Below are 114,887 nucleotides of genomic sequence, written 5' to 3'. Positions count from 1 at the left end.
CCCAGCAGCTCGTTAAACTTTCTCCCTGTGGACTCGTTGGAGCTCGTTAGGGCTGGTGTGATTTTTTTTTGGCGATACATCGTTTGAAGAAGCTGTCTCGGGCGTCTCGGGTTCGGGGTTTGATACAAATGAAATCAGCTTCCTTTCGAGCTCGTCAGCGTCGGTAGTGCCAATTTAAGCTTTTCCCCCAGCATCAGTGTTCAATAAGTTGTAGTTTCGTGCGAAAATGTCTGTCCTCCGTGGTGTGTTCTCTGTGATGTTTGGAGCAAAGTGCTGTGTATCCCTTTACAACTTTAAGTCCTTGTTGTTGTATTGTTGACGCACGCGAATGTTCGTCATGTTCGGTCGATTGTGTCAAGGGGAATTTAAAACACTTCAAAGCAACTCCTTTTTTGCATAGTTATACAGTGACAGTATCTTTGCAGTATCATATCAATCTCCATTGCTACAGTTGTGAAATCGAACAATTGGAAATCATATTTTAATGGATTTGCCAATATCTGAGGCACACAAAATGTACCCTTTCCCGAACAGTAACAAACAGGAAGTCAGGTCTGATCAGGTTTGGAATAACTTTCACACAGCAAATAGTGTTTTACTCACTGTGTACTACTCCACGAATTCTGTGCTTCTGTAATGTTCCAATCGTAGTACCATATCGCTCTGCAAACAATTCATATAAATCACTGCAATGCCAACATTCGTCCTCTCTCTCTCTCACTCTCTGCTTCCGCAAAAAAGGGACTCTGCAATCATAGAATTTTATTGCATCTAGTACACACACACACACACACACTATCAGGCAAATGTTCATAACATGAATCCTTAGTATTAAAAGTTGAGATTGCCTCCGGCCTATCGAGATAAATGGGGGTATGGAGAAACACGTGCACGCGGGGGTTGTTTTCATCTATCATGTAGTTTTTTTGTTTTTTGAAATTGGAAAACGATCCCCAGGAATGTACGCGAGTAGCTCATAATCCCACCCCATAGTTATCCCGCGGCGTTTGCGGAACTCGGTGCAATTTCACAAAAGCATCCCCATTGGTCCTTCCCTCACCGCACCAGGAGAGAGAGAGATGCTTTTTCCCAGAGGTTTTCCCATTTTCCCGTGGTTTCCATTTTTTTTGGTTTTTGCGTGGTGCTTAGGGTTTTAGAGCTGTTTTACTCATCCGCTTAAATGAACCACATTGCTTACATTTCTAATCCTCTGGACGCTGAATTCACACCCCACTACTGGCTGTTGGACACCCCCCCCCCTCCCCTTCCTCCGTTCGGGTGAATTCTCCATGTGGCCGTTTTAATTGTGTATGTGTCACTTTGTAAGAAAGTTGTGTTTTAAAATAAGACATTCTGCGCGCTGCGTGTACGGATCCTTTAGGGTCTCCCAAGTGGAAGGGCCAAATATCAAATTAAAAAAGTTTATTTCTTCCCCGTTTTCCCGGCTCTCCATTGCTAATGCGCTTTCACCTCATCTCACTCCTCCTCATATAAACAACGGCAAACAGCAGCACAACCATTTAGAAGAGAACCAGTTTGCGAATGTCCTTTTTCGCCCGTCGTCGTCTTCGTCGTCCCGGCTTAGCGTTTTGCGTGATCGAATCTATTTTTACGACTGTTTCTTGAGGTGAAGAGCAGGAAGCAAGCAAGCGCCACTTACTTTTTGTTCATTACAACCCCCATCCTCCCGCGACTGGAGAGAAAGGGTTTATGGAATTAATCTTTTTGCTCGTGCAGAACGACGATCTATCTGTCATTCTTGCTTGCTCTTGTCTTATTAAGTGTTTCGTTCGCGTTTTTATGGGTGTGTATTTCTCTGTGTGTGTGCTTAGTTCCTCTTCATATTCTACGCTCGCAAGAAGCTTACTCAGTAAGATTCTTGAGTGTTTTTTGTTATTTTTTTTTCCTTTCTCATGAGAACAATTGATTGTGTTGAAAATCGGGGTAGCACGGTACTTGCCTAGTCTGTCCACCCTTCACCACCATTAGTGTATTCCTTTTTTTGTTATTATTAAATGAAAAAAATGAAAATATCAAACAGTAAGTGCACAACTCCGGAACGAACCCCAATCGCCTTAGCATTTGCCATGGTAGATTTGATTCTGCGTCGATTGTTCGTTGTTGTGTCCAATTTTCGGGGGGAGGCCGGACCGAACGACCGAATTGTTGGCATGCTTTCGATGAAAATGAGGCCACATTATGTTTACCCACACACGCGAGCGATTTTTGTGTTTTCATCCTCCCGCAATGTTCTTTATTGCTTTTTGGCTCACAAGGAATCATAAGGGAGGGGAGGAGGACCGATTAAAGCGAGAAGCGCTCTGTGTGTGTGAGACGACTTTAAGTGTTTGGAGGCCACAAAGATGTCCTGTCTGGTGCGATGTCCTTTGGGGGATGTAAACAGCACGGCGACGGCTTTTTCAGGCTTTGCCGGCGTACTTGCCATGCCAAGTTTAAACCACCCACCAAGCAGTCGTACGTTCTATTCTGCTGCTCTGCCTAGGTTTTCGATCGAATGTCGTAACATAAATCATACTTTTTGCGATGGTTTCTACGAAATCCCTCTCCATCTCATATCTAACATTACCTAACGCCGTAACATTACGTCCTCGGAATTCTCACCACGCTTGATCGTAGAAAGAAAGCCAAGACTTTTCCTAGCTACAATTTCTTATGCACACGAAACTTGCTCCACGGAAGAGGGTGAAAGACACATTTTCCGGAAAAAAGAAACACCACACGCATTTTTCTTCCGCACTTTATGCCCGTACGTGGTTTTTCTGAGCTCTCGAGTAAAAGTAGGATTAATTTCCCTATATGCACTTGCTTTTACGCACCAACCAACCGTTTTGCCTCCTACGCGCACAGTACCACACGCACATACGAAAGCCAACGCTTGCTAGATGGATTTAAGTCTTCCGTCTGTACTGCAAGGGCAAAAGTACTGTGTGGTATTATACCTACAAGTTCTCTTTCTCCAGTGTCTGAAGCTTTAGTTTGGAAATTCATCAAAAATCATCTCAACTTAACCTTCATTCTCAAACAGGCGGTTGTCTGACAGATAGTGAAAAAAATTCTGACACTAGACCGCGCACACACACACACACACTGAGCTCTCAACATTTCGGATGAATAAATTATTCAATTACAATTCCACCACCTTCCTCCTTTCCGCCTCGGTGTGCCTTGCGTGACCTTTGCGTTGGAGGAGTTGGATCCGTTGAACAGCCGTTGATTCTTGATGAAAATTCAATCCACCCTTCCTGGAAGAAAGGCATACGCACACGTTAACCTCCCTCAAAAACAGGTGGGCGGTTATAAGTATTACTACTGATCGGTGTGCTTAGTAGCAGTAGTGGTTGTAGTATCATAGGCGATGTGCGTGAGAAATTGATCCTTTCACTCTTAGGAAGAGTCATCTTCGCAATCAAGTCTTAAATCGAACAGAAAAATGGATGCTTTTATGCCGATACTTGAAAGCTCACGCTCAATCCGCAGAGCTTTGGTGAAGCAACATGCATTAGCAACGCCTACTAAGCATTCTAGTTAACCGTTAAACGAAGCAGGGATTTTCAGTTGAATGCAATCAAAGTCGGGTTTCGAAGCAGCACGAATCAATCGACAGAACATCTATGTCGGTGCCGTGACCAGGATACTGCCAGGAAGAAATAATTATCAATTAATGAGCTTTCGTTCTGAAGAATACGTCGACCGCAGAACGTTCAGTTCGGGCGAATGAATCACATTTGCTACAAATTATTATAAACTGCCAGGAAATGGCCCACAGCAACGCATTGAACACTCCACTCTCTCCCTTTTGCAATCAATATAGTTTCATGGAATGATGAATGGTGAGGAAATTTCAGAATGATTTTTAAACAAACTCTCACACACAAACGCAACATTCCTGCATAATTATTTATGTCCGAAGTTGGAGGGAAAAAAGTTGAACCATAAAATGATTTCCAAACGAGAAACACGGAGGGAAACTTTTTCCATTTTTGTTGAGTTATTTTTTTGGCCATTTCGGCCAACGGCCGTGGTAACGTTAAGTGATTCTCAGTTTAATTTAATTGGTTCATAAAAGAGATACTTTTTTTGCTGGTTCTTGTTCCGCAGCGTGAAATGAGGCAAGAACCACAATCAGCTTGGGCACCATTAAATTTATTTGCTGACCACACACACACAAACACACACACACACAAACGCATTCATCGGCTATCAGGCCCTCAGAAATGCTCCAGGGATGTGCATCGTTACAGTGAGTTGGTAGGAGGATGTCATCATTTCATGTTTGAATAACTTTTAATATATAAATTAAATCGTATACCAATCATACCATGAAAACCCTCAAAAACGGTCCCTCATTCGACATCTCTAAGTGGAAAAGCGTATAAATAAGTGCACTCTGTGGTTGACTTTGTAGTCTTCGAAATGCAACGTCATCCCAGCGTGAAGTGGCGGTATCGACGGTGAATGTTTTGCTCGCGATCACTATTAAACTTTGCCCAAAACTTTGATTGGATTCGTGAGCATCATCGCGATGTTACTAATTGCTTCGCTTATACACACACACGGCAGTTGATATCTCGTTTACTACCAACTCTGTCGATCGTTGCATTAGCCTGCACCTAACGAGCGAATCATCATCCAGTGGAATCAAAAATTTAAATTAAAAAATGTTGTCCCGCGTATACCCAGCGCCACCACCGCAGAACGGCAATCGTTTCGTTACACACACACACCCATACAAATTCCTCACTGCATCCATACTTTTGGCTCAGGATGCGGAGTTGTACTTGAAAAGCGTCGAGGTCGGCAGTAAGGACCACGCTGCATAATGCGCATAAAGCGCACGCTTGCGGAAGCTGCCCTCGACGCGAATGCACCATTTGCGCTTCAAGGTCGCCGGCGAAGCTTTCACAAAATCTGCTGCCCTCGGCGCGCTTACATCGATTCGGCTGCCGGGTATAATTGAATAAGGTGGAGCAGAATCTCCTCATTTTTTTGTATCGCTGTTGTTGAGTTGAAAATTGGATTTTTCTGCTCCCTCTCTTCGCGTACTCGCGCAATGGTCCAGCGTGAGTTGTCGAGCCAGTAGCGGCAACGCGCAAGATTGGATTTGAAGGTAACAGCATAAAATGCCACCACCCACAACCTGGGAGGTGGGAGAACTGTGGCCATTTAGACGAAATGGATGAGACTCCTACGCCAAACCCGGTCGGTTGTCTGCGATTGATCCAACATGGCAAACGATAACAATCCATCTTGCGCTTGGGGAGAGTTGGCCAACAGAAACGTTCCCATATCACATAAAGGGGGAGGTTCACTATCTACACACTGCCCAGTAAATCGATGCTCTGACTAGTGGGGAGTCCTATGGGGGGGGGGGGGGGGGGCTACAATTTTCTTATTAAGGATTACTTTCAATCCGTCTCCGCGTGTGTGTGCAGGTGAAGCATCCTTTTGCTCTCAGTTCCCGGTGGAGTCCCGATAATGCCTTCCTGATTGCACCGACCGTGGGGGGGAAAGACATGATACATCTCAACATCTCTTTATCAGTCCCTCATCCCACCCTCCTAACTCGGTTCACTGAATTGTTCAATACAAACGATGCAACTCCACTTGGAGATGATTAACGATGAGTGGAAGAACTTTCGGTCCAACGAACTGCTCGCACCGACGAACATCCGTGGGCAACCAGCAATAAGAAGCAAACATTGTTCGCTGCATTCACAGCTTCTGATTAAATTCCCCCTCCCCCCACTCCTTCCATTGCCCTTGTGCTCCTTCTTTTCCACCCCACCCGCGGGGGTCATCTCATAGGGCATTGTCGTCGTTGCGTCGTTCCGTCGGCCTTCAATTCCCCTGGGGCGCTATATGTGGGGAATATTTATCTACGGTCCCTTTTTTGGAAAGTTTACTCCGCCCCGTGCGTCCCTGTTACCCTGTCCGTAACCCCCTTCCACCCACCCACCCAAACAATCGAAGAAGAGCATGTTTCGGATTCCTGACTCGTCCTCGGCGCGTAGTGAAGGTGGTACAACCGTGCCCTTAATCCTTAAATAGAGGAATGTATTTCACCAATGGCTAACCGCGGTCCCGATTGTGAGTGCGAGCGTTGCGTTCGATTGGGGCTCGAGGCGGAGATAAAGTTTTGGAGTTGGCCCTCCCTTCTCCACCCATCGGAAAGGAACAGATAAATAAGGATCGTTTCTGTGGGGGGAAGAATAGGGTACAGAAGGTCTTGGTAATGGTTTGTTTTTGGCTTCACACCCACGCGCGTTGTCACGCGAAAGTTTGGCGTCGGCGGGAGGATGAGGGCGAATGGGAGGGAAGATGAGGGCACCTTCTCTACTCCCCTTACAGCTCCAGCTCGCACTCGAGCTGGGCGGCATCGAACGCCAGGCTGGGTGGGACGCGCGGATCGCACACCGTGTTCTCGATCGCCTTCCGTGCGTCCGCCATCAGCACGCGGAAGTTCGTTTGCGTGTAGTCGAGCTTGTCGTACAGGAAGACGGGCAGCTTGTTGCTCATCACCCACAGCGACTGCTGCGGCTCGCGGTCCACCTTCAGATCGTTCGGGAACGTTAGCTTCTGTGCGTTCTTCTCCACCACGCCGAGATTGTTGCGATTGTACGGTTTGCCCAGATCCCAGCAGCCGACGCCCGACTGCTGCACGAGCGTGAAGAACTGCACGTTGTTCTTGCCCACGCCCGCCGTGGATGATTGTCCCATGCGGCCGCGCGTGCCCACCGGCTGGAATGCCTTCGCCGCCAGCCCAAACCCTTCCCAGACGGTTTCGTTGCGCAGGATGGAGGCCGGCACCTGGAACTCCATGAAGCTGGACATCGGGTGGAAGAGCAGCATCCGGTCGCCGGAGCGGTGGACGGGCGCGAGCGACATGCCGAACACACCGTCCGACCACTGGAAGTTCAGATCCTGGTAGTTGTAGTCGCTGGCCAGCGGGTTCGGGTTGTACAGATGGTTCGTCGTGCGCCAGCTCTTGAACTTGCGCATGTCGAACACGGTGATGCCGTTGCGCCACACGTCCGCTACGTACGCGAACGCATCCTCGCACTGGCCGTCGCGCACGTCCACCACGATGTTGGTGTGCAGCGAGTCCTCCTTCACCTGCTCCTCGGGCAGGACGTACGTGAACAGCAGCTCGTCGTTCTGCAGATCGAACGCCATAATCTTTGGCGGGCAGACCTGCTGCAGGTTGGTCAGCGTGTCGGTAACGCCCGCATCCAGCACCCAGAGGCGATCACACTCATCCACCTGGATGCGGTACACGGACATCATCTTGGAGCAGTCGGGATTGCGCGGGGACGTGTGGTAGCTCCAGTCGGGGTACGGCATCAACGGCTGGCTGCGGTCCTGGGCCGGCAGCGGCAGATAGGAAAGAGTGGCCGGCACACCCGGGTTCCAGCGGGGCGTCGTAATGAACAGTCGGTCTCGGAACCGATCCACACCGAGGGGCAGATTGTTTTCCGGGATGAATTCACTGTAACAAAATAGGGGAGAACATTAGTCACGTTTTGAGGTCAATGAAACGCATGCTCCAAAAGCCGTTACCGTGTGCGGATGGCGTTATTACGCAGCTGCAGCGAGGGGTACATGAAGTCCATCACCTTCCAGTGGTAAACGGTGTCAAACACATTCTTGCCGACGTCCTCCAGGAAGTCGTTGGCAGCCCGCTTACCGCCCGCCTCCAGCCCAACCAGCGGCCCCACGTACGGTGTCGCCAGCCGTTCCTGTTCGCGTTCCCGTTCGCGCTCCCGCTCCCGCTCGCGCACAGCTCCGCCATTAGCTGCCGCCGGTGAGCCAGTGCGAGTAAACGAACCGTGCTGCGGTCCCTTCTTGAACGGCGAATAGCTACCAACCGGGGCGGCAATCACCGCTAGCACTAGCAGCACCCCTGCCAGCACCATCCAGCTGCGTCTCCCGGACGTCATGGTGTCCCGTGAGCGGTGCTTCCTTTCCGCTGTGAAATATGGCACGAAGAGAAGAGAAAGAAGAAGGATGAGTGTGCGAAAGTGTAATTTGTGTTTGGACGAAAGATTTCAAAGGACGGCGAGAAGGTGAGAAAACTTTAACCTTCTTGCGCTCCCTCATGCTCTCATTAGTTGGAACGTGTCGTGACGTGGCATTGCTTGGCTGTGACGTATGCCATCGCCTACTGGTGTGTGTGTGTTAGCGACGCAATAACAGTCGTGGTTTTAGATAAATGACAAACCACCTTTTGCCCACCACGCAGGGCCTGCTTCGGATGCGGAACTTCCCAGGATGTGCTTGTTGTTTCAAGCGGGCGGGTTCCCACGGACACAGGTGGATATGGCTGCAATCAACCCGTTCGTTCGCTCGCTCGTTAGCACGTTCGGTACCGTACAGCATCTGTCACATTTAATTTAAAGTCAAAACATCCTTCATCTTGCTTTCAAGCTCAACCACTCTGCCCGTAGGATGCTCATCCGGAAGGTGTATCTGTTCGGATCAAGTTTTATGACATTTGCACTCTCTGCACACCAAGCCCCCCTGGATGGTGGTGATTGATTCTACCCAATTTTGGAGCAGATTTATTAAATTGAAAGATTTTAAATTTCCATCAGTTCGATCCGAATTTTTTCGACAAACCCTTGCGTAACGCCAGGCCAGGTGTCTACCGTTGATGGGTTGATAGCCATATAACCCCAAAATAAATAGAGAGGAAAAAAGGGATCTGTGTGTTGTTGCCCTCTGAAGGATGTGAGGACCTAACCCTTGAGCTGTTTCAAACCCCTTGAAGAAAAAAAAGGTAAACAAGAGTGGTTTGTGTGCGACCTGCCTGCCTGAGCACGTCTAATATGTTATGCACGTACGCACACACCTCCACACACCTCGTGTCGTCCCTTCTCCGGGTGATGTATATTGGCAATAACCTCTGCAAAAAGCGAAAGCGTGGGACTGCCGTGAAAGTATCATTTTCCTCTGCAAAGGATTTAATTTCCACCAAACAGAATCACCGAAGGGTTTACGACCTTTTCTGCAGCAGGCGGCCGGATTGCGCACTCATTGAGCTTTCATTCATCGGTTTTAGTGTCCCCCGCGTTTGCTACCAGAGGGGAGGGGGAGATGGGCATAAAAGCTAATTACCTTGCCAAAAATATGCGATGGCTCTTTTATCGTCTGCCAACTAACGCGGAACATTTCGTCAACATGAGGAGAGGGGGCACTTACTAATTCATTCACTCCGACCCACCGGGACCGGGTGGTGATTGTGGTTTTATGTTGCACCCGCGTTGGACCACGTTGCGATGAATTTCAGAAAATCATCCCGTAAAACGCTTTAACGCTTTTTGCCCGTTTTCCCCCCCTTGTCGTGGAAAACAAGGGACGAATCACTTTAACACTGAAAGTTGAATGTCCGCGAGAGGGGGCGAAGGTGGGGGCGAAGCTTTCATTTTAGAACAACCACCAACCCCTCCCGCTATCCCGTCCAGTTTGGCGTTGCTGATCGTCGGTCGAACTGAGGTTTAAAATTTAATAAACTGTCAACATTATGTTCGCTACAGCGAAAAAAGGGCGCGCTGCTCGGTTACATCAAGGGCAGAGGAGTAGCGAACGAACGTTGCCTTTGGAAGAGGAGCAGCAAAAGAGAGAGAAAAAAAAACATTTACGGGGGTGCTATGTAATTTAATAACCAAACGATGTCACGCTGTTACACTACCGAGAAACGCCGGGTTGCGTTGTTTTTGTTTTGTTAGTCCAAAACATCAGATCCAGAGGGTTCCGTGGGCACTAGTAGTGATTCAATTTTGATTAACAACTAGGCTTCGATATAATAACAATCTTTGCGAGCTATTTGGCGACATTTTGCGAGCGATCAGGCTTTTCCTTTCCCAACATTAGCATTGCTTCGACGTCCATTGGCTGTTGAACCTGTTCGGGTGTCATTAAACGTTTTCCCATTCTTGCACAGCTTATCGTGCGGAAGAAAAGCTTCACACGCTCTCTTAGTTCAATTCTGCCAGCAAAACTAGCACGAATTAAACGGAGCACGGTCGAACGAAGGTCCGGTTGCACGTCCATTTCAAAACAGGTCGAGTGAATTTGAATTATACGCTTCGTCACTACGCAAAAACCATGAAAATATGCACAACAAAACAGAGTAGAAGAACCACCAGCATGTTTATTCGGTTTTTTCCCCCCATTCTGCACTGTGTAGTTGCGGTCCAGTCCGACGGCGTGTCTCTCTTGAGTGCTTATTCTCAGTATAACAGCAGCGAATTGAAATGCTGCATTGCTGGTACTTGTCAACAGACCATGAGTGTGTTCTTTTTGGGTGGCGGGGGAGACGGATAAATCTAAGAAGCTGGAAGCTTAAACGATATTTTTGCTCTTTTTGCCGGCCTGCTTGCTCGGAGGAGTAGTGGTGTAGTAGCTGTGCCCAATGCCAAGGGCACACGCGGGGATATTCCGAAGGGAACTTTGTGGAACGAACGCAAGGCACTGTTGGGGTGCTGGCAAATGTTGATTCGGCCATGAGATGTTCAGCATACTGGAAAATTTCCGAAACATCCCACACTGCCGATGATCCCACGGTAAACACTATTACGACCATCGCTTCTACGTTCCCTATGGGGAGGGGGCGAGCAACTCCCATGGCGGGATACATCACCGAAAGCGCACTGATAGCGTATTTATCCAACGGAACATCGTGCTTTGCTTTGGGGAGGTCTCCGGGTAGGACCGGATACGATTTCTGCACCCCCATCTTTGAAATACCCATGGTCAGGCACTGTGAAACATCTCTCCCCAAAAGAATTCCTTATTCTGATTCTGATTAGAAGGATGCCATTTTTTTGGTAGGAAATGGAAACGCTTCCGGCGGTTGGAATTAAACATTGCGCCATTCCTTTGCCATAATGACACGGTCGCTTTGCTGGAGTTGCCACAGTGGCGCACTGGCACTGGCTATTTTGGCGCCCCAGAATTGCTGGTGTCGTTAAATTTGCGTTCATTAGTGAGAACAAAATGCGCGCGCGGGAGATCGTTACGCTGCTGCGCTTTCAGCCAGTCAGCCCTGCAGACACACATCAACGTCCAGCGGGGTTTAAGAAAAGTTTAATTTGAAAGTAAAATCTTTCCTTCACACCCGGGGGGTAATTATTAAATGCGTGTTTTTTGCTGCGTTTTGCTGCATATTTTACGCTCCCAAATTGCAGGGAACGTTTAATACCCTGCAGCTAGGTGTGTGCAATAATTCCCACAAATTACTGCAGAATAGTGGATAGTATGCGGTATTGTATTTTTTTAGATTTTTACGCTTTAACCTTGCCACGTGGACAACCACAGCCGATTTAGCGTTTTGGCCAGCTAAGAAGTAGAAGCAGCAGCAGCGGGAACTTGTAGAAGTAGAAGCGCGTACCACGCACGACCGAACTCGGTGGCCTTGCTTGCCGCACCGGCCGAGTTATTGGTGGCCGTCTTGGTTGTTGAGCTTTAGCGCACCGACCCAGATCCAACTCTTCGTTCCCACTCCCCCCTAGCAAGCTTCCAACAACCGAAAAAACGCCCTCGGCGAAGAAACAGGTACGCCGTCTACTCCAAAACAGCTTGAGTAAGGTCGTGACTCTAACGCACTCTCGGACACGGTGGTCTTGTTTGGGTGGTTCTAGCAGAAGTTTAATGCGTTCGAGTTTATGATTGTTTGCGCCAAACTAAATCAAGATCTTTTAAAACGCTTTCCAATCCAATTTGATCGTGCGCCTGTTACAAGTTCGTGCCGCTTTAACCGTGCTTTAAAGCGCCTGCAAGTGGTGGCGTTTGCCAATAAAACGATCGCCTTGCGTTGCTATACCACACATGAAATGTCTTCATGCAATGGCCAGTGACATAAGTGGTGACGGCGGAGTCATTTGTTGATAGAGCGGCGTCAAATCGGCTGGCTCACTGCGGACGAAGTGTGTTTCGGTCCAGTTAATTCTAGGGTGTCGTGTTGAGTAATTTCGGTTGACAATATGCCACACACACGCGTACATGTGATGCAAACTGCAATGGTTTTGTTTCGCACTGTCACGGGAAAATGCACCCGTGAGAATGCAGAACCGCAGCTGCTCCTCCGCTCCGGTTGCAGCAAACAGTGACTCGCCATGATGAAGCTGGTGCATTCTTTGATGGTGCATTGGTTGTTGTGTTGCTACATTTAAAATGAATGCTAAAACCCGCTGAGTCTCCTCCACATCGGATGACAGGTGACACTAGCAGGAGTAGCAGCAGCAGCAGCATGAAAAAACAAAAATGAAAGAGGATTTGCTTTTCACACTCCTCATGCTAAACCCTCGCCATGGGAAGGCACCCACTAATCTAACATAAACCCTTAAAAACAAGGAACTATTCAGCAAAAAAAAAACGACCGAGTCAACAGGTTCATACTGCTCAGGACTCCCACTTTTCTTCATCATCGTGCAGGTGTATTATTTTGTTTTCGTCTTTTCGCTCTCTGCAAAACCACCCCATGGTGGTGGGCATGAGTGCATTAATAATGCAGCTCCTTATTTTGCCTTCCTGCATATGCGGGATTTGGTGTTGCATGCAAACACACACGCCGAATGCTGCCTCCCTTTCTCCTCCTTTTATATCTCCTAAGCGCTCCAAACGAGGACTCCACAAGGTGAGGAAAGCAGTGAAAGCATATTATGTCACACCGAGACATGGGTACAAGCAAACTCCAAAGCAAGCACACAGCCAAGCCTGTGTGGGAGTCCTCCATCTCCGCTCCAATCCTCCAATTCCGCCTGCAAGACAGCAAGGCTGCTCCCCCTTAAAAAAAAACGAAACTTGACAGTGAAACTAGTGGTGAAACTGGTTTCTGCATACGTAATTTCTATTGCACTCTATCGCTGGCCCTCTCTCTCTCTCTCGATCGCGGGCTTTACTTTTCCATCTTTTCTCCCCAAAACCAGTCGGCGGAAGGCTTTTCTGCGCTATACTTCCTGCGTGATTTCCGCCACGAAATCGAAGATTTTAATACAACATTAAATATTCTAGCAGGATTTGTATTGAATCGGTAAAGAAAACAACACACACACACAAAGAGGCCACGCAGAACCGAAATTCCCTTCCAAGCAAAATGGTGTCTTTTGGTGGACGGGTTTTTTGTTGCAAAACACGGTTTTGATCCCATTCCGGTAGCACAGACAAACACACACAGAAATAAACGTTCTCACACAACTTACACAGGCAGTTCTTAGGTTGGTTGCACACACGAAAGTGAGAGCTTTTTCACACACACACACTGCACAAACACACGCACTTCAGTACACGCTCCTACAAGCGTTTGAGGGTCTGATCGCGTCCACAACGCACCACGAAATGATGCCGCCAGACGAGTTGGGCTTCGGTTTTAAGCTCGCTTGACCGAAACGAGTGTAGCCCTGCCTCTCTCTCTTCCCTCGTCTTCGTCCTCTTGCCAACCTTCCACTACACGCACTACACACACACACAACCACTGGGCCGGCTTATTATGACGCCATCGGACGCGATCTGTCTGCGCCGCGATCTGCTGCTGTCTACTAAAGTCAAAAAACGATCTGTCGCTGGGCGAACTCTCGTCGTACCTTTGGGACGGTATTAACTACAGTTGGTGGCGTTACTTTAAGCGTTACGCGTTGTCGATCGGGTGATGTGTAATTGTTGTGCAGAACGGCTACACTAAACGGGAGGTGTCATGTTTGTTTAAGCGTCCCTCCCGTCCCCTCAAAGATGTTGCGATATTGCTTAAGCAGCGCCGCAACGAATGGCCCGCAGAAAGGAAACGCAGACATAATTATTCTATCATCTTGCTTGTTTTTAAAGCTCTGCAGACATTTACCGCGTGTGTGCTTCAATTAACTCATTTACACACCGGTTGAAACTGTCCCATATGACCCAGCGGCAGTAATCTTGCTGTGCCGTGCCTGTCACAACAAACGGTTCTTCTTGTCCGCTTCGGGCAATAATCGGCAAGCCCGCAAACTCTAGGTCTTTACAACATTGTGAAACTATTCAGGTGTGGAGCCAAAAATCATAATTCCTCTTGCTAATCGGTGCGCCGGTCGTAAGACAAATCTCTCCCGGGGGCCACCCAATCACTTTAGGGAGTTTGGTTCATTTTTCATCCTCTCAGCCGTCCAGAGTACCAAGTCATCATCTATGGTTTGATCTACACTGTCTCGAACGTTCCTTTTGAGTTGGGGGCAGCAGAACGTGGAGACAAAATGGTGCAAAAGCAAAAAAAAATCATCAATCACCTCGAGCTACACACACACACACCCAGCGGTCGCTTGCGGTTTTGTCCCCTTTGGTCCATTGGACTCTATTACTCACCTAGCAAACTGTCTTGGGTGCGTTACTTACAAAGATTGTATTATCTTTCGACACGGCTCTCACCATCTCGTGCCAAACTTTTGACGGACAGACACACCAAGGGTTGGCAAAGGGTCATGAGGCTGACGTGGGCTAAAGAGCCGTCAAACTTCGTACACCACCAGCCAGACAAAGAGGGTTAATAAGACGCACGGGGTTGTCCAAAGCAACGCAGGTCACGAAAGAATTCTAACCGTGGTGAGGCAATGAAATATCGTTACCCCCTTCCGACGTCTGTCCGAAGGCCACCGAAGGGTAACAAGTAGAACACGGGTCGGTTAAATTAACTGTCCGGTAACAACCGGGCAGCCAGACAGACTAAACATCCGTTTCGATGTTATTTGTTCGTCTGCATAGCACGTGATTTTGCTGGCGATGTTTGTGTATCATAACTCGATAAAGAACACTTCCTATTAAACGGTTCTCTGTTTTAACACTGCTCTTGCACATCCACTGACGCGCCGCTGCCTTTTTCCTTTGGCCTTTTGCGACGTGGAGCAGATTTTAATGAGCAGATGGGTCTGCATCCGGAACGGAATTCCCCGGAACCACTCGTTTGTGGCCAACGCATTCGGGGTTCATTATACCACGCGGTGGAAAGTTTGCCCGGAAATCATACGGCACACGCATGTTAATATTGGGGCATCTCCACGGAGTGGACGGAGTGGTTCGGAAGTCTAGAAAGTTGGACCTGATGTGCAACTTCTCGCCTCAGGAAAATCAAGACACACAGACACGCACTCAGGCACCGAAAAAAAGACGGTTGTTCTGCAAATTACAGTTGCAGCAAACAACGTAACACATAATGAGGACGGCCAACACACGGTCAACAAGATCGTTCCAAACTACGCTTAACCACCGTGCCTTGGAGGTTGGATTATATGGGAACGAGAATGCGGAAAGAGCATGTAATATTAGTGGTGCACTTATTCCTCCCTTTCACTCGGTCGGTACTAGCTTTTTATGGCATTTCCCTTGCATTCAACGAATGTACAATGGATTAAACTGTAGCCTCATCCTCCCAAAAAACCAAAAAAAAAACTACCAGAAACTAAGGCATCAGGAGGTACATTGACCATGAGATGTAAAGTTTCAGAACGCTTTCAGAGCTGTTCCCATACAAAATACACAATTCAGTGCACTAGAGGCCAGGCAGGAACACACAAAAAAGAGAAGGAAAAGGAAAAATCAATTCTCTTATCGTTCTCCCAGGACTTGCATGTTAAACGTTCCAGTATGATTTAAATCTGGGCTTGATGTCGCTCAAACGGTGGCTGTCTGTCTGTCATGAGCGTTATCAGGGTGCTTCTGCCCTTATGCACAGCGAAGCTATTATCTGGTGATGTAGCGCTGTAGCTTCTGTTGCGATGGTCGGTCCACTGGGTCCGGTACGGCAGTAGCTCCATTATGCAAAATGTGTACTCCCTTCATGAAGTGAAAAGGATGAACCAGAAGGATCCTAACTACATTTTAATTGACTGAAAAGATGAATCTCCAAGAGAGAGAGAGAGGCGGTACTACTACTTCATGCAGCAAACTTAATTTGTATGCACCCTAAAAAACGCCATTAGGTTGTAAAGGAAGAAGGCGAGAATCACCGAATCATATACAATCATTTCACAAAATAATCTAATCTCATCTAACTGGTTTGAGGATTTTTCGGAGGATACTTTGGAGAAACTTCCCTGAAAATCCCGAAACCTGGCTTTAAATATGCAACAACTTCAAGCGAGGAAACCTTTCAAAGCTCATTCGCCAAACGCAGAACCTGTTGTGCAGCTTGTTGCTGTGTTGCCTCACAAGTCGTAAAACAATAGGAGCGATGCCTCCGTGTGATTCACTGAGCCGTAGGAGGATTGTGATACATAAATCCCCTCCCATCCTAATACTCCAAAGGCTCAGCAAAAAAGACCACCAAACCGCACACAAAAGTATCGCACAAAGTAGACAAAATAGGATGAGCCCCTCCCGATGGTGGCGAATGGTACCTTTGTTCTTTTGTACCATCCGTCCCATCCAATCCCATTGAATTCATTAAGAAGCGCCGGGGCAAAATGAATACTGCATGTGGAAGGATGTGGTAGACCTTTTCCCGCCTTCCTTCCACTAACCACGCTCTGTATTTATGGGAAACCTTGCTGCACGGCGGATTATATCCGTTACAAATTTGCTACTAATGGTGGTATGGCTCTCTACCCGGCTGCCGATTATCTTCTCCTTCAATGAAGTGCCTCGACCGCGAACAGCCACATACACACACACATGTGATGTAACTTTTCCCCCGCGTTCTTCCTTTCTTTTCAGCCGACTTAAACTCGCGCACATCCGGGGAGGAGCATCGTCGTGAGCATGGAACGTTCGCCGGCTGCCTGATCCTTCCATCATCGTGCACAGCGACGCAGCAGTGTATAGCGCTCACTTTGCGCGACCACACCAAATCGACACCGACACCTTCGACCACGTGATGATGATGTACGCGTAATTAAAACTGAAGCTACTGCGAAAGATTGCGCGCGTGCACTTGCGGAGAAATTTTAGCAAAACAGAGCCGTATCAAACAGCGCACACTACAAGGTCTGCGTATCGCGCGCGCATACCACGGACAATGTATAGCCAGCAACGACGGTACAGCATGACGATGGTCGTCTTCGTTCGCCGGGTGCTCCTGCTGCTGGCCACTGGAATTACGATTGCCAGTGGCAGTGCCAGCTACAGCATGGTGGATCCACAGCGTGTCCTCAGCAGCGTTGGCCTCAATGTTGGCGCCAGTTTCGGCACAGGAACGGCCACCGTCGGCGGGACGGGCAACGAGCTCGGTAAGCAAGAGAACGCCCCAGGACACTCATTCATCAGTCGTTTACAGTGTAGTCTTGTCTTTTTCTCTCTCTCTCTCTTCCTCCCGTTTTTCTGCAGCCGTGACCCTGCCAAAGGCTGCAACGGAACTGTTGCAGGCCACAGCTGCTGATGCCGTTGCCGCAGCTTCCGTAAGAGACAGCACTGACCTTACGTCAACGGCACCCTCGGTGTACAATGGCACCGGGAGTAACGCCACCGACAGCAACGACGCTTTATGGAGGTACGCTGACGAGCTGGACACAAACACAAACTGAGCAGACTGTGTGTGAAGGAAAAGGCATTCCGGCGATGGAGGAAAAGTTGGGAATTTCTTTACCTTTCCGTTAATTGTTCCACGATACCGGGAAGAGATTGCGTTTACATGATCTAATGTCTTCTTTTTTTCGGGCTTGGCAGCAATTTCAAGGACAAAGCGGTTTCTGAACTGCTTCGAGAATATCAAGTTCAGTACAAACGTTGCAACAGTTTGAGCCAACATCCGTTCGTTGTTGCATACGGAAAACCGCTGCGCGTTCAAAGTTATCTTTATTCCCGGAAAAGCCATAGAAAATGGTGCGTTTATTGGTTTAATTTGATGCCGCCCGTTGCCGCAAAATCGGCTACGGGGAACAACAACAAACAAAAAAACCTTTCCCTACTCCCTGTAAGACAAAAAAGGGAAACTTTGCGACCGATAATTTTCATCATTTTGTTCGGCTTCCGATACTTTTGTGTACCGAGCGTGAGCGGCACAAGTGCGCTGAACCAGATTCGGTGTAGCATTACAGTTTGATGTGGCGCTCTAAATTCCGGGAAACAATCCTCGGGGCGTAGTACATTGATAGCAATCGGATGGAGGGGGGAGTAAGGATCGAGGGATGTGGAACAAATTAACAACTCGTTGGATACTGGAGCTTACCCGCAACAACCCGCAACAACAACGACAACAACAAACGACGTATTCTTTTACCACAGGACAGCTTAATACTTGGAACGGGGAGTGGGCTTTGTTCGCCCTAGTAAGATAAAGGAAAGGACCGTTTTGGGAGGACGCAGCGCAATAACGATGTGAAGCGCTGCCAGCAGTGCGCGAAGGGACCCTGTTGTTGCGCATTTAATGTTTTATTGTTGAGACCTGGGACAACGCAAAACTGTGCAGACGGAACACCCTACTAAACACACCAAACCAAAGCAACCAAAAACGAAAAAAATCAAAGGGAATGGCCAACGGTTATTGCCGCATTTCCCAATGTGGTGTACCATTGCCCATTGCGCCCGGGCGGGGTATTTATTTTTAGAGATGGTGGCACTATCATTTTTGCCAAAGGTTGCGCGTTGTTACGTTTCGATTCCATTAACCCTCCACCACCCGACCGGTGGTCCTGAGTGTCCTTTCGAGCGGGCGAGCAGGCGCAAATCGGGCAATGCCAGCCGCCAGCAATGCCGTGAGCAAATCCTGCCCCAAACACCACAGCACAGCGCGCGACAATCGGATGTTGCGAATGGTTTTGCAATGTCTATAATTCGCCACACTATCATCTTTCCTTGCCCTGCTTTCGGTCGCTGGCTCTTTTTTCGCTGGGTGCTACGACCAAAAGGGCGTCTTACGGGCGAAAGGAGACGAGTTCTTCTTGCGAAACTCAATCAACACAACCGTTTCCAAATCAACGGTCGCAAACAGACACCGTGACACCGTGTAGTGCCGCATACTTCTTCCTCGGCTCATGATTGCCGTTCGCCCCCTGTGCGTTGTAATCAAAATTTATTCCTAAACCGTATCCCCAACCCACCCACCCTTGCCTCCCCCGTTGCAAATGGGACGCCAGGGGTCAGGAAATGCGGTACGGATTTCCCCCTCGTCGCGAAATCAGCCATATTTCTCATCAGCTCACCTCAGCTTTGTTGTCCCTTTTCCCGTCCACAGCAAATACGTCGTCCGGTCCGGATACGTGCTGCCGGTCGATCCACTGTTTGTGGCCAAAATCAATCCCTTCTGGCTGCGGTTCGATCCACCGTCGGCCGGCGAACACTACGGGCTGGCCGTATTCTACTTCCTGATGATGCTGTTCGGCGTTATCGGCAACGCGCTGGTCGTCTTTATGTTCTACAGGTAAGTGGCCATGTCCGTGGACAATGTAAACCAAACCAAGCTGTCGCATCTGTATCTCTTTATCTTTGTCGCAACGCAACGCTGGGCCCAACTTCTGGGCCTTTCGGTGACGTCCGTTTTATTGCAATGAAGACAAATTTACTACCGATTGGAACTGTTCCTTTTTTTGTTGCTGATGATGATGATTATGGTATGCGTTGCGATGGCGCTTCCGTTCCGGCGGGAGAGCGAAACCGGATACAGTATGCTGTGATGAATATTTATGTAATGGGCGTAGGATGCGCGATTCGGGTAAACAAAGCACATGGGAGCGGGAGTTGGGAGGAGGGGAGCAGCAGCAGCAGCAGCATCCTTCTGCGGCGGGCGAATGTATTGCATGTTTTCATTACAATCTATCTGCTCAGCCCCCACGGCGGCGGTGTCCAAAGTGCCCATCTGTTTTGTTTGTGCGTGCTCTGTTTATTTTAAATACGCTCCGATACTGTCGCCTACCAACGGGTGGAATGTTTGCAGCAGCCTTTAGGCCAAATAGAATATACAATCAGATTCAAACACACACACTTAACACCGCCAAAACCCCCACCCTCCATTGAACGCGGGGACATCATACTTTAAATGTTGCATAAAATATGTTACAAACGCTTTGAAGTATTTGCAGGTCAATGCTATGCATAACTCATCCGTTTTAACCTGTCCCGACACCACCACCACCAGCAGCAACAACCGTTGACATTGATACTTTTTATCGCTTCCAACCACCCTGCGGCTGGTCGAAATGTCAAAGCAGAGCACACCCTTAAAAGCTGTCACGCTAAAACGCCTGAAAGTATGCAATCGGGATGACGCGCTCGAGCAAACGCAAAGCTCTCTTGTAAAGGGAACGCGTTCTAACAAGAGCTTCGCAAGCATTAAATCAAGCGAAAGGAAAAAGGAAAAATAACACGCTTTTCCACAATCTTTCTTCTTCTTCTTTTTTTCGAGGAATTGAAAATGTTATCCCTTGTTTGCCAACTCTCTCATCGTTCTAATAATCTGTTGATCATATTAGTCCCTTGGATTAGGTTTCTTTTCATGTGGATGGGTATCGGGTGCGCCGGCAAACGGATTGAATTTCCCTCTTTTTTTTTTTGGTATCCTATATTCCCTCCGCTTCAAAGCGTAGCAACGAAACTTAGTCTAGGAAAATCATAAAGTTTAGAAAAATAAATCCATCACCACCTCCCACCGAGTGGAGAAGTAGCGATTGCAAAGCATGGAAAAGCCGCCACACAACCGGGGAGTGAATGAAAGGAGAAAACGGAACCGGACCGGGCGGGCGAGCGGGCAGCCAGCAGAGAATGAATGAACTGCTCAATGAAGTGTGGAGAATTTTTCATTTCTTTGTCTGGCGCTTTTTATAGACCCTCAATTTGCAAAAAACTTTAGCATAAGCCGCACGGCGAACGGAGTGAAAACAGCACACAAACACGTAAAACTTTCTTACCGAGCCACCATCGTCCATTGCTCTGGCTCTCTGCTCGCTCTCCCAATGAAAACAAACAACGCAACTCATATTTGTTCCCGGCACACACCGACCGATCTTGGGAGGGGGCAACCGGAAGGTAATCCTTTTTTTTTTACTTTTGCTCCGTTACTTTCATTCCTTTTTTGCCATTTGCCTTGCTGGCTTGCTGTGTTGCCCGCTCTTCAACCAAGTAACCAAGCACAATCAATCAACTTGATCGATTTTGAACTTTGCCTCGAAAAATGGAACTCCATCTCGAGCTTTTACCCTCGTCGTTGGTGGTGTGTAGGAATGCAAAATGAAACAAGATTTTCCGCCGGCTTTCGGATACAGATTACTTTTAATTTCTTTCCACTTGGTACGATCACAATGAAACTCGTATTGATTTTAGTGTTTTGACATGTTTTTTTTTTTGTTTTTTTTCTTCTTTTCTTTATTTGCCATCCTTTTCTTTTATTTGTGTTTTTTTGTTGTTGGCTTATACATGTACCATTTTCATTTTTATCTGTTTTTGGTGGATGGCTCGATTAGTAATAATAACCCATTAGTAATTACACCGGTGTAATGTTGAGATTATTGTGATGTAAGCATAGAATAGAATTTGCTGCACTGATCCTGTTCCTCACTCGATCAGTTCCGGTTCCGTCGTAGGATCTGTGGGCGACACTTGTTCCGGATGCTCGGGCGCTGTTGGTTCTTCCTCCGCCTGCTTGCGGTTCCGACGACAACGACCCTTCTTGCCACAGCGTTCCTCCTTGTTGCTCTCATCGTGATCGTGACGATGGTGGTGGTGATGATGACGTCCGGGGCCGTGTCGCTTGCCGAAAGGATATCTCTTTGCACGCTTGTCCATCTTGTTGCACTGCTTGCGGATTTTCTTCAGCTGCTTCTCAATCTTCTTATCATTCGGAACTTCCACTTCTGCGCCGGAAGATGAGCTGGATGAGCTTTTGCTGGAATCACTGCTGCTGCCGCTGCTACTGCTGCTGCTGCTGCTGCTGCTACTGCTTGAGGACGAGCTTCGGCGACGATGATGACATCCCTTTCCTCTCGCATGACGCCCAAACCGGTGCCCAAAGTGCTCCATCATTCCGGGATAGCCGCCGAACGGTCCACCACTACCCGGTCCAAAGTGATGGCGCCGTGTCATTGCACCGCCAAACGGATGAACGTTCATGGGGCCAGGGCCATAGGGAGGCCGGCCAAAGTGACGTCCCGGGTGCATTGGATGTCCATGATGTCCGTGGTGTCCATGATGCTTGTGGCCTGCCTCATGATCCGAAAGATGATGTGGATGCGGATGGTGGCCACCGTGTCGATGATGATGATGATGGCCATGCCGACCGTACTCCCGTCCAAATGCACGATGCTCGTGCTTTCCGTGCCGTCGATGGCGTCTACCGTGCCGCATCTCACCACCCTCGCCAATCGTCAGCCCTGCCAGCTCGTACGCTATCTCGTCACCGCCATGTTGCTGTTGCAGCAGTTCCGCCTCCTTGCCAGCGGCCAGCGAGACCGCCCTGTCGATGCTACGCAGCTGCTCCGGCTGCTCCTCGAACAGGCGGCTCTGTACCGGTCCCGGGGCCAAGCCCACCACAAACCGGTCTATCAGCAGGGGCTCCAGCAGGCCCCCATCAAACTGGCACTCCATCGACAAGGCCTTGAGTCGGGCGTACCACTCCTTCACACCTTCACCACGCTGCTGCTCCGCCCGATAGAACAGGGCCCGATGGCGAAAGATCGCAATCTCCGGAATGTACTGGCGGGCCAGCACAGCGCACAGCTCCTCGTACGGCATGTCCTTCGGTGCGGTCGGGTGGCACAGACTTCGCAGCGTCCCGTACGTCGCCTTGCCAATCACACTGATCAGCACCGGTACGCGATCATCCCCGGTGATACCGTTCGCCCGGTAGAACTCGTCCAGAATCTCCCGGTACACGTTCCAGTCGTCCGTTTCGCCGTGAAATTCCGGCAGAATTGTTGGTGTCGTTGGTACCTTTGCCATCGTGCTTCGCCGCTGCTGGCAAACTGCTCGCTTCTTTTGCTCGCTTTGACCCGTTGTTTCTCGAACTCTTCTCGGTTGTAGTTGACTCGCTAGTAGTTGTTGCTTCACGCACCGTTGTCGTTGTTAAACTGAGCCTGAGGGGTTGTCGTTTGTTGCAAACAATCGAATGTCAACGCTTCTCTGATGCAACGGTTGCCCTTCCAATGCGCTTATATACTCGCGACTGTGCTTCTACGCCGCTGTCCGCTATCTGTTACTGTTTTTGTTGCGTCTCCGAGGGTTGTTTGTGCCGGCAAAACGAACACCACCGTACGATCCCTTCATACCCCACCACCACCCCCACTGGACACACTGGAAAAGAGATACTTGATGAGTCATCGTGTCCAATTTCACCACAAACACGCACACACACGTGTACGAGCATGTGCGCATCAGTGTGTGTGTGTGTGTGTGTGTGTGTGTGTGTGTGTGTTAGTTAATCTAATTTCCTGGAAAATACTTCAAACCGAAGAGAAAATGGGGCTTGGCGTGGAGGGTAGGGAGATTGCGCATGCTTAGATAATAACCGGCTTTTAGTCTCATAATGAGGATCTTTTAGGGGTGGTAAGGGGAGGGGACTTAATTCAACCCCCAGTAACGCGCATGTCTGTGTGAGTGTGTGCGTATGCATGTTTTTAGAGGTCAAGGGGGTGATCGTAAACAAAGGAGGGTTGCAAATCAAAGCGCGACAAGATCTTTCACGTTTCCTTTTGCACAGGGCGTTGTATATAACAGATGGAAGTACATTATGGGTATGTGTGGTAATGGTGGCGATAGTGGTGGCCATGTTGTTTGCCTCACATTTCCAACGTCCAAAACCTGTCTCAACGCGTTCCAACTTGTCGGAAGCGAAAGTAATCATGCCCCGGTTGAGAATGGTCCACTAATCGCCATACTTGACGTCATGCACTGTTCCTATCGCTTGGACTATTATCAATGTTATTTTTTTCACAATAAACAAGAAATTCTTTCTCTATGACTCAGCATCATTGAAAATAATTGTGCGCATCACACACCACACACACACATGCACCACACAGGAATCAAAGTGTTTCCTCAACCGTGAACCAATGATACGGCAGTTTGCACACACATGATTTTCAACCATTTTCCAGCATTGAAATTTATGTTTTTTAAAGCTTTAAATCCACCGCAAATGGATGTCATCATCCATCATTACACACCCGACGCCGCTTTCACACCTGACTGCCATTTCCCTCTCATTTTCCACCCTCTTGTGTAAACCACGGGTAAGGTTCGTGAAATTACATTTTAAAGTGTGTTTTTGCGACATAAACTGTTGAATGTTGTAAATTAAATTAGCTCCTCATTTTACGTCCCCTCGTCCTCTTAATCAGGAACCGTGTTAGGATGGCGGGGGGTTGGAGGATTCGTCAATCAAACATACACACACACCAACACACACTTCAAACACATTCCTTCAGGATGAGGATGGAGTCACACACTTTTTTCCTCGGAACGAGTCGAGTCGTCCTCGTCGTTGTCACGTGTTTTCGTCATTTGATTACATACGCATACACCACGCAAAGCACGTGCGTAAATTTTCGAGATACGCTATTTGGGGGCGGGATTAAAGCGTCACTTGTCAATTCTTGGTGCTTCGAGAGCGAGTGGAAGCGAGTTCTTCCATCTTCAACGTCTTTTTCGATGACTTGCTGTTCATTAAATTTGTTCCACATGGTTTGCGGGTTGAAGCGACGGAAACAGAGAGGGAGAGGGCGTTGGCATACTAACACAGCTGGCGCAAGATTGTCAGGAATCAACCCGAACACACAAACCTTCTTCTTGAATCAACCACAACATAAGCATCATTTCTTTCCTTGTGTCCCAGAGGACGTGTTTCCACGCTCCAATTTGCTCCAACGGGAATTGAATAAGCAACACAAAGAACATTCGTTTAAATGAGGTCACTGTGATGCCAAACGATCGAACGCTCGCACGATCGTTGGCGTTTATTTACTCCAACTTATGTTTTACACTTATAGGAATTGGGAAGGGTGCTTTTAAAACTATTTTTCAAATGACTTGCGACCCAGTCACACATTTCCCATCACTTTGCATTCAAAAGATACATCTTACATTTTGATCAACGTAAGCGATCGCGTGGCTTTATATGCTTATGCTTATGGTACACTTAAATACATTTTAAACTTAATTTTTAAGCATCCTCCAGCCACTTCGACTCAGTCGCCACAGACTTCACAGAATCATCGCACAAATTCCCACCCCTCATCACTTAAGAACTATGGCCATTCGCTTATAGTAAATCTCTCTAGCATAATCCGGCTCCCGCACCGGCCACTTCACTCTTCAGCGCACACTCCTTGTTCACGGCCAGCTCCAGCGCGAGCTCCAACGTCAAACCCTCGTTCTCTTCACACAGCCGATCCATGATCATGCCACTGCGCAATCCCGTCACAAACTTGTCCAGCAGTATCGCCTCCAGGTTCTCCCCAAACCGACAATCCACCGACAGCTTCTTCAGCCGCCCGTACCACACCGTCACCGATTCACCCGGCTCTTGGCGCGCATTGTAGAAGACGGTACGCTCACGGAACACTGCGACCTGCGGACTGTATTGCTTGCGCAGCAGCTCACACAGCTCCTCGAAGGTGCGACTCTTGGGCAGCACGGGATGGCACAGGTCCCGCAGCGTCTTGTACGAATCCGTCCCAATGACCGAGATGAGCAGCGCGGTCCGCTTGCCCTCCGGGATGTCGTTCACCTCGAAGAACTGCTCCAGCCGCTCCTGGTACACGTTCCAGTCGTCGATGAAGCCGTTAAACTCCGGAATCGAACCGACCATCGCTTGACCGACCATTTTGCAAGCGAGCGAGTGAGTGTGTGGTGTGTGCGTTGAGTGTGAAACAGTACTGAGTCGCGAACGGTCGCGGGTCTGGCCGTGGCAACGACGTTTATAGCGCTGGCGATTGTGTGCCGTACACTGCAGTGCCGTCGTCCCCACCACCAAGGGCTTCACTGTGTTTGTGGCAGTGGCGCTGATGGCCAGTGTGAGTGAGTACACGGCTGAATGCGTGTAGAAACACGGATACGGTGCCGGATGACATCATCGTCGTTGAACTTGGCCCCGCAATCGATTGGCTGGCGCCGTCACGCACACCAATTGACCGAGTAGCCGGCCGGCGAAATAGATATTTCCGAGTGAAAATTCCAATGACTCACCGTGAAAACCATAAAAATGGTTGCATAAAGAGATTAAAATATCATTTTATCTTATCTAGGTTGAGTTGCCTTTATCACAGAGGGAGTAAAACTATGGTGTGTAGATAAGTGTCAAATTTAAACGCGATAAATGCAACACAACGCACACATGCTTGGTATAAAAACGTTAAAAAACGTTGATTGTTTCATGCTCTATTCATAGACTCGAACACTATGACCCGCATGACTCAATTCTGTCTCCTAATGACGCCTCCCAAATGATACATTATTAATGCATTAGGAACATGATTGCTTCCTATCACCATGAAAAGGCCATACTAAAGGCAAACACGGAAAGCTATAAACAGGAAAAAAGTCATCAAATACGAAGTGTTTCCAAAAATCTCGGAATTATGCTCTAAACCCCTGCTCTAAGCACCATTTGCTAGATATTACAATATTTGCCCATACTCAACCATCTTCCACAGAAGCGGGAATATTCATTTTTCCTTCGGGAAATGTGTAGTAGCATCTTTATTTTATTGGAATGTTTGTTCCCCAAAATTCCCCTATTCTTCCTCGTTTCAAAACAACTGCGCAATTTCCGCACAACAAGAGGTTAGTTTGCGTAAAACACGATACACACGCACGCTCTTCCCAACTGCATCGTTGCTACGGTGAAATGCACCCATACTTTGACAGCCGTCACGAGTCAGCAAACGTGTGTGAGAGTGAGAGACTGTTTTGCCGGGGGTTGTTTTCTTCGAATTCCTGTTTTTTCTTTCACTTGGAGGGTTTTTACGCGGAAATTTAATTGCAGAAAGTCAGCGTTTGTTGTGTTTAAAAATACTTTGCGCTTTGCATTTTATTAAATATTCTTTATCTCTCTCTCTCCTTTTCTCTTATATGTATTCGAACAGTAGAAGTGGACTTATATTGCTACCTTATTGCTAAACAATTGCTTGCTTACCCATTCCCCCCCTCAGTCTCCGGCCTGAGAACGATTGCCATCGTCATTGTTGCGTCGGCCAGCATTTCTTCGACGGTTTCGGTTCCTTCCGGCGCCACCCTTTGGCTTCGGCTGCTCCCCACAGTACGACCCATCCTCGCTCGGTGCCACAGCAGCTCCTCCACCACACATACATCGTCCACAGCCACCACCACCACCGTAGGGGGCTGCGGCCGGGTATTGGTATGCCGTTTCCTTCACCGCACACTCCTTGTTGACGGCAATGTCCAGGGCCTGCTCCAGCTTCAGCGTCTCGTTCTCCTCACACAGCCGATCCAGCACCTGACCCGGCCTCAATCCGGTAATGAACTTGTCCAGCAGTATCGCCTCCAAGTTCGAGCCAAACTTGCAGTCCACCGACAGCTTCTTCAGCCGCCCGTACCACTGCGTCACGTTCTCGCCCACACTCTGCGTGGCGTTGTAGAAGTGCGTCCGCTCGCGGAAGATGGCCACCTGGGGGCTGAACTGTTTCCGCAGCAGCTCACACAGCTCCTCGAACGGGCGATCCTTCGGCAGCGATGGATGGCACAGATCCCGCAGGCTCTTGTACGCCTGGCTGCCGATGCAGCTGATCAGAAAGGCGCTGCGCTTCTCCGGCACGATTTCGTTCACCTCGAAGAACTGCTCCAGCCGCTCGTAGTATACGTTCCAGTCGTCACAGTTCACGATAAACTCCGGTATCGTGCCAATCAACTGTCCCGCGGCCATGGTGAACGGATGGAGAAGATTTTGTGGTTGATTTGTTGCCCCGCTCAGAGTCCGGTCACTTTTGTCTGTTGCCGTGTTTGGATCGTGAGTGAGTGGGAATCGAACCGCCCGGCGCAAGTTATTCGATCTATCTATGTTCCCCGAGAGATTGTGTGTGCGTGAGGCGAACGATTGAACCTACACAATGGCGTTTGGGTTTTGCTATATACACCAACAAAGAAAGCCGGCAATAGATGTGTTGCGCCGCGAAACGACACAAACACACTCATGACATAGTGCCGGAAGAAGGGGTTGCATTACTCACGCCAGATGATGTCATCCGATGCAGTTCTATTTGTAGGTCACACGCACTCGCCAAAAAGGGGAAAAGTGGTTTGATTTTTAAAGGGGTAAAGAAGTGGGGTAGTTTCGATGCAACATTCATCAAATTCTGCAAAAATATTTCTGGTAAAACACGCTACTTTCCGCAGGACTTGTTTGAGGTATTTCTTTACATTTTATTGTTTATTTATTTGTGTTATACATAACCGGTGCGTTTATATAATTTTACAAATATTGTGAAGCACTTCTTCTTCCCTCTCTTCCCTTGATTTGAGGCAAAACCTTTCAGACGGAGTTGGGCTTAACTTGCCCACTAAAGGGAGGTCGTAAGACTTAACGATTGCACTTTGCACTTAACGGACATTGGACTTTGGAATTTGGACTAATTGACTAAAATTCCTGTTAGAATTTCATTAAATGTAAATACTTTATCGCACCTATATACTCCCTAATTAATCGTTGCCGGATTAATTTTCTCTTTAATTTTTTTTCCTTTTTCCGAATTTTCCTCGATCTTTTCCGAATATTCCGCCAATCCCTTATCAGTGAAGGATTAACACACATTTTCCAATTAATACATAACAAGAGATTAAAAACGCATTAAACACTCACATACAAGAAGGTTCTGACGAAATGTGCAGTGGGAGGAGTGAGTTGAGGGATTCGCAACCGAACCAGCCGCAAAGAGAGAGAGGGTGGTGTCATCTCGTGGCCCCACGCAACAATACAAAACGCATAGCGCCTGACCCGCCCCTAATCACGCGTTCAGCACCTGTGTAATCTCTATAATCACACCCCACTTTCCAGAGACAAAAAAAAATCTCAGAGATCACGCCACACATAAGACGACTTTATCTCCACTATCGGGGAAAAGTAGGGGAAGGGGAAGGGATTATTTTCACCAATTACAGACGCACCCCTCATTACTCGATAATCAAATAAGATCAGAGGGTGTGTTACACCCCCAGGTGGGCTCCACCCTCTCCTCCAGGTGTACATAAATACTCCTTTCTTTCTATTATGTGTTTACAATGTGACGCACTCGCGGCTGATTAGGGGTATGCTCTTGCGAAACGGCCAGTCCATATTGAGACATTGACAGGTGAAGATCGCTGCAGATCGGAAGTTAATCAAGTGCCAAGCCCCAGTGCCTATTGTTCGATGAAGATGGCTTACCCTAGAATTGTGATTGCCATTTGGCGTGTGGCACGTGCAAATGGGTTCAACGTTACGATACAGTTTGTGGCCACACTGGCTATCGCGATGGGGCTGGTGGAGTACCGGGAACCGGACAGGGGTATGGGTCGTCGTTAGCATTGCAGAGGTCGAGATTAAGATATGGACAAAATTATCGTTACGATTGCATCATCCCTATGACTCAATGTGACTTTTATTAACCGGTGAGTGTAATGTGAATTTTATGTGATTTTTGTATGCGACAGAGCAGAAAAAAGTGCCATTATCACCCTTTGCCATGGAATAAAACACGTTCATTCATGTTTGAAATCAGCACGAAAGAAGCAACAAAAACAAAAACAAAAACAACATTTCAGCGCTGCCGCACAAACACAAACACACACACACCTGGCAGCTGTGTGCGGTGGAATGCAAATGCTTTTCTAACTCTCTCACTCACACACTAACAGCCGGAGTGCAGGCGCGCGCGCGCATGTATGTGTGTGGTTTAGTGAACGCTCACGCTTACTACTAAAAACCGTTAAAGTATAAAACAGCCTGCTTGGCTGTCGTTAGGGTCAGTTTCATCGTTACAATTCCACTCGCTGTGTGGCAGAGAGTGTCTTTCCAGTGCGCGAAACCGGTTTTTCCCCAGCCAGGGGGCTGCAGACATGGGGGAGGAGAAGGGACACCACCACCAATAGCGGGGCTTCAGCTACTGCGTCCCTCCCTCCCCCCTGCAGAACCGGTGTTCCGATTGCGCTGTGATGTGCCCCCGCTTCGCTCCAGTGACGAACGTGAAACATCCGGTTGGAACCGTCATCTTCCCGTCGCATTAGGATCGCACCCGAGTGGCGCCTCACCTCACCGTGTGCCGCCGCCGTGCATCCGTTGACTGCCGTAGTTAACGCTCCCACGTTCCCCAGTGCCCCCTTCGCCCTGCCCGGTCGAGAATCCTCCCGGACGCCGGTTGTGGCTTGGGATGCCGTGGCGAGAAGAAGACACCTAGCTGTTACTGCCCCGTGATAGAGCGAGACGTGTGTGTGTGTTGGTGTGTGAAGAACGAGTTTTGGAGCCGCGAGAGTCGAGGCCAACGCGCATAAATTAGCCCCCCACTGCATTCTCTCGGTAACTCATTTCCCGCTCATCCCGCCGGTTGCTGCTCAAGATGGATGGATGGTACACGACCATTTGCTCCTGTGGAAAGGGAAAAGATGGACGCTGCTGCTACTGCAAACACCACTGCTACTACTACTACTACGACGTACCTTCATCGTCATCGTGCAACGGCTGTGGATGTGTGCGTGTATTAGAGCGATGGAACCGTCATTGTTCCTCCCGCACACCCCTTCTACACGTGCCCCTGGAATGCTGTCCCGGGTGATGCTGCTGCTGCGGAAAGGCCCTCCCGTGTGTTCTACACCCTGTCCCGCACCGCTACCCGTCGCATATCCTGCCAGCGAAGTGTCTTAGTTCCGGAACTGTGTCAGATGCGACGTTGGTTTAAACAGTGTATCTGTGCGTGTGTGTGCTTGCACACACACACACAACCACACGCCCTCACATCGGTTGCTGCTGAGTGCATCGCACTCGGCCAACTAACCTCGGCGTGCCCTGGGGGACACGCACTACAAAACTTCCCCCAACACTACTGAGCTCCTGCCACCGTGCGGAGCTCACACACCCCCTGCGGTCTCCGACCGAACCAGCTCGCCATCCGTCCTCCCCGGAGGCGGATGTGCAAAACGAAGAAGAAGAAGAAGAAGAAGAAGAAGCAGAAGAAGAAACCGCAAATGGCTCCACCGACGATCGGCAGAACGGTATTGGCTGAACAACAACATCTTCCCCCCTGACAGCCAGACAGTAGTGCAGCGCCTCCAATTCTCCTCCGTGCTGCCGTGTGCGTGACGGCCACGTGATGCCTGCGAAGCCTGGGACTGCTGCGCGGGTTCTACCGTCGTCGATGGCTGCCCAACTTGCGATGTCCGACCTACGGCGAATTCCGATCCGATGATACCTGCCTATCCACGGGATGCCTCTGTGTTTGTGTGTGTGTGTGTCCCTTCGTTTCCCCCTGTTCCCTCCCCTTTCGCGGGTTGAGCGGTACCCGGGGTTGAAGCAGGGACTGCGCCCCGACACCCCCCACCCCGAGGACTGGCCAGCTCCATGGCTCGCATAAACGAACGCAGGCTAAACCCGTTCACTTTGAGGAGATTAAACTAAACAACACCGTATAGAATGGTCACGAACACGGATGGGGCTGTGGAGCCAGCTGCTGTGTCACGCGATTGGACGTAGTGTCGTCTCCTCCAAGCCGACCATGAAATAAAAAACATACCGTTCCCTGGAGCTCCAAACTCCGGGAATGATGAGAGTTAGAAAATCGAGCAAATAAGTTGTTGAATGAGAAAATCACCTGCCTGCTGCTGTTGCTGCGCACCCCTGCTGACCAGACAACTCCGTGCGAGTCCTCCGATAGTCCATCCCGATCGGACCGCGCAACATGCCCACCAACGCGAGCGACCCCGAGTGGGTCGGGTGTAGTGTGTATTTGTTGACAATATTTGATTTCTTGCAGTGTGTATTTGAAGTGAAACTAGCGAAAGATAAAGACAATTGCGACAAGCGTCAATATCTCGGCATGGCGTTACCAAGACAGATATTAGATGCATTGGAAATAATGCAGGAGGAGCACAACATCATAAAAGACGAGTTTATTGAAGTGTTGAGGTGTATATTACGAGAGCTGATCCTTTTGCACTATACAGCTGAAAAGTAACATCCGGAGTAGCGACAGTGAGCTTACATTCTCTTCACAATAAAAATGTTCGTAAACAAAAAATACATCGCCTTATCAATCAGTTGATTGTTTGAGAAACTTTTGGCACGATTGTTCACTCTTGGGGTGTTTCGATTTTGATGGAATAACGTTTTGGGATTGATGGATTAAATTTCTCAGAATAAACGATCTCGGAAGCTTCTTGGAAATAGTGTTGCACATCCGTTTAACTCCGCCTTCGCCTGTTTTGCTTCGATTTGTCAGAATTGATTGTCTCACTCTCTCTTATCAATCACTTTTCATTCCTCCTCATTCCAGGTATCGGTCATTGCGTACTCCTGCCAACTATCTCGTCATCAACCTAGCGGTGGCTGACTTCATCATCATGATGGAAGCTCCAATGTTCATCTACAACAGTATCCACCAGGGTCCAGCACTTGGATCGATTGGTAAGTACCTTTTACAGTGTCACCAAACGCAAAAGATCGTTCCCCTTTTAATGCCTTCTCCGAACGTGCTCTTCCCCCCTTTCACAGGATGTACGGTGTATGCGCTGATGGGAGCCGTCGGTGGAACGGTCGCGATCGCTACCCTCACCGTCATCTCGATCGATCGCTACAATGTGGTAGTGTACCCGCTGAATCCGAACCGCTCCACCACCAAGCTAAAGTGCTACTTCCTGATCGCGTTCACCTGGGCGTACGGGCTGCTGTTTGCCAGCTTCCCGGCGCTCGAGATCGGGCTGAGCCGCTACACCGCCGAGGGCTACCTGACGGCCTGCAGCTTCGACTATCTCGACCGCACGTACAAGGCGCGCGTCTTCATGTTCGTGTACTTTGTGTTCGCCTGGCTGATCCCGTTCGCGATCATTAGCTACTGTTACGCCCGCATCCTGATCGCGGTCATCAACGCGAACGCCATCCAGTCGAGCAAGAGCAAGAACAAGACGGAGGTGAAGCTGGCCGGTGTGGTGGTCGGCATTATTGGGCTGTGGTTCGCCGCCTGGACGCCGTACGCGGTGGTCGCGATGATGGGCGTGTTCGGATACGAGCAGTACCTGACGCCGCTCAACTCGATGATACCGGCGGTGTTTGCGAAGATTGCGGCCTCGATCGATCCGTACTTTTACGCCATGAACCATCCGCGCTATCGGCAGATGCTGGAGCGCATGTTCTGCAACCGGGGTGCCGATCAGGGCAACTCGCAGTACCAGACGTCGCACTACACGCGCGGTGCATCGCGCGGTGGTGACTCGGAGGGTGGTGGTGGTGAAGAGTCCGGCGGCGGTGGTGGTGGTGGTGGTGGAGGTGTTGGTCGTGCTCCCGGCGGTGGTAATGCTGGCTTGGGACGCGGTGGCACTGTCCGTGGTGGTGGTGGTGGTGGTGGACGACTGATCGCGGGCAAGGGTGGTGGAGGAGCAAACGCGACCGGCAGCAACGGAGGCGGCGGTGTCAAGGCACTCAAGAAGCAGATCTCCAATGGCGACGAAACATCGCTCGAGGTATCGCTCGAGATGTAACAGTGCTGCCGGCGAGGAGTTCAGCTCCTTCGCGTGACGGACGACTACGAAAACAGTGCCTTCGTGTAGCGAAAGAGAGAGAAAAATAGAGGAAGAGAGTAACAGTGTAGTAGCAGAACACGGCGGCGAGTTAAAGGGTAAAGTTGGCTGGAGAACGAGAAGAGTCTGGCAATTACGGGCGGCGTTGACGAATCAAAGCGCGTTGGCGTGAGAAAGAAATTGCGCACCAATGGAGGTACGAATTAACGAGAGGAATCATTTTTCGCTTAAAACAGGCAAAACGGGGCTCGTGTGCTTCCTGGAAAAGATGTGTAGAAGGCGGAGGAAGGAAAATCCACAAAACGCTCGGACGAAAGTTGAGTGACGTGTAAGGGAGCCACAGAAAGGGGTAGAGAACTCAAGTCTGAGGGTGAAAAAACAGGCGCGTGGAATGATTTATAGGGCGGGTGTATTAGGAGAAATAAACCCCTGGAGTGAGGAAAGCCATACACACACACACACACACTTGAATATTGCGTATCACACACGCGCGTCTGATTGAATTGTTTTAACGCGCGAGGTTTTCCTTTATTGCGCACTCTTTGGTCCTTGGCTCGGTAATTGTCTACGGCCTACGCGAAAGCACCGGACGGTAAGCGATTGCTTCTCACCCACAGACACACACACCCCGTGTGATGGATTCTTTATGGTAAAATCACTAAACCGGTGTGTTCTGTGTTGTTCGCTCTTGCTCGAGATGGGTCGTAAAATAACACATTGTTTTCGCCACCATCGAACACTTGCTTGTTTTTTTGGGTGTGTGGCACAGCGTTTTCCTTCCTTTTTTTCCATGGAAAAACTTTTCCAGCTTACGCACAGATTGATTGTTAGTTGCTTTCCTTAGCCGGTACGGTGCGCCGTTAGCCTACGCGGACGTTGCGCTTTTTTATGCCCCTGTGTGATCTGGTCAATCCGGTTCGAAGGACCAAAAAGTGGCAGGAAGTGGTAAGAAAGGGAAAATAGCGCCACACAAGAATAGCAACAATAGTATTTTGGTGAATCTATTACGTGTTTTTTCCCCCAACCCTCCTCACGCTCTCCCTTCTACCGGGGTTTTTTTTCTTTTCTCGTCGTCGCGTACTCGCGCAATCTGTTATACCATCCGTTATTTATCGACGTGCGTACGATAACGAGGAAGAGAAGGCGAAGAGGCATACCAAGCGATCCTGAGTGAAAAACAAATGAAACAGTGTGTGAGTGAGTGAGTGAAAAAGGGAGAAAGAATATCCCCACAGACGTCCTTAGATAGGAAGGAAGTACACGCAGCAGGGAGGAAAAGCGGCCGGACAAAATGGTGACACACACACACACACACAGAAGCGTCACGGCGCGAAGAATCGGGGTGGCGCAAAACATGATTAAGTGGTTGTTTTCTTGCTCGCCCGGTGCAAAAGTTCGGACCGGAAGTTATCATGCTAAGTGAAAGTCGCGCAAGAAAGAAAAACGAAAGAACAAAAAAACACAATCCCCTTGACGTGGTAACAACACGGGCCACGCGATACTAACCTTTTCTTAACCGTCCGCGGTTAACAGTGGCAGAAAGTTCACTACCCACCCCTCCTCCCTTTCGTTTCCTTTGGGGGGGGGGGAGGGGGTGGTAGTTTCCCTCTATCATCCATATCTTGTCTCTCTCTTTTCCTCTCGTTCTCGTGTGTTGTGTTCTACGATTAAGCCATTGCAACATAACGTCGAAATGGTTCTGTTACTAACCGGAATAAAATGGCAACGTATGTACGCGGTGTGTGTGGTGTGTAGTGGTCGTAAATCTTACTGCCAGCAGACACTTCTAGCAGCAGTTGTGGGGGCACCATAAAGAGAGAAGCATTCTGGCAGCGGCACTTGTGACACCTACCACCACCACCACCACCAACGTGAACTGTTGTAAAGGGCCAACTGTTGGAATGAATATTCATTCCGGTGTAGTTCGTTTATCGATTGAAGGGCAGGACATGACAGGACAGGACAAGACAGGTCGGCCATGTGATGACACTCTCGCGGTTTTGGCGTCTCACGTGACGTCCTCGTTCATTCGTACATTGTAGGTTGTTATTTTTAAAACACAGCATCTAAGCTTTATATTTGTTAAACACTGTTAGCTCACCAACAACGAACAATTGAGAAACATACACAGACACCCACACAGGGCAACATAGATCTCGTATCGCATCGATGTTATATTTTCCCGCAAAGCTAGATCAATTACAAGTAGAGCAGTTGTTGCTATGGTTACTAAACACCCGTTTTTAAATGTTCAACGGACGAGGCAGACAAAGATGAAGAAAAAGGCGAGGAGGCAGATGAAGAAAAAGAAAAATAAGAAGAAGAAGAAGAGGAAGAAGAAGAAGAAAAATAAGAAGAAGAAGTAGACGAAGAAGAAGAAGAAGACTCACAAAACGTTATCATCTCCTCCGCGTTGTCTCTCTCTCTTTCTTCTCGCTGTGTTTGTAGTATTTCGCACTAAGCGCACGAAGAATTGTTGGGCGAAGGCGAAAGTGTTGGCGCGTCGCAGTTGGCGCTTGCCGCATAAGCTTTAAGCATCATTTAGTATGTAGTGAAGCTTTTCCGTTCGTTGAAGCTTTCTCCTGAACCGAAAGTTTGACAGAAAGCTTTCAGGAGGAGCGGGGTTCGGGAAAGTCGGCTGGTGATGGCAAAATGTGTGTTTTGCGTTTTTTTCTTGAAATGTTTCCTTCCAATGTTTCGCGGTCTGCTTTCCGCGACGAAGCGGGAAGTTTGTAAGCATCGAGGCATCGAACCACTTTGATATCTCGCAAGCAAGCATCTTTGACAATGGGATCGGGAGGCAAATTGTAGGTGAAGGATGGTAGGAGGGAAGGGAAATCGTTACTGAAAAAATTGTGCCTTAATTTTACCCAATTGGCTGAACCTTTTTAAACGCTAGGCTAGGAGGAGACCACACCCGGCGCAACGGTCGCAAAGGTTATTGTGCTGTGGGATGTGGTGGATGATACTTAAATGCAACGGCAGCGCGACCGACCGAACGAAGCGACAGTGGCAGTTAATGTTGTGTGTGTTGTTTTTCGTTTTATTATTACCACTACTAAAACAAACCATTCCCAATGCAAGATAATAGCAAGATAACAGTTCTCAATGACGCTCTGAGCGGAAAAAGAGATGGAAAGGAAGGGAAGAATCAAAGGGCAAAGCATGGACAAACGAGCTTAGAGGTGATGGGTGGGAAGCAGAAGCTGGAATCGAAAGTATAAAAAAGGCAGTCGAGAAACGGAAAGTACAAAAAGCGACGAGGTTTGTGTGAGGATGCATGTGCGTGTGCATTATTTTCGGAAGAATTTTGCATACATACAAGAAGTGGTATGAGGCTGGATCTGAAGGGCGTCATAGAAGAAATTCACATACACACACACGTATATAGAACCTACTTACTATAGATGGAGAACAAATGTACATGTATTTCTGTTGTTAGAAAGCAAAACAAACAAACAAACAAACAATTTCTTCCATATACAACACATCGATAAAACATAGCCAAGGCAAAGCAAAACTAAACCAACAAAACCAATATCGAACGAAAACAACGTTTACCTAATAGGAACAAAAAAGCAAAAACTAGTTTGTCGCAACCAACACAAAATACACACACACTCTGTTAAAGTAACCATCAATGTATTGTTAGTGTTTAGCGCAGTTAGACCCAAACAAAGTCAATGATATACATACATATATATTTTGGAAGCGTTAAAAGTGGTCACAAAGCACGAAGCAAAAAAACCGGCAACGTATGGATCTTTTACTGCTTGAAAGCCGAAATTATTTATCAGTTGATCGTTAGTTATTTGCTTTGATTTAATTTTATTTTATTCATGCACGTTTTGCCGCCATATTTTCAATGCTTCACCTTGTAAACAACATTTCCGAGGGCGTGGATAAGAATCTTAACCTGTTTGGCAGCATTTTCGCGTGAACGACCAAGCGCCTCCATTTGCGCCTGTTGCGCGCCACCGCACGAAGAAGAAATCGCCACCACGAAACCATAAGGCTGCGATGATAATCTTTCTGCAAAGGAATGCTGAAATATCGCTGTCAAAACATTCCATCTAATTATCCCCCCAATGTGCACACGCGACACAGCGAAACAACGAGCGAGCGAGCGAGCGCGCGCTCGCCTCCCCACTGCGGTCAGGTGCAATTTGTAAAGCAAAATTATCCACTTTACACCCCCGTCATTACCCCTTAAATTCCGTGACGACCTGCACACACACACACAGGCACAAAGATACCGGATTATAAGGAGTCAACTTGAGGCATGCAACAGCGTGGCGTGGTAGCTACCACACGCCACGCCACACGGGGGCCTAAGGCGCAACCGAAAGCGCAAACGTTTGACGACGCGCGGTCCGCAACACAAACAATGAAGAAATAAAACCAGCGCAAACACACTTCCACACACACATACCGAGTGCACACAAAATTAGCATGCGACTTGGCGGGGGAAGGGGTGGGGTATGGGATGGACCCAGCCGGATGGGCACAGCGTCAAGCCGTGACGTAGTGACGCAGGTCACAGACCGCGCGGGCAGTGGGTAAATTTCAAGCACCTACTCTGTCGGCCCTTTCATCTGTATGTGCGTGTGTTGGTGTGTAGATGGTGAGGTGTTTAGTTGTGCTTCACCGTCCACAGCTTGAGGTTTTTGACACGTAGGCACGCTCCCGGTGGGGCACAACCATCTGTTTTTCATTTTTCGCAAACGTGCTGCTCTCGAACACGTATCACCGGAAAAGTGGCGTGGAAAAGAGTGAAAAATTGCGCTCTCTCTCTCTCTCTCAACACCTGGAGACCCTGGTCCCATCCGCTCTCGTTGTGCCACAACTACCACCAGCAGCAGGATATATTTTGACAGTTCGGAAAATACGAACGCAATCCCACCGATGGGGATGTGCGTTTCTGTACGGATAAAACGTAAACAAACACCGTGTAGCTCTCACTGTCACTCTCCCTCTCTTTGTTGCGAGCTCTCTCGCCTCTCTCGGAGCGTCCGTGATACTAGCGAGCGCGCTCTTTGTGTGTGCTCTTAGTAGGCGTACTCCGCCAGCCAGCGCTACACTCTACGAACGTCGTGCGACCAAGCAGGACGCCAACTGCGCGTACAGAACAGGGCCAAACCTAGCGACAGTAGCTCAGTGACAGGTGAAAGAGATTTTCCCCCTGGCCTGACGCGACTGTGTGGGTGTGTGTGACGAGTTTTGGGTGGAATTGTTTGGTGCCGGAGTCAAGATATTACCGGACACCTGAGCTGTTGTAGCTGCTGGGAGTGTGCTTCAAGTGCTTCTCTGTGCGCCGGAGGGAACAACAACAACGTGCTTACTTGAGCACAGAAGCCTGAAGTGGGTTCTTCCTTCAGGCGTGTAGCTAGTGTGCGTGTGTGTATGTGTGTTACGAAATGCGAATGTGAGCAGAGAAGCCTCCCAAACGTCACACCTCACTTCCGTTATCACTAGCCCGCTCATTCACTCCCACCTCTATGCGTTTTATTCGTTCGTAGGAAAACCATTTCCATTTTATCATCTCCGAGCCAGGGTTCGTGCGCCATCACGAGTGCCAAAACACGTCCAATTGCTTCCCTCGTCCGAGGTGTGAGATATTGTGGAAAAGCCCTTGAAGGTGCGCGTGTGTGTGTGTTTTAGTAAAGTGCAAAATTCTTCCCTTCACCAGCGCTTTCATTCAGCGAGCCGTGTGAGATTCCCTTGCTCCCCAGTGCGCGCGTGTCATGTGAGAGGGTGTAAGATAGGAGCGTGTGCGTGTGTGTGTGTGTGTGCATTCGGAAAATGCAATCACAACGTCAAGCGTAACCGCATCCCTTCCGGGAAGGGGACGAGCAGCGAGCGGAGCATATGGAATGATGCTGCCAGCAGGAGCCATAGTAACGCGACGCCTGCCTGTTCGGCTACCAACTGACGGCGTCAAGGCAGCAGCGAGCCCGACCTGTCAAACTCGGAACGTTTAGTGTCGCCCTGGAAGCCTCCCCCCACACCGATCAAAGTGCAGCAGCAGCCCTCCAAAACATCGAATGATTGGCACCGCCGTTCTTGCACCGCCACTGTTTGCACGGAAACGGAATACTGCTGGACCATTGTGTAGTGTTTGGAGTCAACCGTAAGGAGGAACAGCACCATCAGCAGGTCAGTACACAAACACACACACCAACACGCTATTCTTCCCACAGACACACAGCATGCTGCCATCTGTGCCGTTTTGTTGTCGACAATAAATCTCAACCCATCGGTGACAGCCTCTCCTCCACAGCTGCCTTGAGTCCTTCCAGGCACCACCGCCTACTCCTGGTGTGGCCCATTGGATAGCTTAAAGTTTTAGAGCTTTGTTATAAAGGCAACGCAAAAACACGGACCTGCTGCCAGAACCTGCGGCCTGTTGGGGTGGCCCCAATCTTTTGCAAAAAAAGAAACATGCCGGCAGAAGACGATGCCGGCTTGTGGCTGGTGGTGACCTGTTTGCATTTCAATTAGGTGCCGTTTCTGTTGACGCCTCCGGAAGGCCAGTGCCAACAAGCGCGCCACATCAAGGCAGGGTGTGTGTGTGTGTGAGAGAGAGAGAGGAGATGAGTGAGCGCGAGTTAGACGGCCAAAAGACTTTCCGGCGTCTTTGGTGGGTGTGTTATTGTCCTTCAACTGCTTCCAACAGCAGAAAAACCAGAGCGAATTAGATATGTTTGTGTTATAACAAAGTGCCTTCTCGAGGTTAGATGGTGTGCCGATGTGCCGATTGTAAAATGCTCCTGTTTTTTTTTTGGCCTTTGAGAGCCAACATAAAAGGATGGGTAATCAAATTATTGCACCCTGTAATCGATTGTGGCGGGGGGAGTTTTTAGAATTATTGCTGCTAACTGAACAGAAACAACCAGAGATGGTAGGAACAACCGCTCATGCATATTTAAAATTTAATTTCAAACTAACAACACATGAAATCGCATTCACCCCACTCCTGCTCCTGCAAAGGCAGCAAGTTCCGAGGAGTGGCGAGCGTACATCCGGCACGTCCTGCCAAAAAAAACACGAAAAGCCGGACGAGGAAATTTTGACAGCGCCTGATTTGATTAGTTATGATCAATTTCCTTTCCTGATTGATTATGTGTGTGAGGTTTTTCCTTCCCAATTTTGTTTCGAAGGAAGAATACAGATTTCCCAGAAGACAGGCTCCAAACACCTGCTCTGTATTTCGGTTGTGTGTGTGTGTTTTTATTGGCCTTTTTTTGACCATCTTTTGCATCTTTTTTTGTCTTTAAATTCATCCACGTACGAGCCGAGCTCTCGTGTGATCAAACAGCTCCGCAAACCGCAAACACTGAAGCCAACAAACAAACGTGTGTTGGGATTATTTACAAAACAGGGCGATCTAAAGGCCGCGTTTTCAATTCCAAGACCACCCACCCCCACCCCCACTCCCAGTTTGGTGCTGGCGGATGATATTGCGAAGGCAATGAAGCAATCGTTTTCCACTGCTGCTGCTGCTTGGTTGGTTTGGTTGGTTTGGTTTACATTAGGAAACCGTCTCTAATCCCACCCATCCCCCCCGAAGGTATGGGCAAGGTGTTAGATAAATCTTCACTCCCACCTCCATTTGCTGATAAAAATAAACTCCAAAGCCCCCACCAACAGGCCAGCAGGCAAAACAGACGTTCCGTTCTAGCGCCAATTTCCCCCTTAAACCTCCCCACCCCCGTCCCGGGCACTGGCAAACTGTGGCAGACTGACCAGCCTTTAATCTATGGAGGTTTCCTTTTCAGTTGACTCTTTCCGTCGGTTTCCATTTGTCGGTTTTATTGCCTCGAACGCACACACACACAGCGCACGGGTGAGTTTTTAATATTCGATGCTGAAAAAGAAACCCCCTGGAGCATCCGCGCTCCCCCCCCCTTCTGGTGGGTGATCTGAATGATCGTGGGGTCGCTTCGGGACTGTGTGTGCAGCAGTTCGTCATAATTCATCATGCGCGTATAAACGTTTCATCGCGCAGCGGATATTAAGAGACTGATCTGTGGGTGTTGGTGTGTGTGTGTGTGAGGGATGACACGGGAAAGGAAATGGAAACAGTATCGGATGGACTTTCAACACTCTCTCTTTCTGTTTCATTTTTAATTAAACCCAATTGAATGAATGGTTCAATTTAAACCGATCGTTACACGGGTTGTTTCTTCTCACATTGCGACAGTGACCCTAAGCAACCTTTCCCACACACCCTTTTTGAGGCCAACTTGTTCGTTCTCTTACTGTTTGAGTAATTTCATTCAACCGCAACACAGAATATAGCTGGATGTGATTTATCTCACCTCCCCCTTTTTTTTGGGCGAATTTACTGCCAAATCCAATCTATTTCCATTCGAAGCCTTCCCTCCAAACTCTCTCTCTCTCTCTCTCCACTCCCCAGAAAAAACGCGCAACATTGTGGGTTGTTTGCATTTGGGGGGGGGGGGGGGGGGGGGGGGGGGGGGGGTAAGACTTTGTTGTTTAATCGATAGGTCGATGTCGAACCGAACGAGGGCGCGCACACTTTCGATTTGCGAACTGCCGGCGGCTGCTTTCTTTTGTTGCGTATATTCTTCGCACACCGTTGCGCAAAAAAAAAAACGATACGCACACAGGTGCAGCCAGCAGTGTGTGATCTCTTTGTCTCCTGACGCGCCTACTAAGGATGCACCTGCAACAACGCAACGCGCGTACGCAATGCAATCGTCATTGTCACATGCGTACGACTACGACAATCAGAGTAGGCACACAGCGGAGTGGAGATGGAGAAAGAACAGGAGCTTTCACTCTCCTTCTCTCTCTCTCTCTGTCTCTCTCTCTCGTTCTGTCCCTTCGAGGTGTGACGGATGAACGGATAGACACGGTTTTTGTGGGCTATAATTAGCCGCTGCCAAAATACCATGACCTATCCCATTCATCGGCAGCGGAGGGCCATTGGCGCTGTCGTTGGTTCGCTGGCATGGCGTGGCGTGGCGTGGCTGCTGCGTGTGACGTACTTTTACTCTACCTTTAGCCAGTGCGTCGGCACAACAAAGTTCAACGTTGGGGGGGAGGGGGGGGGGGGAGTGCATTGGGGAGCGGAAAAGGTTTCGAAAATAAATCCACTTTAAACCATTTGTCGTAATTAAGTGTCGCATACGTAAGCAAGCAGCAGGGAAAGGCGGGGGGGGGGGCGGGTATGGCGAATTATTTGCGCACCATTTGCGCACCTTCCCAGGAATGGAGGGAGAGAATCTAATGCCAAGGAGTTACATTTTTTTATGCTTTAAAGCCGGTTGCAATCAGGTGGGAAGCGGGTTTTCTTTTTGGAAGCGATTACTGTACAATCTTACAGCGAGAGATAGGAAGAGAGGGAAGGAATGGTTAAAGGGGGTTATTGCTGACGTGCATTCGACAAGCTGTCCCATCGATCACTGTCGCTAATGGTGTGCTGGGGAGACTTTAAATGTCAATTTTGGTGTTAAATTTGTTCCACTTTTCTAGAGCCTTGTTACGAAATAGACACTTTAATAGAGAGACAGAGAGAGTCGCAAAGAAGACTTCCAAAATGGGAAATTAATTTCGATCGATCGACAAAACGCCTAAAAGTATGCAATTTACACAACAAAGCTGTCATATTACGGGCCAAATCAATCGCCTCTCTGCTTTCATCAACTTTGCGTGGGAAAACCCCTTTTATACCTTAATTAATGTTTCGTCACACACCATTACTTCAAACTGATGTTTGAATACCAACAACACCCCCCCCCCCCCCATCCCCCGATAATATTATCCCCTTGTTGCTTTTCTCTTCCCCCGGTTTCCCCTTCAACTATTGAATGAAATTTAATTCATTAATGAATTATTCATGTCCCCCCCGTCGCTAAAACCGGCGCCTCGGCAGGTAAATCCATTTTTGGTAGGAAATCGAATTTTATGCCATTAAGCAGCACATCGACGACGCTTGCAAGGATGCCCTACCGCCCCTGTAGTGTCCCCTCCTTCGTTCTTAATTCAAACGCGATTAATGAAACTGTTCGGCATGTTTCGATCCAGCCAAAAAGAGGGGGCAAAATGCAGCTGCAATGTTTGCGCGAGCAGCGAGTATGGTGTGTGTGTGTGTTTGTGCTTAATGATTATTTTTGGCCAAGCCGTGTAAAAGCCAAACACACAGGGCACGGTTGAGTGCAGCACGCAGCACGCTCGCCTAAATTTGTTGTGGTTTTGCATTTGCACACTTTTTTGAACCACTGGCCACCGCCGCCACTGCCGCCGCCTGACGACTCCACCCAACACTTTGATGGAAGCACGGGAAGCGAACGGAACTATTTATAACTGCATTCCATCCGGTGGGTTTGGCGGATTTTTGCACTCCTCCCGGATGCCCTTATTACAACATTTGCCGTACACTTCCAGCCGGCAAGGGACTTATTTAGACTGCAGGAAAATGGGGAAAATTGCCATTACCGCTTCGTAGCTTCGTATTTTAAACTTAATTTATTGAGTTAAATTAAAGCTTTGTTAGTATGCAGCTCTGCGGCCGAAAAGGGAAGCGAGATTAAAGTAAATCTTTAAAAAGGGGCGCATAACATCAGTGGAGATAGCACCAGTTGCAGGCTGCACGTACCTCGTAGATCGAATAAATTGTGAGGCTTTTTTTGCTCTTTCTATCTCTCCCTCTCTCTCTCTTTCTCCCTTGCTCAATCTGCACAAACCGCCGCGCGTGTTGTGCATTCCGGGCACATCTGCGCATCGTGTGCATCGTCAGCGAATCGGGGGGTTTTACGTTCCATTGAATAATTTTCCCCACCCGTCCTATGAACCACCGACCAAATGATAACGTTCCCAAAAAGGAGGATGAGGAAGAGCGAAAAGCCCTCTCCTCGCTGGGCGCGCCTGTAAACGAGATGCAGTTGTGTGCAGACATTTGTTAAATTTATCACGAGCAAATCCTTTTTTTCTGTTTTTTCTGTTTTGTTTTTGTTGAATATTTTTATTCGATTCAGCAGCCACAAATTTGATTGCTTTTATATCGTCCTTTCAGTCTTCCAGAAAAGAATTAAATAACGCTCACCGCCAAGACGGCTGTGTCTCGGTAATTGCATAACTTTAGGCGCGCTGCACGTTCCCAATCAACTTCCCGCAGCAATCGCAGTAGCCGTTGCAGTAGCAGCAGCGCTCTGCACAGTCTTTAAAGATGCATAAAGGCGGGGAAACGGGTGGGGGGGAGTTACTCTCCAGTCACGTAGCGTCTCGTAAAGCTCTTCTGTAAATTTGATGACTTCCGACAAAACGCCTCGTTAGATGATTCGTCGCTGACGGGGGGGATCGTTGATGTGACTAATCTTTCTTTGGCAGACTTTACCGAAAAAGTAGTAACGACAGGATCACTAAAATTAATGCCTTTTTCTTCCCTTCTCGCGATAATTGTAGGTTTAACGTCTCGTAAGTGTAATCATCCTGCGGATTAGGAAAACAACCATTTTGCCAAAATGAGGATGGACGTGTTTCGGTGGCTTCCCGGGGCGTGTGGCAGCCTTGGCCCGGCGCTAATTCCACCGGCCCACATCGCGGTGCTGTGGTACTTCTGGCAAAACTATTCCCGGTTCGTGGACAAACGCTTCTGTTCCTGCTCCTGCTGGGATACCGTGTTCAAGGGTACTATATTTCTAATCTTCAATTCACTAGCCTCATATAGTGTTAACCCCACTGTTTCTCATCGATGTTTAGGAACGTACGAGTCGGGCATTGCGTCCTACAAGCACATGTACTTCAACGCAACGCAAAACACGATGAAGATGTGGCTGCTGATCGTGGTCGGTGTGATCGCGCTGTACGAGTGCACCAAGCATCTCGTCCAGCTGCTGCTCCAGTGCAAGGTGCGCTACACGATGATTGTGCTGTTTCTGCTGTCCATCTTCTCGCACTACTACGCTTGGTGGGCGTATCTGAACTACTACAACGACGAGTACTACCACCAGTGGAACCATCAGCTCTTCTTTACCGTAAGCTTGCCCCTTATTGTGAGGCCGATTGCATACCTTTAGGCTGCACAGGCTAATGCACTCCTCTGTTCCTCGCCCCACAGATTACCGAGCTCATATCAACCAGTGTCGTGCTGCATTTGGCGAATGTGGAGAATCAAGTGACCGCCCGCAAAACGCTTAGCATCGTCGGCATCGCCCTGCTGCACATTCTCGCGAGCGGTGTCGATCAGTTCATATCAAACGTGTTTCGCGGCGAAGGTTATCCCCATCAGGTAACACGGGTTTGAAGTGGTGTGCACCACTTCATCCAAGGAGAGCCCTTCGATTAATCGCTACATTGTCCACTTTGCTTGCTTGCAGGTCGTGCGGGATCTGGGCTTTATGATACCGGACGTGATGCATCTGTTGCTGCCGCTGTGGTTGCTGCGGCAAACGCGCCTGGAAAGCTTCAGCACCCGCCCCTTCTACCGGGATCGAAACCTGCGCCGCGATGTGGTGCTGATGTTCTTCTTCGTTACAGTATTATTCACCATCTGTTCGTTCCTCTAGAAGGAGGAGCGCGATGCACGGCGGGAGGTGTTGTAGACTGAGTGAGAGTTTCTTCCTCTCATCCCCATCCACCACCACCACCACCACCATCATTTCATCTCACCGTGAGCGTGCATCAGCTTGGAGACACACCCGGACAGATCGGACGTACGTACACAACACCTACTTATCAACGAACCACCGTCCTCGAGATAAGGAAACTTGAAGCCAAATCAAAAAGCAAACAGTAGTAATCAACCCTTCCCACTTTACTATTAATTTACCCTTTTTTGCTGTCGGTAAACTGCGCATCGATTGGAATCGATTTTCGAGGAACAAAGGGCAACGGCTTTCTACTCGGTTTTTTGCGATCACGCACGACAGCCAAGCTCAATCACATGCCGGGCTGCCCGTATTAGTAGGAGTAGTAGCAGTAGAAAGTGTATGAAATAGGGAAAAGGTTACAAACACACACAAAAAATGAGACAGTTTTAACGCAAAACCACGTAACAGGCTTCCAGCAGCAGCAGCAGCAGCAGCGCAAATAGATTACAAGGGAACATATCCAGCAAATTAAAGGCGAGCAGCAGCTACACACAACACACACACACACAAATCATCTAGATCAGAGGAAAAAATCGTATCAGCAACCGTACTGCTAGGAGAAGTAGGAAAAAAACGCTAAAACGAACGCAAATGGTGCAAGCATTTATCGGCTTCCCGTTTGCAGCAAAGTCTGATTTTTATCATCACTATACTGTTGGAGCTTTTTAAATTAACCTGTTGGTGGTGGTGTTGGTGGTGATGCTGTTGCCATATCAAAGAGTGTGTGTGTGTTTGTGTGTTTGCGTTTCAGCTCCATTTTGTCAGTTGCGTTTGAACGTCGCAAGCCACCAACAAGGCTGTTTTGTCGTGCGAATTGCATACTTTTAGGCGTGGTTTTGTCAATTCTGACTGTCTGACAGTGGCATTGTACGTTTTAGAACACAAACCTGCTCCGTTTGTTGCGTATCACGGACAGATCGTACCCCACACGATCAAGTGATCACAAGGGATAGCGGCGAAAGCATGCGTGTAGTGGAATAGGAAAGAAGGTGGCTAAAACAGTAGCATCGGACGGAGAGAATCGTACTTCTAGAATGTAGACAATAAAATACAAGATTTATAAGTATGTAAGCAAAAACCAAAAAAACAAGGGCAAACCCGTTAGGACAAAAACAAACAAACACACACAGTAACGCGCCTACATTTAATCGCAGTTAAAAAAAAGGAAGATAAAAATGGAAGGAAAAATAGGAAAAATAATTAAATAATATAACAAAAGAAGAAGGAAGGAAGGACGAGGAAAGTAAAACCAAACCCACTTAGAATAGCCCACGTGAACAAACAAACAAAAAACCCGTATTATACAAACAGTTGTATAAAAAGAAAGTCAGTATATATATATTAAACAAATATTATTTATACACACACACACACGCGCGGTTCATGGTGTTTAGCATAAGTTAAGTTAAGTTACGCGCAGTTATCGTAGTCATAGAGCGATTAAAACAAAAACCGGAAATACTTAAAAAGTAACGGAACGAAAAGGGAACGTGTATGTGTGTGTGGGTGTGTGTTATGAATTAGTAGTAGCGGTAGATTCAATCGTAAGAGAAATAAGACGTAAAAGAAGCGGGGTTAATAAGGGCGGGTTGGTTGGTGATGGAGAAGATACTTCCAAAATGACCACAAATCCCCGGACTCGACCAGGCCCCGCCCCAGAATGGTTTGTTAGGGATACCAGGCCCCCTAAACCCGAAGTGATCGTTAACGTACTTCCTTGCTAGCGCATAGTGCTGGTTCCCCCCCCCCCCCCCTCCCACAGTTTTTTAGTGTACCATAGAGTGCGTAGATTCATACATATTATATACAGCATACACATATAAAAGGCAGCATAAAAAGCGTTCGACACACACACACTTACCAGGGCCCTTTATTACTTGAAGAAAGTGAGGGAAAGAGAGAGAGACATGGGTATGAGCCGTTTGAGTAGTATGTAGGCAAGAAAAGTGAAGGGAGTGTGAGCGGGTGTGTGTAGTAGCTGTTTTTCCATTTGTTTTTTGTTGTTGGATAGCGGATAAGGGTATAGCGATAAGCAGACACGGTAGAAGTTGTTAAGGGGAGAAAACACGTTTGTGTGCGATTCGTCGGTAGGTTTAAATCTGTTTTATTTGGTGATTCCTGAACCTAACGACAAGCAAAACACGAACAAGTAACAAGCGCCACTAACTATTCAGTTTCATTCTAATCCAATCGCGGTAGTGAGAAAGTAGTTTGCGAACACACAAATAGAATGAATGAAAAAAAGCCGAACAGCCATTGTAGAGAGCAGGAATTTCCAGAGAATGAATGAAACCTTCCAAAACTTGAGTTTGTTCCACAACACACAATCTCAATCTCACACAATAAAGAAGGTTTTATTTTTGACTGAACAAAACGGCAGTTGAATGAAACGGACGTGTTTGAATTCTTTCACTTTCACTGCTCCTTTTTTTTCTGGGAAATGTTTCAGCAACGTCATACAGCGCGTCGCCGCCATGTTGGTTGTCAAGCAAGTCGAACAAGCAAGCGACGGCGTGCACCGCTTCTACCAGGCGAGCATGCATGCAGCGGAACGCGTCAACGCTGCTTCAACGCCCCTGACACGATCGAAGCCCGAACGCGAGGCGAACCCGAACGCTGCTCGGTCATCGTCGGGGTCGTTGTCGGTTTTGCTCAATTCTCAATTTGTTAAGGTTCTGGCCAGGGTGGCAGGAGTTTTGGGAGGTAGCTGCGATGAAACTGAAGCGATTCTGCGAACGAGACGGCGGCGCACCGCGATAACCCGGTGCACGCAGTGAGACAAAATTGTTAAGGTTGGTAACGGGGTCGCATGCGTTCGAGGAGGTAAAAGAGGATGACGCAGACACAGGCACTGGCTGTTCGGGAGCGAGACAGCGGAACAAAATGGCACACGGAACAAAAACGACCAGTGTGCGGGACAGCAGAGCAGGCGTGCGAGAAGGTGAGTTGAGCTTTATTTCGAATGTTTGCAAAAGGCATCGAACACACACACAGACAGACACACGCTTGTTGTTGGTTCGTTTCGCAGCATTTATTATTTTCTCACGCGCCCCTTCTACTCACTACTTTCTCCTCCTTGAAAATTGATACTGAAAATGAAACAATAATTTGTCTTTTTCTCCTTCTTCTCGATCACGTGCTTTTTCCCTCCTTCTTTTGCTTCACTCGATTGCAGGGATCGTGGATGCAAACTTTTCCGCAAAAACTAAACGCAAAACCTCTCCCTTTTCTTCCACTTTCAGCTTCTTTCACTTCACAATTGAGTTTGATTCTGGTTTTTTTTTTTTAATTCCTGATACAATTTGTTGGTTTTCTTTGTTTATTACCACTTTCTATCATTTTGTTGTTTCCACGCGATTCACAACTTCTTATCGTGCTTCGTCGCCGGAGCGCGTTGGTTGGTTGGTTATTCGCGCCTTTCGCGTTAAATAAAAAAAGAAAATATATTTAAAAAACAAAACTATCTCTTAAAGGACGGATTAATGTAACGAAAAGTTTAAACTTAAAACATCGACCTCCCCCGGTGTTGTTCTCGAGTGATTCCTTCTCCGTTGAGATTCATTCGTTCCCTACACATTCGTCAGAGCCTACTACTACCACCCCAAAACACACCGCGGAGTTCTTCGTTTCGATTGTTTCCGTTTGGACTACAGAAGGAAAAAAATGGCTCTACTAACTAAAATGCTTAAACTTAAGCACGAACAAAGAAACATCACCCATCTCTCTCCTATCTCTCTCTCTCTCCCCTGGGTGTGTTTCCTTGTCCGTGTTTTTTGCTTCGCACACATTCGCGCACGTTTACAAAAGTACTGTGAAAAAAGGACGGGGTCGTTCTCGTTTACGTGTTTTTTACTACGTTGAGAGAGTTTGGTTGGTCAAAAATATTATAAAACAGAAAACTCATTTTCGCTTACGGCAGTTTTAAAATTAAAATCACTTAAACATTAACTCGGCTTTTGCTTGCGACAAAAAAAACCCTTTCGAAGGCGAAATGCAAAAAAACCGTAATGCACCGACAACAACACGGAATGGCCTTTTTTTGCTTGGGGGTTGTTCGGTTCCCTTTGCTTTCCCCCCCTGCAACCGACAGAGCTCACGGGAAGATTGCGCGGTCTCGTGTTCCGGGGTACGCAATTTAACAGTATTTACACACAGGAGCAGACTGTCAGGCAGGTAGGCAGGCCCATGGCCAAGCATGAACTTGGGCAGGGTGGCGCCTTAGATGAAGAATTCCTTCCGCTTGGTCACCTGGTGGCCGGTGGTCGACTGCACCACTGCCTCGTCTGGGTCGAGGGCCGCCTCCGCACCCTTGTCTTCCTGCGTCAGATATTCGCCCTTGTGCCGGTTCATGTACCGACCGATCAGTATCGCCATCAGGATGATCAGCAGCAGTATGATCGCTAGCACACCTACAAAAGGGAAGCAAAAACCGCTCATTAAACAATGCCTGGACAAGGCTGAATCTCAACACCTACTTCCAAGGATGGCAGTATCGGGCCCGTAAGCGTCGCGCAGCTTATCCTCATCGATCAGTGGTGGCGGTCGTGTTTCGATCTCGATCGGTGGATGCGTCACCGGTTCCACACCGCAAAAGTCCTCCGTCAGTGGCGTACCGAGCGATCGGACGTTCGGTGGTGGATTCTCCTGGAACAGGAACTTCAGCGGATAGATATCGTCAAACTCGACGCGCGAAATGCAACCCACAAACCCGTCCTTCATCGATTCGTTTTTGCCAATATACATATACTCCACATTGTTGAACTGTGCGTCGGCCGAGCCTTTAATGTCGAAATGGTACTCCTGCGGTTCGTAATTGTCCACGGACAGCACGACCGTCGAGCCGGAGTTTTTGCGCGAAAAGCGCACATCGTGGTACTGGCCAAGGCCAAAGTGTTTCACGGGGTAGATCAGCTCCTGCCGCTCGAAGCCAAAGTCGAACACCACCTTCAGATGGCCCGAGTTGGACACCATGAGCGTGAGGTACTCTTGCGTGATGTTGGAGAATAGGCCGATCAGGAAGCCCTTCGGGTTGGTGGTGGTAAAGCCGACACGAATGCGCTCGGACAGTGTCGAACGGAAGGCACCTTGGAAGTCGTACTTGATCATGGACGATGATCGCATGTTTACACCGATTTCTAGAAAGAAAAGGAGACATAATTGGTGTTAAAAGGATGATCACTCTGTTCAGCAACTCGCAAATCAGCAGCTTACCATCAGCACAGATCGGTCCCTTGAAGGAGCTCCAGCGGCAATCGCACGTAAAGCCATCGTACCGCTCCGTACACGTGCCATTGTTCAGGCACGGGCTCGATTCACACCTTCCAACACACCCAACCGACACACCGTAAAGGCCCCGCTCGGCGTACGATCGCAAATCGACCGGTTCACCGTTCAACAGCAACGCCCGGATGCATCCAACGTATCCATCACGATAATCCAACCTCGCACCGATCGTTAGCGTCGAGTTCAGATGCAACGCACGCACCGGTCCCGGTGGTTCCCGCACTTCCGCCTTCGTGGAACCATCCACCACCAGCCGTGCCTCCTTGCGGTTGCGCTCCACGCTCACCGAATGCCACCGATCGTCGTTCAGCTTGTTGCTCATCTCCACGTACACCTTCTGCGTGCCCGTCCCGGCCTGATACTCGAACAGCAGCTTCGTCCCGCCGACAATGTCCAGCCGGATGAAGTCCGTCGGTCCGCGGGCGTGCAGCAGCACCGCATTTTCGATCGTCGTCTTAAACTCGAAGTAAATATCGCCCGAATGGCCCATATCGAACGGGGGCAGATCGATCGTGGCGTCCGCAATGCGGAACGTTACCTCGTTGTTGAACAGACTGTCCCCAGAGCACCGCAGCGGCCCGAGCGTGTACCGACCAAGTTTCTCATCCACCGGCGTCCCGGTGTCACCGAACCGTAACCCTCGCACCGGCAAATATTCCTTCTCCCGGATGTCTCCACCATCCTCCTGCCAGTCGAGACTGTTCGCATCGCAGTTGCACCACTTGGTCGGGTCAATGCAATCGCCCACCACACCGCACTGACATTTGCGCGAGCCGGGCAGCGCGCCGGCCCAATAGTCCATCGGTTGGTTGTGCCGCGACACCCACCACGCGTACGGTCGGAAGTTCTCCGGATCGGAGGGAGAGTTAAACAGCCTCGACGAGCGACACGCGTACGTTAGCGTTTGCCAACACTCCGTCGAACGGTTCAGCAGCGCTTCAATCTGCGGCAAATCCGCCTCATAGATGATGTTCTGCTCAAACGACCCCGGCTCCGCAAACCCGTCCACCCGCGTCGTATGCTCCGAGCTGTGGCTCAACACCGTCACCACCCGCCCGTCCGAGTAGAACTCACACGTCACCGGGAACGGTGCCAACGGTCCACTACCATCCACGTCGATCTCGATGCGCTGCCGCTGCTTCACGTCGTGCACGTTCTTGAACGCCTGACAGGACAGCGCGTTCATGGGCGTGTGACAGACCGCCCCTGCGTACCCCGTGCCCGCACAATCGCACGTAAACTCCATCGAGTTTTGCTTGCAGATGCCGCTGTGCTTGCAGGGGTTCGGATTGCACCGATCGACCATGTGGCAGGCGTCGAACAGGATCTCGCCCTTGCAGCAGTACTCTTCCTCCTTCCAGTCGGTCGGGATACGGTAGTTGCCATCGATCGCAAACGATCGCATACAGCCAACGAAGCCGTCCTTCGTTTTGCCACCTCCGATGTAGTAGAGAGTGCCGGTCGTAATGTCAATCAGTCTGGCAGGGGAGAGAGACAAAGAGAAACAATAAATTAGAACTCAAATGAAGACTATTTTTGTGCAAAAAAAAACAGAAGCTTCGCTAATTTCGTAAAACGCCGGAGGGCTCTTTTCCCCTTTTGCGTACAGCACGCACACACAAGCAGCTCAACTCACATGCCTGAAAGTTACCTGAAACTGTTAGCCGTACTGTTTGATTCGTGTTCGCCATAAGGCAACCTAAATGAAATAATAATGTTTCATTTCTTAAAGTGAACTAAACATCCTGCATTCTCATGCAATCAGACACGATGGCTTCTCTAATCGTTAATCTAACAAACTCGTAAACGATTCCCCTCCCTGCAACTCACTTGGTCGTCTCCATCGGTCGATCGTCGATGCTCAGCACCAAGCTGTTCTTCTTGATCGTCAGCATCATGTGGTGCCAGTTGCCATCGTTAAACTGCTCCTCGTAGTTGTCCAGTATCGTGCCCGGGTTGTGCTCGTAGTTGTCCTCCTTTAGGCGCACCTTCACCTTGCCCTCCTCCAGGAACACCTGCACCGAGCCCTGCAGGAAGTCGTGGTGCAGCATCAGCCCCTTCTCCTCGTACGTGCGGAACGCGAAGCTGACGTTGAACTGCTTCGAGCTGTAGTAACCCTTCAGCTTGGCGTGCGATCCGCGCGTCAGAAACGTGACCGGATTGATCGGCGGCTCGGGACAGTTGTACGTGACGTGCGTCATTTTGTACCGCAAATGTTCCCCATCGTAGAAGGCGTCCTTCATTTCGCGAATGAAGTTGGTCGCGTTAAAGTGCAAATTTTCAATACACCCGGTAAAGTTGTGCTGAATGACGAGCCCTTCCTGAAGGTTCGGTACACCACCGATGTAGAACTGAAAGAGACGGAAAGCGATAACATAATTAGTAAGGTGTCCATCATCTCTACCCCCCTATGCCTCCCTTACCTCCCGGTTAAGATTAAGCTTATCAAACTCGCCCTTAATGCGGCGCTGTACGATCACACGATCCACGCTGAAGATGATATCACGCCGATTGCGCGAAATCACCACATCGTGCCAGATGTTATCGTCCAGCAGGCTGCCAACGGACAGGGACGTCATGATTTTCGCCCCCAGATCCACATTCAACACCATCCGATTGTCCTTGATCTGGAGCGCAAAGTAATCGCCCTGCGTTCCACGCGAGTACAGCAGCACACCGTTCGGGTGGGCCGTTTTAAAGCGGAAGCGGATGGATTCACGCGTTGCAGCGATCGGATCGCGCAACAGATCGTACCGCACCAACCCCGTGCCGTTGAAGTAGATGCTTTCGGACTCTGCAAGTAAAGAGAATAGTTTGTTTTAGAGCTGATATCATGAAGGGACAATGAAAAGAACATGTTGCGCACTCACCATAACGACATCCGTACAGCTCCGCACGCAGCGAGATTCGGTTCTGCCAGCGCGTTGGATTGATGCGCACCCACTGCGCGATGATGGGCACCTCGAACGAGTTCATGCGCACGGAATCGCCATCTCGATTGCCCTTAAACAGCTGCAGCGCGTAAGAAAAATACAGATTAATAAATCGGTTCCTTCGTTCGAAAATGACATTCGGGAAGAACGAAGAACATTAAACGGTGATTTACGTCGGGGGATCGGACAGAAAGGCGATCCAACAACTCACTACACTACTTGGGGCTGTCTTAGAAAGCTGTTAAATTCATTGCCACAAATGTTAATGCCAATTTACTACTGTTAATCACAAAGAATCATTCATTCTACATTCGTTTCTCATGCTTACATTAGTGAAACGTTTGTTTAATGATTCTACACACATTCTTCTACGCGTTTTACGCCATTGCCGTACTGGTTAGTTACAATACACAGTTCAGGTTCTTGGAACTTTAATTCTATTTCAACACAACACATGCTGTCATCACAGTCTGCATCCGGCCAAACAGGAAAGTAAAGGGCGGACAGTCCTCGGGATGGATTGTAAATTGAATTTTACACAGGCTTTCGCAGACACACAAACATTACAGAGAGATACAGCAGCTTGGCAGGGGACATAACATCCGGAGTACTGCACTTTGAACAGACGGACAGACAGACAGTCACCCGGTCGCCGGTTGGGGGGTCTGTGGCACTCCTTTTCACTCAAACTTTACCTGCTCCTCTCCGCTACTGTCCGTGACGGATTTCCACAGCTCCCCGTCGTCCGAGTACTGGACGATGTACTCGGTGACGCATTCGCTCGTCGTCACCCGGCCCGCCGTCGCTATCTTGCGCACCATCTTCCGTTCGCCCATGTCGATCGTGAGGAAGTGGAAGTACGTATTCTCGACCGGTGTCCATGCCGATCGACCTGCACGGTTGGTGGCGGCGTTGATTAGTAGTGTAGGGAGTGGAGAAAAGCCAAACCATGTCCCCACCAATCGGGTTAGTACGAGCGTGTGTGTAGTGTGTGTACATCATGCCAACCCAGTTCAGAGTGGGCGTTTTTTTAGGTATTGCAAGAAGGGATTGTTTGTTGTTAATTGTGGCGCAGTGTCGAATGTCGATTGTCGATTGATGTTGAAACACACACACGCCACACATCCCAAATTTAGCGAGCAGCAGTGTAAGAGAATAGAAGAAAAATATTATCCAATTAGTTAGGTATGTGTGTGTTTTTGAGCGTCTTTCTTTTGGTACTAGCTGTAATAAGTAATAAAGTGTAAATTCTCTTATAAAGTCTTATATGCTAAACACAACAACCAAACACGCCGAAAGACAACAATCACCAAAAAAGCATAAAAGTAATGTGGTTAACGGCTCTTTAAAACCCAACACCAACCAGAAACCAAAAAGAAGGCTTTACACGAGGAGAAGAAGCAGCCGTTTAACAAAGTCCCGGAAATGACCAGTCCAGACAGAGAGAGAGAGAGAGAGAGAGAGAGAAAGAGAGATGCAGAGAGCGAAGAAGTGTTTAGAATTAGTTTAGAATAATGCTAATATGTAAATGGAACCCGATTCGTGCCGAAACGAAGCACACACCATACCAAAATGCAATACCATCCCCTGTCCGTGCCATTTGGTGTGAGACAAGCATTAGCGCATGGGATTAGTAAGATCGTTTCCCCCCAAAAAACAGATGCATACGATCGCGATCAAATGATCGTTTCTTCCGTCCTGTTCCGTCCGTTTGTTCTTCCGCGCCCTTGGTTACCTTGGTGTTACCACCCGGCTCCCGGTAGTCGATGTAGTCGAGCCCGTTGAAGCCGTAGCTGATACTGTACTCGGTCAGATACTCGTTGCTGTGCGGACGGCCCTGCGTTTCGATGCGCGTGATGTTGCGCACATCGCCCAGATCGATAATGAACTGCTGGTCAAAGTCGGACTGCTGGGCGGTCCAGGAGTAGCCACCTTTAAGGGGAGGGGAGGGGGATGGATTGGATTATATGGGACAAGACGAGAATGTAAGGCACGAGACAACAAGGCAATTTTAGTAGAAAACCGATGAAGAGCGAGCATGAATGGTTTGAGATAAAGACAAAGACAAAGACGATGACTGTGGTAAGCTCATGTGATGATGACGTGGCGAAAGATTAAGAACGGTTTATGTAGTCAACGGATGAGCCCTCCTGCAAGACGACCAATTTAGCAGATTAACTTTGTAAGAAGGTTTGCACGCTTTCTCACGCTTAAATGCTGTTTCCGCCGGTGAGCACCGGAATTTATTGAACCACAGACACGGTCGATGTGTGCAGAAGTGGTATTGAATTTCGTCCCCTCTGATTTATTCTTTCAAGGAAACTCCCTCCTTTTCTACTGCCGACGGAGACACCACAAGAAGGACCTTTCTTCCCTTACCTTTATGAACCTCAATAACAATAAACCATCCGTAATAAACCGACAACTGGGCTTTCCGCTGCTTATGCAACGCGCCGACAAACCGACCCCTCCGAATATCCCCTCGATGATCATACGACACACCCGATCGTACTAGGAAGGACGGCGGAAACCCCTTCCCTTCAAGGACCGACGATTGGCGACATGCGACAACTTTCTGCCGCACTGCTACTACTACTACGTCGTGCACTCCATTGTTTGAAGGGTTGTTTTTTGCCCCATATAATGAGAAGAAGAAGAAGAAAGCAAAACTGGGACGGCAATAAAATTTCGTCCATTATAAAGGAATGGGTATTGGTTCGAACCCTTCAACAACCTCATCATCTCCAGCCGGGTATCGATATCGAGTGTCGAAAAGAAGGGGTTGATGCTGCCTGTTGTGGTGTAAATTGAAACATAAGCGCACTCAACCGTGTTGCAGCGCCCAAACACATACAACACACTAAGCATGCCATGGAGACGAAACACGGGCAGGATAATTTGTGGCATTTGTGGCGTCAACAATTCGGAAGCTCCCTACAGAAATACTCAACCCCCTTCTTGTTTTGTGATTAGTTTCCTAGGCGTAAACCGTATCGGAAGGAAGAAGAAAAAAACAGAGCTCAATGATGATGAAAAGATCATTATTAAAAGTGCCACCAGAACTAGAAGCATAATTTATGTACATCGATAAACGTTGCTTGCAAAGGGAGCATACGCACCGGGTTTTTCCTCCTAATTTAAACCATTTTTGAATATGGATTGTTTCCGCCGTCTGCCCGTCACACCTCATTGAACCAACTCCAGGAGCCACTTATAGGTGTAGAGGACACTCCAGAGTTTGGATGTTTATAAAACGTTGATAAACTTCAACAGCAGCTGCACCACCATATTGAAGCCGCCATAAACACACACACACACAAACCTGGGCCTGGGAGAATAATCAATAGGCGCCAACGGTGACTCCAGGCGGTCGGAGATGTGTCGCTTCCGATGACCTCCGAGCGCGCCCAACGGGTGGCACACTGCCAGATGGTTCGGTTTTATTGCCATTTTCTCCACTCAGTCAAAAACGCCAACTGCGCGATGAGAGTCGATCAATATGAATGCGGAAAAATCATTCCCTTGTTTGTGTACTGTTCCTGGCCTCCTTTGATGACGCTGTTACATTCTCAGTGCAGTAAGGTACTCTAGAGGTAACTGCAACACGCGCCAACCACACCCGATCGTTCTCACCTGATAACAGCGCAACATTACACGCCCAACATTTTATACACGGTTTTCCCGCATTGAAATGCACATCAGGTGAACGGAGACCTCATTTTCCCAAGCACGGCGGGCGGAGGGCGTCGTAGGTTAAAATAAAAGATAATTATCTTGCCACCTGCCATTTACACACAGAAGGAGAGGAGAATTCTTTACACTCCAGTTTTGCGAAAACCCATCCCTCTGTGGGGCCAGTAATTTCCCCCGAAACATGATTTTGTTTTGTATAGAAAAGCAAACCGTATTGCGTGATGTATCGAATTAACTTCTAACATTAGTTTGCAGGGGGTTAACTTTAGACAAAACATTTAAATGGTATCATCCCTTTGTCCCTCCTGAAGCAATGTACGGTTTTTTTGGAGGAGTTGAAGCGTAACCACCAAACACCAGACAATGACGACTGCACGAACCACCCGACGACAGCATGTCATAAAGCCAGTTCGCCAACATGATTGAGTTTCGGGTGCGGTTTGTCATGCGAAAGGTTTGCCAACGCACACACACACACACCCATTCGGGTGCCTTCATTATGGATCCAACAAACGGGAATGGGGCAAACAACAAACAAATAAATAAAAAGAAACCGAACCACACACGTCCTTACGTGGACGGTGAGATAAGAGGCATCGCACTAAGGCACGGGCTGGGTGGTGTCCTGATGCGGCCTAAGGATTCAAATGCAATGCGGACAGGCTTCGTTTCCTTGCGTGCCTGTTAGTGACAGCCAACAACCAAGTCACGACTGGTGAAATTTATTGCCAGAATTCCATCCTGTCCTATCTTTCAGCAGCAAACATTTCTTTCTGGGTCAACCGTAGTCGTCGCCGTCGTCAAGGCAAGGAAGAAAGTTCGTTTACCTTTCGTTACTTACAGACTAAATTCGTGTATTTTTCTTATACCATCAAAAAAACAAATTGCCCTACATTAACCTAGCAGAGTAAATGGCCAGAAAATGTTTAACTTCGAGCTTATATCGGCAAAATACCTGTCTCTCTCCCTGTTCTACGTTACCCTGTGTTACCCATCACCGTTTGCTAATAAAAAACCTCCTCCTACCTAACCCTTTCTCTCACTTGGACTTCTTGTACTCCTTGCTAATAATACCCTCGCAATAGTTCTCATCGATCGCTAGCAGTGGTCTGTGATGCTCCACAAGCGTCCGGAAATCAATCACCTCAAAACAGTTGCCACTCAGATCCTGCTCCGCCGGCACGTTCTCCAGCGACACCGCCACGCAATGGTCCCGATCGATCAGCGACTCCTCGAAGCGCCAATTGCCCATCGATTCCGAGTTAACGCGCAGCGTCGTATCGCACACGACCCGGTCCCGGGCCAGCACCTCCGTCTGGATGCGGAAGCTAATCTTCCTCAGATCGACCGTAATGCCCACGCCCACGTTCTTCACGTAGCTCTCCTTCAGGCACCAGTTGCGCATGAACGCTTCCAGCTGCGCGCTGGCGTCATCGCGGCCGCGTATGTAGCGCCACTCGTCGTCGGAGAAGTTGCGCGTCATCAGGCGGAAAAACTCGTCCAGCGGTTTACCCCCGCCGTACTCGATCTTCATCACGTCCACGCCTATCTTGGGCGTCGGACTGGTGGTGGTGGTGGTGGTGGTAGCCTCCAGCCGCTTCGTAGCCATGCCGGCCAGCACCGCGTATCGGCCCTGGTGCGAAACGTTAAAGTCGACCGCCACACCCTCATTCTTCAGGAACGGTTTGCCTTTCGAATCGCGCTCAAACTTGATCTCGTCGTACGCCAGATCGGTGGCCAGCTGGACGAACCGGCGCATCATGAGCCGCCCGATGAGGGACGCATTGAAATCGTCCCGGAACACGAACCGCTGCAGGGTGAGCTTTTCCTCCGGCTGTATGCAGGACGTCGCTAGCAGCAGATCCGCCAAACTGGGTCGCCAGCCCGCGAGGTCAAATGCCCAGCGAACGTGACCCCCATTCCGCAGTGACATGGTTTGCGTGCGGAGCAGCGAGAGCAAGCAGCAGTGAACGTTTCACCAAACACACGCACTCACACACACAGAGAGACACCAATGGCCGGAGATTCTCGGTTGCACAACGCTGTTCACAGATTCTTACGCACAGCCTTCGCACAGCATCGCTTCGTCCGACTATTAATTTATCTGTTTACAGCTCATATTTTCTAACAACAATATGCTCGGTCTGGAACGTGCTGTGCTGTATTTGTTTATTTTTCTACCCATTTCTTTCGTTCAATCGGGTGGGCTGCTGACGGCTGACGTTTAGCTTCGTCAAAAAGGTTAACGAAACGCAACGATGACAGCAGCGATTTCGCCCCGAGTTCGCCGTGAGCTCGCCCGAGCCGTTGCGTTGAAGAGGGCAATTTCAAATTCAATAAAATGAAGAGATTTAATTATTCTAATGTGTTGCCAATCCATATTTATGAATTTCGAAGGCACTAAAACGATTGAACAATTGAAAATATCGATTTTTTTGCATGTGAAAATCTCAGCCGTGAACAATACAGTGCCTGCCAGATTTAAGCTCTCCAACAGTGCATCACAAACACAAAGGCATTTTAAAAGCCGATCGTGATTAGGCACACATTATTAACGTTCCTCGTGTATGTTTTTGGGTTGTTAATAATTTAAGCACATTTAATGCGCGTGGTCTGTGAAACCGTTAAAGTGCAGGCACGTGAACACCCATACGGATGTCTTGCCGGTATCGAAGTGAACAGTCCGAAATATTATCACCTCTTGACCCCTATTTGTGTTGCAGTTGGTCCCGTGTACTAGAGGTTAAATTCAAGTGACATCTTAAAGCCCTCCCAAAGCCAAAGGCCTGACCTTAATCTGATGAGAAGATTTAAGGATAGTAGTATGAGCCGGTCGCCTTTATTTTTGCTTTCTGTTCTCCCCCCTGCACCACATTACGGTGGATGTCTTTTGTTAATTAATTCACCTACTCGTCACTAGTAGACTCGCTTGTGTACACGCCATAGAAATAGATACACTTGACTAGGCCGCCGCAATCATGGCACAATACCGGCACGAGCGCGTTGGCGTATCATTTTCATCCAACCTCCAACCACTCCGACGCCGACCATTCAGCCGTAAAAATGGCCATTAAAGCAAGGAAAAGATATGTTTACCCAGGATACACACACACACAGGCGACCCATCCTCTTTCTAGCGTAGAGCGTACCCATCGATCGGAAAAACCTCCATAATTTCTGGAAGAGAGGCAGCACCACACCACACGTGCGTAGTTGTATCGACACACACAAAAAATGACTCACTGCTTGGTATCAGTTAAGCAAAAATTTACATAATAACCTGTCGTCCTACCGTACCGCCGGCTCCATAGAACCGTGTGCGCAATTTGCTGTTCATGCGGCGGAAAAGTGTGCTAATTTAAGGGCTAAACCACAGAAACGCATACACACACACACCACGAAACCGCCACCCACACGCGACAATGTTTTATCAATTGAAGCGCACACGCGCGCACTCCCCTTCCCCCTTGGGCGTAGTAAAATTCGGCCATTTCCTAAGGTTTCCTCCTTCCTTTTCGGCAAACGATCCGTGACGGTTTGGAAGAAAGCGCGGCTAATGTTACTTGTTTGAGAAGTGAGCCAGCAACCAGCAGCAGCAACGGCAATAGTAGGCCGTTCTATTTTTGTTTGCCGGTGTCACACGTCCCTTGATGTGTTCATACCGCGGACAGATAAACGACGGGTGCGTTTGAATGGATGTGTTACAACATAAACATTCTACCTCTTTTTCGGGATACATTTCTGAGCGAAAGTAATCTCAACAAGATCCTAATAGATCTCAAGATCAATGGCCTCTTTCGGCATAAATTAGCTTGTCGGATAAATTAAAGATGAACGTCCATGGAGCACCAAAGTGAACCCACTTAAGGCTACAATTTCATCTCTAGAACAGATCTTAACCCAACGCTCACAAACAAGATACACTTTCTTGCACTCTACGCTACGACCAAAGGCAATTAGATGATCTAATCAAGATCTGTCGAGTGAAACGTTTTCCAACTCTCCGCAGCACCGCACCGCACAGTAGACTGACGCGAGTCTCATTAGCATATGGATGAGAAATTTGGAACCGTACGTACGTATCATGCTACTACCATCGCCCCTATATCATCTTTGGCAAGCGCATCATCACCAACCTTTACGCCATGTTGAGTGACACGTCGCTGTTTTCCGCTGCAATGCCCTACAACCAGGCGTTGTGTGTGGAACATGCTTCCCCTAGCGCTCAGGGAAGTAGTTGTTGGATGCCCGTCCAACGCATCCTAGCAAGCAATGACGCGATGATGATAAACTACCGGTGACACATCCAATCATCGTTGACGTACAGGGACGTGCTGTGGTACTACCGCCAACGTTGCTATAGTTTCCAATAATTACAACCCAAAGGTTTCCACCCGGATTGTCACCGTTCGTGGTGGTCACTCCAGCGGAACTAAAAAGCGGATCACAAACAGACTGACTGGGGTGATGGTGCTGGTATGTAGTGACGTAGGCGCTAATGGGTTGCAGCATGGTGGTGTGCAATTGCAACTTGCAACTATTGCCACCCCACCGGGAATAAGTGTGCGTCCAGCTGTGTTGTGCTGCGCTGAAGTAGATGCAATTTTCAATCAACCAGACAGGAACGGGTAGGAAACGAACGAACAAAAAAACTGCACAACTGCAAAGGGAGTTGTGGTGCCATATGGTGAACACGCGACACTTTCCTCATTTTTCCGCATTTTTCTTTTGTTTATGCGTGGCTCAGCACAACGCCCTTTTAAAGTGCAAATAATTAACCCCCCCATCGCGCAAATGAAGGAGATGCACTCTGCAGTAGCAAAGCTTATTTATTTTTCCACAAATTTACACTCCCACCGATCCCCAACAATTCCGGATGGCCATATGGAATCGTATCGGGGGCCAAAACATTGGGTACGAGCGATGATGTGATTAATCGACGCAATGGCAATAAAAAGTCATTTTCCGTAAAGAGGAGGTCAAGTTTTGCGTAATAAACGGCGCAAAGGGGAAAGAGAGAAGACATCTAACATTTATCGCTCCATTTGAGATTGGTGTGGTTTTAAAAATAAAATTCATTAAAATGCAGAACCCACCACCCAACGCTGTACTAATGCACATCTTCTTAGTGCTTCCTTTGCTGCTGCTGCTGTATACAGTGCACGTCATGTAAATGATCCTAAACAAAAACAAAACACACCAGGGCGAGAAAGCACACCACACCGGAAGGAAGACGGACGTAGGAAGGAAGTGAGCAGAAATTTACAGTTAAATAAAACACTGACAATTGTAGACAAGAAACATACACACACATACACACGGGAGAAGAAAAACAAAACAAAACACACACATATGTGCACATGTAGGTACAGCAAAACACGCGTCGAGAACGCGCAGAAGAAGGAAAATATATGACCTCACACAAAAGCAAACAGGCACATAAATCATATGCTGCACGATAGAGAGATGGAGAGCGAAGGTGTTTTTGGAAAAGGGTGGAAGGAATGCGATAACAAACAGTGGAATAAATACACTAAGAAACACACTCGTTTTTATAGGGCGAGAGAAGATTGCGTGTGGTTCCGATTCCGGTGGTTTTGGTGGAGCATTTTCCTGTCCCAAAAGAGGAAGGAAATCTTTTTACGCAATTCCCAATTGAGTGCAAAATGATGAGTTAAGAATAATTCTTCTTGGTGTGAAAGTATGAAACATTGACGAAAGATTCGTTTTGTTGATGGATTGAGAACAACCAGAACAAGCGCGCAAACCCAGAGGAGGATCATTCCAACTGATCGATCGATTGATCAGAGGTTCCAACAAATTCCAGACATCTTTTCCAAAAAGAAGCTCAATCATCAACCGGATTCCAAACTTACCGTTTAGCCGTGCATTTTCCGGTCCTCGCTCACGCAGCTGGGAAGTTGCCGAAAGGACGGCGTGCTCTAGCAGCGGTTCGTTGCAGTCATACTCGGAGTAGGAGTCTTTTTGATAATATTCTGCAATGAAATAAGAAGAGACGGGTTTTTGAAAGAAAGGCAACAAGAAGAGTGATATGAAATTCAATATGAGGACACCATATAGAGGAAGGACCACACTGCGTCACACATTTGCTTACTTAACGCCATACTCTCCATTAGTAGCGAAACGTCCACGATTTGGCTATTGTAGTACTGTGTGCCCGCATTTTTTGCTCACCTTTCAACCCCCGTCACAGCTTCACACAACCGTAAAACAAATGCATTAACGCGCTTCTAACGCGAGCCTAATGGACAGACAAACACAGCATAATATTGCTTCTAAAAGCCACCTTCTTCCTTCCAACTAAGCACCAACTCAGCTTCCTTCCTTCGATAAACTGATTTCCGACATCCTTTGAATCGCTTCCGCAGTAGGCTGTGATGGCGCTGCTAGCGCACTGTCAAAAGGCTCAAGCTATCAAATGCGGTTCTTATGAAGGGAGCGGAAAATGTGACGCGTTTAGATCTTTTGCCATGGCGTACTTCGATTGGTTTCGTAATTAAAAACGAATTTTCCACCCGATCAGCACCGACATACGTGAAATTCAATCACCCGCTCGCTGTCCGGTCGATGCGATCGTAATCGTAAAGTAAGTTTATTAAACGTTGAAATGAAGCACCAGAAGAGATGATGATGGTGTGCAACGATAGTTCGTTTCTCTGTAGGTCATACATCCATAGGGAAGCGGTTTTGGGGTTGATAGATTCCACGCTTTTGTCTTCCCGTTTGCGTTAAGTGGGCTTTGATGGTTTCGATCTATGGGGAAAACTATGGTGCGTTTTTCTCAATGGCGGGAAGAGGCCATTCAGACGTTTTAGGCAATAGCTAAAAAACAAGGGAAGAACACCCTCTCTGAACCCTCTATTCCAATTTCTGTTGTGGATGTGTTTTTTTTTGCTTCTCCTTATTCTGGAGAGAGAAGAAAATCAATTCCCTTTCGACCGATCGATGGAAGCCCTATAAAAACAAACGCAACCCATTTCGCTGCATAATGGAGAAAATGAAGCACCAGGACTTGCCTCCATAGTTAAGTGTCTCACTCTTCCCGACACTAGAGAGATAGTGTGAGTGTGTTTTAGTCTGTTTTAGTCCGGACGATGTTGGCCTCATCGACAACAATGTGCGAATTTTGTTGGGTCGTTTCATTTTGCTAAAACACCACACAGCCACTGCCATCATATTCTCAGCGTTAAAGACCCTTTTACATACTGTGACCCTTCCCTTAATATGTATTTTTTCCCTCATTTCACCCTTGTGAGAAAAATCCACATAAATCACACAATGCTTCGACGAGTGCCTCGGGGCGGAGAAGAGATGGAACCCTCCCGTCGGTTGGTCACCAGAACCAGAAGCAGCACCATGTACGATTCCTAGGTGTCGACGTGTATCGCCGGGGTGAGAGTGCTGTGTTCCTGGGGTTGGAAGGAATACTCTTCTCCCTTTTTCCGAGGAGCCAGTGGCAGTGGCCGTAATACCCGAGGGCTACTTTTAGTGGCCACAGAAGCGCAAACAGCACAAAAACGACCGTTGCCCTTAAGGCTTTTTGTTGAGGAGCAGAGAAAAGAAAGGGGGTTTGTAATGGAAGAAAAAAATCAGTCCCTTTAATAATGCTGCGAGCAATATGGGATTGTTTAGTGAAAGAATAATAGATGCATTTGAAGAGATGCTCATCCTAAAGCGATCAATTTCTTCGCTAAAAGTACAGATTAATAAATGGGAGGCTGATGCATCTTGCTGAAACTCATCCAATTGTTTCCTTCAGAATGAGTGCCTCTTTCATTGTTTGACAAAATATTAAATTCTTATTCTATTTTCTCCTTTTGCTGTAGTGCTGGGTCAGTGTACTGAGCCCGAATGACATTTTATTGCAATAAACATATTGAAACCCCGTTCACGCACGTGCCCACGCGCTCCCAAAGAAAACCCTGACCAAAGACAACAAAAAGTGCTGCATTTTCCAAACCAAACTAGGACACGTGGAAATGAAATGCTCGGTTTTCCCACCCCCCCCCCCCCCCCCCCACCACCTCGGGGGATGTAAACAGTGTTCCGATATTTCCAATGTTATTTATTGTTCTTTACATAGTTCACAACCAACCAACCCGCAGCAGCAGCAGAAAGGGGTTGGTTGCAAAGACCAATGTTTGCATTAGAAAAACAACCGGGACCGGAACGACGAGCGCTGGAAAAGTAAACGTGCGACTGTCCCAGGTCCTGGCGGTGGTATATACTGGTTTCGTCCACAATAGAGTAAAAAGGGGGAAAAGCCCAGCGCAAATCCTTGCCAGCCGGACCCGGGTGCTAACAGTTGTCTCAATCGATTGTGCCCGATTGTGGGTTTGTTGAGTTGGTCGGTTGGGTTTGAACGACGAGGTGACAAATTGATTGGAATCTAAAACTTAAAACATGTTTACTGACAGGATAACTGTAACTATAATCCTCCGCTGGGGCTTTAAATCTCTGTGCTATTGAAATGCACACACAAAAAGTGGAAAGAAATATTGCAACTCATACACTTATTGAGATTAATATTTGTACACATCAATCAAATCAACCTCTTCTGACACCGGGACTGATCGTTTATTGGCAAATGGTGGTGATGGTGCTCTTGTTACCTGATGACTAATCCCCAGCGGACAGAGAAGAACAGCTGTTCCAACTCTCATCTCGCAAAACCCCACCACCAAGAAGAGCAGGCGAAATTCATCGACATCGATGACACGCACCATGGCCTGCTCCGATCCGCTCATGCTCTGCGCGCACAACACAACAGATGATTAATTTACGGGGCACCATTTGTAAGAACAAATGGAAAACATCATGTTTGCCCCGTGTCAATGCGGATTTCGCGGATTTTGTCCGTTTTTTTTTCGCTCATGTGTCAACGTTTTACTGCAGACGCGTGTCGAACATCGATTTTAGACCACCCGAAGATGGGAAATGGTACCAAAAAAAAAACAAATTTATGAGACATGCTGTACGGTGGTTCTTCTTGGGCTCTGAAAGCGTGTGACTTTTAACGAATCTCGGATGACTTTCGATGAAGATGAGGTAATAAAAACACAAAACCCTCCCTCTCCTCTAAAGGGCGCACGTGCGGCAGATTAGTTCTCCCGTACGCTGTCATTCTCGTGTTGTGGCCGTTTTTGCCTGCCGGAAGCTGATGGTGAAAGATATTATTGATTTTCCACGAAACCGGCAAAACCGGGAACCCGCACCACCACACAACCATCGTCAGCAGTGTTTGTACAATCACTACTACCACTACCATGGGTTCCGGTGATGCTGCCGGTGATGCTGGATCCAGACAAGGGGGTCGAGAGTTTTCCCTTCTGGTTTGCTCTTTTCACAGGATGAGTGACCGGCCGGGAAGATACGGTTGCCGGTATGTCTGTTCTACTTTCTCGCAAGAATATTCTTCACACGCCGCACACACCGTGCTGCGGGACATGCGCCAATCCGGCATGCTGATGATGATGGTGGTGGTGTGCGACACAACTGAATGAAGCAGTACGCGGGGACAGCAAGCCAGCCAGTGCGCAGCATCCGTGATCCGAAGTTTTGACAGCTAACGCCAGACACCTCCTCTTCCGGGTCGCTGATGTTCCGGGAGTGCGCTACGCGACCAACGCCAAACACGTGCTTGCGCTTACGCGAGACCGTGTGTCTGGACGCGCGGTGTGTGTGATCTATTAACACACACACATGGATACAGGCAGACAATTGGGTTAGTTAGAAGATCATGGTACAAAAATAGGAAAGAAACGCGGGGCCCCGTCCCCGGGGGCAGACAAGTGTCTTTTTCCATTTAAAAACAATTAAAACGGTACCTTGGCGATGACAACCTGCTGCTGCTGTTGTGACACACGACTCGTAGCGTTTTGGGTTATGTGTTTGTCTACCTTTTGTGGGATAGGTAATGCCGAAAAAGACATTCATTAGGGGAGTGGAGAATAGATCGAGTGTCTCGAGGAAAATCTATATTTTACGACCTTTGTGACAAAGGCGGCAACAAGCACACATCTTTACCTAGCTCACTCTCTCTCACTCTCTCTTTCGAAGAAAAGAAAACATACGAGCACGGGACAAAATTCCTCTTGTGGTTATTTTAAGCCTTTTCCATTTCCCAAAAGAGTGCGGGTTGTTTTAGTGCTGTTTTGGCATTGTTTTCCGTACTTTTCCTCTCATGCAAAGAACAATTATTTCAAGGTTCATTCGCAAATTTACTAGCCGATTGTTCCATTAATGCAAAACCGAACACACACAATATCCCACAATCGAATTAACCCGCTGTTGTCAGCGCCCCAGTCAGTGAGAATTGTCCAGGCAGACCCCACGCGAGCACGATACACGCCCATAAAAGACTCACAACGACCACTACACGACAGCAGCAGCTCGCGATCAGTGAGTCATCCCATTGATCAACGCGAGCGCCACTTAAACAATACACACACCTTGCTAAGCGCGGGCGAGGAGTGGCTGCGCGATTAGATGAAAGGAAATAAAGACCCAGCGAGTGCACTTGCACTGGAGGATGCAATTTTTTTATTTACAAACATTCCATCCGCTGTCGCGGAAGCAAACTTCCCAAATCAAAAGCGATCTAGTTGGCAGGTTGTAAATATTGTACACACGCAACGCCTTCCAAGGTGTGTTGTGTGTTGGTGAGGGTCCGCGTAACGACCGTTAGTTTGTACGCGTTTAACGCACACGCACACAGAGAGACAAGAGCATAAACTCGAGACATATCGCGCCGCACAGAGTTCTTCACAGTAGGCGCAACAGAATAGCGCGAGTGTGATGCGTACGAATAGGTACGGCGGCGGATGGACGCGAAAGACAGCGCCAGGTGAATATATATGTGTATGGTAGTGGTGGTGGTGGATAGCGCCCTCCACTCACACCAGCGCAGCAGCCGCAAGCGCTTCGAACCAACTCCCAACATTCGTCGGACGGAAGGGAAATCGGGCGTAGTAGAGAAAAACACAACCACTGAGCGGAACATGAAACATTGTGTCGCCCCCTCTCCCCACGAATGTACGTACCTGCAGAGATTATGCTGACGGTGATGAGTAGTAGCCAAACGGTTTGGCCAAGCGGCAGCATGCCGCCTAATGATTTTAACATTTTGTCGTCTTTTTATTAGTAGCTGCTCTATGCGGAGGTGTTGCGATACATTAGGCGTTGTGTGTTGAAGAAACGAAACGTGCCACCACACTCGAAGCACCGGGGAACAATGAGACGGTTGGCGCTTTCTTCACTTCCCACCCTTTAAAGGGTGTGTGGACTGTTGGATATCTTCTTTTTGTCACAACACACACACACACTCACTTGAAGACACAAACACACGCTCGCAGGGGAAAAACCAGTTTCGGATTTCTTGTGGAAAACAATATTCCTCTGCCTAGAAAACCGGCCAATGGAAAATAAATGTAAGTTTACACAACTGAGCACCACACACACACACTCTCACGCACGCACACTGACGCACGGTGAAACAGGTTTTGGGAAAACAACAACGGCCAGGAATGTTGCACAACGGCACGAAACAGGGCGTGGAGAGGGGGAAGAAGAACAACTATTCCACCCGCCGACGGCAGGGTGTTACTTTTGTTAAGAAACTCCCTAGTTCACACTTTGCACAAACGCCACACACAACTGCAGTACAGAGTGGCGCTGCTCTTTCACACGACGGAGCTCGAGGTACACACGTCTGCACGCTTCGAAGGCGACAACTACACACAGAAAAGGGTTCCCGCGTGTCCGTACGACTAGCAGGCGTAGCTCGTGCAAGGGAGAGCAGTACAGTGCACAATGGGCTGAACTGGAGTCGCTAAATCGGTCAAAATATGTTTTGTTAATTGTTACGTTGACTGTGCTTTGCAATATGAGTCATTAATTGATTAGTGCTTTTCTGAAGAGCTAAGACATTATTAAAGATTTACTCCAGAATAAATATGGCCCTATATGGAAAGACACAACAGTAAAAAATTAAATTTAAGAAATTACATATTTTTTGGACATTTATTGCGACAACCACCCAGTGTGCACTGTGGGCTTTATGATTTGAACATATGGTAACAAAATCCTACCCACCAACTTCATACCATTTTACGAGTTTGAATGCGATTGATTGTTATTCTGGAAGGATTTTGTGAGTATTTTAACGCAATAAAATCAATTCCCAAATTGATTTATAAAAGATAAAAACTATATTCAGTTATAATCAGGCTTAACCCTCTAACCCTCTACGTGCACGTCCCACTGTCCAGCACGCACGCGGTTGTTTCAAACCCAAATTTCAAATACACAACGAAAATCTACACTAAACTCCTACGTTAAAAGGCTTCGGATCTTCGAAAACTATACTTATTTTTTTTTACGAAAACGCCGTTGATCGTACTAGGTTATAATAATTAAATCATATTAGCGTATTTGCGTAAATTACTAAACCAGACCACCCATTGTTAAAAAAGAGAGTTGGCGTGATTGGAGGATGCGTACGTGTGCTTGCTTGCTTGCTTGCTTGCTTGCTTACCAACACACCACCATCATCATGCTCATCCTTCTTCTTCCCCGACCTGGTCACACAATCATAAAACACTCATAAAAGCTTCTTCTTCGATTTCGGCGTTGATATCGTACGAAACTCGACCCGTCGAGGCGTTTTCTGCGCTTCAGAATCGGACTCCTTTGCCTGGACCGCGGCGGCAGCGGCGGCTTCCTCCTCCCCATCCGATTCCACCACCAGCACAATGTCCTCCGTCTGGTCCGTTTCCATCGGGCAGGGCAGTTGCGACAGTGTTGCCTTCTTTTGCTCCGCCACGCCCACCGGTTTCGGTTGATCGATGGGCCAGGTGTCGTTGGCATCTTCCTCGGCCGTCGGTTCGACGGTTGGTTTGCTCGCGCCGGCCTCATGCTTTCGCGGATGTCTACGGATAGCGATCGGTTTGGGTGAATTCTTGCCCACCGAAGATGAGGAAGCCGCCGACCCTGCCTTTGATTCGTTCGCACTGTCGGAGGGAGTTCTCGGGTGCCGTCGTACCGCGATCGGCGTAACGGGTCGATCCTTTTTCGAAGGACTTTCGAACTTCTCGTCACTGCTGATGATTTTTTCCTTCTCGATGACAAACTCCACCCCAGGTTGTACGATCTTTTCGACGGTCGGGGAGACGACCACGGCACCCTCGCTGGTGGTCGGTTTCGGTTCCTCCGGTTTCGGCTTCCTTCTAATCGTAATCGGTTGAGCTGGTTTTTCCTGCTTCTTGCTAGTGTCATCCTTTTGCGGTGGTGTTGATTCTGAGCCATCGTCCATCTTCATTTCATCTACCTTGGGAGGTGTCTTGGGTTCTTCCGGTTTCGGCTTTCTTCTAATTGCAATCGGTTGGGGCGGCTTTTCTGAAGAAGGCTTCTTTCCATTATCATCCTTTTGCGGTGGTGGTGTTGAATTCGAGTCATCGTCTATTATTATTTCATCTGCCTTGGAAGGTGTGCTAGATTCTTCCGGTTTCGGCTTCCTTCTAAATGCAATCGGTTGGGCCGGCTTGTCGTGCTTCTCCTTTGGCGGTGGTGTTGATTTTGAATCATCATCCCTCTTGGTTTCATCTGCCTTGGAAGAGGTGCTGGGCTCATCTGCTGCAGATGCTTCCGGCGATGGAGGTTCCCAGATCGTTCCCAGCTCACCGTCGGAGAAGAAAATCATCGAACAGAAACCATCCGTACTGGACACGATCAGTATTCTTCCGTCCGATGACCACGACATGTCCGTGAGTCGCGTGTAGTGGATGTTGGAGATCAGAGCAAACGGCGCCGCCTGCTGTGTGTCGTACAGATAGACGGAGCTCTTCGTCGCCACCGCAAACACCATCCGGTATGGAAGGGGAACCAGCGGGGGTTTGCTCTCCGCGTGTGGACGATGCTGGAAGTACACGGGACAGAAGCGAACCGCCACCGTGTACTGATCGGGAGATGGAAGTGTGAAGCTGGGCCTACAAAAATAAAAAGCGTTAGTGTTGACCGACATGATCCATACACCACTTGCCACCACACTTACTGTTTGAGTGAGTTGCGCGTGAAGATGTACGTCGTGTTCAGCGGCTTCGAGACGCCCTCAATTTCAGCCATCCCGGACGGCGTTACGATAATGTTCCCATCCGGACTGAAACTTAAACGCCGGAAGAATGTCTGCAGCGTGTCGTCGTGATACAGGCGAATGGTTTTATCCCTCAACGGGTGGTCTTTCGGCACGGGAAGCACACACTTGTGACATCGCGACACAACGCGCTTCGTCTGCACGTCGTACACCCGGAAGTACCGGTCCGTGCTGAGCGTCGCCAGGTACTTGTTCTGTGGATCCCAGGCTACACCCTGCACAAAGCCCTTGTGATCTTGCAAGATCGCCGTGTTCTTGCCGCGCTGCACATCCCACACGATGGCCGAGTTGTCGACCGAGCCGCTGATGAGAAACTGTGAGTTGGCCGACCACGACAGATCGTACACGTCCTCCATGTGGCCGCGCAGAATCTTCATCGTCAGCCACGTCTCCTTGTCCTGATCGTTGGTGTTTTCTGCCAAATCGAATAAAAAACATGATAGGCAATGTCTTACTCGGGAGACAGTTCCTTCCTTTGCTTACCCAGAATGTTCAGCGTTTCCGTTTCTCCCTTCTGCTTCCAGATGAAAATCACACTTTCGTCATCGCCGGACGCGAGCAGCTCGCCGGAAGGGGACCATCGTACCGCATTTACCGCACGCTGGTGTCGCGTAAGGTCAGCGGCCAGCTCCAAGTTGATGGTACCACATTCCGGCGTTTGAATCATGTACCAAATCTAAAACGAAGCATAGCACAGCGTTGTTATCGCGCACTTCCCACCAGGTGCAACAGCAGCAGCAGCAGCATCATTGTTGTTGGCTTCCCTTCCCCTTCCATCCCTCTGCACTCACCAGCACATGCGAATCAGTCCCACCAGATGCCAGCCGATATTGGTGATCCCGATCGTTCGCACCCTTCGGCTGAATGTCAACACTCAGCACGGGATCACGGTTGTGCCACGATATTTCCGGAATTTGGCACTTCATGACTGCCACACGTGAACGTGAACGGGCGGGGGTGGTTTTCTTGCGGGCGTAATATTCTTTCGCGTTTGCAGCAGCAAAATGCGCCCCAATTGTTTGTCCACCTTTTGCTAACCGACGACGAAAACAACGAAATTGAGCGCGCAAACCTTCCCACTGACAGCCGACACCTGGTTGGGATGAGTGACTGTCAACAAACAACATTTGGCCAAGGTTTATACAGCTCACGAGTGCGAGGTTTACAGATACTTTCGTCGATTTTATTAAAAAATCAGTTCATTGAAGCAAAAATTCTTCTGTAATCTCCATTTTCTGCATTTCATAGCGTCTGATTATCTGTAAATTATGCGGAAAATAGAAGAATTTGTGCTACTTCAACAGACTTTCTCGTCATTTCTCTCTTTTCATCGATTCACTCGTCGGCTCCGAGAGTGTAGATCCATCAGTCTACACCATGATCGACGAAAGTTGAAAAAATCATCTCGCTGGCACCCTTTTCTCTGCAATTATTCACAGCTTGTAGAAGAAATAGTAAACAATGCGTGATCCGCCCTCCACATCAAACTCAACAGTACAGCACTCACCCCCCTAATTAAAACTATTTCCTTACGATGGTTAAGTAAAACCTTTATTTAATTCATACTTTTTTCTTGAAGATCACTTCACAGTCTCTCATCCACCGGCGCTGCTGATTGTTTTCGTTGGCAACAGAGGGACAAAATTCATTAAATCCAACATAAAATCTTTCGCGTTTTACAGCAAACTCCTCTCCCCACGCTATCGTCAATGATTTTTCTCAAAATATTTAATCTTTTCCTCCGGATTGGGGACGATCTGTGAGGAGAGTGGGAATATAAAAAGGTTAATAAGATGAAAGAGGTCAAATGAAGCGCGTTTTTTTTTTCTTACCGTATCCTGACCCGGCTTCCATCCGGCGGGGCACACCTCACCATGCTTATCCGTGTACTGGAATGCTTGCACTAATCGGAGCGTCTCATCCACGGAACGACCAACTGGCAGATCGTTCATGGTAATCTGTCTCAGCACACCGCGATCGTCGATGATGAATAGACCACTGGAAAGAATGGACACTCCATTAGCACGCGTTCTGTGAACTCTCGTCGTCTTCTCCTGCGCCTTAAAGAGCTACTTACCGCAGGGTGTGGCCCAGATCGTCCAAAAACACACCGTAATCCTTCGAGATGCTGTGCGTGATGTCGCTCACGAGCGGAATGTTGATCTTGCCCAGCCCGCCCTCCTTGCGCGGCGTGTTGATCCAGGCCAGATGCGTGAAGTGCGAATCGATGCTGGCCGCAATCACCTCCGCGTTCAGCTTCTTGAACTCGTTCACCCGGTCGGAGAAGGCCAAAATCTCCGTCGGACACACGAACGTAAAGTCGAGCGGGTAGAAGAAGAACACCAAATACTTGCCACGGTAGTCCGACAGCTTGATCTTCTTGAACGCACCATCCACGACGGCGGTGGCCTCGAACGCGGGTGCTGGCCGGGAGATGACCGCCTTCGTGTACTGCAGCTTGTGGTCGACGAAGCGGGGCGCCTCCTGCGGGTACACATGCCCACCGCCGAACGAATGGCAGGAGCCGGGCTCATCCGCCACCGCGCCGTCACCCTCCTGTACGATGATGGCGAACGAGAACAACAGTAAGCAACAGGCCACAATGCCGGGCATGATGGCGGCGTCGAAATTCTTCATGCTCAACAACGCTTTACTTTAACGAAACTACTACTTTCTTCGCACCACAAAACTGTCCACACAGACTGCTTCGACTACGGTTGGGGAAAACCGCTTCAGGTGTCACGGCGATTAGCCACGCGTACAAGTTTCCCTATCAACGGTTCACAATCACAACAGCAGCGGGCGCAGCAGAAGCAGGCGTCGACACCTTTAGATGCCGCTTTTCGATTCTATTTCTTCTTCTGACCGGGGGTGCACCAATCTCTTATCGCGCTCGACGGCGACGGCACTATTGCTAAAGTCGTCCCTTTCGCGCATTAATTTCACGATAAAAACACCCTCTTCCGACACCGTGCAGTGGAAACGAAAAAGAGAGAGAAGAGAGAGAGAGCGAGAGGAGAGGGCACGCACAACCACCGACTGTAAACAAAGCGAAAGGGTTCAGCCGCTGTCAAGCCCGTCTCTTTTCACACACGGAAACGTCAAATCGATACAGCATTACTCATCACCGCAATCGCTGCGTTTGTTTGGTGTGAGCTGCGGGGATTGGCTGCTCTGTGCCCGTGTTTTGCGTTTTGTGACCACCAAAGAGACCCTCGAGGACACGATGGCAGTCAACCTTCCGCCCGTTACGCCGCTGCTGAAGCCCATCCAGCACTATCTCAAGACGGCCCAGGAGCATGATACCCGCGATCCGGTCGTAGCCTACTGGTGTCGTCTGTACGCGCTGCAGCTGGGCCTGAAAATCCCCCACCAGACCATGGACGATCGAAAAGTGCTGGTGGCAATAATGGACTGGTTGGAGGCGACCAAGCGAGCGTCGGCGGACAACGAATCCATCACGAACGATGTGGCCGCGCTGGCCTATCTGGAGAACTACGCCTTAAAGTTGTTCCTGTACGCTGACAAGCAGGACCGGGCGGGCAACTTCGGCAAGAACGTCGTCAAAGCGTTCTACACCGCCGGCATGATCTACGACGCGTGCCAAACGTTTGGCGACCTGACGGAGGAGGTAACACAGAACCGGAAGTACGCCAAGTGGAAGGCTTCCTACATTCACAACTGTCTCAAGAACGGCGAAACGCCCGTCCCGGGCCCTATGCCTACGGAGGGGGAAGAGGATGGCAAAGACTATGACCAGGATGCGGGAGGAGCCTTTCAACCGAACCCGGAACCCCAGCCCGGTCCGAGCAACACGCCTGCCGCACCGCCACACTTCCCGAGCGCAATGCCCACACCACCGCCGGCAGGTCCCACCAACTTCACCACTACCGATCCGTTCAGCAACGTAAAGGCGCCAACACCGCCCAGCGAGCCGGAGAAACCGCCCGGTGGCTTTCAACCCTACACGGGTGGACCGGTGGCAGACGCGGCTGGACTGCCGGTGGAATCGAACCGAATGGTCACGCCGGGCGGAGTGCAGCTGCGACCGGATCAAATCACCAAAGCGCAGAAGTACTGCCGATGGGCGGAAAGTGCCCTCAACTACGAGGATTTGAAAACTTCGATCGATAATCTCCAGAAAGCGCTCCGTCTGCTGCAAACCGGACAGGATGGGTAGGATTGTGTAGGAGGGAGGAGGGGAGGGGAGGGGAGGTGCGTCCCCCAGCTGTCGATCGTGCGTTGTTTTATCGCTTTTATCTAGTTGCTTAGGGTGTATTAACCTGTATACTCAGAGAATTATTCAACTTATTGCCTAATAAACAAAAAAAGAACATAAAACGTACCTGCTGCTGTTGACGAGCGGGTTTGACGAACGGAGTCGAGGTGGCCATCGGTTTCTTCGTTTCCTGCGGACTCTTCGGCTGCTGCTGCTGCTGGGTGGTAGTAGCCGTGGAGGAGCTCGTCTTACTTCGAGGTCGCGGTTGGGCGTCGTTTTGTTGCTTTTCATTTTTGGGTACCATTGAGGAGCTTCTCGTCGGTAAAGGCTTTTCGGGCTCCTTCTTCACGAGTATCGACTTTCTCAATGCTTCGGCCACATTGAATCGCGTGCGAAGCTTTCTGATCTGTTCCTCTCGACTGGACTGGGACTTTTGCTGAAGCGAGCGACTCGTCACAACTTTCACCTCGGGACGCCTTTTTGCTACCGGTTCGTCCAGCTCCTCGTCCTTGGAGGAGGATTTGGCCGACAATTGCCGCTTCTCGGCGTTGCCTTTGTTCACCGTGTAGTATCGTCCTTCCGGTATATGCACGTACTCCAGATCATCGATTTCGTCCAGCTCCACATGTTCCAGCTCCTCGCCCACCTGCTCGCCTTCTAACAACTCCACCTCCGTGTGTTCGTTTTCCAGCTTCGTGGGCCCCACACTGTCCTCGTCGGCCGCATTTAGCTCGGCGATCGTATCCAGCACGGTTTCCTCGTAGAACGTTAACGCCCCCTCCTCCTTTGTGTCGTAGTCGTCCTCCGCATTGATGACCACCTCCTGGATCTGTTCGCCCTCATTGTTGGACGCATCGAGCGCGCTGCTAGACACCACCTGCAGCCCCTTGCGATCGCCATCGTCCACATTGATGATGCAGTACGTGTCACACTCCGACTCGTCCATGTAGTCCTGCTTGATGAAGCTCTGCTGGATGTCGGTCGGGACGCTGTGGCAGGCCTGCGTAATGTGCTGCCGCATCCGGGTCAGGTTCAGGACCGTGGTCCACTTGCAAAACACACAGCAGCGCTTCCGATCGTTGTCGATGGAGCGGAAGTAGTTGTGGATCGCTTTCTTGTTGTGGTTCGTGAAGGACGACTGCTGCAGCCGCTCTTCCGCGTCCAGCATCGTGCCGGCGATCTCGTTCCGCACCGCGTCCGGCACGTCCGCGCAACGGTTCGCGATGTGCTGCACCATCCGCGTCGCATTCTCCACCGTGTGCCAGCCGCAGAAGGTGCACTTTTGCTGCGTTTCCCCCGAGCGGGCGAAATACTTACGCACCGGGTGCGCATTTTTGCGCTTCCGTTTCACCCTCATCCCTAGGTTTTCCTTACTATCGATCTCGAGCGTCTCGTTTTCCTTTGGCATCGCTCCACTGCGTTGGGCGGAAAATCACAGAGCTGGCTGAAATATTTCAATTTCAAATACCTTCGCAAACAACTTCGCGGAATGTTTGGAACGCGTCTGTGGCACACATCAACACACTCACTTCAACGCAGCAAAGATGGCGCCCGCTTGGCCGTTTGACAGCGCTTCACCCGTTTGACAGCTGGCGTATGTGAAAGAAATCCGGGCGTAAACATCTCAAACGCTGGTGCAGGAAAATTGTCGATTAATTGCCTGCCGGAAGAGAGGGATTTTTCCATGTTTGCCAGCGTGATTTGGTAGCAGCGCAGAAGAAGCAGCCGATCATCCGAACACCAACCATGCCAACGATCATCGCCCTCGACGTGTCGCTGTCGATGTCGCGCCCCATTCCGAACCAAACAACAGGCACCGGTGGGCCTGGAGGTTCGGGCTCGGAAAATGTGCTCACCTACCATCAGCTGGCCATACAGGGCGTCAACTACATACTGGACTATCTTTCCAAGCACGCCCGGCTGGAATTTGTGTCTCTGGTAAGTGCAAAAGTTTTGCGTTTTGATAAGCTTGCAGCTTTGTTTACATTCGCTTTGCGTGCGAGAGAGTGAGCGAGAAGGCACGTCACTACACGGTAGGGAAAAAGAGAGAGATGGATAGGCATGAAACGACTCAGCAAAGACAAACCATCTTCGAAGGCGTGTTCGAAACGCGTCCTTCAACAGACTTCGACCCGCGCGCGTAAACAGACGCGTGTGCAGCTCTTGTTCGACACGAGCCGCGCTAGCAGGGTGAAGTTTTCCGCGCTCCGACCAAAAGGTAGAACCCGCAGTCCGCGACGAATTCCTTCATCCCTCTGTGGTTCGGCGCAAAGCCCGCGTTCTGTAAATTCACGCCCCGCACCGGAAAGGTGACGAACGAGCGGGTGGCCAAACACAAACACGCACGTGGCAAACACGAGCAGCACGACAGCACCGATCACACACGGAAGGAAATGTGCAACGCAGAAACCTTTCCGTCGCCGTAGTTGCAGCTGTCTCTCGTACTGCTGTGGTGTGGTGTGCCGTCTTGTATCGATGAGATCGCCCCACGTGTTTGAGGTTAGGTGTCGGAACTGTTCCGACTGTGTGTGCGAATTGCAGCTGTGAAAAAGTGAGACGAACTGCTCGTGTCGCTGCCGTCGGTCGTGCGCCGTGCCGAAAGACGTGCAACAAAAGGCTTCTTCGCCTTGTAAAGACGCTGCCAGAAGCTGCCGTCCCCCACCCGCCCGGCCCCCTGCGTGTGTGTGTTTGCGTGTGTAAGTTACATAAAGAAAGGGAGTGAAAAACGAAAGACACACACCGTGCTGCTACCTTCCCCGTCCGCGCGCCTCAAGCACCATGGCAGCAGCAGCGAGTAAAAAAAGCAAACGGCCCTCGTCCGCCACACTCACCGTTGCCCTGCAAACGAATTACGATCTGCGCCGTTCCGCGGCCGGCACCAAATGGGATGAAACCCTAGAGTACCTACAGTATCTGCACGAGACGCAACCCATCGTGCCCAAGTGTCCACCGACCAAGGATGAGCTTATCGCTTCCGGCGCACTGCCGGCCGATGCGGGACAGAACGCGCCTGCCGCCGTCGATCCGGAAGCGCTGTTTGAGGAGCTGTTCGCGGTTGACATTGATTATCTCAAGAGTTTGGATCCCAAGGATTGGAAGAACCAAGATCATTATCATGTGCTTGGCCTGAACAAGATGAGGTAAGTGCAAAAACACTCACACATGAAGAGGACAGTGGCTAGTGGATGATCTAATTTAATGCTCTTTTGTAATTTCCCCTCCCCTACACACACACAGATTCACAGCGACGGACGAGGACATTAAGCGTGCGTACCGTAAGATTGTGCTGAAGCACCATCCGGACAAGCGAAAAGCGCTGGGCGAAAACGTCAAGCAGGACGATGACTACTTCCACTGCATCACGATGGCGTACGAAACGCTCGGCACGGTGAAGAACCGTCGCGCCTTCGATTCGATCGATCCCGAGTTTGACGATTCGCTTCCGTCCCAGGCCGAGGTGGAGAAGGACTTCTTCGGCTCGCTGGCCGACGTGTTCAAGCGGAACGCGCGCTGGAACGAGTCGCGCAAGGCGGCCCCGCTGCTGGGAGACGACAACACGCCGCGCGAGGCGGTAGAACACTTTTACGACTTCTGGTACAACTTCCAGAGCTGGCGCGAGTTCAGCTACCTCGACGAGGAGGACAAAGAGAAGGGCCAGGATCGGGAGGAGCGCCGCTGGATCGAGAAACAGAACAAAGCCATCCGGCTGAAGCGCAAAAAGGAAGAGTCGGCCCGCATCCGGGCGCTGGTCGATCTGGCGTACAACAACGATCCGCGCGTGGTGCGCTTCAAGCGCGAGGAGAAGGAGCGCAAGCTGGCGGCCAAGCGCGCCAAGCAGACCGCCTACCAGGTGCAGAAGGCGGAGGAGGAGCGGGTGGCGAAGGAAGCGGCCGAGGCGAAGCAGCGTGCCGAGGAGGCGGAACAGAAGCGCATCGAGCAGATACAGATCGAGCGCGAGCGCACGAAGCGCATACTGAAGAAGGAGCGCAAGCTGCTGCGGGACACGGCCAAGGGCAAGGACTACTTCGCGTCGAACGACAAGGAGCGCCTGAAGCATCTGGAGGGCATGGAGAAGCTGATCGAGTCTTTCAAGCTCCTGGAGCTGCAAGATTTTAACAAGGAGCTGGCGGCGGGCGGCCGGCCAGTGTTCGTGAAGGCGCTCGGCGAGCTGGAGGCAAAGCTGGAGCAGGAGCGCATGGCCGCCCAGCAGTCGGCACAGATACCGAACAATGCCGGGCTGAAGGTGGTCAACCGGAAGGCGATGTGGACGCACGACAACGTGCAGCTGCTGATCAAGGCGGTGAACCTGTTCCCGGCCGGCACGATTTCCCGCTGGGAGGTGATAGCGAACTACCTGAACCAGCACGGCACGGAGCTGGGCGACATGAAGTTCTACGCCAAGGACGCGCTGAACAAGGCGAAGGAACTGCAGGCGGGCGATTTCTCCAAGAGTGACCTTAAGACGGTGGTTAACCAGCAGGCGTACGAGTCGTTCGAGCGCAGCAAAAAGGATCTCAAGATAATCGACAACTCCGAGATCAGCACGAAGGAGGCGGCCGAACTGGCCAGCAAGGAGAAGGGACAGAGCGACAGCAAGCCGAAATCGGCCGCCGCGGAGAAGAAGGCCTCACCGATGGTAAATGGTGGTTCGAAGGGACACGGCAACGGCACTACGGTGCAGGAGAATGGAGCACCAGAGGGCAAAGAAAATCGCAACAAGCAACCGAAACAGGCCGCCAGCAAAGAGGACAAACCACATGCGATGATGAATGGAACGGCGACGGTGGAAGAGAGTGGCAATATAACCGGTGCGGCGGCGGCTCCGACAGTGCAGCAGACCGATGGCAAGGCAGCGAAACCGGCCAGCAGTGCCGGAACGGCGCCAGCCAAGAAGGAGAAGGAAGCGAACAAGGTTTGGAGCAAGGAGGAACAGGCACTGCTCGAGCAAGCCATCAAGACGTATCCCGTGTCGTGCGGACCGGATCGCTGGGATCGGATAGCGGAGTGTATACCGAACAGGACGAAAAAGGATTGCATGCGGCGGGTGAAGGAACTCGTTGATCTGGTCAATGCGAAGCGCGAGGCTCAGCAGAGCGTGAAGTAGGAGGGTAGGAGAATGGTAGGAGAAAAGGAGAGGGAGAGCAAGAGAGAAAGAGAGAGAGGGCAGGCCGGTTCGGACAGGGATTGTATAACATCTTACGCCGGCGGCAGCGAACACCATGGCGTAGTGCAACGAGGACGCGGACAAGTTGTGTACATAATGCTAGTATCTGGTTCTACTACCATCGTAAAAAACTAACAAACACACACATACACACCCAAGCACACCATACACATCCATACTAGAGCACACATACGCACACAAGACATTCAGACAGAACTTACAACAAACACACATCCATTTTCTATTAGAAACACTGTGACCAACAGAGAACAGAATATGCCTCAAGAAATTTGCAGACAATGATTAAACAAACCGAAGAAGAAAAGAAACCCAACCCCGAACTTCTTTCCCTGTATGTTCTCGTGTGTTAGTGACGTTGCGTTCGAATGCGTTGACTCTCGGAAAGGCAAAGTATTGTGTTTTGTTTTAGAATTCAGTTTTCATCCTTAATCCCACGTCAACTTCTTCCCCCCTCCTTCACGTCAGATCATCTATTCGTCGCTGTACGAGGTGTTGGTGGACTTTACGCGTGATTACGACACGATCCGGCAAGCGCTGCACAAGATCGAGCACTACGACAAGACGAGCCTCGAGAACGTGCTGGTGGCGGTGAACAACGCGTTCAAGACGCACTGGGGCAGCCAGAACTACTGCCAGATCATCTTCATCACCGACTGTGGCGTCGGCATGGGCCCGAGCTCGCTGAAGAACACGATCATCAACATCCAGACGTACAAGGCGGCCTGTGTTGCGGCGGCAGCGGCCGCCACGGCTGCTGCTGCTGCGGCTGACGGGTCATCCAAGGTGGCCACGATCGGCAGTGCCGGCAGCGGTGCCGTCGTTCCACAGCCCTCCGAGAACCAGTGGGTTGGATTTTCCTATCCCAGCAAGCTGTCGTTCATGTGTCTCGGTAGCCTGGCAACGGATTCAGCGTTTCGCTGCGGCACAAAGCTGTACCAGCAGCTGCTGGACGTGAGCGGCCAGAAGGGGCAACTGTTTATCCCACGCATGAAGATGAAGCACGAGAGTAGTGAGTCGGCAGGCGATGAACCGTCGCCGAATGTCGGAGATGATGGTGAGGATGGGTTGCGCCAGTTGACACGGGCCTCCTCGCTGGAAGCGTTCGAAACCATGTGCGACACCAACTACCGGCAGTTTGAGGCAACGCTCCGCTGTGGCGGATACTTTCGGCTGGAAGACCCCATCACCGTCTGGCCGGCTCCGTTGCCCTACACTGCGCGCGACCTGCTCGGAGCGGAGACGACGAAGCTAATGTCCCGGCGCTTGGAGGTGTGTGGATTTCTGCGCATGGCGGACATTGGATCACCGATGTCCGTTAGCAGACATCTGGTACTGCCGCGCAGCATTACGACTAGTAGCTCGGGCGGTGGCTCTTCCGAGCAGACTTCCGAGGGTGGAAAGGGACCATCCACGAACGGTGGATTAAAGAATGGACATGGCCACTCGTCAGCCGAGGAACGGCTCGAAGCTGACATAAAAGCGTTCTACGCCAAATCGGACGCCGGTGAGCATCACGCGCACGACGACCACCACGGACTGGATGGGGCGGACGTGAACAAGGAGTCGGTCTGCGTTCTACTGCACGGTGCGCTCAAGGTGGAAAACATGGCCGCCCTGGTGCTGCTGGGGGACAGCTGGTACGGCTTCATCTACTCGTACGCCGATGGGAAGAAAAAGTGGAACCTCATGCTGAACGTGCTTCCGCCCGGCAACGACGTAGTGCCGTGGTTGGGCGATCTACGCTACCTCGGCACGCTGGAGGACGCATTCCCGGGCGAAAATCCTTCCTTCCCGATCAAGGCGGACAAGCGCAGCTACTCGCAAACCATCGTCGTGTGGATACGCCAGGCAAGCCTGCAGTCGGACATCCAGAAGGTGCTGCGGCACGCGAAGAAGCTGCCGGAAAAGACGCAACACTTCTACAAGGAGCTGAACCGGATTCGGCGCGCCGCCCTGTCGCTCGGGTTCGTCGAGCTGCTCGAGGGGCTGGCCAACATTTTCGAGCGCGAAATTAGCACGCTGCCGCTGAGCGCTTCGCCCGACTGCTCGATGCAGCTGACGCACGCCGCGATGGAGCTGCGCAAGACGAACAATCGCGACCTGAAGTCCATCATACACGCGCTCCCGACGCAGTACAACCAGCTAGGTTAGCGAGAGAGAGAGAGAGAGAGAGGTTGTTGTGGAGCGATTTGAGAAATAAATAAGTTATTTTAGTAAAAAAAGGGTTGTTTGTTCATTTCTTTCTTCCCGGTTTCCGTTGCACTCTTTTCTTCATGCTCCTCGTTGCTTACTTTTCAAATTTAGTTTTATTCTCAGCGGTCCTCTTTTTATTCTCAATGTCCCAATGAGGTTCTCATTTTCGGCTAAATTTTGTGTTGTGTGTGTTTTACTTTCACGAGAAGGTGCTCTCGATTCCTTTTTGAGATGTTCATCTCTTCTTCTTTACTTGATTTCTTTAATTATCAATCAATTTAATAATATAATAGTATACATTTTCTTTTCTGCTTTGTTTCGCTTTTGCTGAGGAGGGGGGCTGCCTTGTCTCAGCATTCACTTTTCTAGCAATTCTTTTTACACAGTGTGGTTTGAAGGTAGTAGTTTCTCTCTCCTCTATGTTCCAATCTGTTTTGATGTTACTGTTTGGCTTTTGTTTAATTTTGTTACTTTGCTTTGCTTTCTTTATTTGCCGAAATATTGCGAAAGCTAAAACAGAAGGGACCTTCGACTTTGATAAGAAATCTTTTATGTTCTAAATTTTGTTATCGCTTTCACTTGTCTCTTGTGTTCAGTTTTTTTGCCAACTAAGTATCTGGTGTGTTGTTTCATTTACGTGTACGTTTTCACAAAGCAGTTTTTAGAAAGCAAATAAGCCAAAACGCTACTTTTCCCCCTTCATCTCTTTCTTCTCCCCTCTCTTTCTGAAGGAAGTTGCGTTTTATCTAGTTTCGTTCTCATGTTTTGGTAATTTTTATGCGGTATACTTTTTGTTGCCCGTTAGTTCTAAAGTTATGTGTTTGTTTGTTTGTTTTTACGTACTTTCAACTGAAGGTAGTTCTGTGTTGTTACCGTTAGCGCTTCTCTTCTCCCCTTTCACACTATTCTACACTAGTTTCATGTGGTTTTCCTTTATTTTTTTTGTTGCTTTCCCCACTTATCATATCTCCTTCGCTTAGTTTCTCTTAATGGCACGGACGTAATGTGTTGTTGTGAGTGAGTGTGTGTTTCTCTTGCTCATCGTGTGTGAACTATAGAAACTTATAGAAAACATCAAAAATTTATTATACAAAATGGAACAAAACCATGAATGAAATGACTGAATGGTGGATCACTTTCCCTTTTTTCCATGGCTGTTTTCCGAAAATGAGGTTAAGGAAGAGAAAACACGGTCCCACCTTCAAGGACTACCCTTCCCCATACATAATCACTGCTCGCTCGTGCGCGAGTCACGCGATACCTCTTCCCCGTGGGACCGTGGGGACTAGGAAATTGAAATCAAGCGCCGTAGAGCACGGAACCAAATCAAACTCCCCGTTTTCCTCCCCTTCCGCTACATGGGGAGGATGGGAGGGCGGGACCAGAAAATGATTACTATCCTTTACCCCTTTTCAACAGGAAAAACCTAACAACCCTCTATACACACACACAGGCGCGCGAGCGCGCGCGTGGTTCAAATCTACATCTAAAATGGTAACATCTTTGTTTGCTTTCTTTTTTTTTCTTTTCGAATGGAAGAATGTCCACCCAGCTTCTTGATGGAGGGATGGGAGGGAAGGAAAGGGATGGACTGTAGGAAGTAGAAGCTTGTGGTGAGCTTTCTTATGCCTCTTCCACAACTTTGCTTTCACCACCGCTTCTTCTTTTGTTGGTTGGACGGTGCGCTGTTTGAGTGAGTTTGTCGCATTTCTGTTTGTTTCTTTGTTTGTTTTTTTAGTATACATTAGTTAATTCTGCGAGTGTGGCCATTACGGAAGGAAGATACAAACTGTTGTCACGACAAAACAAGGGAATGAAGGAAAGAAATATTACTTTCTTCTCATCCTTTCCAATAATTTCTTCCTTTCCATTCGCCTCGATCCGTCTGTCTGTCTGTCTGCCTTTCTACTTCCCCGTTTCCTCTCTTAATCGTATTAGGAAATGGTAATAAAAACCTTACACTACTAGGAATATATTCATAGTTTGTATGTATATATATATAGATATATGTTTAATGTTAGAAAATAATAACGTAAATTTGTTACCTTCTATTATTTCGTATGCCTCACTCACAATATGAATTCTTTGTTCTTTGTTTCCTATTTACGTATACAAGTTTTCGCAGCAGTGACGATGGTATTTCTTTTTGCTGTAGTAGTAGTAGTAGTGATAGTAGTAGTAGTAGTAGCAGTAGTATTTTAGTTTCACTTTCCTCTTCTCTTCGATTTTCCTTTAGTTGTTTGCTCGTTTTGTTATTTATCTACCCCCTGAAAATAGTAAAGAAAAACGACTTTCACTATTTCCTCAACATAAACACAACTGCGGGGCCAAAAGAACAACTATTGGCAACTCTTGGTATACAGTTTTGCGTTGTGTTTGTTCTTTCTTGTTCTTTCGCGTGTAGTGTTTGGTATTCAATGTTGCTGTTGCTTTTGCTATAGACTCGTCGCACTTTGCCTTTCTTCTGCTTCGCTTCACTTACTTACTTCAACTATGGTATACTTCAGTTACTTCGATGACTGGTTTGTTTTTGTTTCTTCTGCTTTCTCGTTTAGCTCTTTCTCTCTCTCTCTCTCTCTCTCTCTCTCTCTCTCTCTTTCTCTCTTGAAAACCAAGCATTATGTACTATACTTTGACCCTACGGTTTAGTTTTCCCTTTCTTCGGTTTAGCGTTATCCTATAATCAGATCAGATTTTCTACAGTTTCAGTAGCACTTTACAATAGCGGAGAAGTAGGGGGGTTTCTTTAAGGTAATAATAATGACAATCTATAAGCGATGTTTTGAACAAAACCGCGGAAAGATTCATAACCAATATTGCTGCAGTGTGTTGGTTTTTGTTTTACCATAATGAATAGTTAAATTTTGCCATTCTATTGTTTGGCGCTAATTGCGCTTGTCTTAACGCATCCTCTTTTTTGGTAGCTAATGTTCCGGGGCCGGGCCTCTTTCTCTCAATTTCGGTTCCGTTCCGAATGGCGATATGGAAATCAAATAAATCTATTATCACAGACTTCACTCGTCCTTTTTCTTGTCCGGGCCCTTTTGTCTCCCTTTCCATGCCACGTGTGTGTGTTCTCACCCGTCGCTCCGTTCAGCGTTTCTTTCCCATCCCGAAATCGGTTAACTTGTTCATTTTGCTTCAAACACGAGAAAGAACCGGGCGAAGGGAGTATTTTGCTCTTTGCTCTGTCCGTCCGTGCTGCGGTTGGTTGGTTTGCGCTAGTGTACTTCTCTAATAATAGTAGTGGACTGCTGATACAGCCTCGCTCAGCCAGCTGCATACTTATAACATACTTTAACTTTGCTTAGTTTTTGTTTTTCCCTTTTTGTTTTCTTCTTCTTCCTCGTTTGCCTACGCTTAGTATACTAGTGTACGTATATCTGTTGCTTTGTTTCGTTCTCGTCACAGTAGTTTCTCACGCGCTCACCCAATTTACAACTTAGAAGATGGAACTAATATGACACTTAAAAGTAACTTTGCGTTTGTGTGCTTGTTTCGTTTGAGTTTGTTTTTGCAACATGCACACGCACACACGCACACACACCAGCAGCGTTGCATCCTACATGCTAAATACAATATCTTTCCAATTGCCATCCAACCCTTCTCGTCTAGGAGCAGGAGATTGAGTGTTTGTTGCAATTTACGTATACTTGGCTTTGTTTTGTTGTGCTTTCTTTTGCATTTCTGCCCGTCTCTCTGAGTATCCTTCACGGTTTGGTATGGAAGTATATGAGTGGGAAGTGATTTACATTATCCTTTTTTTGTTGCGTTTGCACCGTGCGCCGAGGTAAACATTTCGTAATCTCTTCTTCCTGCTTGCTTTTAAGTGCAACGGCCGTAAACACGCGGCCATCGTCGGCGAGGGATTTTAATCCAATAGTTTCACTTGCAGGACGGCGTGTGTTGTCCTTCCCCCTTTCTTCTCCTGCGTCCAAATGTATGTAAATGGTATTTATTTATGTAATCGTCATCCGATTACATCCACCACTGGTCAACCAAAACCAAACGAACCACACACACACACACCCTCTTCTCGCGTAAGTATAATCGAACCTTTCCCTTCAGCCACCGAACTGGTCCGCACGAATGTCCTTTCCCGTGTGTTCACGCCGGTTCCACATTTTCCACCGACTTCGACACACCGGTCCATTTCCTCCCGCCACTAATTGAGTTACCTTTGCAGCCCACCGTGCACGGAGAGAGAGAGAGAGAGAGGGTAACGAAGAACCTTCTCACGGCGGGTGCAGGAGACAGAGGAGCAGAGAATGAAAAACAAAAACCCACCGTTGCCCCCTCCTGCTTCCGGCCTAGCGAAGGACCGGAGTAGCGCCGGAGGCTCATTACCAAGGTAATAAATATTAATCAATTCAGACCTCATCATAGCGCGCTAGCACGCACTGTCGGCTCGTGTGTGTGTGTGTTATTTTGTGTTTTCTCGCACGTTCACCACCACCGTTCGGGCCGTTAATAGCATTAACCGATGAAAGGATACAGCCGGCCGACGGTGGCCAAGTTCGAGCGAGCGGTTCGAGTTAATTAATAACACTTCGCCCGCTTTTCGGAAGGCACCACACACACACACACGCAGGACCTTTTCTCTGGAATGCTGTGTGCTGTGACCGAAATTTGAAACGCGATTGCCACTTCCGTGCAAGGTGTGCGAGTTGGCAGGCAGGGGGGAGGAAAAAGTCAAGCAGTGAGGTCTCAACTCTGATTGGGATGAATTTGTTTATAAATTGCATTTCTATTCAAATCGGACGGCACGGTACCGACCGGACCAGCCCCGGCACGAAACGGTACGGTGCCACTGTTTACCCACAATGATTGGGAGCAATTTCTCGGCCGTTGCCGGTTGGCCAGCCTTTTCTCGCTCTGGGAGAGAGTGTGTGTGTGTTTGAGTTTTTTTTATGCGGAATAAGGGGCAGTTTTGTTTGTTCGATAGGTAAGGTTGATTAGAAGAAAAGACGGAGAAAGGAAAACTCATTTGCCTCACGGAGGGAAATGGTCGAAAACAATTCCACAATCAGAGGAACTACGACAAACCATTGCATTCAATTGATCGTCTAAAAAACTGCGGACAGCTCAAGCAATTACACGATCGTGACAGTGGGTGGTGGTGGTTGTTGTTAGACATTCCTAAAAGCCCCATAATTAATCGTAAAACAACGATTACGGCGACACTGTTTGCAAAACATGTCACCAGCTCAATGCAAGCGTTTTGTTCGAAATTGTTTGGATTGAACAGGAACAACAATGATTGGACAAAGGGGGAAGGATTGTTTTGCAAAACACACACGCGCGTATGCAAGTGGTCACACTGTTTCCTTCGCTGTGGCGTACAACGTGGCGGTACGGAGATCTTTCAGCTTGATAGTTGATTGCGAGTAATGTCCCTTTGCTGATGCTGCTACTGCTGCGAACGGAACTGTGGATCTTTCCCCATGCGGTTGCGGTTTTAATGTGAGAAATAAAACCTTCCTGAATGAGCCTGACACATCTTTGGTGGACTAGGTTTGCGTCAGCAGCTTAGCTTTTGGAGGTGAAGGTAAAGAACTGCCTTACTCTCCCGAGTTGTCGGAGGCATTTTCTAACATTGGCAGCAAGATACGTCGCCGGGCATTAATGAACCAATTGTTTACCTGCAAAGAGAAAAGGAAGAAGAAGAAGAAGAAGAAGAAGAAGAAGAAGAAAAAACGATTATCAGTATATATCTTCTAGTCTTCTACCCCCGCGGGACACTTGGAGATGGCCCTTTACCTGAAGCAACGTGAGATTCGTTTGTGCCGCTATCGCACGCTTCTCGTCCTCAGTAGGATAGGGATGCTGCTTTGGTCCAATGGAAGCACCGGAAGCGACAGAGAGAGCGAGAGAGAGGAAGGGAAAGAAAAAGAAGAAAAGATCAAAATTAGTTGAAAACATTGCAACGGCACGTTGGATTCATACTAACGACTAGATGCTGAAACAACCAGGCGCGCATCACGCTCGTGGCGTGCTTGGGCAGGATGCCCCGCTTGTGCCGCTTGCCCGAGCCCGAATCCCCGTCCCCTGGCGAGTCAAGCTCGGAGTCGAGCTCATCGGAGCTCCCGCACGGCGACAGCTGCCCGGCGTACATGTCAAGCGGTGAGGTAAGCGCTATTGCCGGCGGACAACCACCAACAGCAGTGCCGAGCGACATCGGACCCGCGCTCGGATGGAGGGGCAGATGGTACTGCTGCTGCTGTTGATGGTGTTGCTGCTGCTGTTGGAATGCCATGGCGGCGGCTGCCGCTGCTGCTGTAAGGTCAGTGGGAAACATCGCTCCGGCTCCAGGCCCATCATGCAGCGGAGGCAGTCCGGCAAGTCCAGGCATTCCAACGGCGAGTGCGCTTGGACTGTGCGACATGTCTTGGGGCAGAACCGAGCTTTCCAGGACGGTGGCACTGTTCGGTGAATCGATTGCTGCTGGCGGCACTTGCTGGTGAGGGTGGTGAAGCGATTGCTGCGGAGGCTGCTGCTGCTGCAGCACCGGGTGGGGTAGCAGGGGCGTAACGGGACCACCGCTCAATGCACTTCCCTTGGCTTGGAGGATTGTAGAACGCAACTTGCAACTGGGTGGTTGTTCTAGTTCGTAGCCACTGACCACTGACTTACCTTGCATGTTGCTGTACTCGCTAGTGTCACTTCCCTGCAGGTAGTCGGCGCTCTGGTAATAGCCTTGGGCACTCCCGGAAAGATCCTGCAAAACGAGAAGACGCCCAACAATTGCGAATTAAAACCGATTCTTCAAATCAAATTGAAGTACAACACAAGCAACGAACCTGCTCGGGACTGTTGATGGGACTGTTGGAGTTGGACAGGTTGTTGTTGTGCTCGAGCGCGTAGTCCGACCGCAGCAGGTTCTCCGACTGCATCTTGCTGCGCAGGCAGGCGATGTAGCGCGTGCAAAAGTCCCGGCACAGCTCCTGCACCTTCTCCAGCTCGAGCAGGTGTATTCGCAGCACCTGCAGCGCCTTTATCATCAGTCCGTCCAGCTCGCTGTTGTTCGTCAGCAGGGGGCGCTTTTCCTTCTCCAGCAGCTGTACAAAGGCCTACAATACGGACCACGAGTGGTAGAGTAGTAGACGTTTAGTGGCAGTCAGGTGGCGAATTGTAGGTGGGATTGTTTTACCTGAATATCTCGGGAGAAACTGTCCCCATCGCTGGTGCCATGGTTCGACGACCCGTTTGGACTGGACGCGGAAGACGAGGAAGGAATGTAGCCTTGCGTGGCCTGTTCACACTTTTCCAGCAGCAGTGCCAGCAGCGAAAACAGAGGATGTCTGCGAAGAGAGAGAGAGAGAGAGAGGAGAGCAAAAGATGGAAGATCATCACAGAAACTAGCACACAAACATACTTTGTAATTACAACACATCAAGCAACATGCCCCACAGGGATACCAAGCAGAGACAGAGGGAAAGAGAGAGAGACCTCCATCTAATAAAGCCATTGTGCGCTATCTCATAACGCTTCGTAAATGCCATATACTTTACAATTTTCTTCCCCCGCTCGTGGGTGGGACATGCCAGCGGTGCCGGAACTGGCACGAACGAGGCGATTATCCTTCCACTGTTTCGTCCTTGTGTGCAGCTGCAGCGAAAAAAAAACCGGCAAAGATCCATTTCTGACTGACAACACAAGCCATTTGCCAGTCCGTCGCAATCGTCGCAATCGTTCCTTTTTCGTGTTTTATTTTGCATTGGAAATTTCTTTATCGTCTCATAGCCCACCAAGCTCTCGGCTTTTTCCACCCTTTTCCCCGGATGCACAGCGCGTAACTGGATGCACTTTTGCTTCCCAGAGCAACAAAAAAGGACACTCCCCTGATATCCTCTCTTCCAACGAACGGTCGGAAAACTCTGTCATCGTGTCATTTGTGGCCATTTCCTCCGTTCGATGAAGATGATGCAAAACCGGGGAACGAACGGACGCAGTTTTACAATGTGCATAATACATTGTAGGAAAGGCAAAATGGAGGCGAACACATTGCTTCCGTACCCCCTTTAGTAGACCGATCGAAGCCGGGTGTATGCAAATCGTGCCACTCTCTTCGACCACACACATTCAAATGTGCTCGCCACGCCAGATCGAAGGGTTTATACGGAATATATCAGGGGAATAGGGAGAGGAGCTGGAGGATGTAGCGGTGACGCTGTAATGGTAAAATGTGTTCTTTTCCTCCGGATTTGACTCTCAAGTGCCGCCGCCGACCGCCGCCGTCCCTGCTGTCGCCGGTCATCGGATCTCTCACGTACCAACCGGTGGTCGATCACGTCTTCGAAATGCATTTTCACAAAACCATATGTGTGTGTAGTAGGAAGAAGGGAGCACCACCCACACCACCCCCTTATGATGACGACCTCGATTGTCTTCCTCACGGGCATTGGGCATCTGTGTGTGGGTTTTGTTCGCTTTTTCTCTCCTTCTCCCCATTTCGCTCGAGGGTGTGATGGGACCTCCCGATTCCAACATTTGTTTCGCGTTAGTGTTGCATTTGATTATTTTTAGTATTTTGACGAATGTTACACGGTCACTGTGTGAGAGGGAAGTTGGCAACACGATGGTTTGGATTGGTTGGATTTAGTTTTAAAGACATACAGTATCAAACGCCATTTACGACAGCATCTCCTCTTTGGTGTGTGCTGCTTGAAACGCTGCTTGGTTCAAGAGGATATCGCTCTCCCGTCGTGCTGTTATCAGGGAATTGCGTTTGAGCGCAAGAACTCGAACCGAATTCCTCGCAAGAACTCAACTTTAAGGTGATAAATCATACTGTAGGTCTTTCGTCTTTGATGTCTACTGGCGGCTTTTCTTTGTTAGTTTGAATAATTTGATTTACAGCATCCATCTTCAAACGACGACAGTCAAATTTTTTGAGGATATTCGCAATAAACCCACTCGAAACTAAAGTTTCTGCTTCTTCTCGAGCGGCTTTGAAAAATGACAAATAAATAAAAAATTACGCAAAAAGCATTTCGAATCCCCGTTTCCACTTTATCCCTCAAGAAGCAGCTTAAAGCATGAAAATTCCATAAAAAAAAACGACCTTCCTTTCTTTGATGCTGTGCACTTTGTACTCACTTGTAGACTGCCCGCTTGTCCGCCTCGAACTGTGCCTGATCGATGTCGCTGAGGCCGTGCGGTGAGAGGGTCGAGCCGCTGGCCGGGCCTGTCGATGCGGTGGTGATTGGCCCACTGCCAGGACCGTTGTTGCTGGTGCTGGTGCCGGTAGTGCCGCCGCTGCTGCTTCCATTGCTGCTGCCACTGGTGCTGTTGACTGCGCTTCCGACCACGCCGGCACTTCCGGGGCCGGTGGTGCCGATCGTGCCCAGTCCGGATGCCGTCACCGCCGACACCGGAACTGCCGTGACGCTGTTTTCTTGCATTCTTGTGCCTCTCTCTGTGTGTCTGTGTGTGTTGATGGGTAGTGAACGGTGAAGGAAAGGGGGAAAAGTGGGTTGCAACCGTTTGGGTAGTTTTCTTTTTCTTCGTTTATCACTGCAGGTATCGGTTGATATTGCTGCACGGGAGATAGCTTGGGATTGATGCCGAGTTTGATGCGGATCACTTCAAAGTATTCATCTTGAAGAACGCTTTTCCATTTCTTCCTTCAATAGTGTTTAATGGCGGATCAGCAGAAGCACTCTCGAACTCATCTATATTTGACTGTTTAAATCGTCCAGCGATTTTGTCCACAGCACTTCGTCCCTTTAGTCGTAAGAGTCCAACACATTATGACATCTGTAATGTAGAAAAAAACGAAATAAATATTAGATTAACTTCGAATTGATGCAATTGCTTCAAAAGTAACAGTAGTATCTAATCCTGAATTGGTTATTTATTCAAATTGACCCATTTAAATCCAAAAAAACGTCATATCGCACTGCGCGCTCCCGGTTTTATTGTTTGTTTCTAATCAATTGATCTCTAAACTAGCACCGCTACGTCTATTTAATATCGCTTTTATGATCGTTCGTTCCCTGCTGGAACCATCATCATTCCAAGGGGATGGGACTTCAATGCCAATGACACACACTCTCTCACTCTCTCTCTCCCCTTTTCCCCGTCTGGATTGAAACAAATTATTTACTACCCACCGGAGACCGCCGCAAATCCAATCCACAGTAGTGCTCCAAAAAAGCAGACGTCCCCAATTGTCCCATTCACGTTCCATCCCGTTCCCCCTTGTGTCCCGAACCGCGCGCTCCAAATCAACCGAAATAAATTGTTATCGATGCACCAAAAAGCATGTGGCATACTGGGGCAATAACAAACGAAAGAAGAAGAGTGAACCGCACACAACAACAACAAACAAAACTAAACAAAAAAACTCTCCAAAACTCAATTCCGCGCTCGACAAACCGTCGATAAATCTAATCCCGAAAATCAGGGAAACCCCCACCACAAACACACACCAGCGCGGCCAGTGCCTCTTTCTAACCAACTTCATCATCAGGCACAGAAGGGGGAGGGGGGTTCCTCCTCTTCTTCTCCGCCCGGAATGATAAACGATTCGCCACAAATCGAGAACACACTGTCAACCGGTTGAGTGAGCCCAGGCCAGGCCAATCAACAAACCACGCTTCAGCCGCGTCGTTGGAAAACAGTAAAAAATCCTAGGCACGCACACATCGAGCGCCAGTAAATCATTCCGCAACTCGGTGGATACACGCCACACGCCGGAAGTTGGGAGCGGACGAGGCGCGGACAGTGTGCAGAAAGAGAAAGCGCGCGACCATAAATAAACACTGGTACGAGCTATCAAATTCGAATCAATATCGAGTCATCCGTGGCCGGTTTCCGTTGGTGACGTTTGAAGGACCCTAGGCCACGTGCTTTTTCCCCATTCTTCCTGTCATCGCTTTCCAAATCATTGGCTTTTCTTTCGATTTGTTTTCTAGACTGCAATGGCAAGATGGTCCCAACCCGCGATCCGTTTGACAAAACATCAAATTCGATTTAACCTACTCGCGATAGAACGCCCCACAAAACGCGCTACAAACTCCAAAACAAGGAAAACAAATTCAGAAATAAAGCCTCATTGCGCTTAAAACTCGACAAAAGAAACGAAACAGTCAAGTCAGGCAGCACACAATTTAGTGATCAATTCATGGCGCTTTTCCCTCCGTGGCGTGTTCCGTCATGTTTTGGTCCTTCGAACCGGATCGCTTCGAACTGACGCAGCGGTTGCCGCCGCGACAAACGGAACAAAGTTAAAGTTTATTGTTTTTGCAACAGGGGCAGGGCGAGGAGGCATGGTTTGTACGCGAAACAAACTCCAACCGGCCTTTCCCTTCCCCCTCTGCCCTCCGATGGGCAAATCGAAATCGGTTGATTTTCAAATTTTATGCGCTGAGGAGCGCTTTTCACTACAATTTCATGGAGCGTATGTGTGTGTGTGTGTGTGTGTGTGGGAGGAGTTGGTATTTACGAACTTAAAACACAATTTACGAGCAAGCGAGCTTGGTCGACAGTTTGGTTTTGGATTGGGTGGGGAGTGGGCGAAAAATTGAATTGCAGGACGAAAGTTTTGGCAATTGTTTATTTACTCTCTCTCTCTCTCTCTCTCTCTCTCTCTCTCTCTCTCTCTCTCTCTCTCTCTCTCTCTCTCTCTCTCTCTATCTCTCCTTCCCGGGCAATGGAGAGCAATGGATGGGCCGATTTTTGGCGCGATTGCTTCTGCCCAACATGCCCAACACAATTGCCCTCAGATTGTAGCAGTGATTGGGACATTGGAAGGATCTAACCGCCCTGTACTTCCCAATCACTGCTGGGGGTGTGCAGTGCCGCAATAAACAATAATCGTTGTTATTATGACAAATGCAACACAGTGGAAGCAGCGTTAGGCAGGAAACCGAGAGATAGTAAAGCATTAGTAATGACCTTTTTGTGGGGAAGGGGTTAGATAGATGCTATGATTTGATTCAGTGCAGGTTCGATATACATTTGTCCATCGTTGATCCTTTGCTGAGCAATTGCAGCAACACACAGTAAACCCTTGAAGGTCCAACAGTACGTTCGCCGCTTGTGTGTCGCCGAGTCTCTTTGAAATGGTGCAAAGTTATACCTTCTATGAACGGGCTTTTCCCCTTCATTTAGGAGCCTTTGCCCTTCAAGGGTTAACTTCACGCGAATAAAGATCACCCAAACCGCCTCACCAACACAGCCAGCGCAATTTGGCACGACCAAACGCCACAAAACGGGGTTGGTGCCTCAAAAAACACATCCGAGCGCGACACATTCGGCAACATATATCGCGATGTTTTGTGGGTGGACATAGCACACAAATTCCCCCCCTTCCCTTCTCCTCTCCCTTTCCTACTCCTTGCACGCCCCGGCAACATCGGCAAGCCAGAGAGCGAGCGCAACAATTTGAAGAGGTTTATTGTGATTTGAATAATTTTGGCTAAATTATGGGCCCGCCCGCCCGTTTCGGGTCGAGATCATTCATCATCGAACCGCACCGTCGGCTTGGTTGGGTACAGGGGTGGTACCGAGGCACGGATGGATAGCACAATTTCATCAGATAATATTTTGTGCGAACGCACTTCACAAAATGCGAGGATAATCGAGCGACCGTCCAACCAAGAGGCATCGTTTCGTGTCCTTTTGCAACACACTCCACCATTTGATGGAGCACACAAACACACACACACACACACACACACACACAAACGCATTTTACTTTAATTATCATTAATCGCTTATCGTAAATCACACACGAATCGTGGGGTGTCCCCCCCATATGCCCGGAGAATTCCATTGTAAATGCGCATTATTTCACTATTTACTGGCACACAAACCCCCTCTCCGGCGGATCGTACGGAGGATAAACGATAATGGGAGGCTGTGTCATTGCTGTTCGTGTTTTTATCGTTTGCAATTGGTTTTTTGGCCACTCTATCGCTCCAATTACTACTGCAAGCGACCAAAAAAGCGAGCAGTTCAAAATGATGAAAAATTAATCTACTTCCCCCGCACCGTTTGTTGAATCAAAATTTGATGGCACAACATTAAGACTTCCACATTTCATCAACAAATCGTCTCCGATGAGCTCCACCTTCAAGGAACGGAAAACATCCAATCAATCTGGCAAAACAAACACACCGCAGCGACCGAGAGGAGGTTTAAAACTCGTCCACCTGAAACGACGCTTTTTTACGTGTGCCGCCACCACGACCATATCAAGCGCTGTTAGCTGAAGCGAAAACATAAATAAATACATCAAATCGCCGACCGACCGACCTGCCGACGGTTGTTCTACTAATGGACAGCACTTACGACGGGTCAGTCCTGTCCGCTAGTCCCACCTCCTTTCGCTTGAATTTTCGAAATGAAGCCGATAATTGTATCTATTAAATCAATGCTTACACACCCCCCCCCCCCCCTCTTCGTACAAATTATCTCCACCCCCCTCCCTCCTCCTTCACGGACCGTTGTTTTTGGGAGGTTTTATTTATGGCCAATCAAAACGCGTCGTAAAATGAGGTTAGGTCAGCTAGCGTCGAAAAGTTCTCGCCTAATGGATATAGCCTTTGATAGTATGAGCTCTAAGAGGAACTGCTTCTTTCATTCTTTCTTTTTAGTACCATCACACGAAGAAGAAGAAGAAGAGACCGTTAAGCGCCACATTCAGAGTGTAGCTTGTTGATAGTACAAATGGTGCATAGTTAAATTAATGACACACAATTTGCTGGCCCTGTTCGCGTGCCACGCGCAATCGCTCTCTTCTTGATTGTATTCCCGTACTTGAAGCCACGTGCCATTTACTACTGCTACTACTACTACTACTACTACTACTAGTTGCTTGCTTTCCACTTACTAAGAGTGAAGATGAATGATCCAGTAGGCATCGTACGTTGCTCCTGCACACTAGGACACCTTGGGAGCGTTCGAGTTCGCACTCTCTCTCTCACACCCGGTGGTCCATTGTGTGGAGTGATTTATTTGACATTTCATATTTCACGGCCTACTTAACCGCCTCATTGCGCCAAGTTCGATCAAGTAAACACACACACGATCGTTCTTATCGTTGTTGGCGCACAAATTCCACGTTTCGGTGTTCCCCGAGAGAGAGAGAGAGACCGAGTCCCTGACCTTCCGTCTAGACGTCACTGTGTGGTCCCGGCACTGTGTGGGGTGGATTCGAACTCCAGGCTATCTGTGCCACGGTGTGCTTGCCCTTCCCCGCAGGTTATCAAGCGCTTCTACCGGGAACGGAATTCTAATGATCCCACAAGCCCCACAGCGCACGACGTCTTATATTTCGACGGTACAATCAATTTAGCTGTAAGTAATGAGGGTTTCTTCTCACTGGCTATCAGAGCTCCAGTAGACTATTGTTGGCAATTTTGTTGCCAAACACAATCATGTATTGCCATTGGCGTGCGAAATGATCGAGCGCTGTCGAAGTCCAAAAGGCAACCGCGTGACGCTAGAGAACATTTGGCGGCGTTGGTTTTTGTTTGCTTCTTTCCATAGTGCGCTAGAAATTTCGCACATCACAAACACAATAATGGGGTGGGCGGGGAGTAGTAAGAGAGATTAATTTTGAGCATGCAAAATAACACAAACCTTGCATAATCTCTTCCCGCACGGACCGACCCAACAAAAACCCCGACATAATTTAACACCATCTGCTGCTACTGGGAGCATGATTAAAGAAAAGCCGAATTTAATGTTGTCGCACTGCTTGGTTTACCCTCCCCCCGGGGTGGTGTGGTGGGGGAGGGCACAGAAGAAGGGACATCTCATCTCATGTGCTTGAATTTCGCTGACATCTGCAATGGAGCACGCCACACACACACGCAAAACCCCGTTGTTGCTTGTTGTCTTCGTTGGGTATATATGGTTTTCAATTAAGAATAAATGTGTTGCAAGGCGCGCTCTGTGAACGCAAGAATTATCACCTCTCGGGCCGAGCTCGGTTTGTTTGTTTCTCGAACAAGAGCATAATCTTGTTGTAATGTTTCAGATTATGGGTTCGTGGAATGTGTGCAAGATTAAAAACACTCTTTTCGTCCCTGGAGTTTCTTTTCGTTCCATGCTGCATCTTCCTAAACTGGCAGTGTATAAATGTTGGTATTTTCGAGATAGTTTTTCTAAGCTTTCCCAAACTGTAAGCTACTTTCGTGTTAGTAACTCTCTGCTTCTCAAACATAAAAACAGCAACAAAGATACTCACACACACTTTCTGTTGCAAATTTTGTCATCTTGAACATTAATTTCCCAAGCCCGCTCGCTTGCTGCGGTCTTCGTGCAACAAGCATTCGAGAGGTTCCGTTGTCCGTAAACAAACAAGCACCACCCAACGTAAGGCGGTTGCCACGAGCAGCACATCTCAGCAGGAGTCGACAGTCTCCGCAAGGCGGAGGGCATAATTCCGCTACGGCGAATGGTAAAGAGCAAAGAACAATCTTACCGTCGTACCGTTCCAGGCTGCCAATCTAACCAAATAAGCTGGATGGAGCTGCGTGTAATTTATTCTAAAAATTTTGCGCTCAAAACTTTGCACACCATGGACGGGCTCTGGATGGGATGTCTGGAATTGGGCAAACTTGCATCGTTGCTCCGTGCGTTGTCAAGGGTGCTAAATTTATCGGCACCGCAAAGCCGCAAAGGACGACATATGTATGCCAACGTTTATGTGTGCGTGTTTGTGTGTTTGTGTGTTTAAAAGCATCTCCGAAGGGTGCAAAACCCTCCAGTACTACACACCAGAGCGGGCACATGTGGTATTTATTGGAAGTGAAAGCATTTAACAAGGCATGTGTTGCTTAAATGAATTTTTGGAGCGAACGTTTAGCTTAAGACGGATCAACGGTCATCAGTCTGGCTTATGTCGGTTAATTTTGTTCTGTGTGTGGGTGTGTGTGTGTGCAGTGAACTTCAGAAATATTAACATTTCAAGCTGTTCTATGACACAAAAAAACCTTAAATAATCACTATCTCCTTTAGTCACAAATGAAGAGATGAAAGTGCAGTTCTGCCCAGTGCAAAAAAATAAAAATAAAAAACCTTTTTCAATCATATCAGCACGTCTACAATTCTTTAACCCCGGCCTGATCTTTTTCTCCTAATGGAAGTTAAAGTCACAAACATAACACCAATTAAAAGGACATTCGACGGCCCATCAATGTCACGGGAAGTCATGAAAAAAGGGCAACGCAGCGGCCACGCACAACAGCAATCGAGCCGTATGGTTTGCATTTTATTGATAAGAACATTGATATTGCCAACGGTACGGGAAGGGAAGGGTGATTGGGTGGGTGGGCTGAGGAAGCAACCCCGATTTTCAACCTTTCCGCAAGGGCTGCGAGATTGTGTCGTCGCGAACGCGATCTAAATACAATAAAACTTGGCCCGCGCCGCCACTGGACTCGGTCGTTTCGTGCTTCCCATTTGGTTACTTCGCGGTTGGGCGGCATTGCTTTGAAGTTTTCTTCTCGGTTATCGTCTGTGTTACACTGGAGGGCCTGGGTCTGGGAGAGTTCCAAAGCGCGTTGCTCGAGTTTAAACTGGCGCGGGCAAATGGGCTTCTCTGCTCTTACCGACCCCACCACAATGGGTCGGTGCAGTAATCTCTTCTCAAATAAAACGGTCACTTTGAGCTGAGCCGCGTGTCGTCACCCGAAATGGGCGGTATAGCGTATGTGTCGTATACATATATATTGCCAGAAGTTGCCACACATAATCCCTCCGTCAGCAAACGTGGCCAGCAGCAGCAACAGCAGCAGCACACGAGCTGCAACGAGAGAGAGAGAGCGCTTCCCGTTTGTGCAACACCGCCGCAATTAGACTCAATTAAACTCGGCTTGTCGGTCTCGCGGGGGAGATGTATATTTGAATATTTTATCGCGATAAGTATGCCACACATCTTGGGATTTGCCGCGTACGTATTGCTGTGCTGCCGCTGCTTAGAGATATAACTCACTGTGCCACCGAATGGTCTTTATTTATTTTGGGGACAATAAATTGCTCCTCACGAGACCATGCATGTTAGGTAGTTGTGGTATACCATTGTAATCTTGAACACCTAAGGTGAATATGGAGATAACTGTGGTATTCGTTACGATATTTACACGTCCAGGAAAAAAAAACACAACTGTGTGTGCCGAACATAATTGCTGATACTACAAACAATTTGCAAACACTTACACCAAAGATGATGAAAGAGCAACTCACTCGCCCTATCGTACTATAAGCTGTTCAATAAACAGTAGCCATTCCCGCAATAAACCTTACTCGTGTCACACTTGCTCGTCCAATCGAATCCAGTCCAACACACAGCAAAGATAGCAACATGCTTGTGTGTCCACCGCGTGGCAAAATACTGTTAACGAAGGCGTCGTATTGGTGGATGGCAATTATTAACCCATCCATAAAGCTCTAATTCTTTTATACGTGTGATTACAACGGTATTTATTGCACTAGAGACGCTGTGTGCGCGGGAAGATATCACTTTAGTAGCCTATTAAACTGTCTCGTTGCAAGGCTTCCCTGTAGTCTCAAGCGATAGTGCATGACTTTCGAACGGAAAGTAGTTGGTTCGAATCTCGAAACATTTTAACCGTACAAGACCACCACTTTTTCTTCTTTGTCTCTTTAGCGTGCTTATCCTAATGTCATTTAAAATGATTCTTTCATATGATTAAAAACAACACACGAACCTTAGAGTCATCGGGTGGTTCGGGTCTCTGCAGTAAATGACAAGACTCTGTCCCGAGCAACGGCCCTCTGTGCTTCTTCACACAAGACTTCGAGAAAAGGAGATCAGATGGTGGTGAATAGTGTTAGAGTAGAGTGAAGTGGGTGTTGTTACTCTCTTTCCAACCAGCGCCAACCAACTCTAACCGAGTGATGAGACTTCTTCTTGCGTGCTGCTTGGCCCCATGTGTGTGTGCACCGGCTCCACTTCTTGCTACCGACAACGGAAAGAAAGCAGCTGAAACGACTCCCATGGCTGCTGCATAGAAATGAGCAAACGGTTTCTTTGCAACATCCTAAATTTCCATTCGAATTTGCTACCGCCGCCTGCCTCTCCACTACCAAGTAGGCGAGGAACTTAACTTGCTGAATGGAAGCTACACGCTGCTGTGACTACTACGCTGCTTCCTTCTCCAGGGCACACAACATGCACTCTACGTATGTAGTATGTGTGTGCGTGTGTGTGTGTGAGTATGCGGCGCTCATACATAATACATTCAGCGCTAGGGAGTGGAAAAGGGAGATTTTCAAACCAAACCGCGTCAAACATCGACACTTTTCCTCCTTACCTCCACCCCCATCCGTCCCCTAACAACTTCATTCTTGCGTATTTTCCCCCCTTTCTTGTGTGGAAATAGCACGTTTGCTTGCGTTCATACAACTTTTTCCGCTTTTCCTTTAGCTACTTTTTATAATTTACGTCAACTTTCAGCTAAATATTTATTCATTGACTCACCCAAACTCCCCCAAGGATTTATACTGCACCATTAAAAGGCAGGGAGAATGCATTCCTTCATTTGCGCTTTTTTTTCTCTCGCTTCCCTTCGCTCCAGCTGCATTCCGGTCATACATTTCCCGTGTCTGGAAAGTGGAAGCTTATCATTATACCCTCTCCCTCCACACACACACAGAAATCGCCAGATCACAAAACCCGAAAACCGCAAATAACAATGCTGCAGAAAGCGAAACAGATAACATTGAGAGGTGTGTGGATTCATAACGCAGGCTCCCACTCTCTCTTTCTCTCTCTCTCTTGACTCCCGATTTTCCCCGGCAAAGTTGAACGTGATGATGCTTCTTCCATCCATGCCAAGGAGACGCGCCATGCCGGCAACATTTTTGATGAAAGAACTTCCCCAAGCGCCGGCACAGATCTGCTGCAGCTGAAGGGGCATGACGGGAGCGCCAAAAAAACGGCTCTTTACCGGCGAAAACGAACCGAGAGATTCAAAACCAACATCACCAAGTAGCCAAGAGTTGTGTGTGCAGCAGCAGCAGCAGCAACCTAACCTGCCGCCACCAAAGCCCAGGAACAAGGCGATGGGCGAGAAAGCGAGCCAGCGGAAGCAGCCAAGATTTGGCCACTGTGTCCAGAATGAAAAGCAGGATTCACCCTTCGTGATCGTGACGGAGCGAGAGAGAGAGCGAGAGGAGCACTACTGCAAAAGAGACAGGCGGCGCCGAAAACGCTGTTGCGGGCAAAAACCCGAGGGAAAACTGCAATAAAACGCAAATGTTACCTTTAATATAGAAAATATTCCTCCGTCACCGCGGGAAAATGGAAAAGCCCTCGATTGCCGGCGTCGAAGGGGCGCAAGAAGGTGGCAGTGGTGCGCGTAAAAGGGCGAAATAAACCACATTGTAAGCAGGGTGGCCCGGTAGGGTGTGGTGTGGAGTGGAATATGGTTCAACAAGCGATAAAGGCAGCATTTAGAGGTAGAGGCGTTCGTCAATCTGAACGCATGGAGACCACACCACCCGATCGTGTTTCACTTCGATCGGTTGGGGTTGATTTGTGGAAAATAGTTGATTTCCCCCGAACAAGAATACTTATTTGCAGTAGGGTAATGGTGATTGTGCTACCCTTTTAGAACCAAACACACACTAAATTAACCTTCAAAACAATCAAACACAGTCATGATCAACCTTGTTTGTTGCAAAAATCACTCGGTTTTTTCCCAGCCAATCATTCCCCACCATTCCCTTTTGTGCCTAATGAGCTGAACCTCTTTATGCAAACGTTCAAACGCAAAAAACGAGCCACAACAACAGTACAAAAACAGGTCCCTTCGGATAATAACTTGTGATCCCTGAAGCCGCACGGTCACTTCCCAAAAACACAAAAAGAATGAACACCCCCCGAACCGTACCTGTTTAGTGTGTTTTCCTAATGTGTAACAATCTAGCAGCTCAGAGCTTCGTCACGCAACCGGCAACGAGAACCGAAAATGGGCTCCAAACGTAACCGAAAAGCTAATCGAGTCACTGCTGCTGCTGCTGCTACTGCTCGATTGTGGTGAAAGGAAAAACTATTTTCCCTGCTCACGCAAAAATACAATCTCATTATCCCCGTACCCCACACACTGGGGCCTTGGATCCGCAGCTCACCCTGATAAGGGAAAGAGTGACCAAATTATCGTATCCCCCCCTCGAACCTTTCGAAAGAAGATGCAGAAGCAAAAATAACAACAAAAATCGAAATATTCAATTATTTATAAAGATTCAGATTATCCAATTAAGGTCCTGCTGGAGGTGGTTTCGTCATCGACGAACATCGAGCTGGAGCATAACTAGGTCTCATAGGCCTGAGAATAACTGGTGCTAGGAGCGGGGGACTATAGTATAGTTAGGCATATTTTAGGCATTGACATGAAACACAGAGTTCAATAAAATAAAATATGAATGTGGGATACTGTTCCTGGCCATGTTACAGCGCAAGCAACCTTACGAAACCTCGTTAACTCATTCTGGAAGTTAGCTAAGCTCTTAGGGAGAAATGGCATGACCATTGCTTTCCTAAAATCATGCTGATAAGCTGCCTACCCCAGTTGTATCGATTAGTTATCAGCACAGAAAGTAGATAATCTCATTGAAGTAGATGATCTGATTGAAAGAATTCCAAACTCTGCTTCTAACGGACACAGCACCACCTGTCCAAATCGACAAACACAAATTTGCGTGCGTGTCAGTTTGACTTCTCTCCGCCCAGCGTTACTTTGGTAGTGCTTACCTCCTCCCTTACCGTGCACTCGTGTGCTGGTGCCACCCCAAACAAAAAGGGCAATTTATGTTTCCTCCCCGCAGGGACGGAGGCAAATTAACCGAAGCCTACCGAAATGAAAGGAACGAGGTACGAAAAATCACCCGGCCAGGATATACACCAACCCGAAACACCGTTTTGACCACCACCGGGAGAGATTCCTTTTTGGATTGGGTTATGTGTAGAGCTCGAGATGATGAGAACCCAGCTGTACACTGTCGTACCGTCATTGGGTGTGTATGGGGATTAAAATCGAGCTAAAACTCTTTTGCATGTACTATTCCCCTTTCGGCACCCTCAGCAACACACACTCCGGAGATAAACCCCAAACACACACACACGTACAGTGTAAAAGGGATATTTTTTCGACATTTGTTTTGCACAACAACAACTACTACTGCCCCTTCACAGGGAGGATAAAAGCAAACAAGGGGTGGCCGGGATGAGGCTGATGAGGCTGATGAGCTTCTTAGCCTGTCCGAGAAGACTGTTGCAAGAGATTACCGATCGTTGTGCTGTGCTTCTTAGTGCCATTGCCCTCTCTACCACCAAACACACACAAACACAGAATACTCAAGGGATCGCCGCCCAGTATTGGACACCGGTAATAACACAAGCTGCACACATTCTCTCCTGTTCTGTATGTTTTTTTTTTCTTTTGCTCCACCTCCAAACCACACAGTGTACGAAGTAAATTGAATGGCTACAAATGAAATGAAGCCCAAATCCCCGAAAGTACGTCACAACAACACTCCGGAGATACACTGAGCGACGGAGACGGAGGTGGGAGATTGCTTGTTAATGCCCAACGCAATTTCCACCGTCGCCAGTGGCCCCCAAAAAGTACGCACCGAGGGCCATGGGATTACGACTCATTGCATTCAGTGCCCGGGAGGAGGTGATCTTGAGTCCCGAACGTCCGAAATAACGAAGGGAAGGGATGAAGGAGGCCTAAGTGAGGTTCCACAACGGGAAGCTATTGGTAGTCCTGATAATCCTTGACCCGGACGACGACACACCGTCCCCTGAGGGCACCGTCAGGATGCTGCTGACGACTCCGCTCGTTCATAACTAAATAGGAGGATCGAATTTTATCGAACAGCAGCAGCAGCAGTAGCATCACCACCGGGGCTCAGGAAACCCTAATGCCCATTACATGGTTTTTACCCCTTTTTTGGTTACTCCAATTCGCTGCCTTTGCCCTCTTTGCTGCTCGATAACTACGCCGAGGATTCCCAAGGATCACAGAGAGCGACTGAGAGGAGATTTTTTAGTGTGAAGCCTGTTCGCAGCAAAAGAAAAAGCTTCAAACTATGATGATGACACAACAATGTGGTAGCTTTGTTGGGAGAGCGCCTTTTTAAGGCATCTGGCTGGTCTTCCCCAACTTTTAAGGTTCATTTTGGGTAAGGAGGATTGGGAGGAGACGAGAGACCAATTGATTATGGAAAGTTTGGCCAGCAGTTTTCCAGCGCACGGGAGGAGATTGTTCAAAGTGGACTACTTTGCATATAAATGACGGTGGAGTTTTTTTAGCAGGAGTTTGGCATTGGTGTGTATTTGTGGGTTTGGAGAGAGAGAGGAGAAAATTGGGGAACTTTGGATGTCTGAAATTAATGTTGAAAAATACCGAAACACCAACGTTTGCCCTTCGTTTTAATCAACACACAAACTAACGCGCTTTTATTAGTTCCAAAAATCAAACAATTTATGTGATACCTAACCCTATACCCACAGGGTACGGAGGCTGGTACCCGGAGACAGTGTAATGAAGGCATCTCGAAGCAAAGTTTCATTCAGCACGCAGAGGCACCACCAGCGAGAGAGAGTGGCTTTCTCCTTTACGAATGGATGGGTGGCAAATGAATTCAGGATCGCTGCCCTACCCAGGGCTGGATTATCGTATGCCTCCCCCCTGGGTGGAAGTCGTCGGGGTTATATTAAAACCTTCACACAGCTCCGGAAAACTCCGGTGTTGCCGCCTTCGATATAAACTAATTAACGTAGTGCGTTATGAAAAAATTAAACCACCAACAATGGTGCGCCTCCGAAAAACTCGCAGCAAAGTGAATTTCTATGTTTTGCAAACGGTTGGCAAACGCAAAACGACACACCAGCGAGCGCCCTCCCCACCCGACCAACCACTCCCAGCGACATGTTATTGCTCCAGGGTGGGTAGAGGCAGCACGGGTTGTTGTAAATTGGCGCGTGTTTTACATTAAAATTTCACCAAACTAACAACTCCACAAGAGAAGATGCTGTTGTATGCGTGTTTGTACGCTGTGGCTTTACAAAGGATTCGTCGTCCACAAAGAGCAAAGCATTCGTTTCTCAAATAACACCACAAGCAAATGCTTCTTGTTCGTGTGTAATTCATAAAAATACAATAATATAATTTAAAGCTCTCGTCAATCGTCTGAAGTATTTTGAACTCAAAAACAAAACCAACATCATCCATATCTCACCCTAATTCCCTCGCATTAGCTTTTAATATGACCACCGACACCATCCGTCCTCCCCCTTTCTGCCCGACGGCAAACGGCAAAGGGTGTTGGATATGATTTATGTACCAATAACCCACCAATTGACATCGAAATCACCCTGTTGGTGTCGTCCTGTCGAATGCCAACGATCCTTTCCCCCTTTTCCTTCCGCAGCAAAACACACAAACTACCGGAAGGGGGGCGAGCACAGCCACAACAACAGTGCGATATCCTTCATTCCAGCCCAAGGAAAAAGGTCATTAAATACATCAAGCGATCGTGTACGAAGAAACCCCTCATGTCCGTCTGTCCGTCCGTGGTGTGTGTGTGACGAAAAGCGGGAAATATTGTTCCATGTCCAGCACAATTAAGCCTTAAATGCTCAATGGTAATCACGAAACGCGCGAAGGAGGTCAACCGAAAGGACTTGGAGGGCTCCAGCGCTTCCCCGTCTGGTTGTGGACGAATTGTGGTTCCATGTGTAAATTATGAGCAGTAGGCAGCAATAGGCAGCAATAGGAGCAAGAAAACGGGGAAACCAATTCGGCCCACCAGAACCCACTCGTCGAAGAGCTCTTCAAGGTTGACCGCCCCAACTTTTAGCGTCCGGTTCAAGTTCGGCACAAAAATGGCAACCAGCCGACCGACCGACCGACCGACGGAACCGGAATGCGAGCTATTCCATGTTCCGTGAAACGGGAAGAAGTCCCTCGCACACAACACCACACAAGCACAAAGAATTCGTCGTCGCCGTCTTGCGCCCAAGACAGAAGAAAAGTACAGCAAAAGCAGCCAAAGGCAAAGGATGGCGGGTGAGAAGAACCTTGCAAAACTCCCGGGGAGAATGTGCGGTGGCAAAAAGAAAGTTGTACAAGTGCCAGTAAATCATATTTTTGTGTAAAAATCACATTAAAACCACATGCTACTCATACTGCTGGGTGGTGCTGCTGCCGATGCTGATGCTGATGCTTCGTTGGCTCTTCGTTGGCGGGCTACTACTACTCGATTGCCGCAGAGCGCGCGCCATCATCATCCACCATCACACAACATCGTTCATATATTAGTGTGATGCCGTCGGTTTTATTGCTTTTGTACCCTCTCTCTCTCCCTCTCTCTCTTCCCTGAACTCTGGCTTGATCTGTTTGTGTCCGCCATGGAGGGAAGAAAAAACTTCTCCAAAGGATCTCGCCACCGCTCGAAGGGGGTGAACAATAGAAACACACACACACACACACGGAACAGTGTGTGTGTTTACCATATTTGGGGAAAAAAACTTCAGGGAATGGTAGAAAAACCGCATTTTATTCCTCACTCCAACCCCAAAAACAAAACGAAACCCCATCGGTGAATGTGTCGCCCGGAAAAATCGTCATTTAAATGTTGCAAACCAAAACTTTGTTTCCCAAACCATGTCCCCTCCCCCTCAATACGGTTCCTGCCTATATTAGCAGCAGTTGGAGCAATGGAAAAAAGACACATAAATATGTGGCTGTCTGTATTTCTTTTCAGCTTATAAAACCTCACACGGGGACAGATTGACACACACACACAGGCCACACTACACATGGAAATGGAGCAACAATAAGTATGCACAAACGTGTGTCTGTGTGTGGCAACGTTTTTGATGGCATCTTTGGTGGCCTTGGTCAGCCCCCTCCCACCGGCCACAAGCACAAACTAAAAACCGAAATGTTAACCAAACTTATGTTACCATTATTTACGGTTGTACGTGTGCATTTGACGCTTTGGAAGGGAAGAAAGTTTGGGCTTTCGCGTATGGTGGAAGCAGTAGCTAGTGGTTGAAGGTTAGAATGTGACATCACGACTCGCCCCAAAATGATACTTTCAAAATTTTCTTTCACCAAACATTTTGTTTTTTTGGTACAATATCTTGGCTATTTTCTAAATTTTAGTGACAATATTCCTTCTCTAAGGATAAAAGCTTTCTCTAATCTGACTCCGGCGTTATGATTCTTTGTGTTTCACCGTTTTTTTGTTACAAGCCGAAACAGTGTTATCTTCTGGAGCTAACCCTGGACAGCCGAACACAGTGGCAGCTAGTGGAAAATCTTAATTAATTAAAATTAAGTCATAACAAACTCCTCCGACTTCATGAGCTTCTTTAATACATTCCGAATGCTTTAACTAGATCTACCCACATCTAGATTCCACCGACCGGACAGAGAGAGAGCGCGCGCCCAATGGGATCGCAATGGGGATTTGTCTGGTCAATCGACTTCAAAGATAAAACCTTCTACTCGGGGATGGCCAGGCATCATTCGGCGGGCTCTCCAGGGCGGATGGAAAATGACAATAATCCTATAGAGAGAAAACGGTGCTGGAAAATGGTATCATCGCGCGATCCGCCATCCGGTTAAGCGCTCGCCACATTACTGGGAGACACATTTTCTCATGCTTTGCTTTAAAAATGCTTTAATTAATGTTGCGAAATGTGCCAGGCGTAATGGGTGTTACACCCCCAGGGGGGGAGGGGGGTCGTGCCACACCGTGAAAGGATTCGGAGAGGAAAATCTCACCCCTGTGTGCTACAATCCTTTCAAAAGAAAAATCCTTACTAATCGCCGGTTGGTAGCATAAAAGTGGCTCGGAGAGCGAATAAAGCGAGCACCACCGTGGGGTGAGGGGGTAGAGGAGTCAATCTAACATTGCGCGGGCACATCGCACTGAAAGTGGCAAAGAATTCTATCACGTCCGGTGTATGCTTTTGTTGCCGTGCTTTTGTGTGTGTGTGTGTTGTCCGAAAAATAATTAACTTAATTACGGAGCAGCCCGGGCGCAAGCGTATCCCCCCAACCTGCGGACAGCATGCAAACTATGCGAGCCAGTGGTGAGTGCAAAAAATCCTTCCAAAATCACAGAACCAGGAGAAATGTGGTGGCATGACAAAAAGAGGTTGAAAATAGAAAAATCAAACGAAGAAGTAACATTGAAGTAATCCAGTACGACGGGAATGACTGGATGTGAACAAAAACGCCACACGGGAACACACACACACCTTCAAAGAACAGACAGGTTAAAATGCTTCCCCCCAACGGTGAGATTCTACCATTCCTCCCCCGAAAAACTTGAAGGGTTCTTCAGACTTACCACTCAATTAAATTTGACAAATTTTGCTATCCATCGGTACACACTGCGGGCGTCGTGACAAGGCCGGTGGCTTGGTGTCGTAAATGGTGGCAATGCTCGGGAAACTTCCTGGAAGGAAACACAGACCAGAATGTGGAGAAGAATGTCAGTAAAATGTGTCTTTACGGGGGTTATGTTAGCAAGTGGGCAGCAGAGTTTAAGATGAGACGTTCATTACATCACGGCACGGTTTTCACGGTAAAGTTGGGTTATGAAAGTGGAACTCATTAGAATTACTAAGAATGAGAGTGTTTGTAATGACTGTTCTTCACTCAACGTCGCACCGAGCAGCACACAGACAATCGAATCGCAAATGCTTCAAATGCTGAGACTGTTGCAAAACATTTTACAATGAGTCAATCGAATGACGAATTTCAGTGGCAAGAAACCGAAGATCCCATCCAAAGAGCGCACTTGACGTGTGAATAATGATTCCGCTTTTAGCATTTTTCATAACCACCAGCCGACGCAGCAGCACGCAACAAAAAAGTATTCGTCTTTGAAGCAAACGCGAATGCAATAATCATAAACCAATAACCTCCAAGCGACCAAACAGCGCGAATGGCAAGCAGCGGCAGCAGCAGCAGAAAAAATCCCATTTAGATAAGAAAGACGTCTAGAGGATTGTCTCCGCGTCGCTGTTGGTTCTGATCGGGTTTTTTTTTCGTATTTTTTGTTCCCAATATTGCCTCTCCGGGAAGATGAACTGTCAAAACGAGCCCGAGGTTTTTTTGCGATCTCCTGCCGCTGCGTTTGTTATCTTCTGCCCGGTTTGCCATACTTTCCGCTCTACTTATACCAAATAAATAAACACACACACACACAACAGCCGCAACAACAACAACAATGCCAGATCGGACAGGCCATCGAGCCCGAATGTGGTGAAGCAAAGTCCAGAAAAATTGGCTCCAGCTCAGAGAAACGCGATCCCGCACGAGTTTAAGAATTATTAAGTTTTCTCCAACCCAAAAGCTTGTTAAATCTCACTCGTGCTCCGTGCTCCCTCCTTCCTACCCCCCTTCACGAAGAGTGTTCGTCCGGTTCAGAAAGCCGTTGATACAAATCCAACCCGCAAAATCGCATTTACCCTAGGGGAATGCCCGGGGAAAAGGGACACACTCACACCCCAGGCCCGTCGTCGTGGCAGCGTCGTGTGGAGAAGGAAATTCGTGATGCCATGACGTGCATTTTTAATCGACACCAGCAGAAGAACTCCCCGTTCGCCCCGTTCGCTTATATGGCGCGAAGTCAACAAAAGGGGACCGGCCCGTTCCTCGTGGTCCTCGGTTCGAGAACGGTTGGGTATAAGGGGTTTTTTGGTTGTTGAAAAGTTGAAACGTTTATTAAAGTACCACCACAAAGCCCAAAGTGCCTGTGCTCGAGACAATTTGACGCTGTCTTGCAGTTTAGTGTTTCATTGTTTTCGTGATGCTTTCCCGGTCAATATCCGGAGCGATGTGCATTCCTCTTCCATCGAGCGGAAATAAGTCACAACACAAGAGTCACAACAATACAACAAATGGGCTTTCCATCCAAGGGTTAACTGTCGTGAAGAGGGCTGTGTGGTGTGTGCATTACGCGTAAGGGGCATAGATCCCCCCGGACGAGGGAGAGAGAAAAGAAAAAGAACTCAAAACACGACAGCTTAGCTCCCACTTACCGACTTCCTATTTCTGACAAAGTCCTCTAAAATATGAAAAGGCCTCGAGAAGCCAAACGTTATTTGGGTTATTTTCGATGGGTTCTAGAGGTTCTGGAGATATTTTGGATTGCAACGCGTACCCTTCAAGAATCGTCATAATCGTCCGGACGCGACACGGGCGCGGAGGGACTACACCTTGGAGCTGGAGGCTTTCGGCTCTCGGCACAGTGGGCTCGCGCGTAAACGCCAACAAAGCGCGGGGAGAGGACGCGCCCCCGGTTGCTCAACGCTGGCGCTAAAACCGTTTTTCGAAAAACTATTAACGGTAGTAAACATTCCGGACACGTTTTACATGGATTTCGTTCGCCGCTTCTCGTGGCGCGCTCCACTCACTCCATCATCCATCCATCCCCGGGCCGTACATCGGAAGCCGTACAAATCTCACGCTCACTCTACGCGGACGCGTTCAACGACGCTCTGCGTACGCAACGAGGTTCGAGTATTCCGGCTCGGTCCAACAACTCATCTTTCCCAATAAGCGACTCGGTTGAAAAGTGCGTCCCCAGCTCCTCTTTTGGGGTTGAAACCGGCGGCACACACACACAGGACTCAGACTCATATCCCGCGGATGGATCTTGCTAAGCGCTCTGCTACGACCCATCAAAAGATTTCCACGACAGCAGGATCGGGACGTGGCGCTAAATTACGAACGAAAGCGAATTGCCTTCCTGCAGCCACGGTCGAAGCGATGATATGCGTGCCGTACGTTCGTTATACTGGCGACATAATTTCCAGCTCTGCACAAGCACACACACAATCGCCTGCCAACGGAAGCTGCAAGGTCTGCGAGGACGATAATTTGACGAAATGAGACACTGCCCGTTCGCTCGTTTGCATATCTAAACGCTTGGCACGCTGCGCTGCCGAGTTGGCGAGTATGACACACGATGGAAAGATATGGAAACGTGCCTGCAAAACGAATCACGAAAGCCCTACCAGTCATTGGAATGAAATAATTAGTTTAACTCGACGCAGCAACAGGGTGCAATAAAGCTTCGGAAACAATGGCGTACTGCGTAGATGTGACAGGTTTTGCTATCAGGCAGATTTTGTTATCTTTTTACCATCTGACAAGTAGTACAAGAAAAGAGTCTTCAACATCAAAACTACATCTTCTTGCTGATGACACAGGTTCTCACAAAACCTGTTATTAACACCTCGCGCGGTAAAAGGAAACGACGACGTAAACCGTCTTCAAGGATAGGATCGTTGTTACCGGTAACAAACGGTACGTCTCACAATTTGCTGCCAGTTTAAACAAATCATTATCCAACGCCCCAAAACGCTACCCAAATGCCCAAAAATACCTGTTCGAACAATTTACCCAATCAATTACCATTGAGCCCTGGTACGACCGCGGGTCTCAAAATGCCCGGTAGCCAGCTCTATTCCCATGATGATAAATTCAACACTGTTTAACAACACATTAAACGAGGCGCTAAGCAGTAATGCCATCAAACGCGCTACAAGCGGAAGGCAACCCGTGTGTGTGTGCACACAGCAGAATCGTCCGCCGCAAAGCTTTCCTAACCTCACTTTTAAACGCCAGCAAAAGCATCATTTGAGTAAGACATTTTTTGTCCAATCGTCACGGAAAACGGAAAACATCCCAATTAGTACCCTGTTCCCGTGTTCGGTTAAGGGGGCCTCTCTCCTGCCTATTTTCGGGCACCGCTGCCAAACAAATGGCTCGTTGGATGATATTTTTAGAGAAACTTCCACACATACTCCATATTTCTTCTTCAGAGCGTTCAGAGTCGCCCATGGCAGACAAGTAAATCGAGGATGTGGATGTGTGTGGGGCGCCTGTTGACAGTTGTATTTATCGTGAAGCTTTGTGAGCTTTGACTCACATTTGCTACTGGGTTTGGAGGAGTGGGATTCATTTAAAACGTGTAAGAAAGTATTTTGAAAGATGCAAACCACCATGTATAAACGCTTAGTGCAGCATTATAATAAACGCAAGTAGATACGAGAGTATGAAAAACTAAACACTAACTCATTAAAACAACCAAGTGATATTAAAAGTATCAAAGTTTGTTGGAGCAGAAAAAAGGCAAAACTCTGCACTACAACAGCATCGATAAAAGTGAACGCAAGCAAACTTCACTTTCGCGCTAAGGTCACGTAATCTAGATACAGAAAAGGGATAAAAGAAATGATGATAAAAAAACAAACCACTGACAAAAGTTGTCGATAGTGTCTAGCTTAGCCAATTTAAATTACTATAACAAAATAAAAGACAAAAAACAAATGCAAAACTCAAAAGCAAGCACAAAAACCTGCATCCGCTTGAACAAAAACCAACAACCAACAACCAAAAAAAAAAAACGCTGCTAAAAAGTGTTGATATTTTGCCCATCATCTTGTTTGGTGTTGTTTTTTCTTCTTCTTATCTTTTGTGTGTATTCTGTTTACTTTTTTGCTTGGGAGATGGTGTGACTATGCCCGGGGAGGGGTCTTGGGTTTCGAAAGTCATCAAAGATGCCGATGCCGGATCTTATCTGCCGCGAAAGAGCGAAAAGTTCGGGGTAAGGAAAAGGATGGGATAGTGTTTTTCTTTCTTTCTTTCTTGTCGTAAGCAATGTTGGTGCCGTGACCAGGATGATATCACAAGGACTAAATTGTTATACAATGTTGTTGCTGTTGTTTTTAGCTTAAAATTTAACGCATTTGTTCGCCGTTTTCCCCCGTCAGCGAAGGAAGAGAGTGAGAGAGAGAGAGAGAGAGAGAGAGAGAGAGAGAGAGAGAGAGAGAGAGAGAAAGAGAAAGATAGAGAATGTGCTACACATTTATGCGTTCACATGTGTTTGGTGGTGGTGTGTGTGTGTGTGGTGCTAGGTTGTCAATGTTGGGTGGCACGATGCGTGGCCGTCTTTACCA

The 114,887-nt window shown here is 48.5% G+C and overlaps 14 protein-coding genes and 1 long non-coding RNA gene across 20 annotated transcripts; 6 read left to right on the top strand and 9 right to left on the bottom strand.

The window, feature by feature from the left end:
* Positions 1-6,054: 6,054 nt before the first annotated feature.
* Positions 6,055-13,553, bottom strand: LOC1269683 (protein yellow). The gene is made up of 3 exons (XM_308328.5): positions 13,221-13,553; positions 7,579-7,987; positions 6,055-7,507 (listed from the first exon to the last, which is right to left on the bottom strand). The coding sequence occupies exons 2-3, from the start codon at positions 7,956-7,958 to the stop codon at positions 6,364-6,366; spliced, it is 1,524 nt and encodes a 507-aa protein (XP_308328.5). The 5' UTR covers positions 7,959-7,987; positions 13,221-13,553; the 3' UTR covers positions 6,055-6,363.
* A 3,143-nt stretch (positions 13,554-16,696) lies between these two features.
* On the top strand, positions 16,697-37,223 carry LOC1269684 (opsin-2). Its single transcript, XM_061645623.1, has 5 exons — positions 16,697-17,204; positions 17,302-17,464; positions 19,148-19,333; positions 32,376-32,506; positions 32,594-37,223. Exons 1-5 carry the CDS (start codon positions 16,994-16,996, stop codon positions 33,574-33,576), a joined length of 1,674 nt encoding a protein of 557 aa, XP_061501607.1. The 5' UTR covers positions 16,697-16,993; the 3' UTR covers positions 33,577-37,223.
* Positions 21,223-22,842, bottom strand: LOC133391406 (uncharacterized). The gene has a single exon (XM_061645626.1). The coding sequence runs from the start codon at positions 22,840-22,842 to the stop codon at positions 21,460-21,462; it is 1,383 nt and encodes a 460-aa protein (XP_061501610.1). The 3' UTR covers positions 21,223-21,459.
* Positions 24,799-25,723, bottom strand: LOC133391408 (uncharacterized). Its single transcript, XM_061645632.1, has one exon. It carries the CDS (start codon positions 25,721-25,723, stop codon positions 25,175-25,177), a length of 549 nt encoding a protein of 182 aa, XP_061501616.1. The 3' UTR covers positions 24,799-25,174.
* Positions 26,895-28,083, bottom strand: LOC133391407 (uncharacterized). The gene has a single exon (XM_061645631.1). It carries the CDS (start codon positions 27,779-27,781, stop codon positions 27,047-27,049), a length of 735 nt encoding a protein of 244 aa, XP_061501615.1. The 5' UTR covers positions 27,782-28,083; the 3' UTR covers positions 26,895-27,046.
* Positions 37,224-38,619: 1,396 nt separating the features above from the next.
* On the top strand, positions 38,620-48,622 carry LOC1269687 (uncharacterized). The gene is made up of 5 exons (XM_061645630.1): positions 38,620-39,771; positions 45,046-45,270; positions 45,343-45,617; positions 45,701-45,871; positions 45,960-48,622. The coding sequence occupies exons 2-5, from the start codon at positions 45,105-45,107 to the stop codon at positions 46,146-46,148; spliced, it is 801 nt and encodes a 266-aa protein (XP_061501614.1). The 5' UTR covers positions 38,620-39,771; positions 45,046-45,104; the 3' UTR covers positions 46,149-48,622.
* A 616-nt stretch (positions 48,623-49,238) lies between these two features.
* LOC1269688 (neurexin-4) lies at positions 49,239-69,927 on the bottom strand. Of its 6 annotated transcripts, XM_061645617.1 has the most exons (11): positions 69,796-69,927; positions 69,205-69,563; positions 64,018-64,137; positions 56,184-56,380; positions 54,386-54,527; positions 53,939-54,309; positions 53,346-53,866; positions 53,167-53,214; positions 51,444-52,993; positions 50,708-51,367; positions 49,239-50,641 (listed from the first exon to the last, which is right to left on the bottom strand). In XM_061645617.1, the coding sequence occupies exons 2-11, from the start codon at positions 69,284-69,286 to the stop codon at positions 50,451-50,453; spliced, it is 3,882 nt and encodes a 1,293-aa protein (XP_061501601.1). In that variant the 5' UTR covers positions 69,287-69,563; positions 69,796-69,927; the 3' UTR covers positions 49,239-50,450. The 6 variants fall into 6 exon arrangements, with proteins under 6 accessions (XP_061501601.1, XP_061501600.1, XP_061501599.1 ...); XM_061645616.1 differs by having other exon boundaries at positions 69,205-69,927; XM_061645615.1 differs by lacking the exon at positions 56,184-56,380 and adding an exon at positions 55,144-55,340 and having other exon boundaries at positions 69,205-69,927.
* Positions 58,964-61,035, bottom strand: LOC5667103 (L-aminoadipate-semialdehyde dehydrogenase-phosphopantetheinyl transferase). The gene has a single exon (XM_001687846.2). The coding sequence runs from the start codon at positions 60,072-60,074 to the stop codon at positions 59,181-59,183; it is 894 nt and encodes a 297-aa protein (XP_001687898.2). The 5' UTR covers positions 60,075-61,035; the 3' UTR covers positions 58,964-59,180.
* Positions 69,928-70,348: 421 nt separating the features above from the next.
* LOC1269690 (chromatin assembly factor 1 subunit B) lies at positions 70,349-73,448 on the bottom strand. The gene is made up of 4 exons (XM_308335.5): positions 73,103-73,448; positions 72,795-72,987; positions 72,213-72,726; positions 70,349-72,147 (listed from the first exon to the last, which is right to left on the bottom strand). The coding sequence occupies exons 1-4, from the start codon at positions 73,436-73,438 to the stop codon at positions 70,764-70,766; spliced, it is 2,427 nt and encodes an 808-aa protein (XP_308335.4). The 5' UTR covers positions 73,439-73,448; the 3' UTR covers positions 70,349-70,763.
* Positions 73,449-73,840: 392 nt separating this feature from the next.
* Positions 73,841-78,125, bottom strand: LOC1269691 (uncharacterized). The gene is made up of 4 exons (XM_308336.5): positions 76,658-78,125; positions 74,389-74,867; positions 74,144-74,309; positions 73,841-74,068 (listed from the first exon to the last, which is right to left on the bottom strand). Exons 1-4 carry the CDS (start codon positions 77,936-77,938, stop codon positions 74,018-74,020), a joined length of 1,977 nt encoding a protein of 658 aa, XP_308336.5. The 5' UTR covers positions 77,939-78,125; the 3' UTR covers positions 73,841-74,017.
* Positions 75,076-76,656, top strand: LOC1269692 (vacuolar protein sorting-associated protein VTA1 homolog). The gene has a single exon (XM_308337.3). The coding sequence runs from the start codon at positions 75,145-75,147 to the stop codon at positions 76,489-76,491; it is 1,347 nt and encodes a 448-aa protein (XP_308337.3). The 5' UTR covers positions 75,076-75,144; the 3' UTR covers positions 76,492-76,656.
* A 151-nt stretch (positions 78,126-78,276) lies between the features above and the next one.
* Positions 78,277-83,937, top strand: LOC3290389 (integrator complex subunit 14). Its single transcript, XM_564713.4, has 2 exons — positions 78,277-78,468; positions 82,181-83,937. The coding sequence occupies exons 1-2, from the start codon at positions 78,277-78,279 to the stop codon at positions 83,864-83,866; spliced, it is 1,878 nt and encodes a 625-aa protein (XP_564713.4). The 3' UTR covers positions 83,867-83,937.
* LOC1269693 (dnaJ homolog subfamily C member 2) lies at positions 78,575-83,937 on the top strand. The gene is made up of 2 exons (XM_061645622.1): positions 78,575-79,670; positions 79,768-83,937. The coding sequence occupies exons 1-2, from the start codon at positions 79,309-79,311 to the stop codon at positions 81,632-81,634; spliced, it is 2,229 nt and encodes a 742-aa protein (XP_061501606.1). The 5' UTR covers positions 78,575-79,308; the 3' UTR covers positions 81,635-83,937.
* Positions 83,938-87,037: 3,100 nt separating this feature from the next.
* Positions 87,038-93,312, bottom strand: LOC1269694 (homeobox protein PKNOX2). The gene is made up of 7 exons (XM_061645624.1): positions 93,008-93,312; positions 91,059-91,209; positions 90,709-90,978; positions 90,542-90,626; positions 89,859-90,469; positions 89,669-89,734; positions 87,038-89,550 (listed from the first exon to the last, which is right to left on the bottom strand). The coding sequence occupies exons 1-7, from the start codon at positions 93,310-93,312 to the stop codon at positions 89,470-89,472; spliced, it is 1,569 nt and encodes a 522-aa protein (XP_061501608.1). The 3' UTR covers positions 87,038-89,469.
* LOC133391409 (uncharacterized) lies at positions 88,120-93,736 on the top strand. Its single transcript, XR_009764904.1, has 3 exons — positions 88,120-88,259; positions 93,014-93,328; positions 93,403-93,736. It is a non-coding gene; the product is annotated as an uncharacterized LOC133391409 (long non-coding RNA).
* Positions 93,737-114,887: the final 21,151 nt, after the last annotated feature.

This window comes from Anopheles gambiae, chromosome 2 (assembly GCF_943734735.2).
Source record: "Anopheles gambiae chromosome 2, idAnoGambNW_F1_1, whole genome shotgun sequence".
In the NCBI taxonomy this organism is placed as follows: domain Eukaryota; kingdom Metazoa; phylum Arthropoda; class Insecta; order Diptera; family Culicidae; genus Anopheles; species Anopheles gambiae.
Note: the sequence above shows the minus strand (reverse complement) of the source record. Positions and strands in the feature narration are given on the sequence as shown.

What these genes read in the sequence shown, in the direction of transcription:
- LOC1269683 (XM_308328.5), bottom strand. Translation starts at nt 7,958, where the DNA reads ATGACGTCCGGGAGACGCAGCTGGATGGTGCTGGCAGGGGTGCTGCTA. An exon ending in AATAACGCCATCCGCACACG is followed by an intron (nt 7,508 to 7,578) that starts GTAACGGCTTTT and finishes ATTTTGTTACAG; the next exon opens with TGAATTCATCCCGGAAAACA.
- LOC1269684 (XM_061645623.1), top strand. Translation starts at nt 16,994, where the DNA reads ATGTATAGCCAGCAACGACGGTACAGCATGACGATGGTCGTCTTCGTT. An exon ending in AGCAACGACGCTTTATGGAG is followed by an intron (nt 17,465 to 19,147) that starts GTACGCTGACGA and finishes TCCCGTCCACAG; the next exon opens with CAAATACGTCGTCCGGTCCG. An exon ending in GTCGTCTTTATGTTCTACAG is followed by an intron (nt 19,334 to 32,375) that starts GTAAGTGGCCAT and finishes TCCTCATTCCAG; the next exon opens with GTATCGGTCATTGCGTACTC.
- LOC133391406 (XM_061645626.1), bottom strand. Translation starts at nt 22,842, where the DNA reads ATGGCAAAGGTACCAACGACACCAACAATTCTGCCGGAATTTCACGGC.
- LOC133391408 (XM_061645632.1), bottom strand. Translation starts at nt 25,723, where the DNA reads ATGGTCGGTCAAGCGATGGTCGGTTCGATTCCGGAGTTTAACGGCTTC.
- LOC133391407 (XM_061645631.1), bottom strand. Translation starts at nt 27,781, where the DNA reads ATGGCCGCGGGACAGTTGATTGGCACGATACCGGAGTTTATCGTGAAC.
- LOC1269687 (XM_061645630.1), top strand. Translation starts at nt 45,105, where the DNA reads ATGAGGATGGACGTGTTTCGGTGGCTTCCCGGGGCGTGTGGCAGCCTT. An exon ending in ACCATCAGCTCTTCTTTACC is followed by an intron (nt 45,618 to 45,700) that starts GTAAGCTTGCCC and finishes CTCGCCCCACAG; the next exon opens with ATTACCGAGCTCATATCAAC. An exon ending in GCGAAGGTTATCCCCATCAG is followed by an intron (nt 45,872 to 45,959) that starts GTAACACGGGTT and finishes GCTTGCTTGCAG; the next exon opens with GTCGTGCGGGATCTGGGCTT.
- LOC5667103 (XM_001687846.2), bottom strand. Translation starts at nt 60,074, where the DNA reads ATGTCACTGCGGAATGGGGGTCACGTTCGCTGGGCATTTGACCTCGCG.
- LOC1269688 (XM_061645616.1), bottom strand. Translation starts at nt 69,286, where the DNA reads ATGTTAAAATCATTAGGCGGCATGCTGCCGCTTGGCCAAACCGTTTGG. An exon ending in CGACCGATGGAGACGACCAA is followed by an intron (nt 53,215 to 53,345) that starts GTGAGTTGCAGG and finishes TATTTCATTTAG; the next exon opens with GTTGCCTTATGGCGAACACG. An exon ending in GGGACCGATCTGTGCTGATG is followed by an intron (nt 51,368 to 51,443) that starts GTAAGCTGCTGA and finishes TTTTCTTTCTAG; the next exon opens with AAATCGGTGTAAACATGCGA.
- LOC1269690 (XM_308335.5), bottom strand. Translation starts at nt 73,438, where the DNA reads ATGTTGTTTGTTGACAGTCACTCATCCCAACCAGGTGTCGGCTGTCAG. An exon ending in GGACTGATTCGCATGTGCTG is followed by an intron (nt 72,988 to 73,102) that starts GTGAGTGCAGAG and finishes GCTTCGTTTTAG; the next exon opens with ATTTGGTACATGATTCAAAC. An exon ending in GGAAACGCTGAACATTCTGG is followed by an intron (nt 72,727 to 72,794) that starts GTAAGCAAAGGA and finishes TCGATTTGGCAG; the next exon opens with AAAACACCAACGATCAGGAC.
- LOC1269692 (XM_308337.3), top strand. Translation starts at nt 75,145, where the DNA reads ATGCCGCTTTTCGATTCTATTTCTTCTTCTGACCGGGGGTGCACCAAT.
- LOC1269691 (XM_308336.5), bottom strand. Translation starts at nt 77,938, where the DNA reads ATGCCAAAGGAAAACGAGACGCTCGAGATCGATAGTAAGGAAAACCTA. An exon ending in CCGCTCGTCAACAGCAGCAG is followed by an intron (nt 74,868 to 76,657) that starts GTACGTTTTATG and finishes ATCATCGTACAG; the next exon opens with GAGGGTGACGGCGCGGTGGC. An exon ending in GGAAGCCGGGTCAGGATACG is followed by an intron (nt 74,069 to 74,143) that starts GTAAGAAAAAAA and finishes CTCTCCTCACAG; the next exon opens with ATCGTCCCCAATCCGGAGGA.
- LOC3290389 (XM_564713.4), top strand. Translation starts at nt 78,277, where the DNA reads ATGCCAACGATCATCGCCCTCGACGTGTCGCTGTCGATGTCGCGCCCC. An exon ending in GGCTGGAATTTGTGTCTCTG is followed by an intron (nt 78,469 to 82,180) that starts GTAAGTGCAAAA and finishes CCTTCACGTCAG; the next exon opens with ATCATCTATTCGTCGCTGTA.
- LOC1269693 (XM_061645622.1), top strand. Translation starts at nt 79,309, where the DNA reads ATGGCAGCAGCAGCGAGTAAAAAAAGCAAACGGCCCTCGTCCGCCACA. An exon ending in CTTGGCCTGAACAAGATGAG is followed by an intron (nt 79,671 to 79,767) that starts GTAAGTGCAAAA and finishes ACACACACACAG; the next exon opens with ATTCACAGCGACGGACGAGG.
- LOC1269694 (XM_061645624.1), bottom strand. Translation starts at nt 93,312, where the DNA reads ATGCAAGAAAACAGCGTCACGGCAGTTCCGGTGTCGGCGGTGACGGCA. An exon ending in CCATCAACAGTCCCGAGCAG is followed by an intron (nt 90,627 to 90,708) that starts GTTCGTTGCTTG and finishes CTCGTTTTGCAG; the next exon opens with GATCTTTCCGGGAGTGCCCA. An exon ending in CGAATCTCACGTTGCTTCAG is followed by an intron (nt 89,551 to 89,668) that starts GTAAAGGGCCAT and finishes TTCTCTTTGCAG; the next exon opens with GTAAACAATTGGTTCATTAA.